Genomic DNA, 103,688 nt, shown 5'->3' with positions numbered 1-103,688 from the left:
ACAACTCCTGGGGATCATCAGTGCCTTGGCTCAGAGAGGTCACACATTTGGATTTATGTCAGACCAGCCATTGTATCAGCCAAAGTTGTCACTTCTGGTGACGTGCGATCAGGTGTGACAGTAAAAAGCGTGTTATTGCTCATGCGCTCCCCTTTATATGTGCATATTCCTAAATCCAAATCACTTGTGATTTGGAGTTTTTTTGAAAAGGGGGTATCTCAACCTGTACAGTTTCTTTGTCATAATATAAATCTTGTCAGGGTAGTAAAGCAAGAACTGTGTAGAACATGAAGCCAAACAGTGGTAAGTTTAAATAACATAGCCAGAAAGGCCAACAGAGTGAAAAAGCCACACCAACAGGGCAAAGCAGTGACAGAAGAATATATAAAATAAAACAACAAAAAAACCTCATCGGCAGCTAATCAGGGAATTCGGACAGGAAAACAGCCTCCCTCCCATAAATCATAATAAAAGGTGAACATCTGGTGGTAGTTTGAACCTTGCGCTCTAAAATAAATAAAACCAACAGTTAAGAAAATACATAAATACATTTCAACAACATAAAAACTACGTGGATTTTTATAGTTTATAGCAAACAACAAATAACGTGGATTTTATAGTTTATAGCAAACAGAAAGCAGTTGACTGCAAGAGCATTATTTAAGGTGAAAGCTGTTCAACTAAGGTTTGAGAAAGGCCTTAGTGGAAACAAAACTTGAATTGAACTTGCCACTTGTGATGTTATCGTTCGTCATCTCATCCATGCTGTTGGTCTGCGGATGGTATTCCGCTGTCACTCTTCTTTCAATTCCTAGGATACAGCACATCCGGTCATTGAGCAAAAAAAATAAAATAATAATAATTACATTTCTATATGCACACACACAATAATAAACTGACAAATTAGCAAATAATTTTGTCAATGGTACATAGAAGGTGCACTTACTTGACTGACGAATTCTCTGCCCTGGTCAGAAAGTATGCGTTTAGGGCAACCATGTCGATAGATCATGGAGCATAAATGATGTCCCACCTAGGCAGCGGATTTGGTCTTCATTGGGAAAGCCTCCAACCACATTGAACAGTAATCTGTGGCCGTCAAAATGTATTGGAAACCATCCACTGTCTTTGGGAAAGGGCCTGTTAGGTGAATTCCAAGGAGCTCCCAGACATCAGGCACCTAATGAGATGAAACCAATGTATTCATTTTAATTCTCTGCCTCATTTCCCACCCTCGGCTTATATTCGAGTCAATACTTTTTCCCAGTTTTTTGTGGTAAAATTAGGTACCTCGGCTTATATTCGGGACGGCTTATACTCGAGTATATACGGTATACATGTTATATATATATATATATATACTGTACTGTAATGTAATACTATTGTACTACTGCTTACCTTAATACACTGTAACTGCTGTGGAACAGTCAAAGGCTTTCCAACCTTCTGGAATTTATCTAATTCCTGGATCTGTAGGAAATAGTTTGTTAACCAATGTACCACTTTCATAAAGATTGCAAACCAGTGTACAGCTTTCATATGCAAAACAGATTGCAAAGCAAAACAATAGTTTGTTGGTGTGTATCCATTTCTCAATATCTATGGTCATTCCATGCCAGAAGAATCTCAGGCTGATTGCCAACCGTGTTCTGTTGATGTCTTAATGACCTCCCATTGGTGATGCATGGAATTCTCTCAAGATCCTCTTTGCCTCTTCCTCGGATTTAACAACTCTTCTTTTTCCAAAGGAGATCTCCCCGTCTGTCATTAAAGAGAAAGTTATACAGTGACACATTAATTACAAAGCTATTTTCCAAAACCTCTGAAATCTACGGAATTTCTTAAACTCAACCTGTAGTGTAGATTTTGCAGTGGTCTGCTTAAACTTGTACCGCTGTGACTTATTGTAGCCTGATGGGTAATTTCCCACAGAAAGGAATTTGAAGATCTTTTCAGATTTCTTCTCCATACCTATAAAAAGAAGAACACCATTATCAGCTAAAATACAACAATCCTTTGCGTCCGTCACTAGCCATCAGTCAACATCAGTAATGCTTAAAAAGTTGTAGATAATAAAACCTATTCTAAATGCGTAATTACTACAGACACACCAATATTGATATGGAGGCTGATACAGAGCATTTCTTTTCATACTTGTACTAATGCTCCCTGATACTATGTGGATTTTTAGTCCACGCAATTGCATTTCACCAGAGGCCAGCTCTAAACTTTGTGAGGCCTCAGGCCAAACTCATAAAAAACTAATTACACTCATAATGAAAAAAACCAACAAATGATAATTAAAATTCAACCGTATCAATTGCATATTTTAAGTTAATAACCGCCACCGATAACCACCAGCAAGTGTCAGAGCCTGCAATGGCATCCCTGATAAATAACCTCCAGCAAGTGTCAAGGCCTCCAATGCAATAACTGCCAGCAAGTGTCAGGGCCTCCAGTGCCAACCCCAAGCAAGAACCTCCAGCAAGTGTCAGGGCCTCCAATGCCACCTCTCAGCAATAACCGCTTGCAAGTGTTAGGGCCTCCAATGCCAACCCTCAGCAAGAGTCAGGGCAATGATGAGTATTAAACAATTTGTAGCATGGCTTCTTACTATGACCTGGGGGAGGGGCGAAAAAAAATTTCTGCCCCGGGCGCCCAGAACTCTGGTTACGCCACTGCTCTGATGCCTTTGGTGACTCCAGCAAGTATGAGGGCCAACAATGCCAGCCCCCAGATATAACCGCCAGCAAGTGTCAGGGCCTCCAGTGCCAACCCCCAGATATAACCAACATCAAGTGTCAGGGCCTCCAATGCCATAATATTAGTATTTTTTCTGCATTACTGTTTAATGTATTGCTGGGATTTATAGCGGATAGTATTATTTCTACACCTATATTTTACGTTCGATTAGGGATTTCTGCATCAGAAACTTGCGATTTCCTGCAGGAGGAATCCCTACCCTGCAAGCAGCTTCAAGTTAATGATCTGAATGCCAGCACAATGCATGCTATCATATGTGATCAGAAGGAATCAATCACTATCCCTGGATGCATGATCGATGCACCCGAAGGGAGTGATTCATTCCTACTGCATGTAAACGTATCACATGAGATTGTATGCGGTGTGCCAGCATTCAAACTCAGTGGCCATCACCAAATGATTAAATTGAACAGGTGACAGCTGATGCGGGAATCCTTAATCACACCTAAACATATATCTTCTGTCTTCAGACATGATAATGATGATGCCACATTCATCACCATGAATTTTCACCATTTTATTTGGTACATTTGTTAAAAGATCATTTTGTCAAGTGAAATCACATATATGATAAACCTTGCCCCATCAAGATATATATTTTTTCAGCAAGGCTTACACCAACACCATTAGCATATAACATCCAGCAGCACCAGGCCTATTACAATATGAGATCCCTCACAAACACCATTGTAATATGCCACACTAGTATAATGTTCAAACAATATATTTCACAACAGCCCCCCCAATATAATATTATGTCCATCAGAAGAACCATTGTAAGACACCCATCTTCCAGAACGTTCCAGTACCTTCCCCATTAAAATACTTCATACTGTAGCAGCAGTTATGCTATTTAATTTGCTGGCTGCCTGGCTGGGATTTAAAGCACCATTGGTCCAAGCCGTCCAATGAAAATGCTGCAGTGGAGGCATCTACGTGGCCTGGTGTGGGGGGGGGGGGCAAACGTTTGCATCCCCCTCCTGCTCTGCCAGGCCACTGCTTGAATTAAGGGTCTGAACACCGAGAGTTCGGCGTGTTTCAGTAAGGCGGCAAAGGCTGCTGTAGTACAGCCTGGAGTTCCAGAATTCACAACAAAATTGATGTGGCCTTACCATTGTGCTGTTTTTGGAGGACTTTTAATTTTGCACAGATATGCTTTGAATAAAAAAGAAATAAAACAGAATTTTTACAGAATTTATGCTGGTGCAGATCACCTGGCTAGAGAAAGGAGCTTTTCAATTCAATTGTGAAGAAAAAATAAAGTCTGGAGGTGAGTTTGGTCATGTCACCAGCTTTGCCAAATAGTTGCTGACATCACACCACAGTATAGTGCATTAAATGAATGCCTAGGTAGGTGTGAAATAGTGATGAGCCTAATCGCTTGGTGATAAACCCAGTTCGCCTGAGACCACCAGTTCCCCCTCTTGGCTCAATTAGTTGCGGCAGGGGCATTCTTTGCCCCCTTTGTGATGTATAGCTGTTGGATGGGGAATGCATCTACTGTCACTGATTGGGCCAGGAGGGGGGTGGCAGTCACAGTTTTGAGCGTGCTTGGGGAACTGGGTTCACACAAAGCCCAGGCTTATCACTAGTGTGAAGTACCCTTGGGGATCATAGCGGACAGCAATATCAGCTTGCCTTTATAAATTGGTCTCTTAATTTACTACAGCATTTCAGTGGTAAGTCGTCAATTCTGTAGCACCCAAAAAGCAATACGAAAACAGGAGCTGTGAGACAGATTAAGCCAGATAAGTCTAATGCTGGGCACACACCTTACAACCATCGCAAGCCTTTTGTCTTGCGATGGTTGTAAGGTAATTAAAAAAACGTACAATCTGCCTATCTTGGACAAGCAGATCGTACTTGCGATGATTGCAAGCCGCACCCCCCTGCGGGGCGGTCTTCCGATGACCGCAATGCCGAACGGGCCCGTCCGGTTTTTATCTTACGAACATGCTATACACCCGCCGAACATCGTACGATGCTCGGCGGGTTTTCGAACATGTTCATAAGTTAAAAGTCGTGCGACCTTACAGTAGTAGAGGTCGCACGGCTTCCACACACCTTACGATAATCGTACGAGCGTGGGATTTCCCGCGATTATCGTAAGGTGTGTGGGCACCCTTATAAGGCACGTTAGATATTGGGCACACAGAATACTGATTTTATGAATGCACCAAATTACACTTCAGGTTAAAGGGTTGAAGATCACGATGCAACTAGCACACCAAATGTTGTGCTAAATCGCACAAAAAGTTGCACCATCTGCACCAAATAAATTATTTTCAAGAAAATGAGTTGGTCAATATTTAATGCAAGAGGTATGCAGTATTGGGTTTCTGCACCTAATAAACCATATACGCTGCCACATTACGGTACAATACTGTAATCAGTGGTGTCCCTTTTTTTTTTGGTGCCCGAGGCGGCAGTGGGGAAGGGGGGCATGTGGTGGTGCACCAGGCTTCCTCCTGACAAACCTGCACCCAATTTGAAATCTTCTGCCCCCATGTGCTCCAAGATGGAGACTCTCATAGTTTAGAGTTAGGACCGCACTATAAGAGGTGCCTTGGCGCGGCAGTGCGGCTTTCACATCCTCTGCAGAAGACGTGTATCCAAACCTCTGTTATTATCCTTAGTGGTGAGACAAGTTGTTTTACATGCTGGTTTGTGAGTGTGCCATGATGCCTTTCTACTGTATGTGGTGGTGCATGCCGCCCTTTGCAGAGCTTTTCGTCCCACCCACTGATATCACTGGTTGGCAGGAGCTCTGCGAGACGATGGCCAGAGCATCCCAGGTTGCTGAGAGCTGGTATCAGGTGCGTCCGCGGGCGAGCAGCACAGGGGGAACCCGCTGGCAGGAAGCAGCCGGAAGGGTCCGAAGGCAAGGTAACCAGGGGGCAATCCAAAGAGGTAGTCGAGGGTAATCTGAGGTCGAGGCAGGCAGCAGAGGGTCAGAAACGATAGGCGGTCCAAGGTCGGTACACGGAAGGTCAGCAGAGGGTTCAGGAAACAGGCAACAAGGCACATACTAGGGGAGCTTCGTATGTCACACCATGAGGTGGAATAACTCAGCAATAAGCCAGAGCTCAGGCCAGGTTTTTATAGCCAGGGGAGTTAGGACCACCCCCCGGTCACCGAGGCAACCAGGAGGCTTCCTTCCTTGGGAACCAATGGCAGGCGAGAGAGATGGAAGGTGTGTACAGGGAACCTCCCCCAGCAAGGCTCACACCTGATGCCTAATGGAGCAGGAGTGCTACACACGTGCCCCCGGGGATGCGCGCGCAGCCTGCGTACCGCGCATGCACACCCGCCTTGCGACTCGAGCATGCGTACCCGCAACCCGGGCACCAGGAGTTCTGCCAAGCTGAGGGGAAACCCGTGCCCTGCGCCGTGCCCGTGGCCCCCGAGCAGGGGCAACACCCCCTGCTTCCTGACAGCTGGGCAGGGAGACCTGTATGGCTCCTACACATTTCCCAGCCTGCCTCTTAACAACCTCTTAATGACACTCTAGCCGGAAAGGGGACGGCAGGCACATTTCTAACATTGTCCAGCAGAGCAGCTAAGCTGCTCTGCCTGCCACTCCCCCACATGACCCAAAGAGATGCCGCCTGAAGCTCAAACTCATTAAATGGCCAGCCCTGACTGAACTGTAATTTTCATTTCCATACCCATACCCATGTCAGCACATCTGTGTTATCACGGGGTTGCCTACACGCCATCTTCAGTCTCAGATGTGCCGACATGGGAATGTTCCAGAAATACAGAAAATTGACGGCAAATATAAAGTTTATGGAGCCCATTGTGTGATACATTTACTACACGGATACAGTTTAATTTATAAATCCCTTCCTCAGCTGTTCTAAGAGTAGCACTGCGACAAAAAGAAATTTGACCCTGACAACTTCTTAATTGCATGTCTGTTTAGAGTGAAAATCTGTCTCCGAACCCTGCAAATCTGTAGCGGTTGGCTGCCCAGGATTCCAAGGGCACAGTAAAATGGCTGCATAGACTTTGCTAAATTAGGGGCAGACTGATTTGCATCTGATTGTGATGCTAATTTGCTTGATAAATGTCAAACAGTTGCCACCCTTTTCTATTATTTGTTGCATCTCATTGCTGCTAATCGTCTTTGCATGTGTCATTCTATAAGAAGTCCCTGAACAAGAAACTAAATCCCAGGATCAGCAGGTATTATATTAATAATTGCATATTTAAAATGATTTGAAATGAATTTAACATGTTAAAGCTTAAGATTTTAGTGACTGGGTTAACATACTGTATACTTTACTTTAAATAGCTCAATAAGAGCAAAAGATGCTCCTTTTTCTGAGCAACACTTGAGTGCAATTATGGCTGCCTTGGGTAATGATGGTCAGAGATGCTTGTGATTGCATAATTGCTAGAAATTCTTCCCGTAAGCAGGTCCCAATCTTGTACTCCTCTTTTCAGGGGATTTGGGACCTGAAGTACTGATTGTACACAAAGGGGCTGATTTATAACCCTAAGTACTACCCTTGTCGCACTCCTTACCGATATGTCCCTTGTAGTGGGGGGTGCTCGCAGTGACCGCGGATGGCGCCCCGAATGTCAGCAAAAATGTAGAAATGTCACCAGCACACCAATCCTTTTAAGATAGCAAAAGCTTAATTTATTGAAGTTTTTTGTCATATGACCAAACAAGCTCTTTCGGGACCGCGCAGGGTCCCTTCATCAGGCTTTAGCATTGACTATGCTAAACTAGCATAGTCAATGCTAAACTAGCATGTCAATGCTAAAGCCTGATGAAGGGACCCTGCGCGGTCCCGAAAGCGCTTGTTTGGTCATATGACAAAAAACTTCAATAAATTAAGCTTTTGCTATCTTAAAAGGATTGGTGTGCTGGTGACATTTCTACATTTTTGCTGATTTATAACCCTTACACTCAGTGAATAGCTAGGTTGATGCCATTCCCACGACACTACCACCATTAGATGGCGCTGAGAAGCATAAGAATTTCCTATGCACCTTAAAGGCATCTAGTGGCAGTAGTGCCCTGCAAACAGTATAGGCTCGGTGGAAGGGTTATAAATCAGCCTCTTAAGAGTGCCCTTAGGATTTTTCTAGGAAACATTACCAGCCTTATGTTCCATTTCCTATTATCATTGGTCACATTTTTCCATCCACATGATAAGCCTATGCTCACCTCTGTCAGTATCACTGCAAGCATCAGGTCTCCACCCACCTCTCTTCTTTGCAGTGCTATGTTGTCCTTCTGTGTCTCTGCTTCTCTCTCCTTTGTCATTATGCTGTTCTGACAGAAGTACAGACACTGATTGCATGCCCAGAAATTGAAGCCTGTAGTTCACCCCCTACATAAAAGGAGAACTATGAGGTGAGTGCTTTTCACTCACCTCATAGTTCTAGCCGACCTGTGACAAAGAGACTGTCACAGGTTGGCTCAGTAGATCGGGAAGTGAGCGAACACATAACGGCGTTCGCTCACTTCTCGATCCTGTCACAGCTCTCTGCCGTGACAGGGGAGTGGCTGGATTCCCCCCTCCGATCCTCCAGCGCTGACTGTCGGAACGGACGGAGGAGGGGGCGGGTACAGTTGGCTCTGCCTCTAGATAGGCAGAGCCAGCTGTCACTCACGCAGCTGGGCGGATCCAGACATAATTGTCGGTATACTGCGGCTGTAGCTTGCGGTATACTGAGCCCAGGGTGACGGGAGGACGCTAGTTTGTGTCCTCCCGTTACCCTAAGGAGAACTCTGGGGAAAAGCCCTAACCCCATAGTTCTCCATTAATGCACAAAAAAGTGCACAGTCAGAGCAGTCTTTTGCACACACATAAAACACCAGTGCACCATACACATAGATAGTGCAGACAGACCAATCACACAAATACATTACAATACCACTTATTACCATTATGGTAGTGTTATTAGAAAAGAGTGGTGGCTGCATGGTGCAGCTTCTATGTCTGCTCTTAACATTACATTGACATTCTTCTTGCATGTAAGGCATTTATTTGAACACATGGGAGTTCTCCTTATATGCCAGCAAGATGGCAACTGAGCTCTAGTAAATTATAGTGGCTTGGTTAGTACACAAGAACAATGTGCTCAGCAATAAGACTAGCACAACCCTGTGACAAAACTGCAGCAATAATCCTTTTCATATATGGGATAAAGCAATAGCAACCAGCCAGTGCTGTTCACAAATGGGCGTTAGCGTTGTGTTGCTGTGTCCATTGCAGTATATTGAAACACCCCTTAAATGCACGGTCAATATATAGCATTTTTTATATAGCATTTTTTGGGCATTTAAGAAGCGTTGCACAGGTGTTTTAGTGGAGGCATAGGAGGTTTTGCGATCCCAAAAACCACTGGGGAATCATAGAGTGAGTGGACAGAGCAGGTGCAGATTAGACATGCAACATTTAGTTCAGACATGACCGTTTCTGGCTGGCACTACATTGAGGCATAGGTCAGGCTTTCACAGGTTGCAAGTACCTGACTAGAAGCTGTCTTTGCTGGCAAAATGCCAGCTTCTAGCCAGGAACTTACAACCTGTGCAAGCCTGACCTATGCCTCCCTGTAGTGCCAGCTCTTATGAGTGTCATCCAAAGCAGTGCCAGCCATACCATTGCAAGTACCAGCCAGAACCGGTCATGTCTGAACTAAATGTTGCATGGCTAATTCAAGCAGTTGAGCAACACCCAGAATTGTATTACACATATCTGCCCAGCTACTGCAACTCCTTCCAAAAAATAGAAGTGTGGCCACTGCTGGTCACTTCCCTTCACAACATCACTTTACCCTTTAACAAACTTCCCTACTTGCAGGGCATTTTCAGACATCCCAACTCTCCCGGACGCTCCGGGAGTCTCCCGCTATTAGATAGCAGCTCCCGGACGCCCGGGAAAGAAACATTTTCTACCGGAAAGGTTTACTCTGCTATATCTAGCAGAGTAAACCTTTCACTGCTATCTGCTTTTTTTTCTGACATCGAAACCGTTGTCAGAGGAAAAAAAAAACAGTATAGGAATGCATAGCTAGATTGCTATTGGCTATTTCACTTTGCAATAGCAGACTAGCTCTTGCAGCCACCCACTGCTGCTGTCAATCAGCAGAGGGGGGACCTAAAGTTCTCCATCAGGTCCTCTTCTAGTGATTGACAGCAGCAGAGGGCGGGTGCAATAGGCAGCCTGCTATTGGAAAGTGAAATAGCCAATAGCAATCTAGCTATGCATTCCAATGCTGGTTTTTTATTTATTTTTTTATTCCAACGACAGCAGCTGTCAGAATACTAAAAAAAAACCCAGCAGATAGCAAATCTATTGCTTTGCGTGCCACCTGCCATCATTTTAGGGGGGTGCCCTCTGCCCCCCTCGCGGAGGGGGGGCAGAGGGCACCTCACTGAAATGAGAAGGGCACCTCCCTGAAATTGCTTTTTTTCAGGTTGGGATCCCTGCATTTTTGATGCCTCCCTAATGCTTTGAAAATGCCTGCCAAATGCCTTAACACTATAAGCGTGTTAATCAGCGTTGTTCTTTCATTACATTCTCAACGCACGTGTGAAAGGACTTTTACAGTGATCGTCCAGGTCATGTGCTGCCCATGTGCTAGTGTCCCCTCTGCTGTAAAAACACAGGTCACTTGCTTGGCCCAGCAGCTATTCTGCAAATACCTAGTATACGTACATTGGGCCAAGCTGGTCTATGCATAAATATTTATACCTCAAGTTCAACTTCAACAACATGGGGGATTTAGTCCTAAATATGGAGGCCATAAACAAAGGTCACATAATGCAAAGGGCTACACTAACATGGCATTAGGTCATACACACGTACTCTTGTCTATGGAGTTATACACATTAGCCTTCAAAAATATTGAGGGACAATATATCACCGTGGCTACTATATTCATTGATGCAGCCATCTTTGGTGAACTATATGCTTACTTGGGCATATTACTGGAGCTTATATATTGCAGTCCAGATGGACAAGATATTTTAATGTACGCAACGTAACTAATAATACTTATAAGTATATAAAATACATTGTTTTCAATTAGCTACAGTATGGCTACCTAGTTTAGACTTCACTGACCGTGCCTCATTTGCAAGTCAGCAATGGCAGCCTACAAATTTCTGCCAATATAAATATTCAGCTGCAGAAATCCAAACTCTTCAGACAAACCACAAAATAATAGTACCAGAATTTTATAAAAAACAGTATTTTCTCTTGAGGCAAAATACAGTCACTTATGTGTTGCACGCTATGCCCATTATGATTCCAATTTAAAAGAAGGCTATGGATTCATAATTTGGTTTCTCTTTGTAAAAGGAATAACCATTATCTAGAATTAGACCCAAACAATGAGCCTCTTTGTGGCACCCTGGAGGAGGCAACCCATAGTGCAACTTTACCTTGCCAGATACAGATGGTGTTTCTGCAACTACAATTAACAATCCATTGAGGGCTTTTTTTATAACCATTGATGAGCCAAACCATCATAAACAACTGCTACAGCAGCTACTGGCTTAATGGTTTTGCAGGGGACATGCTTGTGTTCTGACAAAGATAATGTCAGATTTAACACCTCCAGGTGGCAACACAATGGGGTTGATTTATTTAAGCAGTAGAAGCTGCTCACTTTACAAATCATATAATATTAAAAAGATACACTAGTTTACCTTATTTTCTACCCAATCATGTGCAAAAGAAAATAAAAAAACATGATTTTTGTAGTTAATTCAGATGAAGTGAACACTGCTTCATTTACGAAGCTCATTGACCATTCACTTTGCCAAGTGAACAGTCTCTATTCCTTTAAAGTGACATTAAACCCTCAGATTTTTTTACATAAACCAATACTGTAATGTGTGCCTTACTGTAAGCCATGGTAGTTTCCCTTCTCTTTGCTGCTCTTCCTTTTAAATCCTCATGTCTTCTCCTGCTTGGGGAGAACTTCCCTTTGCAGCTGACTGCCTCAGGTTGCAAACCTATACACAGACACCATGTAGCCATTCCAGAGACAAGGCAGTCTGCTGCAAAACAGAAGTTCTGCCCAGCATGAGAACAGATACATATTTAAAAGGAAGAGCAGCAAAGAGAAGGGAAACAACCAAGGATTACAGTAAGGCACACATTACAGTATTGTTTTATGTTAACAAATCTGAGGGTTTAATGTCACTTGAATAAATTAAGTGCAGTGACGTTTCTGCAAAGTTGGCCATACACTAGTAGACTTCCGAACAAAAGATCTTTCTTTACCACCCGATAATGCCATCAGAGACTTGACGAATATCGAACAAAATGTTGTTTTATTGTAACATTCAATTTTGGAATGACTGGAGTTTCCAGAATGAAAACCACATACATTGTTAGAATTTCATTAAAATTTTCCATCCTGCTCCTTTGACCTTTTTCAAAATGGATGATCGTTTTGACCACATCAACTAATAGAAAGTCTCTTTCAAAAATATACTAGTGTATGGCCACCCTTCGTATAGGCAAATGTTTTTAAAGGGAATCTTACTTTCAAACTTTAAGAGTAAATGTCACGCCCAATAGAAGATGCCACAATATGCCAGCTATTCCCATTTTTAGCCAGCAAAGCCTTTTCTGTGTCCTGATCTCTGCTTCTAGCCATTCCATGGTCCTGTTAGAGTTCCTCTACCGGCAGCTTTAAGCGTGGATTGGCAGGGTTAGCCATAAAATAAGTAGCTTTTCTGGTTAATAAAAATAACAGTAGGCATTTTATGGTGTGATCTTAAAAGAATATGCAAAGCCCAAATTTGTTTTCTCTAGTTTTGTATAGAGTAGAGAATGGTTAACGACCCATTTCAGGTTGTTTCTTTTTTTTTTAAGTCAACATGATTTTATTGGCTTTAGTGTGCAAGGAACAAAATCCTTTGTTAGACTTCACGCTAACGGTATTTCTGAGAATCTTCCTCCTTCTCCAGGAAACACAAAATTGAACAAACTTTAAAAATCCCTCCCACCCCCCTCGTCCCTCAGTCGAGATAAAAGTAGACTACCTCCACTAGTGCAATAGGGAAATTAACCAACATTCAATGAAAACACCATCAGACATAGATCAGGGTGGGAAGTCCTAGGCTTGCCACCCTGGAAGATTCTCAGATATACCGTTACTGGTAAAATCACCAAGAAAAGAAATCTTCCAAACCTTACTGTAGATTTTCCTAGTCACCAACTTCCTACTGGAAAAGGAGAGTATCTACCACTTTGTCTGAACAACCCTTCTTTTGTAACAAGCCCCTTTCAAGAATTTGGGTTTGGCTGTAGAACTGGCCGTGGGAGAGAAGATTCCTCCTGGACAGGAGCTCCCAAGGGGGGTGGGGTGAACGGATCATCTCTGAAGATCCGAGAACCTGGTTCTCTTGGGCCACCGAGGAGCTATCAGTATGAGAAAATATCTTGCCTGATTCAAGTATTGTAAAATCTAAATGATCAAGGACAGAGGAGGAAAAGCATAACCTAGGTTGAAAACCCGATCTTGAGCTAGTGCATCTATGCCCAATAAGCCCCCTTCATTTGCTCTTGAACTTACTTTCTTGTTTTCCTTACTTGCAAACAAATCTATATCCGGTTGACCCCATTTGTCAACTATCAGACTGAAAACCTCTTGATTCAGTTCCCACTCATTGTGATGAATAGGTCTCCGATTTAAAAAGTATGCTTTCACATTGAACTGACCTCTTATGTGCACAGACAAGATAGACTGGATATTCTCCTCTGCCCAAAAAAGAATCTGCTGAGCCACTGCTAATAGGCCTGGAGATCTTGTGCCACCCCAATGATTCAAATAAGCCACTGTGGTGGAGTTGTCTGAAAAAATCTGATCCACCTGACCCGCTAAGATGGAGTGAAAAGCTTTTAATGCCTCCCGCACTGCCAAAATCTCCCTCATATTTGATGATGCCCTGCTCAGTTCTTGCAGCCAAGGCCCTTGAGCATGAGCCCCAAGAGTTCACATTCGTGGTGACACTGACTGGACTGATTTGGTACCACAACCTGCCTTCTTGCAGCCTCTTTGGAACTGTCCACCATTCGAGAGAGCGGCGGACCTCTAACGGGAGCTGAACTCTGAAGTCTATGGTCTCCTTTTTCCTCTACCACTGGGACAACAGGAAAATCTGTAATGGTCTTGCATGTAGTTGAGCCCAATCCAGAGCTGGACAGCTGATGTCATGACTCCCAACAATCTCGTGATTTCCTTTAGAGTCACATAATCTTTGGCTATGGTCTGCTGTGACATATCTAGAATCTTGCAAACTTTTTCCTCTGTGAGAAACCTTCTTTGAGCCACCGAATCTATTCAATAGCCCAAGAAAACTATGGAATGGGTAGGAATGAGGGAGGATTTTTCTATGTTCAGAATCCACCCTAATGTCTTCAATAACTCCCTGGCCTTTTGTAGTTTACTTAACACTTCCATCTCTGAAGATGCATAAATCAGAATATCATCAAGGTAAGGAATCAGGAAGACACACTGAAGAAGCAAAGCAGACACGGCTTACACCAAAACCTTTGTAAAAATTCTCAGAGCGGCAGCGAGGCCAAATGGTAAGAGCCTGGAATTGCCAGCAAGAAAATCCTCTATTTGTTTGTACCGCAATTCGAAGAAACCTCTGATGTTCCCAACAAACTGGAATGTGAAGATATGCATCCTTTAGATCCGGATTGATCATAAGCACTGACTTGATAAGAGTTCTTTGCAGAGTAAATTTTCTCCATTCGAAATTTCTTGAAGATCAAGAATCGATTCAGTCTTAAGATCATTCTGAATTTTCCTCCCTGCTTGGGAACTAGAAACACATGGGAAAAAATCCCTAAAACCATTGATTTTCTGGCACTAAAACCATCACATTCTGGCATACAAGCATCTGAATACAACCCTAGAAGGCCAAAGCCTTTATACAATCCTTTGCTAATCTGGTTAGAAAAAAAAGGTTTGAGGAGAAACAGAAAGAAATTCCAGGTGATAACCTGCTTTTAATAGATCCAAAATATACAGACTGTCCGAAAGCATCTCCCATTGAGGAAGGAAAGGGAAATCCTTCCCCCCACCTTCTTCAAATAGCCATTTGGCATCTTTATTGGAGGGCTCTGTAGTATTAAAGAGTAAACCTCCTCTTACTTTTTCTTTATTAAATGGCCAGCCTTTTCTGGGAGTCTGGGATTTATTAGCCTGATCTTTTGTGCTTGTGGCGGACGGAAAAACCTTGCATTGCAAAACCTCCTTTTTTCAAGAAATGTTTTACCCTTCTCTGATGATCTGGCCAGTACCTCATCCAAACCAGACCCAAACACTAACTTTCCTTCAAAAGGCAATCTACAAAGTCTAGCCTTTGAAGACCCATCTCCCTCCCAGGACTATAACCAAATGGTGCGTCTGGCAGGATTTAGAAGAGTCCCAGACCTAGCACAGGCCCTAATGATTCTGCTGAAGAATCAGCCATGTAGGGACTCCAAAATCTGTTCTGCCAGTGCAACCTTGGAGAGATGTTGGGATACCCTTTCCAACCCTAAATCCGTTTCTAGCTACACAAGTGGCAGCAACAGCTCGTGCCATAGCTGCCGCATTAGCATCCCAAGCTTTACATAAAAGGGCTTCCGCCTTTTTAGTCCATTTGATCCCTTATATTACCAGCATCCTCAAATGAAAGACCAGCCTTCTTTGAAACCTGAGCTAATGGAGCATCTAATTTAGGACACTTGAAATATCCGTCCTCATCCTCTGTGCTAAAAAGGGAAACTTTCTTTTCCAAGATCTAAAAGATAGGAACTTACGCTCTTGCATTCCCCAGAAACTAACTCACTGCTGCCTCTTGCGATAACTAGGGGCTTAAAATCCCCAGAGAATGCATTCCAGTCCATTGCAGAGGCTTATTCTTACAGGATTTTAAGAGCCCATCTTTCAGGGGAGGCAGTGGGGATGCACAGTGAAGTAACCCATGCCACTCAGAAGCATCAGAAGTTGGGGCTGAGATATTTTTTTTTCCGTAACAGCTTTAGTTTAAATCACCTTTGTAGGTGATCTGATGTTGGGGGGGTTGAGGGGCTTTCACAAGAGCAGACCTTCCATTTTCATGCAAGGCCCGGTTTAAGAGAGAGAGAAAAAAAAAAGGGGATAAACTTGGGATCTCACAATGAAAGTAACGGGTATAAATAAAGGATATGCTCGGTGGGTGTGCCAACCATTAATGTGGATTGGAAGGGATGCTTGCATGGACCGGTGGTACAGAACAATTGCAAAGGATTTGTGGCAAATTGTGTTCTCCTCCCCACTTCCTCCAAGTCAGAAAGTTAGATTGTGTAGGGGTGGAGGAGAAGTAGTTAATTAAAGAAAAGGGTTATATGTCCTATAAAACGGACAAAATTTGGAGACTGGAGGCAAAAAAAAAAGTAAGAAGCGATCTCTCCAAAGTCAGGGGATATCCTCTCTTAGACAGCTGTCACCAGCACACATTTAACTATTTTAAGATTTCCACTCCATTCCCGTTTTGGTGAGAAATGAAAAATGTTGGATTTCCAGTCACTAGGACTATGATGAGGGTGATTCTCCTCTGCAGGCTCTAACCCTTCCACACTCTATACAAAAAGTTTAGTTACATACACAAACTCTTAGCAGCCCTTTTGCTTCAAACATTAACATTGGGGACATGTTCTTTATAAATAATGTTACAAAGTTTGCATACAGTAATCCCATTTCTTGACTTAATGAAGAATCATTTATGCTTTTTTCCACTTATGTTAAAAGTAGGATTGTAATGTAAAAAAAAAAAAAAAAAGTGTATGTCCAGCCAAAATGGTGTTTGGTTTTTTTGTTTGGATAGAAAAGTAAATAATTAAAGCCCGTCAGCTCCAGTAGATATATTTTTTTCATAATTACTGTCATGGTGACAACAGTTTCACCAGACACGAAGTTAGGGAAAACGTGCAACAGGAACAAAGATCGAAGTAAACGCTGACAGGGAACCTATTGTAATGTATTTCTGCCTGTCTTGCTGTCAGACATTTTACCTTACCTCCTGTCTGGTAAAATAATTTGCACTGGGACAGTAAGTGAGTGGAAATCTCTCTAACAAAGTCACAAAAAGAAGTAAAACCAATCAGTGTTTCTAATCCATTACCACTGTATACAAAACAAAAAATATATATATTATGGATGGACATACACTTTATGAAGAATGCTACAGGCAGTACACATTTCAGCATCTTGTTTACTTTACAACATATGTATAAATGAACTTGTAAATTCAAAAAGCTCCTGAAATGTATCACTCCTTTCCAAAAGTAACGTTGTGCTGAAGTCATTTGGCATTTAGTGGCAGATTTATACACAGCTTCGATCACCCACCAAAGGGTCTGTAATTTTCACAGAATAATGTCATTTAAGATGGTGCCAGCACTTGGAGTTTGTATACTGGACTGTTTAAGCCACTTTGCAACGCTCTTGGCACCCAAAACCACTGAAAGCCCACCGGACATCCTTATGACTGCAGATTAAAGCTCACGCGGTTGTTGTGGCACATTGGCAAGGCATCTCCTTCAGAATGTATAGCATCTGGTGCTAGTGAAAGTTTCTGTAAGGCTTGGCAGTGGAAAGGCATATCCGTATCGTTACGCTAACATCGAAGAGTAGTTTTCACATTTTCCTGTAGAATGCAGGCAGCAGCAGCACAGTTCCGAGTCAAGCAAGCCCAACTTCACAGTTGTTGCTCTCACTTCTCCCGAAGGACGCAGACTCCAGCATCACACCGCTGGGTGGCCATAGATGTAGCTACATCCCAACTGTCAATAACAGGGTCATAGCATTCAACACTGTTCAGCAGAGAATTACCATCATACCTAAAAAAAAAAACAGAAAAAGGTATAATTATATTATTTATGCTGACCTTATTACTTTATCATGCAAAACAAGCTTGGATTCATGCATGGAGCTCCAATGTCTTGGCCATTCCAGTCAAAGAACTTGGAATCATGCATGCATCTCAGTCAGAGTAGTGGAAAACCCCTATTAAAAGTAGAAATAATGTTACTAAATGATACATTTATGATTTCATAAACACCCCATTTTTCCTTAACTATTCCAGCCCCCAGGCCTTTTCATCCTAAATCTCCTTGAATCCTAGAGTGTTTTTTTTTGTATTTCTGTGAAGTCTTAGGTTTTGCAGCATTTATAATTTTGGTTGTCCACCCTAACGTATCACACATCATAATTTTTCGTGACAAATACGACTTTAATTAAAAAAAAACATTGTTTTTTTAATTTTCTTGGTTAAAAAATAGAAAAAAAAAATATTTAATAAAAACTAAATGCATTTTCCTGGAATATTTCCCATTGCCACACACACAATATATCTATATAATAAACAAAGTCAGCTGATTAAAATTAGATCACATTAACTTGACTTTTAGGTAATGTAGCAGAATGATAAAGCTCATTAACACATGTGTTTTACTTTAGGAGAGCTTTATTTCCCTTTCGATGCTACACTGCAAGGTATGCAGGGGAAGAAAAACAAACAAACAGTTTGTGTGTATTGTTAGCGTAATATTAAGTCAGGTTGCTGAGGGCACAAATTAGCATGATGCCAACTTTTTCACAGGTTTGCGATTGTTAAAAATGTGAATGACAATGCGTTCACCTCACTTACATAATCATTAGCTGCTTCCACAGTGAATGAAAATGTCATCCACATCATCAAATAACATTGTTGCAACCTAGGAATTCTTGATCTAGTCCCTGACTGGATTTGGTCAATGGAGACACACACACACACACACACACACACACACACACACACACACACACACACACACACAAATAGGGCTCCAAGGAAGCATTTCTGCTTAATTCCGTAACATGCAGTAACGTTTTTGAAACCCGTAAATTATTTTAAAAACAGTCCATAATAGAAGTCACCAGCACTCGATGATATGTGCAAGAAGTAAAGCACTTTTTATTAAATTGTCACATGCGTCATACAGCCAACGTTTCGGGGCCACGCAGGGTCCCTTCTTCTGGGTGACATAGAAGTCACCAGCACTCTATGACCTATTATGGACTGTATCTGGCACGGTGCCATCCGTGTTGTCACTTCAAGCACCAACCTTTCATCCAAGGTCTGTACGCTGTATGTAGTGCAGGTGATTTCGTATTATCGATTATTTTAAAAACAAACAATCTATAAAACCTGTTTTATTGATTAAAATAAAAAGAACAACAAGCAACTGAAAGGTCCTAAAAATACACACCCTGCAACGGCATACAATCTCCCACGTAGTACTGTAGCCCCAACATAACAGCGCGGAGTGGTCATGCTAGTCATCGTCGTCCAAGAGTCAGTACGAATATTATAGGCTTCCACAGAAGATAGATGAGATGTGCCATCAAAGCCTCCCACCACATATATGTGATCATTTAGCAGGGCCACACCAGCACCTGTGGTCAAAAGAAACAAATGTAAGCTCCACAGCAAAGAGATATATATATATATATATCCATTTTAAAACCTAAAGGTCTGAATACCTGAGCGCTTGGTTGCCATAGGAGTCACATGGCTCCAGTGACCCGTATGTGGGTCATATCGTTCTACTGAGCTCAAAATGTTTAAGCCATCATAACCACCTAAAAACCGCAAAACAAAAAGGAGGTAACACAGAGGTAAAAAGCAGTGCTTGTTGTAGTGTAGCATGAGATTTCTAGTGTCCCTCACCAAGGCAATAAATTACTCCATTGGCCACAACAAGTCCTGCACCTTCCCGTGCTGTTTGCATGTCACCCAACATACTCCATTGGTCAATATTAGGGTCATAGCGCTCCATACTTGTGTGTCGGCGGCTTCCATCAAATCCACCTGAGACATATATCATGTCTTGGAAAAAGCAAATATGGGCTCATTAATGGAGGTAAAACAATAAATACATTCACTATAGTTAACCAAGAACAAAACATATTGCTTTGCTAAAGAAGCTCCTTAAAGAAAGGATCCATTCAGCTGCCGTCTACGGAATCTTGCCACTGGCAGCTGTCATTCCCTGGCTGAAGCTACTCAAGCGCCATGTGCTTACAACACAAAAAAAAAAAAAAAAAACATTTTTTAAATAAAGTGGGGAGAAAAAAAAAAAAAAGTATTTTCAGTTTTGGCCTGACCATTTATGCTGCATGGAGGTGCGTTGCAGTGCCATTCATTTCAATGGCACCCCAAACGCGCTTCACACCCTCAGTGTGATTGCCTGCACTGGAACACATGGTACTACAATGTCGTGCATTCCAGGGCAGTACGATTGCGAAAAATCGTGCAGCAGTTTTATTCTGAAGTTTGCAACACTGAATTTGGGTATTTTATTTTATATTAAAGGATGGTATTTATTAGACATGTGCACGGCAAAAAAAAAAAATAATTTCTGATGAAACAAATGAAAAACATTTCAGCAAGGAAAACAAAATATTCTGCTGTTTCGGATTCAGAGGCAACAAGCCTCCGAATCCAAAACCGCACACTGAAAATGCAGAACGAGCGGCGGCCATGGTGGCGCGTCGTCATCTTTGAGTGCATCTTGGTATATACCAAGATAGGGGCACCTCTATGTTCGGGCACCACCATCTTGGTGTATACCAAGATATAATCAAAGATGGCGCTACGCCTGCGTGCGTTCTGCAGACGAATTTATGTATGCCCGAAAAAAGTTTTAGCATATTGGGGCATATAATAAAATTTGTTATTTTGGATTCGGACAAACTGCCAAATCAACCAAATTCATTGATTTGTAGGTTCGTCCAAATCTGAATGCACATGTCTAGTATTTAATTTGAATATTAGAGCAAAAAACAAACAAAACAAAAAAAAAATTGGCCACCTAATTGATTATAAAAATAATTAGTTGCAGCCAGGTAATACGCTTCTTTTCAAGGACTTTTTTTAATTCTTGTTTTGGCGACAGGGCTCCATAGCACTTCAACCTCAGTAACATTTATCACTGCAGGTATTCTAAATGATGATAAATAGCTCCCACTTGCAGTGTTGAGGTGTGTCACTATAGGACAGCCAAATTCCCACGCAGGTCTACTGGACTGGCTATACTTTTGAATTTGTCTAAGTATAGGAGAGCAAGAATCTATTGCTGACCTCCTAAAGTGGTTGCTCCTGCCAGCCCTCTTCTTACATTCATTGGAGCCACAGAGTACCAAACACCATCTTCTTCAGAAGTGTAATCCAGACACTCTACAGAACTAAGTCGGGAGCGCCCATCATAACCTCCTATTACATAGACACGGTCCCCAAGAGAAACTGTGGCAACATATCGCCGCTTACGGGTGATACTCTGTATGTAGGAAAATAATAAAGGGTAATTTAAGTTGTTTGCTGTAATATCATAATCACAAAAAGCTGCATATCTAATATGCAAGATAAACTGTATATTCTCCTGTATCATACACACAACAATTATGCAATCAATGCAAACATCAGGAGGGAACGAGAGACCCCAACAAAAAGGCCTCAGCATTACTCAGAAACTCAAGTGCTGAGATCTTGCCTTTGAAGACTCCTAAAGTGAAACTACAAACGTCATATCCCTCACAGTCAAGAAAGGTGCGATCTTAGCCTCTATTTAGATTGCAGTAGCCATGGTGCTGTACATGTGATCAGCTACACCAGCCATATGAGGGATTGAAAGGCTGGTTGAATACTGAAATAAGCACCCTGGCACCCTTGACAGCTGGCATGCCTAAATTGGTGGGTAAAGTTCTCTTTGATGAACCTGTAGTCCAGCTACATTTAGAGGTATTCATATTTTTTTGTATCAAGCACCTTTTCACATAAGCACCCACTGACTTCTGTAGCTGCAGGCACTATGAAACAATTCATAGAAGAAACACTTAGGTTGAAAGTAGTTCTTAGCTCACCCTGTTCCCTCCTCCAGAATGGCTGTTTAGGAGATTAGAAGGCTGCCGAGTACTGCTTGGAGAGAGTAGCAGAGCGAGCTGCTGACAGTATAACCCAACGTGTACATGAGCCCCAAGATGAACTTCTCTTATTTGCTCTTTTGTGGTCTGCTAAATACACCACTAGAAGATTTTGTTGCATTTGTTCAAGTGCAAAAAATACCTGTAGATTTTGTTAGAAATTTAGTGAGCTGATAACTTTCTGTGCTCTCTGCCTCTGCCCAAGGAGGGATTGTGGAGAGGAGAAAGAGAGAAGGAGGTATGCAGTGTTTGTAATCCATCAGAAATGAGGTATGCAGGGCTGACAACATGTGCTTTGGAATTCAGAGCCAAAAGTACACCGTGTGGTCATGTTAAAGAAGTTGTGAGCACACTAGAATTCTGGCATATCAACATTTATTCTTTCTGTACTTGCAGCATGTTTAGAGGAATAAAACATGGGGAAATGTGCATGTATTACAGAGATGTATGGAATCTGGTTTTTCTTGCCTTTGTATACGCAATAAACCTTGTGGATGAATTATTCCACAGTGCCTGTATACGCATTAAACCTTGTGGATGAATTATTCCACAGTGCCTGTATACGCCTTAAACCTTGTGGATGAATTATTCCACAGTGCCTGTAGCTACACAGGTCAGTGAGAGCTTGTTTTAAAGCCAAGCTGTAAATGCTTTAATACCCAGTCTGGCCACATTTCCACATTAAAGGGACACTAAAAACTCAGGAGTTTAAAACTTAACTATTATCTTAACTTAACTAAAACTTAACTTAACTAAAACCTTAACTATTAACAATAATGTATCTTTTTTGTGCATCACTCAGCTATAGATCATCAAATCCTCTCTGAATTGGTGGCTACCTTACAACACTCACAGGGACCATGTAGAACAAAAGTAACCACCCTCCCGAAGGAAGAAAAGCAGTGTCAGCACAAATTCAGAGATGATTTGAGGATCTACAGCTGAGTGATGCACAAATAAGATACATTTATGTTAACAGTTAAGATACTTGCATTTTTAGGTTTTGACTTAGTTTAGTGTCACTTTAAAGTCATAAAGATCAAATGAGTGAGTCAACCTGCCATGCAGATGGACAAAGCAACCAAAAACCTAGCAATTATAGTTCCATCATTTGACAACCTTTTCTCTCAGCTCACTATTTCCTGTATACAGTCATCTCTAATAGCATATGATAACTACAGCAACCCTATTATGTATATAATTTTCAGTATGAACATCAGGAACTGGGCAATAAGTACAGTCCAATTAGGAAAAATAAAATGTCAAGTATAGCTAAACTACACCTGCACATAGCTCTCCATTTATATTAATTGATATTAATGGGGCCTGAATGACTGACACTGCAATGTGGCTCGGTAACAGAAATGGGAAGTGTCAATAACAAACTGTTACAATGCATTTGTCTACAGTCCCATATCTATAGCTCATCATAAAAGCCCTGGACACTACTTGTTTTTAAAACATGCATGCTAGCGATTGTGAAACCATTGAGGCTCACTACAATTAATATTTCAAATCACCAGAGGGAAGGGAAAAAAAACTCACTGGAAGGAAACTCCATTCTTGGGTTTTGGGATCATATTTCTCCACCACATCAATTGGAGATTGCTGGCTACCAAACCCACCAATGACAAGAAGAACCTCATTAGCACCTTAGAAAAATATACACAGTAATAGTTTAGTAAAATGCGCATGGCTCCATGTACTCTGTAAAAGCAAAATGTGAAAATGCAGGACTAGTAAATCTACAAGTTATCCTCATAAAACTCTTTTACCAAGGATACTGGCAGTTGGCAACACTTAGTTCTTAATACAGGCTCCCAGTAAGAAATATAAAAACAAAAAAAGGTTAAAAAAAAAGCCAGCTTGTGCTATAGGTGTTAAAGTAGGAATTTTATTTTACTCTAGAAACAGGAATTGGATGATAGGTTTGCTTGAACAATTGGCGTTGTGAAACACGACCCTAACAAACAAATTCGTTTTTTTTTACATTTTTTTGGTGAACACAATACTTATCTTAACCAACATTTTTTTTTCCCCCCCCCCCCATTTTACTTGTCTGCTGCTAAACCTTTAAAAATTCAGTGGTAATTTTCAGTAATTTCGGCTACCTGTCCCAGGAACCATTGAAGTTTCGAACGACATTCGTCAAGTCTGATGGGTATTATTAAAAGTTTAGATGAGACTTTTCGTATGTACTTTGGTGCGCAAGTCCACCAGTTAAAAGTAGTCTTGGTGAATGAAGCATGCCCTCTTAGTTGCTCCGTTAGCATACATAATTATGAAAAGCTGTCACATAATTTGAACTTACCCAAACGCATGCGAGTTCTAGGACCCTGCATCTGACTCCTTAACTCTGGTCGGAGATGAAATTTCTTGGCTTCATCTACTAAGTCTCTGCACTGCAGACTACATTTGATCAGGGGCTGCAGAAAGACACACATAAATGTATGCAAAAGATAAAATCAGGAAGGCTAAACCAACAATCCACTACTGTAGAAGCTCTTTTATGTACCTCTGTATCTATGACATCTGTGATATAGCGTGGCGTTAGCAGAGGCATGCGCACATACTGAAGAAGCTGTGAAAGTGATTTCTCCCTGTGCTGTTTGTTGTGCTTCACCCAATTTATAACGGCCTCAAAAACTGGCTCTTCTGAATCTACCTGCATGACAAGCAATAACAACAATAGTAATATTGCTTTAGAAGCTTTAAAGAAAGGAAGTGGAAAATCTCTACTTTTGCCCCCTCGCTGCTGATCAACTGTTTACCAGCACTTATAAGCAGTCCTATGGCTACCACAGTGCAAAGTGGCATGGTTTTCTTTAGCCACTCTTGGAAACCCTTTGCTTTACAAAAGGTTAGCGGATTATTGCTTATGCCTGCTTGACACAGGGTGAATTCCCTACCGATGGGTTTCTAAAGAAGGCTGAACATGGCTGCTTAATAGCACTAGTAAGACCGCTGATTAGTTGGGTTTTGTAAGACACAGATCTGTCAACAATAGATCAACAATAGCAGAGGAGGCAAATGTAGATAGACATTCTCCTCTCTAAAAGTGGAAAGATTTTTTAAGTAGAGATCAAATGGTACACAATTTACTGTGTTGTACCTGAATCTCATCACATCGAATCAGTTTCTCCACCTCCTCCTGCTGCAACAGCATAAACTCCTCATGTTGCACTACTTCTGGAAAGTGTTTCTGACTGTAAACTTCAGCCGCCTGCATCAAGTCTAAGCAATTATGAGTCTCTGCAAAGTCACGAATTCCTAAGCAATTGGAAGGGTCAAGCTGAGATTCTAGAAAGTCACAGCATGCCTGTTTCACACCTGGGGAGAAAGTTAAGATAATAGATGCTTACTCAGAACAAAAAAGAACATATAAAAAAGGATAAGCTATATTTATAAGACAACCTAAGGATATGCATATTTTCTCATTGGGAACACAGTGTCCCGTCAGAAGTGTAGGAAAGCAATTGTTGTAAGCTCTGAAAGAGAAACTCGCTCCTGTGAGTATCATTGTGTAACACTGCCTAACACATAGCTGGAAACTCACCTGGAGACTCCTAGAGAGTTCCTTCCAGCTCTGATGCCATAGAATGACAGAAGTAGTAACGGCAATGTCATGGACATGCATTCCAACAATTGCTCGTTTGTAGTCCATGTATCATCTAGAATGCCCTTTTTTTTTTGCCTCCCTATAGTCAAGTTAGCACGGTTTGTTTAAAGGGCCTTATTATAATGTAATCCCCTGCTGGCCTGCCACTATGTAACTATGGCACTGTTCACTCCATACTTGCTGCTATTACACCATTTCCTCCATTTTGACACAACCTGTGCCCCTTTTGGCTCCTTCCTTTACCCAGCCCCCCACTTCTCCCCAATCTCAGTCTCCCCAACTTTGGAAAGTTCCAGGTATGGCCATATACCTCAAACAAAAAGAGCATTTTGGCAAATTTCCCAAACTAAATGCACACTGTTTCATCAATAAGCTAAACAACTTATTTCAAATAGGTTTAAAATCCACACAGATTTTGTAAGAGAAAGGTATTGCTGTTATTACATATATGATGCCCCATCTTTCATCTGAGGAGAAAAGAAAGGATATGATCAGATCAAAATGACATATGAAAACATGAGTCTACAGCTGGCCATACAACCTGCGGGCTAAACAATAAATATCTAACAAGTTCCTCCATCCATGCTAAATAGCAGCATGTGTGCCACTGTCAGAATACCTGAACAGTGACTGCACCGTCTATCCGACAACTTTCTGTCTGGTACCTTCGATTTTGTGAACAAAGGATGTCGGGTGGAAGAAGGCAGCCAACAGGGCCATCCATTGAGCAAACTTTGGCCAGCTTAACAGATGGCCAGGAAGATGAACCAATGGTGAGTGGGATCCACACTGAGTTTAACATCAACCCAGATGTTAAAATGCCAACACCAGCATGAAGAGGCTTAAACTGTGCTTTATATACTCCTGGTGAAGCAGTAACTGACTTGGCTTATCTGTATTTGGAGCACTGCCTCTGTGCATCCACAAGGAATATATGGGAAGTCCTGGCACTTACAATGGCCCCTGAAGCTACACCAGCCAACTTTGCCTGTGAGTTGCTAATAGATTGAGAACTCCCTAAGCAGCCTAACCGCACAGATACTCTTGGATAAGAGCAGTATCAGTATATAATAAATCCAATTAAATGATCAATTATTGGGCTAATCTTAATGACACAGCTCAGAAATGTAAAAAGGACTTGGGGCCATGGACTGAGAACTACCATTTTTCAAATCGCCTGCTGAATGGAGTTGCTATCGCTAAAAGGTTAATTTTCAAGCAACAGACATTTTACCTCGTATTTTTTTTCTCTACCATTTCTTTTCCCCCCTTTATTATTGCCATTACTGAAGCCCCAGTGTATCTGATCCTAAAGGGAAAGTACTAAAAAATTAAGTATTTCTGCATGAATGTGAAATGTCTGAAGTCTTATATAGTTATCACTTATATTAGGGATGCACCGATAGCAGTACAGTACTTGTACTCGAGAAAATGCCCCGATACTAAGTGCCAATGCTGGCTCTTAAAATTTTTAAACATGAGCAGCTGCCTGAGATCCCATGCTTGCTGGGGAGCTCAGGCAGCCTGCTGGGTACCTTGTAACAGCTTTCTTTTACAGCACTGGTCAGGCCATACATTTCCTCCTTCCCGCCGCCCACACCTGCCCAAGCAGCCGTGGGGAGATCTGGAACAGCCCTGTTAAGAATCGCACCCACCCAAGAAGCCCTGGTGACACCTGCACGCAGCCCTGGGAGAGACCCATAAGCAGCCCTGGTGAGAACCTGCACATCCTACTGCGATCCTGCATAGCCCTGGTCAGACCCTTCACTGCATCCTGAGATGCTGCAGAGCCCTGGGGAGCCACACAGAGAATGTAAATTCATATTATTCTGCATTGCTGTATTGCTTGGGTTTGTCGTCCTCTATAGCTGGTGGTATTCTGCACTGCTGTATAATCTGTCGCTGGGATTTATAGTCCCTCTAAAGCTTGCGATTCTGGTAGCTCTGCCACAGACACCATCAGTTGCAGCTGTGACTGGGCCCTGGCTCTCCACCACTGTCCTAAAATCATTAATCTGTATTGTTTTAGAAAAACGGTCACTTGACACACACACAAAAAAACAGTTATCCGTAATTAGTATTGGCGAGTACTTTGGAAAAAGTATCGGTACTCGTACTTGGACTTAAAAAAATTAAAATGGTATCGGTGCATCCATAACTTGAATTCACTTTCTCAGTAAATATAATTTAACTTGTCATATTTGCGCAGAAAGGATTGAGGCATCCTTACCTTTAAGCTGAAGTAAACATGCAGCTGGCAAAAGCTCTTGCACATTCTCCACTGTTACATGAACAGTCTCTGTGTACACAAAATCAAGTAGGATTTCCATGGTGGATGAAGTCAGTCCCTGGATATCAATATATGGTTTTCCTTTCTCAGATAGCTGTAGTTAAGTAGGAAAAAAGAAAGCTTCTTTAAAAACAAAGTATTCTGAAAGAAACATACCAACTATGCGGGTATGTTCACACCTCTATGACTTTTCTGCATTTTAGGCCACTTTCAGATGGGCGGTCTGATTAGATCTGCCTGTCAGTTTTTTTGGGTGGATATGATCGAATGCCCAATGTTAGTCTATGGGCAGTCGGATCTAAACAAATGTGTGTCCATTTACATCTGATTACCCCGACTTCGTCTAGGTCTGGAAATCAAAACTGGACAGAGTTCCATTTTGGACAGATCTAATCGTGACAGATCAGAGGAGTGCTTATGTAAATGGATACATGTCCGCTTACATTCGACTCCCCATAGGCCTAACATAGATGAACTAAATTCAGACTTAAGCTGGAGGGGGAAAAAATTAATGGACAACGGTGAAATCCCTTCCGTACTGCTGCCTCTAGCAGTTGAACAGATAACCTGTTGATCAGAGCGGATAGCGCCCGTGTGAATGGGGGCTTACATGCCTTGATATTCATCCCTATGCGAGGTGCGTTTTGCTAGACTCTGCGACAAAAATGCAGCAAGCATGGACTTTTTTCATATAATCTATCTGCAACAAAACACATATGCAAAGGCATCCTATATTGATAGGTTTAAAAAAATGGACCAAAAATGTAAACCCCCTTTTTAGATTTGTGAACAAGCTTTGTCTTCAAATAACCTCACTGACCTTCAGTCAGCAACTGTTCTAAACAGGTAACTGCCAAAGGAAAATCTGGAACTGATATGCAGTACAGGAACACATAGCAATGCATTTTATCTGCATGGAAAAAAAAGCAAATGTTGAATCTTTGAGGCCAATAATTTGGCCCACATATGAGCTGCTGCAAACTTAAAGCCAAGAAATACCTGCTCAGCTGCCAGTGCAGCTGATAAAGACCATGTTCAGAACGGACATACTTAGTTCAATTCCACACTGATTTTATAGCTGGATGCATTTATTAGGCCCCACAGATCTTCGCTGGTGCCAATAATGAGCACAGAAAAGTAGTCCATCACTCAGAAATGCTATAGCTTTTGAAAAGTGTTTAAACACATATGCATGACTTTTAATCACTGACCAAGTTGAATACAAGAGTAAGGTAAGCTTCATAGCCTGTTGCTGGTGGAGAATCTATTATACCAGTGGTTCTCAACATGTGTAATCTCAGGATCTACATTTATACTTAAGTCGTGGCCCAAGTCGCACTGCAATGGGTGCCACACGTTTCGGTGCGGGTGTACGAACTGTTGGTGGAAAGTGCGTTTGAGGTACCATTCAAATGAATAGCAACACAACACACCGCCCACAACAGAATGCCCGGTAGGTGCGATTGTATGGTACAGTGCGTTAACACTATGCGATTAACGCACTGTATCAGTGTGAATGAGCCCTCAAAAACACCAACATACATACATACACAATCTCACTCACTTTTTTTTTTTTTTAAAGTCCACCCAGTCTCCCTATCTTACAAGAACTAGAGTGGATCTCAGCCTGGGGTCCAGCGTGGACTGCCCTGCTGTGACAGAACTCCATCCATATGTGCATTGCTTGTATAGCTCCCTTACCCGCCCTGCAAAGGTGGCGGGAGCGAGAATGTGATGTCACTCCGGTCCAGGCACCTCTACGGGACACATGAGGGATCTGTAAGCAATGCTCGTATGGCTGGAGCTCCTTCATGTTCATACCCCCAGCCCACTCCACCTCAAGCTGACACTTGACAACAGACAGCATGAATGGCTGCTTGGCGCGAAAACTAACAGTACTGTAATAGTGGGAGGCTGAGGAGCCGCTCACCTAGAAAAGTGGAAGGCATGCAGCAACCAACTAAACAAAGCTTCTCGACCCACTTTTGGGTCACGACCCACCAGTTGAGAACCAAGGTATTATACTATAGTCAGCCTTAAGCTGGCCATACGCCAGTAGAAATTTGCTCGTCTTTGGAACTTAGGTTTGATCATAGTTAATAGGGGTTAAATCGATGATAGTTTTTTTTATGTGGACATCCACCAGTGTATGGTCAGCTTTAGCCTTGGCAGGGACTAAGAAACTCTTTATAGCAGACACAGCAAGACAAAAAAAATAAAAATAAATAATAACTTCACATATGCAACCACTATTCCCTAGGTAAATGATTAGCTCCAACAAATCAATACTATAGTATTATATACTTCAAATTACAATGTTTCTATGCAATATTACCTAGTTCCTTAATCTGTTAATCAAAATGTTTTGGTCTACAAAAAAACACCTCTAGAAACACTTTTCTGCAAATAATTGCACTTTGACAAGATGTCCATTAAAAAGAGACAACTTACCTCACTGGTAAACATAGCACAAAAATAGTCACTGCAAGCAGCAAGAACAATACGATGAGCAGGAAAATCCTTCATATTTACACGAAGGGTCACATCACACAACGTCTGGCTCTTGCGCAAAGAGTTCATAGTGTTTAAGATTGATTTAGCATGGGAGTTTGTCATGATGTCTTTGGGTGCCATGATATCAGCAGGCATTACCACGTCTTAACTGACCTTTTAGCAAGGAAATAATAAAATTAACTTAATTTAATATTGTCCAAAAAATATGTACAGCAAATACAATATACATATCAATGTATTACTAAAACAATTAGGAAGATGTTCACATTGGATATCTTAAAGTGTTCTTCCAAGTATGGTTTCTGCTAAATTCTTTCTACAATGTCCTTTCTACATAGCCCCAATATCATTTAAAAAACAAAACAATAACTCCTGGAACTAAATACTTAAAGGGGACCTAGCTTCAGATATATTAATTTTTTTATTTAAATGTCTGAGTATTACAGTTACAGCATGCATGCATTTGTATACTTTTCACAGAGATCATAGTACTTCCCCTGACAATGCTTCCATCATATTTGCTTTCCAGAAGTAAGGAGCCACCCCTGTTCAGGCATTATACAGTGTGAATATGTACTTTCTGGAATCTGGCACCGTGATTTATAGGAGTGTGGCATTTCAGTCCCGAAAGTAGATGCTGACTCTGGAAAGTGCCTGAACACATATGGCTCAGTCCTTCTAAAATGAAAAGCAGGAAAAAAATAAAAATAAAGCTTTGGCAGGGGGAGTAACACGACATCTGAAAAGGAATATGTGTATTGAAAGCAATACACTTGCACATTACTTGGCATGTGTGTACGTCACATGAAAAAAATAAATAGGACGCTTGGTCCAATTGGACAAAACTCTACGGGGCTCATGTATAATTCTTCCACCCAGTGTAAAGCTGGATGAATGATGTTGGCATGGCAGTGCTGCCACTATATGGAGCCAAGGAGCATATAAAATCTTATGGTCCACGGCTCCATCTAGTGGTGTTAATGCCATGTGAATGCCAGTTGCCCAGCTTTACTCTGGGCAGAAGATTTATACATTACCCCCTATGTGTTTTGTTAAAAATGCACAGTTAAATTTAAAAAAAAAAAATTGTATTCCATAAAGTTTTGGATTGTACAAGGATTCTCCAACTGGAGGAGAAGGAAGGGGAGGGGGACGGGAGCCAAAGCTGGAGGTCGGCCTTAACCCTTTCACTGCCAAACCAATGGGTCAACATTTTTTTCTTACACATATGCAAAAAAGAGTGCATGTCTTAACTACAGCTCTGAAAATATTCTATATGTTCTGAAAACAAATGCGCAGCATGTGCAGTGGTACCCAATATGTGTTGCATGGTTGTTTGTGTATGCAATTGCATTCATACCTGCGCCTGCATGGGGGCAGGAAGCTTTTATTTAATTTATTTTCTTTAATGCTATTGCAAGGAGGTCAACAAGCCCTGTATGTAATAGCAGTGGGCAGAGGCATGAGGGGTCTATTAGACCCCTGATGTCTACTCTGTACTATGTCCAAACAAATCAAGCACAAACAGCGCCCAATTTGGTTCCCCCAGCCACATCTGTTCACTGTTCACTACTGCAGCTGGTGCAGTAGCTGAAGAGCAGTAGCTGAAGAAGTATCACCCTTAGAAAAAAGACCCTGATGTAACAAATTGCCTGCCAGTAAGCATAGTACACACCTGTGCCCATTTCACAGCATGCATAGACATAGGAAGTATTGATAGCACAAGACAAAAAAATATAATCTCCAACCTACCTTGAAACCGCTGGTGCGAAGCTCAACAGAATCTGCGCCAGAACTCATACAGGGAGGTGTCCCTCCCTCACTGGGAAGAAGAAGGAAAGAAACCATTGGCAACGGCAAGGATAGAAGACAGGGGGCGGAGGACTCATAAGGAGAAACAATGGTTTTCTTCCAGCACCCAGGTACAATGTTTCTTAAGAAGAAGAAGGGGCTGTGCCACTGGGGTAGCCCCAGCCACTAACACAAAGGCCTGGAGCAAAAACAACAAAATGGGGAAGTATCTTTTTTATTGTCATTTTAACTGGGATGAGCTATAAAATAAATATGCCTCATTTTCACTACTTTTTTTTTAAGCCAACACCGATTAAAATAGATCAGATTTACATCACACATGCACTTTTTGTCTATAGATATATACATGGAATATAAAATAATTTGCCAAAAGACAATATTGCCATCAAAAAAAAGATTGGGTTATCTTAAGTAATTAAGTTATCACTGAATGAACAAGGGTATTCCCAGGGTGAAAGTATAACAACTGCTCAAATCCAGAAGGGGTAAAAAGCCACAAAAGCTGAAGGTATTAAGCCAATTTCAAGTTCCAAGTCATTTACACAATGCTTCTTCTCTTAGCTCCAAGCAACTGAAAGTAGTAGTGGAGAAGTAAAATAAAGCACGTCTGATTTAAGCACAAAATCAGGTGTATAGTAGTTGAGTGTTGGATAGTGATCAAACACTCCACTACTTTACACCTGATCTTGTGCCGCTATTCTCTTCTCTGATGTCATCAGGAGCCGGCTCTGTATCTTCTGGGTTCTTGCAGCCGGCCCCCTTTTGCCACGCACATGCGTGTCACCAAGGACCTGCTGCAAGAAGTAGGAAGAGATAGCCAGCCCTCTTTTGCCACGCCACATAGGCAGTACAGTACCGCAAGGCCTCCTGGAATGCATAATGTGGGTATTCAACGAGGCTGTAGACAATGACATCAATCATTCTTGCCTGGGTGAGGATCCAGGGAGTGTGGGGAGGGTTCCCCTGAAAAGAAAATGAATTCTGAAGGGGTTAGATGATAAAGAGTGGGTAGGGACAGAACACCGCTGGATTACCGGGCATGCGAGTATGTTCTTATTTTGAGGATAACTAAGCAAAAAAGGCAAGGGGGTGGGGAGTGAAGTTCCCCTTTATACCTGACTTTTATTGGCTGGATGGGGCTGGTAATGAGAAAAAACCTGGCTGGTGCTAAGCTTTAGTATTCATTTTGAATGGAAAACAATGATTCCACGTTGTGGTATTTATATTTGGTAATTAAACATGCTAATATCAAAATAGACACATATAAAATAACTTATGGTTTCAGGAACTGACACAATTGTATGTCAACCAGTAAATATTTCTCCCCAAACCTGCCACTTGCTCCAGCCATTACTAATATAAGCAAAAAGGTTCACGCAAACACAGTAGGATAATCAGCAAGAACATCATGCAATGGAGTTGTGATATTTCTGCATTCTACTGCATCTGCCATATCCCCAACAACTGTACGTACATATGTGCATTCCATTCAGAAAGCCCTCCTCATAACCTGTCTTGTAGGCATGTTCAAGGCGTATGTCCGTGTAAAGCTTCCGATAGTCCAATAGCACACAGCTGTCACCTACAGGATAGAATAACAACATAACCTATATCGCAATTATAGTCGCCGTTTAACTTACTCCCAGTCCTGTTCTGGCTGGCGCTTACTGATGACATAAGCCGGGCTATCCATATAATGCATGTTGTCGCCGCTGCTGAATGTAGAGTGCTTGGAGATGCTCTGTGGTCGGCCATTTTTGTGGAGACAAACTTCAATGCAAATTTGGCGATCAAGAGACCTGGAATCCTAGGAGGGAGACGGTTATAGGGAACGGTTTGTCTCTAGTGTTTAGCACAAGAAAAGGCTTCACGTTCTTCCGTGTAAAACTGCTACAAGTAGCATTAATTCATGTTATTGTAGCAATGAAATTTACTGTGTGGTTTATTGAAGGGATATTAAAACCCCCTTTATTTAATGTATGCACAGAAGTTCCACACTTATCTAAGAAGCTTATTCTCTTTCTTTAAAAATGTTACATTTTATTTATGTTTGGTTGGTCTCAGGGCCTGTTCACACGACGTCCGTATTCTGTGCTGACCTGATCTGCTCCTGCACTAAAGCTGTTCCTGCACTGAATATGCATCCCAATGTATCCCTATGTGTTTTATGGGCTACAGTTCTCATGTGTGCAGTCCGTTCCTGACTGAAAAAATACTGCATGTCACATTTTGTCCGGTCAGGAAACACACGAACGCATTACTGTCGAGATCCACCCAGCTGCGTGATTGACAGCTGGCTCTGCCTATCTAGAGTCCTACAAGTCCCAGTTCCATGCGATTTAAAGCACTTTGGCTGACGCACGACAATGCACGCCAAAAGGAATCCTTCTTTTCTATGGGGTCCAAACACACCTATGCAATGTGCTTCCGTGTGACTTGGAGAATGGTGAAGGTGCTTCGTTTGGTGCGTTTTTATCCACATAAACTTCAATGGGAATGCATAAAAATACAGATAACATGACCTTTGTACGTTTAAGTGCATGACGTTTAAGTGCACGTTTAAGTGCATGTTTTTTGTACGTTTTAAGTGCAAGTGCATGTTTTTGTACGTTTAAGTGCATGACAACAAGCCTCCACTCCCTAGCAACCTATACTGTATTTCCCCTTTAATAGCCAAAACAAAAAATGCATGAAAAATGGCCAACAAAAACGTGCTAAAAAAATGGCTTGGTTTACGCTTGTGCATCTGCATCTTTCATGCTTCTTTCACATTTGTTTGTTTAGGCCAATGACAAGCATTATCTCATATGACCTCATTAGGTATCATCTTCTTTCAACCTCCCTGCTTCCTCTGCCTGTTGTTTGCCTGCGTAGCTGAACTGCAATGTTGTGCCATGGACCGCTATACCAATGCATGCCACCACCATTTTGATTGGAAGAAGGTGGAGAAGAGGAAATGAAAATAATGGGTCCATCCACTTATCGCAAATAGAGAAAAGAGAGGCCCTGTCATTCAGCCGCCTTGTCTCTACATCTTCTCTGCAGCCTGTGTAAAGTTGTTATGGCAAAAAAAAAGCATTAAAATGTTTTAAAATCCAAGTACTCTTTGATACGATTACATTACACTTCATTCACCTACTGTATTTGCGATGCAGGTGTGGGTACAATGCCACACGTGATCCTGCATCGCATGTTGCAATGTTAGGCGTGCTGCGATGCCATTTTCACTTAGCCTCTGTTCACACCTAGGCGTTTTGTTGCTCAAAGGTAAGTGCAACAAAACGCTCAAGACAAAGAATCCCATTAAATCCTATATCGCCTCTTTACACCTGAATGTTTTGTCGCTGGAAAAACTACATTGCTTCCTGGTCCCATAAACTTCTGCGATTTGTGTCACACAACCTTTTCCATTGCAGTCTATGGGACCAAAAAGTGCTGTCATCTGCCAAAAAGTAGCTCATATGCCTTTTCCAGCAACAGGCATTTTCCTATGACAAAACATTCAGGAGTGAACAGTGGCAAATAAATGAATGGGATTCCTTGACTTGGGCTTTTGTCCCGCTTACCTTTGAGCAACAGAATGCCTAGGTGTAAACGGGGACTTAGTGGCCCACCAACGCACCTTGCCATTGCGTGTGTGTTGTATTGCACCACATAGCATGGTAACCTTTCACAATGTGATGCCACTTTAAAATAGGTGCTTGTACTCCCTTGAGTGTGTGTTTAGCAGTAGTAGGTAGCCCATTCAAATGTGTGAACAGAGGCCTACAGAAGAACTCCGCCCCAATAAAATCCTAACCTTTGCAATGGGGCTACCCCTGCACTGCGAGAGCTAAGTACTCGTTTTCTCTAGGGTTCAAAATAACAAAGTTATATTCACCCGAACCGTGATCCTGTCTTTCTCCTAGACCACTCCCACCAGAGACATCAGGGGAGCGATTTCTCGGTATCAAAGCAGTGTTCGCTGGCACAGGAAAAGTCCTACACCACTCCCCCCAGCCTGTCTCTTCCTTCACTCCAGAGATAGAATGTCTCTTGGTATCCTCACGTTCTATACACTGTATTGGATGTGATGACTCACAGAAACCTTGGACCACTGGAGTGAAGGGGGAGCGAGGCTGGAGGGACTGGTCTAAGAGCAAGCTGGGGTCGTGGTTCAGGTGAGTATAACTCTGTTATTTTAGCTCCCTAGACTAAAACGAGCACTTAGGGTAGCCTCACTGCAAGGGTTAACATTTTATTTGCCTGGAGTTCTTTAAAGTTTATGGGGCCCAAACCATGCCAGGTCACACCAAAAGAAGGACAAATGGATGAAAGAAAATCACATAGATGTGAATAGGCACCATAGGAAAATTCCTCAAGTGCGACGCATGATGGACAGAAAATTGCACAGATGTGAACGAGGACTAAAGCTAGCCATACACTGCTCAAAATTCCAGTAGCGTGTCTTTTCAAACCAGTCAGAAAAATCTGAGAAGTGACTTGACAGTGGCTCACCCGCCACCATGAGAATACAATAGACCAGTGGGAGAATCCCATTTCTTGTACAGCGGGAAAAAAAACGAATTGAGGGAAATGTATCAAACCTGGAGCAGGGAGAATCTGGAGCAGTTGCCTATAATAACCAGCTTCTGCTTTTCAATTTCACACCATCTGCGTTGGAGCTGCGCTGGCTGTTGTTTCTAGCGCACCCCAATGCCTATTCACATCACTGCATGAAATGTCACTTGTGACAGTTCAATAAAGTTCTAACAAAAAAAAAGGACACAGTGCAATGCGCTGATATCAGTGCTTCAGGACTGTGCCAGGCCACCGCACATCAAACTCTGCGTGATTAGTGCAGTGTCTGGTGTGAATGAGCCCTAATTGAACAAAATGAAGAGAGAAGCTGATTGGTTACTGTACACAGCTTTAGTAAATTGGCCAGCGTGTGAGGTAACACAAACAGTGTTAGGAGAAATTATTTTAATGTTTCACCCTGCCCGGCATTTTCTCCTGAGGAGCCGGGCCGCTATATTACCACAGATAGGGAAAACGAAACCACGTGACCACAGCGCCTTACGCCTCACAAGTTCACTCAGCAACCTGTCGCTCTCCAGCTGCTGGGGAACTACAAGTTTCATGTTTCTAGCCCGGGACAGCATTGTGTGTGTGACTACATGACCATGAGCCCTGGAGGAGGCCAGTCATATGTGTGACAGGAGCAGTGCCCATGAGAACACTTCACCCATGACCCTAGCCTTGAACGTGCGTGTATCCGCCTCTTGTCCCCGGCGTGATCCCTCCCTCTCTCCCTTCGTGTGAAGCTTGGCGGGCGGTGTTGGCGCGCTAGGCTTTGCGGTGTGTCGGCTAGTCTCCCAGCCTTCGCCTCGTTGTTCCCGGTGTCATGGCGCAGAGCACCGCCGGCCCCCTCCCTACCGTTCAGGCAGGCCTGAGGGAGGCCCTGCTGGAGACGCTGAGCGGTATCCTGTCCTCGGGACATGAGGTGCGGGCGGCAGCGGAGGAGCAGCTGAAAGTGCTGGAAGTGACAGAGGGTGAGTGTGGTACCCAGGGGGCGAGGAATGAATGGGATGGGGGTGCCTTGTGATGGAGGACATGGTTGAACGCAGTCATGATGGGCTCAGATGGTGTCTAAAGGCTGCCCTGTAATGACCAGTGATGGGTGATTGGCACTCAGCTCCAACTTATCATATACAACAGTCCTGGAGGGAAAAGAAACTGTGGCCATCATAGGGCTGGGCTACCCCATGCTCCCCCTTTAATTGTTTAGAAACACTTTGGAAATGTAAATCTAGTATACTAACATAGTTTCAGGTTCTGTAAATGTTATTAAAGCAGATCTTGACCCACTTTCTCTTATTCCACTCCTAACCTCCCTTAGCTCTAAAAATCTTGCATTCTCACCTAGCCAAAAAGTGATGTGTTCCCCATGGCCTCCTGGATACCCACATTGTGCATCCCAGGAAGTCTCGGGTTACTCTTCGTCACATGTGCTGTCTGTTCCTGGGTTCTTGCTGGCAACCCCCTGATGCCATGCTGTGCTGCATCTTACAGGGACCCAGAATACTCTGTCAGAATACGCAATCAGTGACTGCAGCTGAATGACTGCTGCAGTCGCTGTTCAATAATTTTCGATCCGGTTCGAGGGGGGCACACACTGCTAGAGTTTGTGAGCAGTGTATGGCCAGCTTTTTAAGGGTACGTTCACACCAGATGCAGTGCGTTCCGGTCCGATTCTGGCCGGAACGCACGGCATCGCATTGGGCCAGGAGGGGGCGTGGCGGGCCATTGAAGTGAATGGTATCGTAGCCACGCCCTCCGGCCACAATGCGATCGCCCGCACTGGATCGCAAGGCACATTGTGCGTGCGGTGCGATCAAACTGCTGCAAGCGGTTCAGTGCGGGCAATCGCATTGCGGCCGGAGAGCGTGGCTATGGTGCCATTCACTTCAATGGCCCGCCACGCCCCCCTCCTGCCCCACACAAAAGTGACTGGGCCGCGATGCAGTGCGTTCCTGCCAGAATTGGACGGAACACACTGCATCTGCTGTGAACGTACCCATAGGCTGGGTTCACACCTAGGCGTACCGAATATGCGCGATTCGCTGTAAAAAAATGCGCGGCAAACGCGTGTTTTCGAGGGCTATCCGGCTGTATACCAATGGATACGCGCGGCAAATACGCCCCAAAAAAGCTCCTGTACTTCTTTGGGCGTAGGGGCGTTTTGCAGCGCGTTCCTACGCACTGTAAAACGCCCACGTGGGAACCATGCCCATAGGCAATCATTGGTTTTTACATGTTGAGAGTTTTACAGCGCGTAGGAACGCGATGTAAAACGCCCAGGTGTGAACCAGGCCTTAGTGTTTTACCCAGCCAAAAAAGTAAGAGGTCGTTAATACAAAATGGGGGTGGGGGGGGAAGTGAAGTTCCTCTTTAAGGACAATGGTCCTGGTTCTTTAAAGCTGGCAATACATTGCAATCTGATTATTCATAATTTATATTCTATAGCCTCCAGATTTACAAAGGATGGTGCTGTTGGAACAATTAAAGTGACACTAAACTCAGGAGTTAAACCTTCAAAATAAATTCAAGTACTTTTAATTATTAACAAAAATGTACTTTATTGTTGTATCATTTTGCTGTAGATCCTCATCCTTTTTGGTGTTACTACCCTTTGGCTTCAAACCATCATCAATGCTTACACTTGCACAGAGTCGGGAATTTTGTAAGATTAGGGTTAGGCGTACGATTAACCAATTATACCAAGCAGGTGCTAATGATCATCAATTTCATATGTAGGTTAAAATACAGTCATTAACAGAAACAGCTGACTAGGAGGCTTAAAATTGGGTGAGGAACAGCCCAACTCTGCTACTAAGGCGAGGTTGTGGAAGACAGTTTCATGTCACAGGTCATACACCATGGCAAGACTGACCACAGCAACAAGACACAAGGGGGGGGGGGGGGTTTATCAAACTGGAGCAGTTGCCCATGGCAACCAATCAGCATCTTTCTTCAGTTTGCTCAGTTGAGATTTGAAAATGAGTGATAGAAGCTGATTGGTTGCCATGCAAACTGCTCTGGTTTTTGTCTGCTACAGTTTTGATAAATTCACCTCAAGGTAGTTATACTGTATCAGCAAGGTTTCCCCAGGCAAAGATTTCAAAGCAGACTGGAGTTTCACGATGTGCTGTTCAAGGTCTTTTGAAGAAGCACAAAGAAACGGGCAATGTTGAGGACTGTAGACGCAGTGGTCGGCCAAGGAAACGTAATGCAGCAGATGAAAGACACATCATGCTTACTTCCCTTTTGACATCGAAAGATGTCCAGCAGTCCCTTCAACACCGAACTGGTGGAAACCAGCAGGTCCCAGGTACACTCATCTACTGTCTGAGAAGTCTGGCCAGAAGTGGTCTTCATGGAAGAATTGCGGCCATAAAGCCATACCTTCGGCGTAGAAACAAGGCTAAGAGACTCAACTATGCACGGAAACATAGGAACTGGGGTGCAGAAAAATGGCAGCAGGTGCTCTGGACTGATGAGTAATAATTTGAAATATTTGGATGTAGCAGGAGGCAGTTTGTTTACCAAAGGGCTGGAGAGCGGTGCAGTAATAAGTCTGCAGCAACAGTGAAGCATGGTAGAGGTTTCTTGCAAGTCTTAGGCTGCATTTCTGCAATTGAAGTTGACATTTGGTCAGGATCAATGGTGCCCTCAATTCTGAGAAATACAAGCAGATACTTATCCATCATGGCATACCATCAGGAGGGCGTGTGATTGACCCCAAATGTATTCTGCAGCAGGAGAATGATCCTAAACATATAGCCAATGTTATTAAGCACCATTTTCAGCGTAAAGAAGAACAAGGAGTCCTGGAAGTGATGGTTTGGCCCCACAGAGCCCCGATCTCAACATCATTGAGTCTGTCTGGGATGACATGAAGAGACAGAAGGATTTGAGGCAGCTGACATCCTAAAACTGTGTGCAAGTGTACCTAGAAAAATTGATTCTGTTTTGAAGGCAAAGGATGGTCACACCAAATATTGATTTGGATTTCTCTTCTGTTTATTTACTTTTCATTTTGTTAATTGAAAAAAATTAAACTAAACACTTTTATTTCTGAAAACATTCATACTTTACACCTTTTTTTCACATCTGCTAAAACTTTTGCAATGGGCTGAGAAAATCACTCAATTCCACTCATGTAAATTGCATGGATGGAGTAATCTCTAGTTCCAGCTATTGTATTCAGACGGCTGTGACACCTGCTGCTGTCCGAATTTTGACCAGTGACTGCATCCGATTGGATGTTGTCACTGTTTGAGAGAGAATTTTCCATCCAGCTCAGTGGATTTTTTTTTTTCTTTATACAAAGTTTATTGAAAAACAAATAACATACAAAGAAGTCTCGGCTCAGTGGATTTTTATAGTAGAACTGAAGCCAAAACGTATGTTTTAGTTTTGGATAAAGTAAGGGAGGGTCGTAACCCCTGTCAGCATTTTTTTTTGCCATCTGTGTCACATTGGGGAGATTTTGCTTCACTTTCTGTCTGACAGCCACAACATAAAGTGAGGAAATCCCTGGTAGTCGGCAAGGTCACCAGAACTAGTCTCTCCATTGGAAGATTTCCCATCTACTCCTCTTGTGGTGACGACCAAAAATTTGGGGTTTTCTTTCACTTTCAGGAGTAACGGTCACCAGGACAAATGGTGGGGGTGGAACTTCCTAATGGGGGGGGGGACACAGACGGCAATAAAAACACAACAGGTGTTATAATCCTCCTCCACTCTATCCAAAACTAAAAGAAAAACTTAAGGCCGTCACACACTGCAGGCGAAGCAGCGCGGAGCGGTGGTGCGCTGCCTTTGCGAGCAGTGTGTCATGTAATTTTCTTCTGGGTACCTCAGCTTGCGAGAGCTCGCGGAGATGAGCGTGTCGAGATGAACAATTTCAACTTCAGCCAATCGGCTCGCGCGTATAAACCAGCGTGACGGGATGCGACATCTGGCCGGTTATTACAGACGAGCCGATTGGCTGAAGGCGCAGTCAATCATCTGACTGCACTCAGCTCACACACTGCACGCGAAGCTCCGTGCCGGAGAGCTTTGCTTCGCTCTGCACTGCTTCGCGTGCAGTGTGTCACGGCCTTTATGGCTTTAGTTGCAGTTAAAATAAAATTTTGTGGTGCCAACAGGGCCATCCTCCGCTTGAATTGTGGCTAATTAAGCAAGAATTGGCTAAAATGTGAGCCGTGGTTGGTTGGCTAGCTTTATAGTAACACCTTTGCACTATATAGTTGCTCATTCAGATTGTACTATGTGTGGCCAGCCTACATAGTACGGCCTGTGTACTGAACCCAGTAAGGATTGCACTGTATTATGTCCACATGAGGCTTTGACAGTTGCAGATATAAGACAATAAAATATGGTGTTTTTGGCTGTTTGCATTGTCTTTGAAAGCAAATGTAGCCCATACAGGTCTCAGTAGAGCTCCATACCTTCTGCCTAGGTAGTGAAGGTATATCTGTAAAAAAAATAAGTCAAGGCAACTGGACTTGCTGTATTTTTCTTGAAGATGTTTCACTGGTCATCCAAGCAGTTTTCTTAGAGCAGTGAAACGTCTTCAAGAAAAATACAGCAAGCCCAGTTGCCTTGACTTATTAGAAGCCTTGGTAGACATGTATAATTGAATTACATCTGTAGATACATATTGCTAACATAAGAAGGGTGGTTAATGTTTGCTCACTTTTTTCTCTTTTATCAGAGTTTGGGGTACATTTGGCTGAGCTGACAGTTGACCCACAAGGTGCTCTGGCCATTAGACAGGTAAAACAGTAGATAAGTTATCTTCTATCCAGACTTTCTGTGACTTTATTACTCTCTCATTCTCTAGTGAATGCCTAACCAAATGTTTGTCTTTGTTTTGAACAGATTAGGGAAGAGTTTTACTGTTGGATTTTACTGCTATTCATCACTTCCTTTCTTGCTGACAGTGTTTTTTTTTACAAAGTATCTCTTGTGGACCCCAAATAGTAAAAAAAACAGGGGTTCTAATCCTTCCCCCAACTCTTTACAAAACTAAAAAGAAAAGGTTTTGGTTTGACACACACACGGACTGTTAATATTACTTTGCCCATTACAAAATATATTCGTAGAGAGGGAGATTAAATACAGTAAGTAGAAATGTCATGGATGCAAATCATATGTTTTTTTCCCCTCATGTGCAGTGTGATGCCTGGTTCACATTTATACATTTGACTACTTTGTTTTGTTAAGGCAAACCTCTGGGAGGGAGTGGAGCCTTCCATTTTCACTTTTCAGCTATAGGCCTACTAATTCAGAAATAATGCTATCATGTATCATTCGGAAGTGAGGCATATATTATACTTTTTTTGTGGGGAAACACTGCAATCTGGTGGTATTTTTAAATATTTAGTTTGTTTTCTGTATATTTTAAATGCAAAAGATGTAAGCAGATAGAAAAATACACTTTTATAAAACTAAAACGCACTCAAAAGGGGGAATTTATCCAAACTGGAGCAGACAGAATCTGGAGCAGTTGCTGATGGCAACCAATCAGCTGCTTTCTTCTGTTTTTTCAGTTAAGGTTTAAAAATGAAAGATAGAAGCTCGTTGGTTGCCATGGACAACTACTCCAAATTCTGTCTGCTACAGTTTTGATGCATTCGCCTCAGGGCTAGTTCACACCAAGTGCAGAGCAGTTACAGATTGCATCAAAAATGCATCCCATGTATTCCAATGTTATTTTGGGCTCTAGTTCACACCACAGCATTCAGTTCCAGAGCATGTGAAAAAACTGCAGCATGCCTTATTTTTTTTCTGCTTTGGAATGCATGCAAACGCTCTGGACTACACCTGAAAGCCCGGACCGGAACGCGTCAAAATGCACTGCATATGCAGAAACTCATTGAGCTCTGATCCAGATTTGGTGTGAACTTTTTTCTGCTGCATTAATTTGCTGATGGCTGCAAATACATTATATATTTATTCTTTTCATTTTAACAAAACACTTCTGAGGAACAGCTGTTTCTGCATTTAAAGAAGAACTCCGGGGAATATGGTTATTGCTTGTAGTGTTACTATCCCCGCACTGCAAGGATTAGGTGCTCGTTTATGTGTAGGGAGGAAAATGTAAAAAAAATTATATTCAGCCGGCTTGCTCGTAGACCGGTCCCTGTGCCTTTCTCTACCTCTGGAGAAAGGCACAGTCTAAGGTCCCCTGAATCATCACAGTGTATAGACGTGAGGACGCTGAGGAACATGCAATCATTGCAGTGTAGGAGGAGACAGGCTGGAGGGAGCGTTGTCACAGACAGCCGGCTTAGAGAATCAGATGAGTTATTTTCAGCCCTAGACCAAAATGAGCAGTTAACCCTTGCAGTGTAGTGGTAGCCCCACTTCAAGGGTTAATAGTAATTTTTCCTGGAATTCTGTTTTAAAAACAAAAATAGTTGCTGATAAGGCATTGGTGCTCAGTGTACGGTCCACTTTGCTTTAGAACACTTATAAAGCCTGTAGCATAGCAGGAGGCATGCTAAAGCTTTCAGCTGCTTCACAGGAAACAACTCTTGTCAAAGGAGCCGGGCTCAAAATTACTGCATGTCCGTACCTCGGGATGCACATGGACAGGAGGAACAGTCTGTAAGAAACAGAGCGTTGCACCCCCGATCTACTGATCACACTTGCAATGCTTTACTGGCTACTATGCAAAAAAAAAAGTAAATACCCATTTTTTTTTTTATTTATGAAGAAGTATGCATTTATTTTATTTTTTTTCTTTGCAAAAAGAATTATTGTTTGAGTCCGTGTTCACACCTAGGCGTTTTTAGGCTCAAAGCTAAGCACGACTGAACTCTCAAGACAAGAAATCCCATTAATTTTAATGGCCTCTGTTCACATGTGAGCTTTTTGTTGCAAGCTGTAAAATGCTGGAAAAAGTATATGAACTTTTTTTTTTGGGGCAGATTACACCGCGTTTGGGCCCCAAAGACTTCAATGGAAATGCGCGACGCAAGCGTTTTGCACATTTGTGTGCGTTTTTACTTGCGTTTGTCTATTGACCACAATTTCTTTCAGTCTGCCCACTAAAACGCACGTCTTCATGTGTGCGCGTCTAACGCTAATATGTGCGAAAACGCTGATGCTTAGGGGTGACCGGGGCCTAAGTCCTACAGTTTTCATAAGTATACACTATTGGTAAAATGTTTAGCATGGGGAGCGGACCCCTAAAGTATAAGTGACCTTATTATTTAAGACCTGTGTAGTGGGCATGTAAATGCTAACTTAAAAAATTAGATTCAATGAACAATCAATATTTTGTAGACCATAAGCACATTTTTTGGAAACCCCTAAAGCACCCTTAGTTTAGGAGTGTTGTATAGTCTTTTTAGCGGCAGTGTTGGCTGTAAATTTGAAAAAGCTGTTAGCACAGTTTAGCAATCTGCCTGATGCCAGCTTTTCTGGAGGGAACAGTGGTGATCAGGAAAACAGACATTAAGCAGGCATATCTTAAAGGTTGAGGGGTGCTTACAAACGTTGGATTGTTTGACCCATATATAACAAGCCTGACTGGTCAAGGTTGATTTTGTTTTACGCACTGTATAACTAAACCCAAGAACACTCATTGCATATGTTAAAGCTTGCAGGTCCTTGGATATGTGGTGGCTGCATTTGTTTTCCTTGTTAGTCATGAGAAAAAAAATTCTCGGGTATCTGAGTTATTGAATCCTGTTCTGGAAACTGTAAAAAAAAAAAAATATATCCTGACTTTCTCTGCTCCTGTGCTTTCAGCTGGCATCTGTGGTTTTGAAGCAGTATGTTGAAAATCATTGGTGTGCCCAGTCAGAGAAGTTCAGATTGCCCGAGACTACTGAAAGGGTTAGTAACTTTGAATTGTGTACATTGATCTGTGAAGTGCTGAATGTAGATTTCTACATCCAGATATTTATTGTGACTACGTTTATTTAATCCTTTACTTAGGCAAAGGCTGCAATCCGTTTGTTGCTTCCACGAGGTCTGCGGGAGTCAATCAGCAAAGTACGTTCCAGTGTAGCATATGCTGTGTCTGCCATAGCACACTGGGACTGGCCTGAAGCCTGGCCACAACTTTTTAATTTGCTCATGGAAATGCTAGTGAGTGGTGAAGTCAGCGCTGTTCATGGTGCTATGAGAGTGCTGACGGGTATGTACTGTATACGTTATTAATACATTGTCTAGACTGAAATGTTTAAAGCAGATGTAAAATGATAAAGAATACACTTTGATATTGAATTGCATTATATATTTAATGACAAGCCTACAGACTTACCTTTTGCTTTAAGGGTAATCCAGCAGCGACCAACAGTTGCCATGTTAATGGTGCCAAAGCATTAGTTGTGAGGTCAGTGACAGAGGATCTTGGGAACTTGTTTCAGGAGACATCTAGCTAATAGCTCTGCTTTAATAGTCTACTGATAGGAGTCTCCCAAGATCCTTTACATTGATCTCCTTTACATTGATCTGACATTAGAGCCCAAACTACTGCAGGATTACCATTATTACAGCAAAAGGTAAGATTTGTAGTTTTTTTTTTTTTATGAACTTTCTTATGTGGGCTGAACAGTGAACATATCTGCATTGATTAGTATTTCCACTTTATAAAAGGCTATGATTATTGGACCTTTAGGCCTTGTTCACAACATGTGTGGATCATGTCCAGACTAGAACAGTTTGTTCCCGGACCAAAAAAAGCATCCCAATGTATCCCTATGGTATTTCTGGCTCTGTTTACACCATCGCAGTCCGTTCTGGTTCAGACAAAAAAATACTGCTTATCTCATTTTCTTTGGTCTAGAATGCACTGGAAAGTATAGAAACGCATCAAAAATGCATGCAAACGCACTGGACTGCACCTGTAAGCCCGATTTTAAGTTGGGGGGGTGGGGGAAACGCGGTAAAATGTACTGCTCTGCGCTTGCCGATCTGGACCGGGCATGGTGTGAACATAGCCTTAAGGTCCATTCACACATCTCCATTGTTTCCAGCACAGCCCCAATGCAGGAAGGGGCAATTTGCCTAGTCACGGATGGTGCATATTTACACCACTTAATTGCAGTAGGAATGTAGTGGTGTGTGCTGAAAAAAAATGTAAGGCATATCTTACTTTTTCAGCGCAGCAGGACACAACACAGTACCACCCCACTGTCCCCATAGAACTGAATGAAATGTCACTTGTGACATTTCAAGTAAAGTTGTAACAAAAAAAACACAGTGTAGTGTGCTCGGATCAGCGCTTGGGCTCTGCCAGGGCACCGACACCAGACGTTTTGCGGTTAGTGCAGTGTCTGGTTTGAAAGGGGCTTTAAATGTTCTCTAAACACTGCAATCATGCCTGTGTTATAATCGGATAGGAACGTGCTCTGTTTCTAGTCATAGTGAATAGTAAAGGGATGTACAGGGATTCAAACGGTGCCACACCCAACAATATATAGAGACAAAAAAACAGCGGCAGACTTTTTAGGCACCACCATGAATGACCACTTCAATTTATATTAAAAATAATATTTTATTGTAGAGATCTCTCATAAAATATATATACACATAATAGTAATAAAAAACATCAACATGTTTAATTTTGCTCAAAAATATATGAGCCTATGACTCACATGGAACTGCAACCCCTCAATATATCAAGTGGTTGGACCTGATTATCTGTATATAACTCATACAAATATCATTATAAATACATGTTAGTAGTTATTATGCAGGTTTCCGTGGAGGGGTGCATATCTCTATGCGTTTCACTGTCACCACTGCTTCTTCAGGAGCTTACATGGGAATTTAGTCATGGCTCAAAGATAGCTCGTACATCATGGCTCAAATATCTACATGGTTATCTCAACGCACAAGCAGGGGAAACTATGCATCAAATCGACTGGGTGGGCATCTGGGCACACTTTGCTTGACCTCCCCAATCCAGGTTATATGATGTTGTAGACTTGAGACCACTACGAAGACCATAGATTCTAAGATTCGTTGGCCGCTCCACAGCTAGTTACAGCCAGCAATCCCTCTTAGGGAACATTAATATTGATTAAAATAAGGCTGCCAACCCTGATATTCAAAAAACAGTCTGCTTCTTTTGTTGGCTTTGGATATCTGTCTTGTATGTAGTGTGATGTAGTTGTCTCAAGTCTACAACAACTCACAACTTGGATTGGGGAGGTCAAGTCGAGTGTGCCTAGACACCCACCCAGTCGATTTAATGCATCATTTCCCCTGCTTGTGCGTTCAGATAACCATGTTGATCTTTGAACTATGACCAAATGCCCATGTAAGCTCCTGAAGAAGCGGTGGGGGCAGTGAAACGCATAGAGGTAGAGATATGCACCCCTCCACTAAAACCTGCATAATCACTGCTAACATGTATTTATAATTATATTTGTATGATTTATATACGGCTAATCGGGTCCAACTACTTGATACTGTTTTACGTCATTTTCAGGCCTAAAATGTGGAATATAACATGGGTGCAAAAATTGAAAAAAGGGCCTCAGTCATGAAGGGGTTAAACATGTTGATGTTCTTTATTACCATCTGGCGATTTTTATGAGAGATCTCTACAATAAAATATTCTTTTTAATATAAATTAAAGTGGTCATGGTGGTGCCTAAAAAGTCAGCTGTTTCTCTCTTGCATCTCGTTGTAGTGAGTATGTGTTTTTATTTATGAGCATTTTGGTTTTAACTGTTCCTGGAGAAGTCTGTAAAGTCAGAAATGTCATCTTAATATTTTTTTTTTTTTTACATAATTGTTTAATGTTATGAAATCTGATCTTTTTTGTTTGTTTTTTTAAGCGGCCTAGTGCTAGCTAGGAAAGTGGATTTCTCACACATTCTTTTGGACAGCAGTTCATAAAAGGTGGCTCCACTTACCTGGCAGACAAACCTAAAAGGAATTTAAAGTGGACTTTTACCCCCTTTCACTAAAATCACAGCAGCATGCAACTCTGCATGATGATTTAACATCATCTTGCATTCCTTAGTTGAACTTGTTTTTCATTTACTTACAAATAGAGTTCATCTATTTCCTGGTCCAGTTCTGGCACAAATGGTGTAATGTGCCAAAGCGTTGCTTCCTTCGAAGGTTACAACAGCAGTGCATTGCTGAAAAATCTCATGAGATCTCAGGGAAAGTAATTTTCCTCCCCTGAGATGATGTGCATGGTCACATGTCCTAGTCACATCTGCCAGAGTTCCAGGAAGTAAAGCGAGATCTAGTAATCTGCCCTTAGTTAACATGGCCACTGTCGGAAGAATAGGAAGGAAAAGAGAATTAAGTATGCAAAGAATACAAAGACAGCAATTATCTAGAAGTATGTGTTTGTAGATTGTCATCACTAAACATTTCTAAAGGTGTCTGTCATTTTAAAGATATGGGTAAAGTTCCTCTTTAAAAGGTTTACAGTAGCCACTTGCTTTGTCTTGTGTTTAGTGGACTTTTAACAACTTCAGGCTACTTTAATACATGGCCAGGTAGCCATGGCTCCTTAAGAATTACAGCTGGTACCTAACAACATTTGAGGTTTTCTCTAGTTGTTGTCAATGGAGCTGGGTTCTTAACAAATCCTCCTGCTCATGGATTGGACAGGCTGGCTCCTAAATCCCTTATTATATTTTCCACCCCTGGGAAGAGAACAAAAGACAAGGGGCGCCTACCCTAGTGTGGATCAATATTATTGAGAAGCAGCAAAGATAAAATTGTACTCACAAGAGTAGATCACAAAGGAGCTTTCAAAGTCCAAGGATTGGTAACCAGGATATGATGGATGAGAGCTGCACTGACAGGATTAAGTGACAGCTCAAATGCCTACATGACGCGTTTCCGGGGCCACGCCCCCTTCATTGTCCACCCCTGACTTAATGTCTTATTTTGTTCCCATTTATATTGGTTCTGGGGTGCAATCTTCTACCAACTTGTCCTAGCTGTGAAGTGTAGGCCAGTGGTCCTGTGGGTCTGAGTCTGGTAAGCTAGTGAGGAAATGTATTCCTTCTGATCTCACCAGTATCCTGTGTTGGTGTGATTTTCTCATTCCTCATTTGTATAGCATGTTAATTGGGCTTCCTTCCCTGGGTGCTTTTTTTACTTACCAGTCCAGCGTTGTTTGCTCTGTGTGATCTGCTATTGTGTCCAGACCTGCCCCTGTCATTGAGAGTCTTGGTGTTACTAGGATGGCCTCGGTGTGTCCATAGCGATGCCTAGTGTTCTAAATTTGTACTCCATTTTGGGAATTACTGTGAAGAGATTGCTGCAAGTTGCTTTGAACTGGTAATAAACGTTAAAGTGATCTTTTGGCTTTTAAAAATATAAACGTATTCAAATGTCTGTAATAAAATAACAAATATCAGATCGTATTAGAGTGCTTCGGCTTGACACAACTGTTTCTCTTGCTGATGGTGTTTGTTTTGGGGATATGCTGTTTCTGCCTTTTTGAGGTTTTCTCATGAAGCATTAATATATGCTTTTTTAATTCATGTATGTATGGGCAGTAATTTATTTATTTTTTTCATTAGCAGATTAAATCAGGCAGATTTGTAGAAAATGTTAAATATATACAGTATACTAATGTTACTTTGCCTTTAGGCGATCCCTGAAAACTCATCTATTTGAGGAACCCTATCCCAGATCTACCTGAAATTTTACTTTTTCATACAACTTATCCCCACACAGTTACTTCCTTTTTGTGTAACTTCCCTTAGATTATAAGCTCTTACGAGCAGGGCCTTCCTGACCTGTCTTGAACTGTACTGTTGCAATTTATTTTGTAAAGCTCTGTACAAACTGTTTGCACTATATCAATCCTGTATAAGAATAATAATGTTATCAACCTGTTCTTGCAGAGTTCACTAGAGAAGTGACAGATACACAGATGCCCTTGGTTGCTCCAGTCATCCTGCCAGAGATGTACAAGATCTTCACTATGAGTGACGTATGTGTTTATTTTGTTTCTTTTTACACCTCAGAAATCAAGTGCTTGTCATAGAATGTATTTGACTCTGTCATGAAGCAAAACACCCATGGAATTCAGATCTATTGGGCACAGGCGCTTTCTAACCATTCCATAACTGTGCTTATGCAGTAAATAAATTGAGTTGTGGTTTTTGCCATCATAGCCTAATCAAACAGTTGTTTGTTGCATGAGTTCACAAATTCCTTTGTTCAGTGCAAAGAGTAGTTATTGTGCAGGGTCCTCCGCTACCACACTAGCAATAGTAATGATAACAAAAAAAAACTTTCCTGACATACCCATGAAAGATGGCTATTACTAGAAAATTCTAGTTGTCTGGCTGTTATGCTGTCCCGCTGGTTTCATGGTTTCAGAACTTTGTCACCAAGCAAGAACAAGTATGCACATAGGCAAAGTGAGAGTCAGAATTCCTTATGTGCACATTTCTCCTATGTTACTGAAGCCAGAGGGTCAGCATGATTGCCAGGCATTAAACATTTGCAGTATGAGAAGTTGGCAATGGCCATTTTTCCTGAGGGGGCTCTCTTTAAGCCAATGAAGTTGAAAAGGCTGTCTATAGTTTTGGGTGACAACCCCATAGAAGTCTGTAAGCAATAGGTTGTGTGGGTGTAGCCAGCAGGAAGAAAATTTAATCTGCCAGCCACAGCTATCGGATTCAGGTAGGAGAAAATCTGGGATGGGAGAATAGTTGATGCCTTTTGATCAGGATGGCTAGGCAAGCAGTGTACTTAATATGAATGTACATTTATACTTTAAATCACATGTGTCAAACTCAAGGCCGAGGGGCCGAATCCGGCCCACCAGGCCATTTCCTAGACTTCTACTTTCAGATCTAGATATTAAGTTATTACTAAAACCAGTGATAATCGAATGCAGAGGCAATTATGATAAAGATTAGATACATTTATATAGTCTTACAGATACCTTTGAGGCAACCATAATGTTGATGCGGCCCATGATTAAATTGAGTTTGAAATCCCTGCTATAAATTATGTGTAGTTGATGTAATAAGGTTATTTAGAATATGATATTAATGTTCATAACACAGACTATATAGTTTATGAAACGTCTGTTTTCTGTCATGTAAAGTTTGACGTGGTAGGGCTGTAGGAGACTCCTAGATTGGAGAAGGGGAATAAAGGCACTTTTAAACTTTGAAGTAATGCATGCTTGTGATATTAAATGCACTTTACAGTTTGTCTCTCAACCCTAATATTACAGGTTTATAGCATTCGGACTCGAGCCCGGGCTGTTGAGATCTTCACCACATGTGCACATATGATCTGTACTATGGAAGAACTAGAAAAGGTTAGAAATATTTTAAACTGTAAACGCGGACATCATATTTTTAACTTTTTTCTTTGATAATGAAATGTTGCATCTTTCCATTTTTATTAAATTTCCTACCATATTTTCTTCTTGCAGGGGGTAGCACATGCTTTGATCTTTCCTGTAGTGCAGCAATTTACAGAGGCATTTGTGCAGGCTCTGCAATTGCCTGATGGTCCTACCTCTGACAGTGGCTTAAAGATGGAGGTGTTAAAGGTATGATTAGCTGTGATATATTGAGACGTTTCTAAGGTATCTATACAGAAAGAAAAACTAACTTTTGACAGAATTATGTGCAAATTAAAAAAAAAACTTTTAGTCCCCTGGAAGAATTTTCTCTTCTCTTAATTGGAGTCAAAGGGTGTCCACGGGGGCACCTGCTAAACGAATTTTGGACGGTTCATCAATGAACCAGACAAAATTCACACTGAGTATGATCAGTTTAAGAATATTTACTCTGAAGCTGGGCTGTACTTTTCTACTGGATCATCATTACTTGCTTAGTATCTTTGGGATACTAGTGGACCTTGCAGGCCTTTTTTTTTTTTTCTCTTTTTATAATGCTTTTGAATGTCATTGTTGGAACCATAAGATACCCTGGTGTCATCCTGCCTTTTGGCATGTCTGTATTTGAGCCAGGAGAAAGGACATAGCTTTAATACCATGAACAACAGAAGAGTTCCTTGGTATCCCGGCCTCTTAAGTCTTCTTCTTTTTGGTCCTTTAATTTGATTGTCAGCCTCACCAACCCATAGGAAGACTTGGAAGGGGATGGGCCGGAGCAAATTAGAGGGAAATTTGTAATTTGCTTTTAACTTGCAGTCTTTGGAGTTGATTTACTGAAGGCAAATAGGCTGTACACCTTGCAAGGGAATTTTCCCTTAGCTTTTGGATCCAGGAATTCAGCATCGCTCATTCACTAAGCTGAGAAATTCCCTTCCAAGTGAACAGCCTATTGGCCTTTAGTAAATCAACCCCTTTCTCGCTGGATTTTGATTGTTTGGACACATGTGTTTCACTAAAGGTAACTGAAACCTTTCATTATACATGTTACATTATTTGCTGAGTTTAAATTGGCCAGATTTCCGTCAGCCTTTTTAAAAAAGTTTTTTGTTTGTGTTAGGTTCTACATAGCAGTGGTAAAGCCCACAGTTAGATACAATGTCACTTTGCACATTCAGGGCGTAGTGGCAGTGTTTTTGTAAAGGACCAAGGACTGTCGCATGACAGGGGGAGTGACTTTCCTGCTCGCCTTAGTGCTCCACTACTGGATGTGATGGAGGCTGGAAGTGGTGTGGGTCCGCTGGCAGGGTTAATATCGGGGAGGAGGTGCCTTTACAAAAACACTGCCCTTTTTGCCCCCAATGGGCAAGGTGATGGTCTCTCAGTTTAGTTGAGCTTTTCTTTTACATTATTACAATGTCATGTACAGAGACTAAAGAATATGTTTGCCAGCTATTCTTATTACACTAATGTGTCAGATTTGAGTGAACTGGAATTGGTATAACTGTGCTTTTTCCCATCAGGTTGGCATTTGTAAAAATTAGGGATGTAACTATACTAGTATCGGTGCAGATACCGAGTATTTGGGCGATTTACTCGTACTTGCGCAAATGCTCCTGATGCCTATCCTGATACCGGAACGCCTGGTATCAGGAAGCGGGGCACCAAGTGACGAGGGAGCATGGAGCCAGCTTCCCGGCCAATCAGAAAGCTGGACAGTGTGTAATGACTCGCCGTCCAACTTCCTGATTGGTCGGGAAGCTGGCCAGAAAGCCGGCTACATGCTTACTCGTCACCGGGGAACATGAAGTCGGCTTCCCGGGTAATTGGGAAGCCGGTTACAGTCGGCGATTTAAATACAGGGAGATCCGGCGTCTGTACAGGCGCCGGATCGCTTGTATGGTGCAGCGGAGATTAGCAGGCTCCCAGCTGCTGATCTCTCCTCCAATCACTGGACCTGGAAGTGATATGCATAACATCACTTCCAGTGTCACTGTACACATTCTCTGGCTCCTGTAGACATGAGAAGAACTTTTTGAAGCCGATCTCTGCTTCATCAGCTTCTTTGGGGTCTCTAGGTGACGGGTCTGAAAGGCCTCTGATGTCTTCTTAAAGAGGACCTGTCACATATTTGCTATTACATAGGAGGCTTGTTTAATTTTAGTGTATTGTATTCTAAAAATACTTGTTTGATAAACATTTGCACAAATTCCGTGTGACATAAAAAATTGCAACTAGTATATTTTTATTCTACAGGGCCTCTGCTTTCAGAACATATATCATTGTTTGGGGGTCTGAAGTTTTCTAGCCCAAAAAAAAAAATCAGATTTTATCATGTGTGTGCAAATAGTAAGAAATTGCTCTGGACGGCAAGTGGTTAACGTGTATATAAAGGCAAAACATTTTTTTTTTCGTTTGGGATGGTGGGGAATGGTTAGACCCCCCTTTTCAGTTTTTACTACTGTGTGTCCTTACGTGGGAGATTCACCCTCTATTTGTCCTAGTGACCATGGTCACCATGACAAAAAGTGAGAGCAAATCCAAACATTTTGGCATTGTCATCAGAATAATAGCAAGGGGGAATCTTCCAATTGGGATACCTGGTCTGGAGACAGCTGTCTAAGGGGGAAAATCCACTCGCACACTAGGGGTGTTTTTGATCACTGTCTTTTGTGTCTCCAGAAAAACAATAAACTGACAGAGGTTTTAACCTCTGTTCAAACTGAAAAATAAAAATTTTGGTAATACGTACACTTTAGTTTTTGCATCTTCTGAATCAAATTTGTTCTTGCTTTTTATCCCACCAGGTGAAGTTCTGGGATTTGAGAACCTGGTGTTTAGTATCTTTGAGTTTGTGCACACCTTGTTAGAGAACAAGTTTAAAGGGACGGTGAAAAAAGCTCTGCCAGAATTGTTCTACTACATTATCCTCTACATGCAAATCACAGAAGAGCAGGTAGTAGACGAAATACAGTTGCTATGATCTTCAGTGTTTTGAGTTCTATTGCGGAGCTTCAGTGCCTTCTTTGGAAGATGCAGATTTATAATTGTGTAATGGGGAAAAATTCAAAACTAGTACTAAGCAGATTACAAAGCAAGGGTCTTATGCCAAGTTTGTTGCTGAGATCATATCTAAATGACCCCGTATATTGCCTTTCTAGATAAAGGTGTGGACTGCAAATCCCCAGCAGTTTGTTGAAGATGAAGATGATGACACGTTTTCTTACACTGTCCGCATAGCTGCCCAGGATCTTTTGCTGGTGAGTGAAGTACATTGCAAATATTGTATTGAGTACAGATTGCTTCAAAGAATGTTTATTAGAAAAGAGTGTAGCCATAATGTCCAGCAAGAAATAAACTTTACCATATCAACATTATGTTTTTGGGTCTGTCTTGTTTTTTTATATCTACTGCTTATGCAATTATAGCCCTTTGTTATAACTTAACCATTGTGACTGTGCATATCGTAAAAAAAAAAAAAGGTTCTGGTTTTACTTTTGTTTCTAGGCAGTATCCAGTGAGTTTCAGAATGAGAGTGCAGTTGCACTTGCTGCTGCTGCTACACGTCATCTACATGAGGCTGAACAGATAAAGAGCCAAGGAGGAGAGCACTGGTAAATTGGGGTTATATGTAATCTGATCAGTTTTCATGAACAGTTTTAACATTTTCCATAGAAAACTAAAACCTTTACAGTAACAGCAGCACAGGTATCTCCACAGTACACGGGTCATGAAGCAGTAAGTCCACCAGTGCAGTACGTCAGGCACCAGTACAAACAGAACAGAAAAGGAGAATATATACACTTTACATCAGAATGAATAAGATCTGTAAATGTACATACATATGAGGAAAACAGACTGTAAGGTATAATCACATAGGCAGCCTGTTCATTCATAACTGAGGACACAAACTAGCGTCCTCCCGTCACCCTAGGCTCAGTATACCGTGTCAGTCACCGCGCAGCTGCGTGACTGACAGCTGGCTCTGCCTATCTAGAGGCAGAGCCAGCTGTACCCTCCCCCGTCCGTTCCGCCAGTCAGCGCTGGCGGGGAGGGGGGAATCCAGCCCCTTCCCCTGTCACGGCAGAGAGCCGTGACAGGATCGAGAGGTGAGCGAACGCCGGCATTTGTTCGCTGAGCCGACCTGTGACAGTCTCATTGTCACAGGTCGGCTAGAACTATGAGGTGAGTGAAAAGCACTCACCTCATAGTTCTCCTTTATTGACAGAACGTAAAACAAACCTTAACGTCTGAACCCAGTTTTGCAACTTTAACATGTGTTAGATAAACTGTATACACAATTGTGTGAAAGAAAGTGCACTCTCTTTTTGAATTCTATGGTTTTACATATTCGAACATAATAAAAATCATCTGGTCCTTAGCAGGTCTTAACATTAGGTAAATACAACCTCAGATGAACAACAAATTACATACTATGTCATTATTTATTTTACAAACCTAAAAACAAAATGGAGACGTTATGTGTGAAAAACGAAGTACACCCTTACTGCATGAATAGGAATTAAGAGGCTAAGTAGCAGCCAGGTGCTGCTAATCAAATGCACTTGTTTAAGTGTTCATCAGCAAGTGTGACCACCTCTATAGAACCCAAAGTTTTAGCAATTTGCTCGTCCGGAGCATTCAGGGGTGTGAGGAAAGATCAGCAATGATCCTAGGCCCCGTTTACACCAGGGCGTATTGAGAACACGTGTCAAAACACAATATGTGCACAAATGCAGAACACGCCTGCGTTACCATTAACAGAACTGCATTTACATAGATAGCCGCCGGGAGTCTGTTTAAACTTGTAAAGCCGACTGTCGGCTTTACAACAGAAGCGATTCTGGCGACTTACCTGTCGCCAGATCAATTCTGTGTCCCGTAGAAGGGGCCGCCGCACACCGTCGCCGTGCTTCCCGTAGGGGATTGAAAGGGACAAAGACCGCTGCAGCAAGCAGGGAGTAGAACAGATGCGCAGAATGGTGGCTGGGGATTCTGATCTAATCCATTTTATCGATTAGTTGTTTCAGCCCTAGAGTGCTTCCAAGTTATTGCTGCCTGAGGTGGTTCTAAAAGCTATTCAATCATTTTGCACACATTGCTTCTCCATTTTGGCTTTATGTTTAAAAAATAAATAATGACACTGTAGTTTGTCATTTTGTTGTTGTTCATGAGAGATTGTATATACCTAATTTACAACCTGCTAAGGACCAGATGATTATATTGTCTTGATCCGTAAAACCATAGAATTCAAAGGAAGGGGACTTTCTTTTTTACACGACCGTATCTTTGCAACGACTTGTGTAAATTAGGTGAATTGTTCCTTGTTTTATTCAGGACAAATTGGATTTTTTTTTTCTGACCATAATGAGTAAAGGGGGAAAAAAATTCTGTACAAAACTGCTATACATACCAATTAAACTGTCATGTTCCAAACCTGGCTTAGAGTATTGCCTATGACAATGCAGACGATAGTGAATATATCCTATATATTTATAACTTCTTGTGTTCCTATAGGATATTGAACAGCACTGTATAAAAGAATACTTACCAACCAAAATGACATATCAGCTAGTGAGATATGTGCCCACCTACTGTATGGTGGTTGTCATTCATGGAAAAAACAACGAATAATTACAGAATACCTGCTTTATTCTTGTGTGGTGTGAAGTGCTGACCATCAATAGGTTTATGAATAATCTTGGAGTATTGTGAGCTTTTTATCACTTGAATATATGGCTGAAAATGCCGCGTTAGTGTTAAGCCTATCACTGTACAGTTACAGCACAGCAGATGCTTCTGTATTTGAGCAGATGGTGTGTATGTGTGGGTGGGAGGAGGAAGCATGCAATTTCAGTAATGAATGTAAAAAGGAAATTAACTGAATATATGCTTGTATGTTTACTATGCTTGGATTTGGTGTAAACAGAACATGCTATGATTGTGCAGGTGGAAGATTCATGAGGCCTGCATGCTGGCCTTGGGCTCAGTGAAGTCTGTGATTATAGATGGTGTTCAAAGTGGACGAGTTCAGTTTGACATGCCTGGCTTCTTAACTGGTGTCATTCTTGCAGACCTCAATCTTTCAGGTAGGTAACTTGCAGGTGAAGTAATATACTATCAAAGCAAATACTTTACCATTTTTTTTTTTTTTCCATCTCTACATCATGTGCCAACATTGCTTTTAGCAATGTTTCTCATCTGGCCCTCAGGGCTTTCTGACATTGCATGCTTACAAAGAGTTCTGTACTTTGTATAGCAGTAGAAATCGGAGACTAAATAGATTAATACTAAAAACATCAATGTACAGGTAGCCCTCAATTTACGCCAGGGTTAGGTTCCTGAGGGAATGGTTGCAAATAGAAACCGATGTAAATTGAAACCCAGTGTATAATGTAAGTCAATGGGAAGTGATGGAGTTGGGTTCCCGGCCTCTCTCAAAAATGGCATAAGTGACATAATACATTATATTTTAAAGCTTTGAAATGAATGTTATGAATGCTGAAGAGTATTATACACAGTATAAAATAACCAGACAATGCAGTATGCATCCTCAAATGAAGTTTTAATGATCAAAAAAAGGAGAGAGCGTGAGGAGACAGCCACTGAAGAACCTCCATATGTTCAAGTGTACCCCTGTGCCACCAGCATGCACCTATGTGCCTCTCTAGCACCAAGGGTACCCGTGTGCCCCAAGCATGTCTGTGGATAGTATCTCCAAGTGTGACCTCATCTCTATGTGCCTCCATATCTCCAAGTGTGCCTCCCAGTCTGTAAGTGTCCACAGTTATATTACTGAGAAGAGACCCTTTACAAGCCATTTGAGACTCTGTTCTGTAGCCACGTGGAGTTGTAGAGAGGTCCCCTGCATATCCTTCTGCTGAGGTCTTTGGAGGTAGGATATGCTAGACAGCGATGACTCTGCAGTGATTTCAATGGCGGTCACATGACCACCCCTATAAGGGCGATATTTTGAAACAGCGCAAATGGAACTGGCGCACACCAAGGGCTACCTTTTATATGTTTATAACATATCTGTAGTGGTACTGTTTGGAACTATCCAACTGCCAATTAGTTATGTTAGGCCCCGTTCACATTGAGCGATTTATCGCGCGATTTTTGTAGCGATATCGCTCATATTTCCGCACTATATATCGCTCTATGTATCTTCACCAATACAATTCAATGTAGCTGTTCACATCTCGTCGCTCAATGTCGCTCAATATCGCTCAATATCGCTTGTAGCTCGTCGCTTGTCGCTTCTACATGACCCTTTTTTAGAGCGATTTTGAGCGATATTGCTCCTGATTGCATACAGCCCAATAGGAAGATGTCGCTCAACGTCGCGCGATTTGCATGTCGCTCAGTGTGAATGGGGTCTTAGGCCTGGTTCACACCTAGGTATTTTTCAGCAGTTGGAAAAGCGCTTTTAAACGCCCAACACAAGAAATCCCATGATCTTCAATGGCCCCTGTTCACACCTGAACAGGAAAACGCCAAATGCCTGAAAAGGTACATGAGCTTCTTTGGGTGGGTAACAGCCAGTTTTTGCCCCATAGACTTGCATGGAAATGCCCAAAGAAGCATGTTGCACATTTTTGTACGTGTGTTCGTCCATTGCCCGCACTGTTTCTTAAGCTGCCAGTCAAAATGCGTGTCTTCATGTACGTGCGTACAAACGCATGTCAAATTGTGCATAAACGTGCAAATAACTGCACGCTGAACATGCGCAAAAACTATGCCGCCTAGGTATGAACCCAACCTCAGAGAATGCTAAGTAATGTGCAATGGTTGAGGAATGTTAAACACATGACATAACGTGTAAGTTACTAGTTTAAAATTTTTCTGCTTCCCTTTCAGTTTCTCCTTTTCTCCTGGGGCGCTCTCTTTGGGCTGCCAGTAGATTTACAGCTGCAATGTCACCAGAATTGATACAGCAGTTTCTTCAGGCCACAGTCAGTGGGCTGCATGATAACCAGCCACCCTCAGTAAGAATTTCTGCCGTCCGAGCTATCTGGGGGTAAGAGAATGTTTTCTCTTCTTTCAATTCAGAGATTGTGCCTTTTTTCTTTTGCTTAGTTGTCCATTGTTGATTTGTAGATACTGTGATCAGCTGAAGATCTCTGAAAGCACTCATGTGCTGCAACCATTCTTGCCCAGTGTGGTTGATGGACTTATCCACCTGGCAGCCCAGTTCACATCGGAAGTTCTGAATCTCGTAATGGAAACACTCTGCATTGTCTGCAGTGTGGATCCAGTGTTTACAGCCAATGCTGAATCCAAAATCTGTCCTTTCACAATAGCAATTTTCCTCAAGTATAGCAATGGTAAGTCATGTTGTGAATGAGTGAGTTGAAAGCACGCATGAGTGAGTTATCATTATTTTTTTATATATCTTAACTTGCTTAGTTTTGGATTTCAGATCCTGTTGTTGCTTCTTTGGCTCAAGACATTTTTAAAGAGCTGGCTCAAATAGAAGGATGTCAGAGCGCCATGCAAATGAGGCTTATTCCCACTTTGGTTAGCATAATGCAGGCCCCTTCTGAGAAGATCCCAAGTGGTCTCTGTGCGGTAAGCTCTTTCAAGAATTAAAATGAATGCCTATTGTCAGGGTAATGTAAAATACATTTGCATGTTTAGCCCCTTAGTGACACAGTTCCTGGGGCCTGGAGCAATTTTGACTTTTTTGCTTTCAGTTTATCCATAATCTAGGGCTGCAGCAAAATCTTATTTTTAATCTTAATATTTTCAAAAGCGAGTAGTTAGCCGATTATTAAGCTCGATTAATCGGATAAAAAAGAAAGGCTCCAGTGATGGACTACTAGTTTGTATTGAGATTGTAGTCCATCACGGGAGCAAGCTTGGAGCGGTGGAAGTAAAAAGAAGTGTGGTGTGCAATATTGTACATTATGCAGTGGCGCAATGCAGAATACCAGCAGCTATAAAGGAATACAACAAATCGCAGCAATAGTACATTATACTATAATGTACTATTGCTGGGATTTCTAGTCCTCTGTAGCTGCTTAGAATTCTCCATTGCGCTGTATATAATGTATTGCTGGGATCTGATGTATTCCTCTATAGCTGGTGTTATTGGAGAGGATGGGTATGCTGGTGGAATGGAGTGCAGGAATAGAGAAGACGGGTATGATGGTGGAATGGGGTGCAGAGGACGGGTATGATGGTGGAATGGAGTGCATGGAAGGAGAGGATGCGTATGATGGTGGTATGGAGTGCAGGGATGTAGAGGATGGGTATGATGGTATAATGGATGGCAGACATGGGGTATGATGGTGGAATGGAGTGCAGGGATGGAGAGGACAGGTATGATGTTGGGATGGAGAGGATGGGTATGATGGTAGAATGGAGTGCAGAGGACGGGTATGATGGTGGAACGGGGTGCAGAGGACGGGTATGATGGTGGAACGGGGTGCAGAGGACGGGTATGATGGTGGAATGGGGTGCAGAGGACCGGTATGATGGTGGAATGGGGTGCAGTGGACGGGTATGATGGTGGAATGGGGTGCAGGGATGGAAAGGACGGGTATGATGGTGGATTGGGGTGCACGGTGTTGGGTTCCAGGCTCCGGGGTGCTCGGGGCACTTACTGTCTGAACATTCCCTCCATGTCTTTGATCTGCTTTCTGCTGAACTCCTTGAACTTTGAAGACCCTCATACTGGGCAGCTCCCTCTTACCGTCCTCCGGGTCCCCCATCCGCAGCCTCCGGTTCTGCCTGGATGCCCCAGCCATCGTCTCCCGTCCCCCGGCTGACACCTGTCACGCTCACATCCCCGACACCCATCATGTGATCGCACCGGCCCGGCTAGATGCAAGGAGCGCCGGGATTGGAGGAAAGCCGGGGGCTGGATTGCGGCGTGGCGTTTGCGTCGCGCGGCTCGTGTGTGGAGCCACGAACAGGCAATTTAACTGATTGTCAACGTTTTCCATCGTCGATTTTAATCTGCTAAATCGAATAGTTCTTGCAGCTCTACCATAATCTATTTCTTCCTCATTCATTGCACCTACACAAATACTGTTTTTTAAAGGACAAAATGTGCTTTATTGTGACATATGCTTATATGAATTCTTTTTTTTAATAAAAAATGCAAATATAAATGGAAAAACATGTTTTTCACAACAAAAAGTAATTCCTAATAAGTTATTTTATCAGTCCAGATTTATAGGGTATATCATGTCTGGGATTTCAGTTTATTTTGGGGGTTATAGGTTACAATTTTAGAATGTGGCATGTTTTGTCTCCTAACTTTAATAGCCTCCTCGGCACTATATTTCCTAAAAACTTTGTATTCTGAGGAGTCAAGGTATTCTCCTCAGAGATACTTTATCACTTTGTAGCACACTGATCCGGCTTGTAGCTCCACAACACAGTGAGCTATAAGCCAGTTCAGTGGCTGTGATCACTGTGATTGGCTATCACTGTGCTGGAACCCCCTAATGTTTGCTGTTGAGGGTCTGCCTTGGACACCAAGGGACCCAGCAACAGTATTGACAACATTTTTCTTTGGAAATTTATGTTATACCTCCTTACAGCTCAGTGTGTTTAATATGAATATTAATGTGTTAGATTTGGGCCCTTCTTTATGAAATCCTGTTTTCAGGAACCTGATTGTAAATATAATAATGTTGTACATTTTAATGTAATGAATATTAAGTATAGGGATGTTCAGATACCAAGTACCGTACTCGATAAAGTACATGTAGAGATACTTTTCTAGCTCCAAAACTAGACTAGAGAAAAACTCAAAAGTTAGGAGGCAGCTGTCATTAGTAAGGAGCATACAGAGCTCCTGGGATTTGTGCATCACTGTTTTTAATGTATGATTTATTTTTTATATATTTTTTTTTTAAATAAATATAAGGGATACACCGATACCATTGTTTCAAGTACAAGTACTCACAGATTCAATTACTGATACATTTTTGTTTATTGGCATGTGACCATTTTTCTAAAACAATGCAGACAAATGATTTCAGGACAGTTGTGGAGCACCAGAGCCAGGTCCCAGCTGCAACCCTGGTAGTTCTCATGAAAATGCCAAGTATCGGCACTGATATCTTAACATCCCTATGTATAGACCAATGAATTTGTTCCAAACACATGGTATTCTTTTTGTTGTAAAAGGACTAAAGCCATGTAGGTGATATTTGTAATACAGGAAACTGTAGCTGAGAATAGCCACTGCTCACATGTTTGAAGTACAAGTAACTGTGTGTGACCTTCTACAAAGCCATTAAAAACAATCTTGCAACACAAAAGGTAATTAATTTGGTGCTGATTGCAGTTACTAGCAACACATACATTGGGGTGTACATAAACATACAATTTTATATTTGAAAGCAGTGACAGAAGTTGGATTTTTACAAAGATGTGTACTGTGTTACCACCTTTTTTTCTTTTTCTGCAGACTTCAATTGATATTTTGACCACAGTTGTGAGGAACACCAAGCCACCTCTGTCAGAGCTTCTTACCTGCCAGGCTTTTCCTGCTATTGCTCAGTGTACCCTACGCACAGACGACAATACCACCATGCAGGTACCCGTTGTAGTGTTGGTTTAGAGATAAAACATGGTATCTAGGGGCAGGGGTGGTCGATTATTACATAACCAGCATTGGCTGTGGAGTTAAAGCTTAGATCTTGTTGCATATTTTGTTTTCAGAATGGTGGTGAATGTCTACGAGCCTATGTTTCTGTTGCGTTGGAGCAGATTGCACAGTGGCACGATGAACAGGGCCATTCTGGTCTTTGGTATGTTATGCAAGTTGTCAGCCAGCTACTGGATCCTCGCACATCTGAATTCACTGCAGCATTTGTGGGGCGACTTGTCTCTACTCTAATTTCTAAGGCTGGGCGTGAACTGGGGGAAAATCTGGACCAAATTCTGCGAGCTATCCTTAGCAAGATGCAGCAAGCTGAGACGCTTAGTGTCATGCAGGTATTACCACACATCTTTGTCAGGTCTATATAGCCATTGTATGCACTTCTGGGAATTGCCAACTTTTTTTTTTTTTTTCCTCGTAGTCTTTGATTATGGTGTTTGCACATCTTGCAAACTCTCAACTGGAGCCTTTGCTTGAGTTCCTTTGCAGTTTGCCTGGCCCAACAGGTAAACCGGCCCTAGAGTTTGTAATGGCAGAATGGATGAGTCGACAACATTTATTTTATGGCCAATATGAAGGTAAAGTCAGGTGAGAGAAATTTGTTTTAGAGAATCTGAATTGTGTTTTTGTTCATCTATAACCTCGATTATGTTTTTAATGGTAGAATAGTGAACAACCTTGAAGACCCAACACATACGTTAATCGTGATCTTTAGCTGCTATTTATTTACAGCTCTTGCTTCATCTGGTCTTCCAGCTACTGTAGTGGGGAGGTGGTTATCAATTAGCAGGTTGACCTTCAATTGCTGTCTGTGAATTACAGTTTGCGTTATCTCTCTGTATTGTACATTTTTTGCCCTCCTAGTTCAGTGGCTTTGTGCAAGATACTCCAGTATGGCATTACAATGGATGACAAGAGACTACAAGATATTAAAGTAAAAGGAGATGAAATATTTGATATGGAAGAAGGGATCCGTACTAGATCGAAAACATCCAGAAGTAGGTTATTTTACCCATCTGTGTGGTTTATTTCTGAAGGTCTCTGGCTATTTTTGTTATATGCCTGTTATATTCTCTTTTCAATATATTTTTCCATAGATCCTCAACGTTTTACAACCATACCCCTACTGGTGAAGATCTATAAACTGATAATTAATGAGCTGTCGAATGTAATTGAGGCTAATGCTACAAGGCAGACTGAAGAGGAGTGGGCCCACGGTAATGGAGGTAAGATTTCTGCTATGGGGCAATTTGTGACTTGCCTACATTATGTGCCACAGGGGTTCCCTCTAACCTCTGTGTAATTACATTTGAGGGAGGAGTGTAAACGTGCATGTGCACTGGTATCTCCCAGCCTCTCCTTGATATATCTGCTATTTGATAGCCACCCTTAAAGAGACAATGTAAACAACTTACATATTTGCTGGTTAAAACACAGAAACATTTAGTATTTTAAATGTTTAATTGCAGTGTTTTTCCTTTTGACTTGCAATGTGCCCTCTGAACTTGCTAGAAAATGACTATTTCAAGGGACTTGGCTTCCTACCATAGTGCCTCCCCCGGCTGCTTTTATGTTGCAGCTTATAGAGGAGTGAAGTGTAATACTATGAATCGCTTGAGTAACAGCTCTGAGTCTGATGTATCTGCTGCTGACATCACAATCCAAAAATGAGGCACTGACCAGCAGTCTTAATGTCTACACAAGGGAGGCGTTAGTGTACATAACATGCTTAGCCAATTGAGGAGTTTAGATGGAAAAGATGCATCCTAAAAAACTTCAGTAAAGTTTCTAGGACATACCTCTTACATCCAGCTCCTGCACTGCTGCCTCAGCTATTATCAGCATTTACTGGCTGTCAAAATGACAGCCAGGAATTGTTTTGTATCACACAGCAGGAGTGGCTATCAAATGCCACTTCTGTTTAAATGACCAGATTGGCAAGTGTCCTTGAATAAATAAAGTGTAGCAGTCTATTTTTACGCTGCATTTACTATTTGTTTTTTTAATATTGTCATATGGATTACGCAGAAAATATTTTTAAAAAATTGTCTAAGAACTTGTTCCTTCAGCTATGTTCTTCAGATTTCCACCAGGTTTAGCAAAGAGTTGGAAAGAAAAGAGTCTGCAACTCAGTTTGCTATTTATTTTTCTGTAAACGTTGGGGCCGAAACAACTAATCGATAGTTGATAATAATTGATACTGAAAATCGTTGTCAACGATTAAGAGGGTTGCACAGCAGAGTCCCTCCATTCGGGTCTACGGAGAAAAGTATGCACAGAATTGACTAAGGACAGTCCGCATTGCCCACAGATCTGATGTCTGTTATTGGGGATACATCCTACTACGGTAGGGCAGTTTGGATTCAATTAGTTAAAGGTGTTGTTATGCTTTTAAAACTGACACTAAAGTGCCAGAAAATAAGGGCTACCAGTTTTACATCAGCTTTTAATAGCTTGATACAAAATTAACAAGATATGGTATGCAATACCAGAGCATCAGCTATAACAAAAACAAAGCAATAATGATTTTGACTGTACTAAACTTATAAAAATGCGAGTGCTTGGGTTCACAATGAAAACATTTCTCCCATCATTAAGCAAGTATCATTTGAGATGACAGTTGTAAGATTATTTCATGCTGGTTCATTTCAGATGATGCAAATGATATGTGGGAAGATGAAGATGATGAAGATGAAGGTTTGGCTGGGCAACTCTTATCGGATATTATTTCCAGCAATAAATATGGTAACGCCATTCATTCTGCACAGTACTTGTTCCAGTGTTTAACCTGATACAGCCACACAATGTATTTATAGTCAATCAAGCAAAATAAGTTGCCTTTGGTTGCTGTACAGGAATAGTTTTTGAATCAGCTTTTCTTGTGGTGGTGCTGAACAATAGGACATTTTTTTTTTTTACTTGATTTCTTTGTCCTCTGAGTTGAGGGATGCTGAAGACTGACCCATACACTCTGGATCATTGCCCGAGCAAGCAAAAAATGGTTGGTTTTGAAGACTGTCATATCATTTTTGTAGATATCTTAATAGTAAATTATAGTATGTAAAAATTATGTATGGATAGAAACCTGTTAAGTGCTGTTTCACCACTAAAAGTTGTCATGCCTCCAACAATAAGTACCCCCTAATTGTGTGCTGATGTTGAATGCTAATTAAAATCTTTAGTAGTGAATGTGCTGTATATTACTAGAGCATTTCTTCTTACTTTGAAATCACAGAAAATGCATTTGGGAAAAATTCCTGCTCCTTCTGTACAATTCCTGACCACTTGGGTAAATGTTTTTTTAATTGTTTGGCAGATGATGATTATTATGAAGATGATGAGGAAGATGACCCTGATGTTCTCAAAGACCCTTTGTACCAAATAGATTTGCAGGTAAAACCTTGCAGATGGATTTCTAGAAAGTAACCTGGGAAAATGTCTGCTTATGTTATGTGTATGAAGTGTAAGCTGTTTTGTTTGTCTACTGGGGGACACAGGAATTTAGTCATTCTTGGACATTTCTGTTTTACTGCTGTTTTCAGCAGTTTGGCACACTGGCAAACAAATGTTAAGACAGCCCCATATAACCCTGTTTTCAACCATCATGCTAGTGTCCTATGAGGTTGGATGCTTTATTTTATATCTATTTTTACCATCTATTACCATTTTTATTTATTTTATCAATATTCTTGGTACTTGGATGTTTTTCTCTTTATTTGAGTTGTTTAATGTATTGTTGGAGCTACTCTCTATACAAAAGCTACCTGGATCGGCTAATCCTTAGCATTAGCTTTAGAGGCTGTACCTGGACTCAAGTTTGAGGGACTAGCCTGAAATGTGACCTTTGGCACTGGTCTCTGCTTGTGGCACTTTCCATACCCTTAGGTACTGTGTTGGTTAACTCCAGAGCCTTCTCTAGGTTCAGAGACGTCTGGTGTGACCCAGTTTCTGATTGCTCACTATTTGAGTAAGTCCATGAACTGGGTGAAGACTGGAATGTGGCCTATAGGCTCTGGTCTCTGCTTGTTGCATATTCCAGATATTGATGTAGTGTGTTAGCTGCAGAGTGGTCTCCACAGCCTCTGGGTGGGGTTATACAGGGGTTGGCTTAACATGTTTTTTTTGTTTGCCAGTGTCCAACCCTCCTGAAGGCAGCAGTATAACCCAAGTGTCTAAGAATTGTTATATCCTGTGTCCCTCATTGAAAAAGATTTTACTGTAACAAAATCGTATTTTCTCTGACGTTCATTGAAGGACACAGCGAAGAGATTGAAGATCTGTAACCAGAGGGTTATTGCACCACTGGCAGGTGCCCTTCAATGAACACAGAGAAAATGATTTTACAGCGAGTACAAAAATCCTATTTTCACAATCCTCATCACCTACTTTGGTTACACTGGGCACGTTTTGTTTAATGCGTCAAATACAGTAATGAACAATATGCCCCATTTTGGTGTAGTTATGCAGGTAACCCTAGCACATAAGGTTGGAAATAGTTGCAGAAGCAGCCCATGGAAAGTTGCCAGCTAGGTTGGAATGTTTTTGCTGAAGTGCTACTGTTCTTTGCTGAAATATCAATAGTAACCCAGTACAGCAGTTGTAGAGGTAAATGGGAGCTTGCCCAGTGTTCTGGTGAAAAGGAACTTTGGGGTAATTTTAAAATTGAAATCATGTATTGTCATTGTAAAGTCTACCGTAAAGCAGATGTCTAACTCAAAAATCTATTTCTACCAATGCATCCCTCTATGTACGATGATTAATAATAACATAGACATGTCAGGTGTAAAATGCTGGGATTTTGTAATACTTTCACTTGCAGAGCATTCACTTCCTGCTTTGAAAGGGCAAAATTACTTCAGTTTACCAAAGCAAAGCACACTGGGATTACCTTTTATCAGCAGAGCATTGCTGGGAAATCTCATCTGTAATCTCACAAGATCTCAGGGAAAGGCATTTTCCTCCCTGAGATGATGTGCAAGGTCACATGTCTAGTCATGTGCCAGAAATCCAGGAAGTAAAAGGAGAACTAGTAATCTGCCCTTAGTAAACATGGCCACTGTCAGAAGACTGGGCAAGAAAAGCGAAATAAGATATGCAAAGAATACAAAGCCTGCAATTATCTAGAAGTATGTGTTTGTAGGTTGTCATTACTAAACATTTCTAAAGATGTGTTTGTTGTTATTTTAAAGATATGGGTAAAGGTATACTTTTTATATAATGTTTTATGAGGGATATTAACCCCTTCATGACTGACGACATACAGTGTACGTCGCCAGCATCGGGGCTGTTTAAACAGACTCCCGGTGACTTTTGCGATCTGCACTTCAATAGCTTATTTCTAGTTTAAAGGTGACACTGGGGGTCTTTTGGACCCCCAGCATCACCTTAAAGAGTACCTGTCACCACCATCTGCTATCACATGGGGGGGCTTGTAAGCATGTGTAGCAGTCAAAGTAAAGTTTAAAAAAACAAAACAGTTTTTAAAATATAAATCTAATAATAATAATAAAACATTTTTAAAAGTCCCCCGCGAGCACGCGCGTCGCCACGTAAACACGCCTACGTATGAAAACGACGAACGCGCTACACATGTTGGGTATCACCGCGCACGCCGGAGTGAGAGCAATAATCCTAGGGCCAGTATTTTGGGGTATTTCTAAATTGATGACCTGTGGGGGCTTTTAAAGTGTCTTTTATTGACTTTTTGGGGTACTGCAGTTTTTCGCCGTTTCACGGTCGCACGCAATCTGTAAACTGTGCATGTTGGGGATCGTTTTACTCGTTGTAACCTCATCTTTTATATTTCATTTAAAAAATGGGTAATTTGTTGTGTTTTGGGGCATTTAATTAAATTTGTCACTAAATTTTGGGGTTTAATAAGGAGTTGCGCTAATATTGCGCAACATAAAAATTTTCAACTACCACCATTTTATTCTATAGGGTCTTGGCATTCAGAAAATATATAATGTTGGGGGGTTTTACGTCATTTTCAGGCCTAAAATGTGGAATATAACATGGGTGCAAAAATTGAAAAAAGGGCCTCAGTCATGAAGGGGTTAAAGTAAAAAGCTCTTCTGGTACACAGCTGACTCACTGAATTTTTCTTCATTTTACAGACGTACCTGACAGAATTTCTGCAGCAGTTTGCCCAGCAGCCATGTTTTTCTGCATTCTCTGAACATCTGAATGCCAATGAACGTCGAATTCTTCAGTCAATCGGCATATGAGAAGTCTGGACAAAAGTCTATTGAAAGAATTTGCTCTGTGAAGTTGCAGCCCAGCACCAGGATTACGCTATGACTTGAAAGCACTTGCTGGTTGTATTTTTTGACAGACTGACCTCCAGTGATGTTTGAAAAGGTCTGTTTTCCATTGACATTACTTGGGGCACAATTTCACTCCATTGCCATTCATCAGTAATTGATCATGTTGGGACATAGCGAGTGGTACCAAGTATGACAGTGGGTTCGCTGTCGTATGAAAAGCTGTTACGCAATCTGCCGTGCAAACTAGACTGATTTTACTCTTAACACAGAAATGTGTCAGTCATCAGCATTTAGCTGTTTTGGTCGTAGTATGTTAGTATTCTAATTCATGTGGGTGATATCCCACTTTCCTTCCCCTCCCATATTCAGACCTTAAAAACACGGTGCCTTGTATGGTGATGCAGAGAGTAGTTATGCACAATTGTTCAGGGCCAAGTCAACCTCTGCATTATACTGCTGTATCCTGGCCTTTTCCATCAGGAAGCAAGACCGGGAAAGCACAAATAGCAGAATTATCCAAGTTTAGCTGTAGTATTCTAGCGCTGCTAAGTAACATTAAATGATGCCTCAAAGGGCATATAGATAAGAAATCTGGGCGTAAATGAGAGCTGTGTAATCCTCATCTTAAAGCCTGCTGAGGGATGTGCATTTGTGCTAGTAGGATGTGTTTTGTAGGTACAAATCTCTTCACCACTGCATACAATATTCTGAACTGTATTTGAGAGAACTTTTAGTCAAAGTTAATGTAAAGACTATGCTTAGACTTTGAATTTATTTTCAGCCTAAACCACCAGTGCTGAGAAAACACATTCCTGAAGGATTATCTGGTCAGACCTGTTGTGCAAAGCTTTCAGAACTATCAGGTTCAGAGAAATGTACAATCCAAATGAATGAAGCAACCATTCATGAAGTCTACTAATCATGTGAGATACCCAAGCCTCAACTCTAACTCAACGTTTCACTTATAACATAGACAGTTTTGAAGACATCTAGTGCGGTGTTTTTTTTTTTTTCCTTTTCTTTTGCAAAAAGACTCTAATAGAAATCACTTAATTAAAATAAAATATTTGAATTTATAATGCATTAAGTTCTAAACATGGTATTATGTTGTCTTAGCAATCAGCTTTGATTTGTAGGCATAAAGATAATTTCAAGCATTCAGTAACAGTCACGACTAAAGCTGGCCATACACCTTATAATTATCTGCAGATGTTCTATGGTCAGATGGAAAAGGTGCAACAGATTCCTCCATCTACACTTAATTGTGTGGATGGAGGAATCTCCACCTGGGCCAATCTGTTGCACTTTTTCCATCTGACCACAGAAAATCTGCAGATAAATTGTAAGGTGTATGGGCACCTTTAGTCAGTTTTACCCAAATTCCTCCTGCTGTTGAATTGAAAATCATATCCATGCTGAGCTCCAGAATTGATAAGTGTAGTCATGGCACCAACAGGAACCTCTATATACTTTACAAGCAGTGACTACGTCCAATCAGATCATTTCAGGCATGCTGTAGTGATCACTACATGATGTATTAAAGTGAACCTATTACTGCAATAAAAAGAATAACTGCCCTGTTAGTGCATTTACATATTTCTTTTTACCCAGCACATTCAATATAGATAATACTTGGCTACAGTCCTAATTTAACATTCTCACAGTGCAGCTTGCCTAGGTCTGCACAAAATCTTCAGAGTTGCAGTCTTCAGTGGAAAGCCCATCTGTGTGCCTGCAGGATAATACAGACCTTTGCAGCTCATCACTGTGTACAGCTCTGAAGATTTCTGAACATTTGGGCAAAACATGTGTGATGCCAAGGTGATTAAATGACTTCTATATAAGCTAATTTTAAGATTACTTCATGTCTGGTAAAACGTTTTTTGTTAGAAGGAAAGAAAATGAAATCCAAAAGGGCTTTATCAAGTCCTTTATCAAGAAGTGGGCTGTTACCAGTGTGGAGTCATCTTTCCTTACCCTATCTCAAATTTAGTTTTTGCATTGACATGAACTTATCTGTAACCGCCTTCAGTCCCGTCTCTACACTCAAATCCTGGGCTGTTCTGAACTGGCAAAGCTCCAGCACATCCTAGTCGTGTTAAAGCTTGTCTTATTAGTTGACCAACAGCAGCTGCAAGTAGATGATGGCATAAGATGTCAGAAGTTGCCTGTCTGCAAAAAGTATCACCTCAAAGGCACAAAAAGCCTGGAGTCTTCCTTCGCTCAGTCAGCTGTAACCTCCACCTCCAGCCATATCCGGGGAAGAGTTCTCTACAGCTATGCTGGATTTTATGGTCCAAACTGCAGCTATAATTGCCAACTTGGAACGCAGAGACTAAGCATGCTTCTACTCTTCCCCTCCAAACTCATTGTATGACATACTGTACCTGCAGCTATTGTCGCCTCTGAGCCTTCTGCTGTGGAGACTGTGTCTAACGAAGAGTCTAACAAATCCTTGGTGAATGATTTTGTTCCTGAGCAGCTGCAAGTAGCTACCTTATACCATATTAGCTCTTATTGACTTGGTGTGTGCCACCTTAGAAATAGAAGAACACCCAATAGCCTTTACTAGTCTAGAAACACTTAGAAGGCCCCAAGACTATTAACACACTTTTCCAGTACATTTCTTACTTATAGGTGTTGAGACTGGATGACAACTGACAATGTATTAACCCTTCCCAAACATTTTACAGACTATTACCCATTTGAGGAGTCCTTTATCAAGAAGTGGGCTGTTACCAGTGTGGAGTCATTGATATCCTGTCTTAATAAAAAAAAACTGGCCATACTTGTTCAAGCACCACCATTTAAGGATCCTATTGACAAACCTTTGGAAACGCTTTCCAAATCTTTGTTTTGTTAGCAGGCCCTGTTTTGCAACCTGCCATAGCTATGATTTCAATCTGTCAAACCTTAGGGGATTTGAATAAACTTATGTGAAAGGATCTGCTATTAATGCTAAAACTTTATTTGTAGTGTGGTTACAGCGTATGCTTTCAGCCCTACACTAATAGACGTAGACAGGTTAGTCGATATTGTGCATCTTATTTCCGGAAAAAAATTCCTTGTTGCACATGTATTTTGATAGTGAATGTTTCTTTGACACCGTTATAAAGGATGTCACTGGGGGAAAAGTACTAATTTGCCCCAGCAGAAGATGCATCGGCTTTAGACTTTTCCACCCTCTGAGGCCAAGAACAGGTCCTTTTCGTTACTCCTGCCAAGGGCCCAGTAAATTTGCAATCCTTGGGTCTCTATCACCCAAACCTTCAGTTAAATCCTCTTTGACATTAAGGGATAATCCCACTTTCCAAAGTGGGGGGGGGGACATCTGTTGGCCTTTGCAGAACCCTTGTCGGCAAGCATTTTGGATGCCTGGGTAAGAAACGTGGTGTTCAGGAGCTTCAAGCTAGGGTTCTGCTCTTTAGGCCCTCCCTGCTTCATGTCCAAAGCAGGGAAGTCTACTAGTCTCCTCACAGACTATCATACCTCCAATCTGATCTTGCAGATCGTTTGAACCAAAGAATGATCACCGTTGTTCCAGTGGGGGAAATTTCAGGTTTTTTTTATCCTAACATTTCTACTATTCCAATATGGGATAGACGGCCCATTTTGGACTGGAAGACTCTAAATGTCTTCATTAGAGTCTAACATTTGAATCCACTGGTCTATGATAGCACTGAATCCACCAAGTCTATTATTGTCTCCCTCCAACAAGGAGAATGTCTAGCCTCTGTGAATATTAAGGATGCATGCTTGCATGTCCCCATCTTTCCAGTCTACCAACACTACCTCCATTTTGCTGTGGGCACTCAACCCTATCAGTTTGTAACCCTACTGGTTTGGTCCATCTCCTGAAAACACAGTGTTCACCAAGGTATTAGAACCCATGCTAGCATTACTTCACTGTAGTGTAGTGTAACCATTGTGGAATAACTGGACAATCTCCCTTTGAGGGAATGATTGTGTTTTTTGAGCTATTTATTTTTAGATCCCCAGAGTTCATCTTTGAATGTGCGTTAAATGCACTGCAGCAGGCCAGGCTGCTGTAAATGGTCTCAAACGTTTATACCAATTCAGCTTTCATTTGAATGGGTTACCTAACTCGCCACCATGGACCAAAATTCACTGGTGCAGCATTTTTGACGGTACACTAGAAGGTATGTTACATGCGTTGGGGTGAAATTTAGGATGAATGGTACTGCACCAAACTGGTGTGCATGGGCCCTAATTGTTTAATCACAGTGATTTGTAACATGCCTCATCAGGCAATAAAAATAGAGCAACAAGAATGCTGCCAAAGGAATTTGAGGTGAATGTTAAAATGTATTCAAGTACTTTAACTATAAAAAAAAATAATTTATTTGTGCATCATTAAACTGTAGATCCTCAAATCATCTCTGAATTAGTGCTGACATTGTAGTCCATCACTGAGCCACCCTCCAGAAGGAAGGACAATCTCATGTTTAGTTTACTAATTTGTATTGAGATTATGATCCATCACGGGAGCGAGCTTGGAGCGGGGGTTACTTTACAACGCGCACAAGAACCATGGAGAACAAAAGTAGCCATCCCCAGAAGGAAGGACAGTGTCAGCATAAATTCAGAGATCATTTGAGGATCTACAGACAGTCACTAGTTCCAGGCACTGTCACATAAGCAAAGCAGTGACATCAAGCTTAGCATCCAACACCAACTGAGACTAGGAAGTTTAGTGCCTTTAGTGACAAAGGCAGGACTGGCAAGGTTAGTATAAGTAGGGAGGGGGCTTTTAGGCAGAAATTGTCACTTGCTCAACCAGCTATACGCCTCTTACTAGAACTCCCTCGCTGCTCCTGCTTCTATCACCACTATCTGTGTAGGCACATACTGTCAGTACTACCCTTCTGATCCAACCCCAGCTGACACCTTGGATTTAAGTTCTGGCTTCAGTGGAGGCAGGAGCTGCTGGATTTCAATTTATTTTTTGGTAAGTTGTGTATAAAAGATGAGGGAGGGTGGCCTTTACAAAGACACCGTCACTTTTCCCTGCATGGACTAGGTGACGGTGTCTCTTAAAAAGGTAAATGGCTTAATGCAGAAACCCACCTTCCCAATAGGCCTAAATTCTATAGTATGTAGTGTAACCCATAAGGATGACAGTCTACCTCTGCTAGGGGTTTTGTTTGCAAAATACCTATGTTCCTGGATGCAATTGTTCTATTAGACACCTCTGTTTTTTCGGCTGATGAAGGCTTTTTCTTGCGCTCTAAACTATGCGCATGTCTGCTTGTAAAGCTTTTCCAACATCCATAGCATGTGACTGTTGTGAGTCACTGTCCTGGTAAATGGGCACAACCTAATCGTGATTAGGACACAACCTTTGGAACAAAGCTGCGCATGGGGGACATCACTACTGTCCTGGTAGAATGTTAAAAAGGGTCAGACTTGACAGAGCTTAGAAAACCTTCCCCGAGTGTAAAAAGCCTGGACGGGTGCGTCCTCAATACGAGTGCAATAAAGGAAGCATCAGACTTTGAGATCCTCCGCAAGGGAAATTGCATGCTTTGCCACATTGTGAAACTTTCCCTGGTCTGTATGCCCTGCATTCCTTGACCTGGTCCTAAGGAAGATGTCTTCGCTGGAACTTCCTCTGCTTCATCAGCTGCCTGTCTTGCATAATTATAAAGTTTTGCCATTAACTTGCTAATTGCTGTCACAAGTAACATGCTCTAGCTTGGCAGCTAGATAGGGCTGTGTCTATACAATGAACCAAGACGCCCTTAAAATTGTCTGCGTCTTGCCAGCCTCATGAGTGCTACCCTGGCTGAAGTACTGGGAGCTGCAATTCCTTACACCTATTTTTCTCCACTTGTTTTATCAGGGTCACTACTTGATTATTTTAGCTGTCTGATAATAGTAATCTTTACATGTCTTTCCTGCCATAGCCTTGTTAGGGGAAAGCCCAACAGCATTCTCTGGAAGGTTGTTCATGCTATTGTGATATGTACGAGCTAGAAGAATGGCACCTGGAAGGGGTTCAAAATCATCTCCAACCATATCATGACCATCTTGACCTTAAGGAGGATCTAGGACTAGACCCTCCATGATCTCCAATGACAACTTTCTCTGCTATTTAGACCTAGCAGGGCTGAGCAAGCACAGCCCATAAGCCTCCACAATATGCACTTTGGAACCAAAGATGTTACTATTCGTGTACAAATGGATTATTTGCAGCAAGTGTGAATAAAGCTAACCTGAAGTAAAAATACCTGCTATGCAAGCACCTACTGCATATATTCCTATTCATACTCCTGCACCTCTGAATTCCAGGCTGGTGTGGCATGTAAATATCCACTCATCTTTGCGTTGGAAGCCTGACCTGCCCACTAAAAGCATAACTAAACCCCAAAACAGAAATGTAACATTTTACAGCTTACCAGTCTTTAGGCCTGGTTCACACCTGGGCGTTTTACAGCGCTGGTCGACGTGCTGTAAAACGCCCAGCAAGCGAAATCCCATTATTTCCTATGGGCGTATTTCAGCGCATAGGAACACGCTGAAAAACGACCTACACCCAAAGAAGTGCAGGAGCTTCTTTGGGGCGTATTTTCCGTGCTATCCCTTACGCATTCCCAGGGTGTACAAGGCTCATCCTGCTTATGAAGACTGTAAGACAGGAAGTGGGAATAGAGGATGTAATTGGCAGGGTCAACAGGTTGAAAGAAGGAAAAACAAGGGGAAGAAATAAAAAAATAGAGAAGCTAGAACAAGTGAGTGATGAAACATATCTGATACATGAAAAGCAGACCTATCAAAAATGGAAGATCCTTCATACTTACAGCTCCCCACCCCACCAAATACAAATGACAAAAATTGTTTTACCAAAAAAAAACCAAACCTCAGGCCCAGCTTCCAGGAGGCACAGAGGCTTTGCACTGAAGCCTTAATTAAGATTTACAGGGTTCTTCTCAAAAGGGTGAAGAGCTTGGAGAAGGCAGGAGAAGGGAACAATCTGGGACAACTTACCTGAACTGGAAAGTGAGCTGAATTGGAGAATGTTTCCAAATCAGCTATGTTGTCCTAGAGTGTTCACTTCTCCAAACCCTTCGCCCTTTTGGGAATAACCCTGTTAGATACACTTTAACATATAACAATAGTACTCTGTATTTGGCCACAAAAAAGACCTCATACATTCTTATTCAGCGCCTTCTGTTTCTCTATTTGAAGCACAGGCATACCATTTGGTTGGTAAGTCTTACTGTCCAGTTTGCTTTTACAACTTCTGTCCTCATCCATGACAGAGCTGCTTTTATCATTTCAAGTGCTGGTGCATTCCTAGGCAGCAAAAGAGCAGCTCTAATGCCAAAATATACCCTTTACTAGACAATGAAGTCAACAAGTAGATGTTCTCCTCAGTAGCATCAATATTGCAGTTATTATTGGTGGCTACTTTAATTTGTGTACCTAGGGTGTATGTAAGTTCACCACCATTAGCTATTTAAGACATTTCCCGTGTAGGTGATAGATGTCAGAATAGGAAATGAGGGGGACAGGAAACCAAATCTAACCTAGCAGATATTCTAACTCTTCCCTGCTGTAATTATGCTCAAATTAAAATGAAAACAAGTTGTTAATTCTAGCCCCTTTTCAGCTTATATTCAGCCCCCCCCCCAACCCCATCCTACCTCCCAAGCCCCCCTGAATGTTGTAGTGGCGTGAGCACTGTTTTCTGCAGCATTTCCCTATAGGCTCACAGGAAGTGAGTAAAAGTGACATAAGTCAAAAACCCTTTTCCCTCCCCCCAATGTTAATTAAAGCACTTACCGTATTTTGCGGTCCATAAGACGCACCGGACCATAGGACGCAGGGAGGTCCGGCGCGCCTTATGGAGCACTCGAGACTGTAGCTTCTGTGACAGCTTCTATGACGGAAGCTGTGACAGAAGCTGCAGTTAGTGACCGCTGAGACAGGTGGCGCTGTGATTACAGCGCCACGGTCTCAGTGATCACACAGAGCAGACGAAGAAAGTCCGTTCTTCGTCTGCTCTATGGTTATCTTGATCGTCGCCGCTGCTCGGTTTTAATACGAGTGATCTCATTAGATCACTCGTATTAAACGAGCAGTGGCTCCTACTACTCGCCCAGCGCCCGAAACTGCATGTCTCGGGCGTCGGGATTCGCTCCATAAGACGCAGGCACATTTTCCCCCTCCTTTTGGGGGGAAAAAGTGCGTCTTATGGAGCGAAAAATACGGTACCTTAAATTATGTTTCTTAATCCGATCTTCTTTCTTGTCCTTTTCATCTGTCCCTCCAGCGCTGCGGCGGCTCTCTGATCCAGCGCTGGCAACTCTGGGCTTGCTAACACTTCCTGTCCCACGGTATCTGCATGTGGGTGCACGCGTCAATAGACTTACCTTGCGTCTCTCCTCGTCTCCCGGCCGAAAATGTGATCTGCACATGCGCCCGCCCCAAGATGCTTTGCGGCCGCCCGAGATTTTTCACATTTTCGGACGGGAGCGCGTGGGGAAAACACGTGTAAGTATCAACCCTTTTCAAAGCGTTTTTTTTTGCATATATCTACTGCTTGCTAGCAGTAGATATATGCAAAAACACCCGAGGCTTTAATTATCCTTTAAGTAACTAACCCTATGTTTCATTCAACCTGGAAGAAAAATGGCACTGGACCTTGGAGCAGAGAGTCTCAGAACCACAGTGAGGGACAAGCACCACAGAGTATTGCAAAAAATGTTTTTTTTATTTTTGGAAGAGCTAAGCAAAAAGAAAAAGCTAGAATTGGGCTTTAAACCTTATGTCAAGTGAAGATAAAAAAAATACATGCGCATTTCCCCTTGTTTTATCCCTTTAGGTGCACTTAAAGACAAAGTCTCCCTGACCTACCAGATACCACCCTGCTTCTGCAGATATATATTTACCTCAACCTGACCCCTGTGGTTTCTGGGGGTTGTTTACCTCCCATGCTGCAAGTACTTACTCTAGTGGCCAATCCTGCACAGTAGAGCCCCATAGATGTCTATGGGGCTCTTCTACCTTCCATCTCCTGGTCAGGAGATGTCACCAAACACAAGAGGCTGCAGGCGTGAGATCTTGGAATTCATACTTATATGAAAGGGGCAGATGGGATCTCTTAAGTCCGGGGATGGGACAAAAAAAAAATAAGTGCACTTTGCTGGAAGCACACTTTTTCTTTAGCCACTTGCTGTCCAGAGCAATTTCTTGATATTTGTACACACATGATAAAATCTGAATTTTTGGCTAGAAAACAACTTCAAACCCCCCAAACAATTATATATTTTCTGTAAGCAGAAGCCCTGTAGAATAAAAAAAAGTTTTTATGTCGCACGGTATTTGTGCAAATGTTTATCAAACCAGTATTTTTAGAATACAATACACTAAAATTAAATTTAGTGCCAGAAACATAATATAATACCCATTTTTTTGGTAAAATATAAAAGATGGGGTCATGTCGGGTAAATAGATACCAAACATGTCAAGCCTTAAAATTGCATTTGCCCCTGAAGCCGCAAAAAACTTCAATATCCAAAATTTCCCATAAGGGACACTTTGAAAGCTTTTTACCGCTCATCGGTTTAGTGCTAACAGTGGATAATGGCTCTAGAATTATTGCTCTCACTCTGGCGTTCGTGGCGATGTAATATGTGTAGTGTAATTTTAGTTTTTGCACGTAGGCACACTGTCGCGTGTTTGCGTATGTATGTGCGTGAGGGGAACGGTTATATGTTTATTTGTTTTTTACTTTTTTTTACCCCTATGCAATAGCAGATAGGGTGTGACAGGTACCTAATATAACCCAGGGACCCCAAGGAAGCTTAGGAAGCAGAGATCTTCCCCAGCTTTTTCTCCTTGCTCCAAGAGCTGGAGAATGTACACAGTGACACCAGAAGTGATGTAATACACATTACTTCCGGGGCCAGTGATCGGAGGAGAGATCAGCGACTTGAAGCCTGCTGATCTCTATCCAATCGTTGCGGGTAAACCCACTGTGCCGGCCCCGGGCACTGCAGTGGGGACAGCGGAGCACGGGGAAGTTGGCGGAGAGATGGGGGCAGCACGATCCGCTGATCGGTACAAACGATCCGGCGGCTGTAAGTATATAAAAATAACTATTTATCTTCCAGAATTGTGCTCAACTCCTTCGTCTTGTAGGTGGCTGGCAACACATCATTTTTGTGAACTGAGTGGTATCAGCCATCCCAGTTGCCTTTTACAACACACAGATGTTTACAACATAAAGGCTAATCATTCTGTAGTCCAAGATAAGGAGGGTTCTTGGCGATAACACAGTAGGTGTGTAGAGGACAGCTCTGAGTTACTGACAAGATCAACAATTAAATGTTTTCAATGGTTTATTTAACAGACCAAAAGGGAGAAAATAAGATACATTCATTTTTATGACTTGCATATGCTTTAACTTTGTGGGATCACAGTTTTTCTTGAGGCTTATTTTTTGTTAACTTTTTGGACCTAATCTCCTGGAGTTCATGAGTGGTTGAACATGATGGACCTCTTTTACTAGCCTAGGTAATGTGTTACCAGAGGGGGGATTTTAGGAAATACTTCCTGTACCGCTAGCCACCCTATTGAGGCAGCGCAAGCTTAGAGAGCTGAAGAAGTGGCTGTGAAACTGGTGTGGAAAGGAGGGGTTTGGGTTTTCAGAGAACTGGGCTGACTTCTCTGTCGCCTACTGGCTTTACAGCAGGGATGGACTGCACCTAAATGGTGTGGGTGCAGCCCTGCTGGGGAAAAAGATGGTAAAAGGGACAGAGGAACTTTTAAACTAGATTCCTGGGGGAGAGGTCAAAGAAAAATAAGCCAGGCAACAGGCTAAGGTTAGACTTGATAAACAATACAGTTGAGGGGGGGATTAGAAGATATGGTGGTGAACTCATCGGAGAGCAAGTAATCTGTAGTACTAAAATTAAATGCACAAGATTAGGGCGCACACAGCAGTAGCCAGAAAGTGGGCAACAATTAAAATGTAAGCACAAGTAAAATCTTGAAACGCATGTTCACCATTGCCTGGCGAAATAATTGGAGGAATTAGAACTCATACTACAAAGATTTATAAAAGATTGATATACTACCCCAACAACAGACCCAACAAGCACTCTCAAAACGAAAGAAAGAAAGGCCTCGACCCCCTTCAATAAATTTATATAGGAAAGGCAGAAAAAATTGGGTTTCAAGCGATGAATTAATGATGAATTGAGTTAAAATATAATTTTATTACACAAAGTAGGATCAACAACATGATCCATATGTAAGAAGGAACAACACAGTTACAAAAAAGCACAAATCCACTGATTACCACATGTACACATAGGACTAACACACATAACGATGACAATTGCCTAATCTCCTTCTTGGAGAGAGGCAGCAGCAGACGCCCGGGGAGGTGTTTATCTTCATTGCCACTATGAGAGGCCGTATGATGGATATGCACACACCTTGCGAATGCTGAGTGGCATCTGATGAAGTACCTGTGACTTGCGTTGGTTCCCTAGATGTCCATTCCTCTATGGTCCTGGGGTTAGAGAGGTGTACCCACCTGAGTCTGGTGGACTTTTCCATCTGGCTGAGTCTGCATAGCCCTTGTTCTCAATCGATGCCTATCTTCTGGGTGGGCGACAGTTGCTTCTATGCATTTTATTTACATGTGAATTGTTTTGTTGATTCTAGTTGCCAAAAGATCCCCCGACGAAGCTTGGAAGATCGAAACGCGTTGGAATAACTACCCACTACTCTTTGCCCTGGACATATGTGCTTTCATCTATCTCTGAATACCTATGTTTAGCAAGTATATGCTATCTTGGACATGTGTTTATTGTGCATAGTTTCATTTTCAATAAGGGCTTGAGGTGGATTCTTATTAGGCAATTGTCTATCACATCGTTATGTGTTAATCCTATGTGTTAAGAATACATGTGGTAATCAGTGGATTTGTGCTTTTTTGTAACTGTGTTGTTCCTTCTTGCATATGGTTAATGTTGTTGATCCTACTTTGTGTAATAAAATTATATTTTAACTCCATTAATTAATCATTATTTTTGCTTCGCTTGAAACCCCATTGTTTTTGTCTTTCCTATATATGCTCATACTCCAAAAAGAGGAATATGACATAGTGGGAATATCAGAAACCTGGCTAGATGGCTCGCATGACTGGGCAGCACATATCAGGGGATATTCATTATTCAGAAGTAATGGGGAAGGAAGAAGAGGGGAAGCGGCGTGTCTGTATGTCAGGAATGATCTGGCAGTGAATGTACGGGATGATATAGCACAGGAGAGAGGGTATAAGGCTGAATAGCTATGGAAATGAATGGGAAAAAAGAGAAATTACTGGTGGGGGTACGCTACAGGCCTCCGAACATAGGGGAAGAGGAGGAGACTCAACCATTGTCACGGATAGAAGTAGCGGGAAGGCAACGCAATGTTATAATTATGGGGGGCTTTCATTATCTGGATATAGATTGGGCAACAGAAACATCTATTTCAAGAAGGGCCCGCCATTTCTTAAACACTCTCTGAGATAATTTTATGGGACAATTAGTGGAGACACCCACTAGGAAAATTGCTCTGCTGGATTTATTAATTACTAACAGCTCAGAGCTAATTGCAGATGTGGAAATCGAGGAGAACCTTGGGAGCAGTGACCATAGAATAATAACGTTAACTGTATATTCCAGGAAACGTAGACATGTCGGCATGACACGAACACTCAATTTTAGGAAGGCTAACTTCAATAAACTGAGAAACCAACTAGGAGACATACATAGCAGGGATGTCCAGATGCCCCTTTTTCAGGACCAAGTACTTCCCCTCATGTACTTGCCGATACCAATTACCGATACTTTTTTTTAAAGGGACAGGTGACTTTAAATGATCCATAGTACAACTACATGTTATGTACTATGGATCATGATTTAACCTATTCATGTTAGCAGGGGAGAATGGTAAATCTATTGCTGCAGTGTAGTGGAGGTGTGTGCTGTATATATGTACTACATATACAGTACACACGTCCAGTACACTATAGCAATAGATTTACAGCCAGCCCCGTCGCAGCTTCCCTCACTCACAGTTTCACTCCGATCCCTGTTGCCTCACGCGGTGCCTCTCGTAGTCGGCGCTGGGCAGGATCGCTGCATCGGGTCTCGGTGCTCAGCTTGTGGGAGGCGCTCGCAATGCTGCCCTGCTAACATGAATAGGTTAAATCATGATCCATAGTACATATACAGCACACATGTCCCGTACACTGCAGTTACAATTATCCCCTGCTAACATGAATTAGGTTAAATGATCCGTAGTACATAACATGTAGTTGTACTATGGATCCTTTAACCTATTCATGTTAGCAGTGCAGAATTGTAAATCTATTACTGCAGTGTACGGGACATGTGTACAGATAGAATGCACTGCATCAATAGATATACAATTCTGCACTGCTAACATGAATGGGTTAAATGATCCGTAGTACAACTACATGTTATGTACTATGGATCATTTAACCCATTCATATTAGCAGGGGATAATTGTAAATCTATTGTTGCAGGGCATTCTATATGTAGTATATAGTACATGTACATATAGAGTGCACTGCAACAATAGATTTACAATTATCCTCTGCTAACATGAATGGGTTAAATGATCCCTACTACAAGGCTACATACAGATCATTTAATCCATTCATGTTAGCAGAGTATAATTGTAAATCTATTGTCTCCAGTGTATAAGCAGTGTGTACTCTATAGGTATTACCAGGGCAGCCATCAGAAATTTTGGGGCCCCTTACACGGCTTTAGGCCGCCCCCCCCCTTCCCCCACGGCTTGCAGGGACGAGTGGGAGGAGCTCCAGGTGGGGTCCTAATTTAATTAATTGGCCCAGAGGTGGCGGCCAGCAAAATTAGGACCCCACCTGGAACTCCTCCCGCCGGACCAGCTCTGAGGAGCATCACGTCACTGCTGCTCTGGTGGGCGGCGCTCTGAGTGGGACCCTCTGGGCTGTCGCCGGGCACCTACATTAGGACCCCACCTGGAGCTCCGCCAACAGCAGTGACGCGACGCTCCTCCGCTCAGCCTGCCCAGAGGACACCCCACCACGGAAGGTAACGTAAAAAAAAACACAATGCAAGCTTTGGCGCTATGCATCGGGGTATTTTGACAAGTACTTGTCAAAATGCCTTGTATCGGGCCCGATTCCGATGCTAGCATCGGTATCGGGACATCCCTAATACATAGGGATGCAATCTTCCTGAATACGAACACTGAAGAAAAATGGGATAGTTTCAAGGAAATCTTAAATAAAAGAATTGGCCAGTGCATGCTGTTTACCAATAAATTCAAGAATGGGAAAGTTAGACCAGGGTGGTTAACTAGCAAGGTAAAACAACACATAAGGGAAAGGGATAAGGCCTTCAAAAACTATAAGTCAGAGGGGTCAGTATCGACGTTCAAAAACTACAAGGATTGCAGCAAAAAATGTAAAAGAGCAATCGGGACAGCAAAAATACAATACGAAGAGCAGATAGCAGCTGAAAGAAAACAGAAACCCAAGAAATTCTTTAAATATATAAATAGCAAAAGGGTAAAGACAGAACATGTAGGCCCAATAACAGACAAAGAGGAGAGGTTAACTACCAGCAACAAGAAAAAAGCGAATGCATTAAACACATTCTTTTCTTCTGTTTTTAAAGATGAGACGGACATGGGCAATGACCAGGGCAACAGCTGCAGGAACAATAATAAAAGTTTTAACGTATCTCAGTGGCTGTTGGAGAGCAGAGTAGTACACATGCTAGAAAGATTAAATGTAAACAAATCCCCAGGATCGGATGGGTTACATCCGAGGGTACTAAAGGAACTTAGCCAGGTCATAGGCAGACCAATGTACATAATCTTTATAGACTCTCTAATGACTCGTATGGTACGGATGATTGGCGGAGAGCATATGTGGTACCAATATACAAAAAGGAGTACACCGGGTAACTATAGGCCAGTCAGCTTAACGTCAATAGTGCACAAAGTAATCAAAGGAATGATAAGGGACTACATACAGGAATTTGCGAATAAAACTAGTATAAGTAGAAACTAACATGGCTTCATGAAGGACTGTTCTTGTCAGACCAATCTATTAACATTTTATGGAGGTCAGTACTAATTTAGACAGAGGAGCACCAGTAGACGTGGTGTATCAGGACTTTGCTAAAGCATTTGATACAGTACCCCACAAACATTTAATTCATAAACTTGGGTCTATCAGTTTAGAGGCAACTGTTTGCACATGGGTGGAAAACTGGCTGCAAGAACGGACCCAGAAGGTAGTAATAAATGGGTCATTCTCTAATTGGGCAAAAGTTGGGAGTCGGGTGCCCCAGGGGGTCAGTCCTGCTACCAATCCTGTTTATCCTATACATCAACAGCATAGAACTAGGGATAATAGTAAGCTTTCCCTTTTTGCCGATGATACAAAACTGTGTAGGACAGTAAATTCTAAACAGGAGAAATGTGCACTTCAACAAGACCTAGGTAAAATTGAAGCATAAGCTACACATTGGCATATTTGATTTAACGTTGAAAAATGTAAGGTTGTGCACATGGGTGCAAAGAACGAGTGCACAATCTACTATCTGGGAGGATCTGCATTAGGGAAGACAGACATGGAAAGGACTCAGTGGGTACTCATAGATCACAAATTTAGCAATACCATGCCGCAGTCAACAAAGCAAACATGATACTATCCTGCATTAAAAGATGGATTGTAGCAAGGGATAAGAGAATGCTTTTCTTTTACTGGTTCGGCCTCATTTTGAGTATGCGGTGCAATTTTTGGTCGCCAACTCTCAGGAAAGATGTCCTCGAGCTTGAGAGAGTTGAAAGAAGGACTACAAAATTATTAAAGAGATAGAAGGCCTGAGCTATGAAGATCACCTCCAACAATTAAACCTAGTCTTATTCGATTAAGAGAGGCCCTTATTGCAGTCTTCAAAATCCTCAATGGGGAACACAATATTCAGAACAAGTTGTTTTCACCGAGAACAGTATTGAGAACATGTGGACACAACAAGAGGTTAGAAGAGAGGGGGTTCAATCGTAGAACACGCAAGGTTTTTTTTTTTTTACTGTCCTAGTAAAAATATGGAATTCCCTTCCACAGGCAGGCAGTGGTGTCCGCTGCACATAAGTTCAAGAAACTTCTAGATGAGTTTCTTCAGTCACTAAATATACAAGGATATGGGAACTGTTAAATACACATAAAGACAGACAGACGGACGTTGAACTGGATGGACCTTGGCCTCACCTACTATGTTACTATTAAAATGAGGCAGCACAACTAGTTGGATATAACACCAAGAATATATGGATCAGCTGGCTCTGTTGTTTTCTACTGAGAGCACGCTGACTGTATGCTCCCAGCACAGTGACCAAGCTGCCACTTCATTTATAATGGGGAGCTAGTTGGACAGGCTTCTTCTCATGTGACAACCAACACATATTCAGGAAGCCCACCTCTGGCTGCTGGTGTTAAGAACCCTTTAAAGGGCTTGCTGGGAGTCGGTAAAAAGGGGTTAAGATGCAACTCCAGCCGAAAATGTTTTGGATGCAGCCGGAAAGGTTAAAAACCTTTGGCAGATGTTTACAAGTGTCTAGGCCCCCTCATTCCCTGTCCCAGTGACCAAACAGGAAGTGATATAAATCTCTTGGACACAGACAGCAATAAAAACACACTGAAGGTCATACACTTGTGGCTTTTTCTAGTCTAACACTCAACTCAAATCATCAGTCGCACATTGGCCTCTATCACAATACAACACCCCGACAGGGGTTTACCCTATCCATGTTGTTAAGCTGTCACCAATTGGTTGCAGGAACAAGTACAGGTAAGGACATGGATTAATATATTCATAAGATTGATCGGAACGTGACAAAGCCCAATCGCTCCAATGAGGACTCTTTCAACAAAAACAGGATGTCCCACATACAAGGGAATTCAGAGTTGATACAGTATATATACATGACTATCCTCACAAGAACAGTGACTGCATCCAATTAGCATATATTCAGTCCAATAAGAGTGCCAAACAAGACAGATTGAGAGTCCAAAAATATATAATAGTGGAATGGGTTAATAAATGACAGTCTGTCGTTCTTTGCTGTCATTTATGATCCCATTCCATTATTATACATTTTTGGCACTCTTATTATACTGTACATATGCTAATTGGCTGCAGTCACTGTTGGTGGGAAAATATTTAGACTTTTGTCAAACGGAGAGGTGCTGACAGGGCCACATACCGCTTGAATTTCAACCAAAGTCGAATTCAAACAATATATGGCCAGCCTAATGGGATCACACAGCGGGGGACTTTTTTTTTTTTATATGTGGTTTTATCTTTTAAACTTTTGTTTTCACACAACTATATTTCTATCACACATGGGCCTAACAAGCCCCTGTGTGATAGCACATATACAGTGATAGGTCCCCTTTACAGAGACATCAGAGGTATATTAGACCACTAATGTTACATAGGAACCCCAAAGAAACTTCATCAGCTTCTTCTCCAGCTGCTGCAACTAGAGAAATGACAGTCTGAAACCAGAATTGATGTAATACACATCACTCCCGCATTCACTGATCAGAGAGGAGATCTGCTGCTGGAAGTGTACTGAGCTCCCTCCGATCTCAGTGCAGAGAACCACCATGCTAGCAACGGGGGTGGAGGGGGGGCACACACTTCACGCACCCTACCAGTGATTGGGCTGCTCTATAGCCACCCAAATGCTTGTATATAACAGCCGTCACTGGCTGTAAGGCCCCGTTTGCACCAGGGCAGTTCGTCACACGTTTTTTCCCAAGTTGAAACACATGCAATTACAATCAAATGTATTCCTATAGGGGCAGTTCACGTAAACATGCTGAATCGCACGTCAAAATATGCCTGTTGTTTGAAATCGTCCCCGGGGCTTCTTTTGTGGCACTTATCAGCTCATTTTGCTCTATAGACGCGAGTTTTTGCAGCTGAGACTGCTTTTCATTGGACAACTGAAAGAGCCTTAAAAAGCTATTACATATGAACAGAAAACGCGCTGAAACGTGCTAAAAAAACAGCGAGTAAAGTGCTCGCCCTGGCGCGAATGGGGTTTTAATAATATTCACGTTTTTCCGCTACCGCTCATGTGCGGGAGCAGGAAAGGACGTTTAGAGTCCCGCTGTCTGGCCAGTAGTTACATTTACATTAACCACAACTGCCCCCTTTATAGAATTAAAGATGATCAACCAAAATTATAATGGCCACAATGGGTGGGAGGGTGCAGAACTTACAGCAAGCAAATTTTACTAACGGATGACTTGGCAGCCTGAACCCCCCTTTTTTCTATGCTCCTGGGATGGGGGTCAGCTGACCGCTCCCCACTAGCCACAAGTGTAACAGAAAAAGTGGGGCAAGAAACTGCCAGCTCCCATGAGGGGGCCTTAAGACCCCTTTCCCATTCACTCTTCCCACAGCACTAAAGTGAGGTGTTTCTACTTCTAATGCATCCCTATGGCCAAGTCAGCCATTAGCTGTGGTTATGGAGACAGGAAATAAAGCCACAGACAGCAATTAAACTGAATTGGGTCCTCACCCTTCTGCACTATGTCCCAAACCAAAATAGGATTTCCTACACCCTTTCAGTATGTCATAAGAATGTGAATGTTTTTTCTATAAGCAGTGTGTATAGAGTCAGGCCTACAGGAAGGGAACACGAGCCCACCACACAAACAGTGCGGTCCTGGACAATAGGAAGGGAGATGGCTGGAGCCGTTAGAAATAAATAGACTATCAGTTCCTATTTTTGTACCACCCCTATGACGCCGTGTAATATAATACCCAGCCCCGAACATGCTTCACTCTTACACGGTGTATAGCGAATTGGCCCAGTCTGTTATGAGAAGAGCCGTGATGCCGCTGGCTGCCTGGTAAAGCAGTCTCCTGAGCAAAGCATGGTCTCGGAGGAATTGTGTGCACTGTCACAGTGAGGGAGGCTGGAGGAGGAGAAGGCCGGGTGAAGCTGCGCCTCTTTCTTCATACATATTTCCACGCAGACTCGGGGCCGCCGGAGACTGTGAGCCTCAGACAATTGCCTCCTCCCAGCGCCTGCATCAGTGCTGCCGAAGATGGCACCGCAACTTCTGGGAGCCGCCTGGATCCTGCTCCATGTCATGGCACCTCTGGGTAAGTCAGTGTACATGTGCTGAACCTGACTTGTTAACATAGTCATCTTCACAATTTAGAGTTGTTCTAGTGACCTGTGTTATACTTGCTAGCTCTACATCTGTAGTACAATCAGGGCAGTGTACACAAGGATGTGTTTATTTGGGGTGTAGTGGGTAGACATCTCATGACAGGAGCTTCGCCTAGAGGTACATAAACCCATCAAGACTCTGCTGAGCATCATGTTTGTGTTTGTTCCTATGGAGAGGGAGAGGAGATGGGAGATGGTGGGAAGTGTGTATGTTGAGATGAGACAGGTTTATGTGGCCTCCCAATTGGTACCCTTGACAGTTGCTAAGGTGTGGTTTGGTATAGAAACCATAGACCTGATCCAGTGTTGCTGAGGAATGGTTAATTACAGGAGCCATAGACCTGACCTGGTGTTGCTAAGGAATGGTCCATTACAGGAACCATAGACCTGACCCGGTGTTGCGGAGGAATGGTCCATTACAGGAACCATAGACCTGACCCGGTGTTGCGGAGGAATGGTCCATTACAGGAACCATAGACCTGACCCGGTGTTGCAGAGGAATGGTCCATTACAGGAACCATAGACCTGACCCGGTGTTGCTGAGGAATGGTCCATTACAGGAATCATAGACCTGACCTGGTGTTGCTGAGGAATGGTCCATTACAGAAACCATAGACCTGGCCTGATGGTGCTGAGGAATGGTTCATTACAGGAACCATAGACCTGACCTGGTGTTGCTGAGGAATGGTTCATTACAGGAACCATAGACCTGACCCGGTGATGCTGAGGAATGGTTAATTACAGGAACCATAGACCTGACCTGGTGTTGCTGAGGAGTGGTTCATTACAGGAACCATAGACCTGACCTGGTGTTGCTGAGGAATGGTTCATTACAGGAACCATAGACCTGACCCGGTGATGCTGAGGAATGGTGAATTACAGGAACCATAGACCTGACCTGGTTTTGCTGAGTAATGGTCAATTACAGGAACCATAGACCTGACCTGGTGTTGCTGAGGAATGGTTAATTACAGAAACCATAGTCGCGACCCAAAAATAATTGAATTTCTGAAACATTAGAATTTATTCCACAAGACAACTTGTGCAGCATTCCTCCACACACAACCTGATGCCCCAATACCCCTGACCCCCGCACAAAGCCTGATGCCCCAGGACCCCTGCACACAGCTGGTGCCCCAATACCCCAGAGCCCCCTCAAACAGCCTTACGCCCCAATACTCCAGAATCCCTGCCCACAGCCTGATGCCCCAGAAGCTCGGCACACAGCATGATGCCCCAGTACCCCAGCTTACACCCTGGCGTTCCAGTACCCCTGAACACAGCCTGATGCCCCAATACCCCAGAACACCTTCACACAATCTGACACCCAAGTACTGCAGAATCCCTTACCCGCACACAGTCTGACACTCTGAAGGCCGTGACACACTGCACGCGAAGCCGTGCAGAGCGAAGCAAAGCTATCCGGCACGGAGCTTTGCGTGCAGTGTGTGAGCTGAGTGCAGTCAGATGATTGACAGCACCTTCAGCCAATCGGCTCGTCCGTAACAACCTGCCAGCTGTCGCAATGCGACGTGCTGGTTTATACGCGCGAGCCGATTGGCTGAAGTTGAAATTGTTCATCTCGGCACGCTCAGCTCCGCGAGCTCTCGCAAGCTGAGCTGCCGAGCAGAAAATGACATGACACACTGCTCGCAAAGGCAGCGCGCCCCCGCTCCGCGCTGCTTCGCGTGCAGTGTGTCACGGCCTTAATACCTCAGAGACACAGCAAAGAAGGGCATATATTTCCGCATTCAACAACACCTCCAACCTCAGCCCCCGACACAAGGACCACCCCCGTGACACCCCCATAGTGATAATGACACCTCCAAATAGTGACAATGACACCCCCTCCACCGTACTAACAATTCCCCCTTGGACTTACCCTCCACAACTAGCCCCAGGGAAAGAAGGCAGTCAATCGTCTAGAGCTCAATGCTGCAGTCAGAAGCCTCCCACAAAGGGGCCAGGGGGAAGCAGGGCATACAGACTTGACCACCGCCAGCATCAGAGGCTGAATGAGAAGAGAGTCAGGGAGGAGCTAACCATTCCACGGGGAGGGGGGTGGCTGTACTACGAGACTGGGACGACCGGAAAAATGACACAATACTAGAGACTCGACACCTCTGCGTCGGCCCAGGGTCCCCTCACCTGGAACATCAGAAATGTCACCAGCATACCAATGGATGATGTCCAAAAATAAAGCGTTGTTTATTCACGCACATTGTCACATCAAAAATGCAACATTTCGGGGGTCACGCAGGGTCCCCTTCATCATGTTAAGTCTGATGAAGGGGACCCCACGTGGCCCCGAAATGTTGCATTTATGATGTGACAATATGCATGAATAAACAACGCTTTTATTTTAGACATCATCCATTGGTGTGCTAGTGACATTCACTGTGATGATCATCGCCACCCGCAGTCACTTCAGCGCCCACATGTCAGCACAAGGGGCATTCAGTAAGGAGTGCGGAAGTTATTTACAGTTATGCCCTCACCTAGAACATCACCCCCCTCCGCCGGGAGAGAAATGGAACCGTCTGGACAGGTGGCAACCCTCCACGCCGCGACCCACTGAACACAGGGCCGCGACCCACTAGTTGAGAACCAGGGCATTACAGCAACCATAGATCTGACCTGGAGTTGCTGAGGAATGATCTATTACAGGAATTATAGACCTGACCTGGTGTTGCTGAGGAATGGTCCATTACAGGAATCATAGACCTGACCTGGTGTTGCTGTGGGATGGTCTGGTACAGGAACCATAGACCTGACCCGGTGTTGCTGAGGAATGGTCTATTACAGGAATCATAGACCTGACCTGGTGTTGCTGAGGAATGGTGAATTACAGGAATCATAGACCTGACCTGGTGTTGCTGTGGGATGGTCTGGTACAGGAATCATAGACCTGACCTGGTGTTGCTGTGGGATGGTCTGGTACAGGAACCATAGACCTGACCTGGTGTGGCTGAGGTATGGTCCATAACAGCAGCCATAGACCTGACCTTGTGTGGCTGAGGTATGGTCCATTACAGGAGCCATAGATGTGGCTGAGGTATGGTCCATTACAGGAACCATAGACCTGACCTGGTGTTGCTGAGGGATGGTCATTACAGTAACTATAGACCTGGCCTGGTGTTGCTAAGGGATGGTCTGGAACAGGAACCATACACCTGACCTGGTGGTGCTGAGGGGTGGTCCATTACAGAAACCATAGACCTGACCTGGTGTCTCTGAAGTATGGTTCATTAGAGCAGTTGTTCTCATCCTGTGTAACCTCAGGACCCACATTTGTCCTTGGTCATGACCCAGGTCGCACTGCACTGGAATGCACGGCATTGTGCTACCGCGCGTTCCGGTGGGGGCCTTTTAAACTGTGGGTGGGAGGTGCGTTTGGGGTGCTATTCAAATGAATGGCAATGCAACACACCTCCAACATCAGAATGGGACTGTGCGATTAAAGCTAGTGTTTACTAGTGTAAACGGGCCTCATAAACACTGACAGACACACACAACCACATAAATTCTCACACACTCCAAAAAAAAAAATTAAGATCCTCCTAGTCTCCCTATCTTACAAGAGCTGGAGTGAATCCTCAGCCTGGGGTCCAGTCTGGGTTCTGTGCTGTGACAGCTTCATCCATATGCACATTGCTGGTACAGCTCCCTTGCGTGCCCTGTAGAGGTGCCGGGAGCCAGAATGTGATGTCACTCTGGAGAGGTTCAAAATCCCGGAGGTGACCAGGTCACTGTAGGCGAGAGCAAACAATAATGAAAAGAGTACATAGTGTGCAGAGGCGACACCCCACCCCTTGATGTAGCACTCAATTCCCCAATGTTTTATCCCTTTCCATGGAGGGGATCATTATGGCGCCCAGCAGGTCTATTAAATGTAGCAGTTCCTAGTGCTTGGCCTAAATGGCCTATAGATTTAAGAGTTGCCAGAGAGTGGGTCACACCAGAGGCTGTCAACTAACACAGTGAACAGAGGTCTGGAAAGCACCACAAGCAGAGCCCAGGCCCAGAGGTCATATTCCAGGCAGGCCCCGCAATTATCCAGTCCAGCAGGGTCTGGGTCCAGCCTCCAAAGCTTTTGCTGGGGATACGCCAAGCTGGATAGCTGCATAAAGGAGTGAGCTCAAACAGCTTGTAGATAAAGTTACATAGGCAGGTTGAAAAAGACACAAGTCCATCGAGTTCAACCTGTATAAAAGAAAATAGAAAAACCTGAGACACTATGCCCTCAGTTATCCACTGTTGATCCAGAGGAAGGCAAAAAAAACCTATAAAGCATGGTTCAATTTGCTCCAACGGGGAAAAAAAAACTCCATCCTGATCCCATAAGGCAATCGGATATTCCCTGGATCAGCAATCGCTAGCGTTATTTTACTTGTAAAATGTTAATATCTGGTTATTTTTCCTTCAGGAATGCATCCAGATTTTTTTTAAACAATTAATTTTAGCTAGCTAGAACTACCGTATATACTCGAGTATAAGCCGTCCCGAATATAAGCCGAGGTACCTAATTTTACCACAAAAAACTGGGAAAAAGTATTGATCCGAATATAAGCCGAGGGTGGGAAATAAGGCAGCTAATGGTAGATAGATACCAATAAAATTACATTAATATTTATTTAAAAGAAAAATAACCTAGCTCTGTAAGTGGAAAAGGGGGTACAGGGCTACATATCATGTACTACGGATCATTTAACCCATTCATATTAGCAGAGGATAATTGTAAATCTATTGTTCAGTGCACTCTATATGTAGTATATAGTACATGTACATATAGAGTGCCTGCAACAATACATTTACAATGATCCTCTGCTAACATGAATGGGTTAAATGATCCATAGTACAGGGCTACATACAGATCATTTAATACATTCATGTTAGTATAATTGTAAATGTATTGTCTGCACTGTATTAGCAGTATATACTCCATATAGAGTATATACTGCTAATACAGTGCAGACAATACATAATTGGTTACCGTAATAAATCCCCCCAAATCTCCCCTCACTTACTGTGATTCACTGTGCCGGAGCAGGGACGAGTCAGCGGCGCGCTGGTCCAGTGGGAGGAGCTCCAGGTGGGGTCCTAATTTAGCTGACTTAGAGGTGCCTGCCCGATAATTACAACCCCACCTGGAGCTCCTCTCGTCTGACCAGCGCGCCGCTGACACATCCCTGCTCCCCTGCTGTACTGGCGCTGCGGGATTTTTTTTCTTTTCTTCTTACTTACCTCGCCGAGCGTCGCGTCACTGCTGCTCCGGTGGGCGGCGCTCCGAGCGGGGTCATCTGGCAGTCTCCGGCCACCTAAATTAGGACCCGGAGACTGCCAGATGACCCCGCTCGGAGCGCCGCCCACCGGAGCAGCAGTGACGCGACGCTCGGCGAGGTAAGTAAGAAGACGCGCTGGCGCTGACTCGAGTATAAGCCGAGGGGGGCACTTTTCAGCCAAAAAAATGGGCTGAAAATCTCGGCTTATACTCGAGTATATACGGTAGTTCCTGAGGAAGCCTATTCCACATTTTCACAGCTCTAACTGTAAATAAGCCTTTCCATCTACAAAGCCTAAAACCACTTTTCCTCCAGATGCAGAATTTGCCCCCTTGTCCTTTTTAGTGACATTAAAGTGAATACATTCTTGATTGAAGACAAAAAGAATCTTGAGAAAATAAAAATAGCTAGTAAAACAGTTAAACTTTTCTCATTATAGAAACAATATCCATCCTAGGTCACTAGCAGAAACTGACGCATGGTGGGAGTGGGAGACTGGTTACTGTTTTTTGTTTGCCAGTGTTCAAAGCCTCCTGTAGGCAGCAGTATAACCCAACTGCAGATTCCTATTTCCCTCAATGAATGAGAGAGAAAGTCCACCTGTCAGCATTATTTTCTTTGAAATAACTTTACTTCCACTTTAAGACAGAACAGGGACCTTGGCAAGCTATCAGCTCATCCATCCCTTCAATTGACATTGGTAAGGATTGCAAAAAGGTTGCTTTCTGCAAAATAACAGCTATCCAGGTGTGCAATATCACTGTGCATTACACGCCTACGCAGTACAAATTCCTAAGGGACCTTTTTTTAAGAGTATTGTGCGCACAAATATATAGGGCTGCAACCAACAAATTGAATAATCAATAATAATCGATTATGAGTATAGTTATCAACTATTGTCATTATCGATTAGTTGGCTGGATCCCTACCTCTCTCCTCAATGCTGGGAGGAGGGCACAGCAAGCAGTGGGCAGATGCAATAGCCAGCCTGCTGTTTTCTATTGCACCAGCCCACTACCTGCTGTATTCACATTCAGCTGCCGTCTGTGGAATCTTGCCACTGGCAGCTTTCATTCCCAGGCTTTAGCTATTCAAGCTCCAAGCTCACTCCCTCTACAATCTCAAGTTTAGTTTACTCATACGCATTGAGATTTTAGTCCATAACGTGAACAAGCTTGAAACGGTGGCTACTTTACAACACACACAGTGACAATGGGGAACGCAAGTATCCACCCTCCAGAAGGAAGGACAGTGTCAGCACCAGTTCAGAGATGATTTGAGGATCTACAGCCAAGTGATACACAAATAAGATACATTTTTGTTAATAGTTAAGGTACTTGAATGTATTTTTAAGGTTTAACTCCTGAGTTTAGTGTCACTGTAATTATAAAAAAAAGTCTGAATTGACGAGAGGGCGTGGGAAAAGGGTTTGCTCTGAGATGGGCATTTTTCATTTCATTTTGGTCTCAGATTTGTATTGCCCTCTGTGCCAGCAGCAGACAGTGATGCAAATCTCCCGTTTGAGACACAGACACATACGGGAGGGTGGGAGTGGGACGGTGGCGTTGGGGGTTGCGGGAGGTGTTATAGCTCATGACAATGTTTTTATTGTTGTGGGTGCTGTCCCGTGCAGGAGGCACACACACTGGGTGATACACAAATAAGATACATTTGTGTTACTAGTTAAGGTACTTGAATGCTTTTCTAAGATTTAAATAGTGTCACTTTAAAGGCTCATTCGCACCACAGTTTGTGTGAGTGCAAACCAGCCATGCATTAAACACCACAAATGCAGCACAATACAACATGCCTCAACTCAGAAAAACATGTGGTTGCAGCACTTGCTTTGAGCTGCTTTCAAGAGCCCAGTCAAACTAACTGGCCTCCAGCTTTTTTCAGCACATGAACATTTAGTGTATACTGCATTTTTTTATCACATGGTATGCATTGTGGTACGCTACTTTACATAGCAGTGCAAGTGCATTAAAGATTATCTATACCATTACTGCAATATGCATGTGTGAATGGGCCCTGAACATTTTCCAAAATTCCCAAGGTTAACATTTGTCAATAGTATATTTACCATCATTACATTATAAATGCACTGAATGTTGCTGGTGAATGATGAATCACACAAAGCTAATGTGCCTGGATTTACCAGGCTTTTATAAATATGCTCCTAAGGTCTCGTTCACACCTAGGCGTATTGCATATGCGCGTCTGTCGCACGTTTTTTAACCGCGATTCGCGGTAAATAAGTTGCGCGACCGTTGCGCGTTTCCAAAGGCTACTTGGCTGTATCCCAACGGAAACGCGCAACAAAACGGCCCAAAGTAGTAAATGTACCTTTTCAGGCGTGGGCCGTTTTGTAGCGCGTTAGGGACGGGCGGAAATACGCCAAGGTGGGAACAAGACCATTGAATACAATGGGATTTATATTTTTTAGCGTTTTGTAGAGCGTTCGTCGAGCGTAGAACGCGCTACAAAACTTTCAGGTGTGAACGAGGGCTAAGTGTTTTGTGGTAAGTATTTAACCACTTCCTGGCCACAGCAATTTCTTACTATTTGCACACACATGATAAAATCAGAATTTTTGACTAGAAAACAGCTTCAGACCCCCAAACAATGATATAGGTTCTGAAAGCAGAGGCCCTGTCGAATAAAAAAAAATGCTAGTTGCAATTTTTTATGTTGCATGGTATTTGCGCAAATGTTATCAAACCAGTATTTTCAGGATAAGTTACACTCAAATGAAATTCAGTGCACAGAAACAGAATATAATGCCCAATTTTTTGGTAAAATATAAAAGACGGGGTCACGCCGGGTAAATAGATACCAAACATGTCAAGTTTTAAAATTGCGTGCATCCATGAAACCACAAAAAAACTACAATACCCAAAATTTCACATAGGTGACACTTTAAAAGCTTTTACCGCTCATCAGTTTAGGGTCACCAGTGATTGACGGCCCTAGAATTACTGCTCCCACTCTAACATTCGCGACGATATGTAACATGTGTGACGCAACTTTCATTTTTGCACTTAGGCGCACCCAACGCGTGTTTGTGTTATATGTGCATGCACGTGGGGGGCAAGGGACTTTAAACATTTATATATATATACACACACACACACATATATATATATATATATATAATGTTACTTTATTTTAAAAAATGTTTACACTCAACTTTATTGCTATCACAAAGGGGGCTCTTTATGGAGACATCAGGGGTATTTCAGACCCCCAATGTCACCTAGGGATCCCAAAGAAGCTGATGAAACATAGATCTGCTTCCCCAGCTTCTCCTCCTGGCTCAAAGAGCCGAAAAATGTACACAGTGACACCGGAAGTGATGTAGTACACATCACTTCCAGTCCAGTGATCGGAGGGGAGATCAGCAACTGGAAGCCAGTGAATCTCTCTCTGATCAGTCAGGGGAGACCCGCCATGCTAGTCCCGGGCCTGCACGGGGGACAGCGGAGCCCAGGGAAGCTGGCGGAAGGGGTGGGGAGAGCACACTGTGCAAGTTATCAGATTACTTGCATTTAAACAGCAATTGCCTGCTGTTTAAAATGATACCGCAGCAGCTGTATTCTTGGTATAACCACTTTTTTACAGTGGGCGGTCCTTATCCGGTTCATAAGACTGGAAAGACAGCTAAAAAGACAGTTGGTCGAAATATGGTGATACCAAGCAGAATGCCAGTTAGTGCCGGACACCTTTGCTACAAATTTTTTAATGAAAGTGTTTACATACATAAAAATTGTATAGGTGGGTTTTTTTGCGGTTTTTCTTTTATTGAATTGCTGTTTAACCACTGCAAAGCCCACGTTTCTCATTTCTTGTTAATTTATTTCATAAAGGATTATGTAATCTCCACTCTAAAAGGCTCTTTTTCTGTTTTTACCAGTGAACGCCTCATAGAACATTACAGAAGTGTTTTAAATAGCCCATGTGATAATTCTACTAGTTTTATATAGAAAAATTTAAGAGGTGGGGGAGCTGGGCCAGTACAGACAGTAATTAGATACTCCCAGATGAGTTTTATCTGGAAAATTAAATAAAATTTAAAAAAACACCCAAAATGTTTTCAAAGTCCCCACATACTTGCACAAAAAGCAAACGTATGTGTCGGACGTGCCTGTGTACAAGAGCAACAATTTTGCCATACAGATATCACCCCAGATGCCGGTGTGAGAGTAATAGTTGTTAGGGCCATCATTCAGTGTTACCTGCAATGAATGAGCTGTGAAGGCTGTTAAATCGTCACTTACAGTATGGATGATTTTGGGTACTGTGGTTTTTCACCATTTCACGGGTACGTACAATTTTAAGGCATGGCATATTTGTTAACTATTTACTTAACACAACCTCATTTTTTATATCTGACCAAAAATGGGTATTTTTATGTGCACCAAAATTGATTAGAGTTTATTTCTTATTGAAAATACCGTCTTTATAAACATTTGCAGTAATATCCTATGACCCCAAAAAAAACAAATGCAACTGGACCCATTTTATTCTACAAGCTCTTTGCTTTGTTTCAGGGATTTTAGCTAATTGCCAGGCATAAAATGTGCATTTTAAAATGTGTGCTAAAAAAAGAGTGAAAGTAATCTTTTCCACTTCAAATGACATTTGTGGTGTTCTATTTTCACGTGAAGAGTTCCATGAACATAACTCACAGCTTCTAAATATATAACCTGTTGCTTTTCACTTATTTATTGTCACTTAACAGTGACATTTTCCCTCCCTGAATAATGAGATAACCAGACAAATGGAAACTGTTCCAACCACAGACTGCGTTAAAAAGTCAAGTGTGCATTAAGCTTATTGTGATTCTTACATACAAACGGCTGCCGCATGTTTACTAAAATACAATAAAAAAGCTATAAAAGTGTGGCCATTCATAAAATGTGCACAGGGTGTATACAATGTAAGGCTTTAGAAACATGGTATCCATAATCTATGGTGCCAAATGGATTTTATCAGCATGGAAGATGTTTGCTCATGCACAGATAATAGGATAGCATGGCCATCTGGAATGCAATTGACTGTTTACGCTCCAGCAATATGGTCATATTAGCACACGGTTTATCTGTGTAAGCATGGTAGCTATAGTGTTACATTGTCTTTCTCCTTATTTTTGAAGCCCCACTTCCATAACCTCATATACCTGTATATAACATGATACTGTCTTCCTCTAGCCCTTTGCAGGATGTTATTGTATTGTATAACCTGTTTGCAAGCAGTCCCAGGCTGAGGGGTTGGCAGAAGAGGGGGCAACCTTGGGCACTTTAGCAGCATGGGGACACAGAAACCTATGCAGAATTTGCAATGTATACTCCTGAAGTAGTTCTAAGCTCATACGGGGGGTGGGAGGAATGCCTTTTGGTCTTTTTGGTGCTGAAGAACCTTGTCCTGGCACTGTTTATAAAGTCTAAATGCTTAAATGTTTAAGCTTTTAATCATGACCCATGCATGCAAGAGATTGATACTGCAGGTTATCAGAGGGCTATCCTCATCTACTGTATGTTGCTCAGCACAAAATGGGCCACCATAAATAGCTTGATTCCAGATTGCTATTTTGCCTATATACAACAGGGCAATCTGCAACATGTGGATATCATTGCATTAAGCAATGCTTAGAGCAGGGGTAAACCATTTCACTATGTAGGCACTATGCTCCTTTAACAACACTAGCCACAATACTAACAAATTGCATTTTAAAGTATATGCATGCTCTGAACATGCTCTGCAACCCTGTGTATGTCTGCTGCAATACTGTGCACACACGTGTGTTTGACCTGACACTGTGTACACATGCAGTTCTGTCCATTTACTGCCTGCACATGTATGTCTGCCCTAACACTGCGCATGTGTGCGTGTCTTCCCTGACACTCCATGTCTATCCTAACTGTGTGTTTGTCTGTTATGACAGTGTCTGTCTATCTTTCCTGAGACCACGTGTGCTCTCCATTTGCTATATGTTGGGTTTCTGTGTACTCCATTGAGAGCACAGAATAAGAGCCATAGGGGAGGGAATCTGCCACATGGAAGGGAAATAACAGCTGCAAAGGAGTTAGGTAGGTAGGGTGATGAGTACAGAACTGTCAAGGAAAGTAGAGAGAGAAGTGTTGCATGAGCTCTGATTGTGTGAGTGTGAAAGTGAAACTGAGGCTAGGTTCACACCTCAGTGACACCTGGGACGCGTGATTGTGTGCTAGTGCACACAGCGGTTGCCGCGCGGCCCCATTGGGTGACATCTGCATGGCAATCACTAAAAACAGCACCTTTTTTGTACCTTTTTTGTGTGACACGATGCGCGGCTTTTTGATCCGCCCCGGTGCGACTGGGATACCATTAGAAAATAATGGCACCCACAGCGCAATCGTCTGCGGTGGGCGACTCCGTGACCACGCGGCAATCCGCACAGTTTTTGTGCACGATTTCTGCGCGGTCAAGAGTAGCCCAGGTGTGAACCTGGCCTTAATATGTGCAGGAAGCCTTCAGTACAGCTGACAAGAAGCAGGATGTGCCTTTCTGCTAAAGAGAGCTGGAAAGGAGAAGAGAGCAGAGTAGACAGGAAGTTGCAGTGTGCTTACTGAGGCAGTAAACTGTAGTATATGTGTATGGGCGCAAGAACCCTTCAGTACTTCTGGCTGGAAGCAGGAAATGCTCTTCTCTCTTTATATTATAATAAATAAATGGTAACCTACTCAAAGCATTGCATCCTGCCTGTAAATAATTTATCTTAAAATCACAGAATCTATACACTTGGGCCAGTATAAGTATACATATTTTATACCTGGTAGGTCCATGGGGATTCTCTAAAACACTGTAGTAACTAGAGCTACAGTGTTTTACAGCAATCTTCCAAGTCCTGGTTTAGCGATGTTCTGAGTGACTTTCCTTTTGTTGCAAACACAGAGGGTCCATCATTTGGCACAGCAGCCATTCAGCGAGGCGCAGAAGCAGTTAAGCTACAGTGACGGAACATTTAAATGATTTATCTATCCTTGTAGTTCAGTTACTTGATTAAAAATGGTCTTGGTGGGTTCCTTGGAGGTAGGGACCCTACACGCTTACACTACTGCAAACAAAGGGGTCAAATTATCGCTACCAAATGTCTTGAGAAGCCAAGCTACTATAATTTTAATAGTCAGATCCCTCTGCCTTTTTAGGGATACCAGTGCTACGAACAGTGTTACAGTCAAGTCCATTTTTCAAGTCCTCCATTTTAGTCATATAAGCTGTGGTGTGATTTGTACATCCCAAAGATGTTGCCATATTAAGATTGTCAGGGAGACTACTTCAATCCCACTAAAAATGGATAAATACCATGTAGCTTGATTGCCAAGTAAAAATGTAGGCTCTTAAGAGGGGCCTGTCAGGATAAAAAATGGAAACTGGTTGTTGCTGGCTTGTTTTGGAGGTACAGGCTCCATGGCTGCCATTCTTATACTTGATTCACTGCCTAGTGAGTCACTAACCTGGAACAAGCTTGTGCATTGCAAGTGTATGGACACTTGATAAACACATACTTGTTTCAGGTCAGTGACTCACAAGATGGTGAATCAACCATTGAATCCCATACCTCAAACAAGCCAGCAATGGCAGCTCCTGTATTTGTATGCTTACAGCTTCCTTTACACATGAAAAATATATGTGATGCTAGATCAGCTTTAGTAATTGCAAATTGATTTGTCTGTCATTGTGTTAATGTGCAAGCGATCTCTAATCATTCACTCTGTAGACACAGTAACTGCTTGGCTTTCACATCAGTAAATAAACTCATCTCCACATTCTTCAAACTGGTAAAAAAAACAAAACTTAATGATGGGGTTTGTGCATTCTTGCTGTTGCTTGAGTCTGCAGAAAAATGTTATGTCTAGACTTCGAGGATCTGGTGATTTAGAAAACACAGAGGAGCTCCTTTTCTACAGACAGAAGATTCCTATTATAATCAGGCACTTGCTCTCCTACATAGTTTCTACAACTAGATGGTGCTGCAGACTGAGGAAGTGAACTTGTAAACATGGCTTGTATCCGTTCTTCCTGTCAGCCTGTTTTCCTTTGGAAAAATGTGTGCAACTTTCCCGGGAAGCTTTTATCTGTAAAGGTGGTCATACATTGTTAGATTTTGGTTCAGAAATCGAACACGAAGGATCTTTCAAACAAGGATCGAGGGGCTGATGGTACAGCACCGATTTTCATTTTTGCTAATGTAAATGAAATTTTTCGTACAGTCAGGTTGAACATTGTTTCTCTGACCAAACAAAATTCGATGAATGAGTGGGGTTTTCGTTCATCCAAAATCTCCCCAAGAACACAGCACATACACAAAAGGAAAGCTGCCTAGGTCACACGAATACTGTCTCAGGATAGGTGAAACGAATATTTCCATCATTCATCAAAAATTGGTTTGGAAACAGAATATTCCCTTTCCCTTTCCCTTTGATATTTCCCTTTTAAAATAGAAAAAGAGATTGAAGACACAGAGTCCTCAATCTCTTTTTCTGCAACACCTGTTCTGCATGAACATGAATCCTCTATACTGAGTGTTCCTGTTCATTCATAACTTGCGGAGATAGTATGTTTACCATGTCCACAATCAATTATATACAAGCAGTCAGCGATCAGCTAATTGCTGACTGCTTGTACCACTCTCTATCCTGACTCGCTGTCACAGGAGGAGGAGAGCTCGGTCTCATTTGACAGCTGACTCCTCCCCTGCAGCGCTGGCTACTCCTCCTGTGACAGCGCACAGTTGTCTCCACCCCACACCACTCTCCATCCTGATTTGTCACAGGAGGCTGAGGTGGGAGCTCGGCTTCCTGTGATCACAACGATGACAGCGCTCTCCTCCCCACCCCGCTAAGCCTCCTGACAGTTTCTCTCCTCCCCGCTGGACGCTGCGCCGTGTCAGAGGAGAGTGCACCACAATTTCAGCCGAAAGATGGTACTTTCGGCATTTTGCCTAAAGTGCCATTTTCTGCCAATCTGTTTCGGCGGCCGAAATGTTGGTGCATCTCTACCTTTATGTATAACCAACTTTGCAGTATTAATGGTCCCTAGAATTCTGGAGCTAACCACAGCTCTTCAGGATACAATTAGTTTACAAGCCATGGATCCTTTTCCAAAGTTATGTTGGAGGAGTAATGAGCCAAAGCTAGACCCACACATACTACAAAGAGCATAGAATAAATAATGCAAAAGCAGAAACAAATTAATGTAATATATATTTATTGGGTGGCAACAATGGAGCAGTCATGTTGGTAAGTATATGTGTAAGTACAGTGAGTTTGTGTGTATGTACAGTATATGTACACTATAACTTATATGTACTATAACTATATATGTATAAAAATA

The 103,688-nt window shown here is 42.3% G+C and overlaps 3 protein-coding genes across 4 annotated transcripts in view; 2 read left to right on the top strand and 1 right to left on the bottom strand.

Annotated features, from left to right (window-relative positions):
- Positions 1 to 3,207: 3,207 nt before the first annotated feature.
- KLHL12 (kelch like family member 12) lies at positions 3,208 to 33,664 on the bottom strand. 2 transcript variants are annotated; one of them, XR_001941253.1, is made up of 14 exons: positions 33,623 to 33,664; positions 30,108 to 30,323; positions 27,597 to 27,750; positions 24,860 to 25,077; positions 24,263 to 24,412; positions 24,059 to 24,173; positions 23,293 to 23,399; positions 20,909 to 21,104; positions 19,496 to 19,654; positions 19,309 to 19,407; positions 19,035 to 19,221; positions 17,075 to 17,624; positions 12,961 to 12,963; positions 3,208 to 3,223 (listed from the first exon to the last, which is right to left on the bottom strand). XR_001941253.1 is itself a non-coding variant. In XM_018556894.1 (12 exons), the coding sequence occupies exons 2-12, from the start codon at positions 30,303 to 30,305 to the stop codon at positions 17,498 to 17,500; spliced, it is 1,710 nt and encodes a 569-aa protein (XP_018412396.1). In that variant the 5' UTR covers positions 30,306 to 30,323; positions 33,623 to 33,664; the 3' UTR covers positions 17,042 to 17,497. The 2 variants fall into 2 exon arrangements, 1 of the variants encoding a protein (XP_018412396.1); XM_018556894.1 differs by lacking the exons at positions 3,208 to 3,223; positions 12,961 to 12,963 and having other exon boundaries at positions 17,042 to 17,624.
- A 3,317-nt stretch (positions 33,665 to 36,981) lies between these two features.
- On the top strand, positions 36,982 to 70,749 carry IPO9 (importin 9). The gene is made up of 23 exons (XM_018556888.1): positions 36,982 to 37,516; positions 42,247 to 42,308; positions 45,294 to 45,380; positions 45,483 to 45,684; positions 50,381 to 50,469; positions 51,730 to 51,816; positions 51,934 to 52,053; positions 54,323 to 54,368; positions 54,648 to 54,796; positions 55,002 to 55,100; positions 55,348 to 55,454; positions 57,790 to 57,929; positions 59,701 to 59,860; positions 59,941 to 60,167; positions 60,263 to 60,411; positions 63,269 to 63,397; positions 63,523 to 63,798; positions 63,885 to 64,051; positions 64,328 to 64,461; positions 64,561 to 64,680; positions 66,116 to 66,208; positions 66,780 to 66,856; positions 69,580 to 70,749. Exons 1-23 carry the CDS (start codon positions 37,369 to 37,371, stop codon positions 69,688 to 69,690), a joined length of 2,979 nt encoding a protein of 992 aa, XP_018412390.1. The 5' UTR covers positions 36,982 to 37,368; the 3' UTR covers positions 69,691 to 70,749.
- An 18,019-nt stretch (positions 70,750 to 88,768) lies between these two features.
- The window catches only part of SHISA4 (shisa family member 4), a 26,505-nt gene continuing 11,585 nt past the window's right edge, over positions 88,769 to 103,688 (top strand). The window contains exon 1 of the mRNA XM_018556887.1: positions 88,769 to 88,961. Coding sequence (XP_018412389.1) covers positions 88,904 to 88,961 — 58 coding nt within the window. The 5' untranslated portion in view covers positions 88,769 to 88,903. The remainder of the gene's footprint in view (positions 88,962 to 103,688) is intronic.

The sequence above is a fragment of the Nanorana parkeri genome, unplaced genomic scaffold, assembly GCF_000935625.1.
Source record: "Nanorana parkeri isolate BGI_ZX_2015 unplaced genomic scaffold, ASM93562v1 scaffold257, whole genome shotgun sequence".
NCBI classification, from domain to species: Eukaryota; Metazoa; Chordata; class Amphibia; order Anura; family Dicroglossidae; genus Nanorana; species Nanorana parkeri.
This window is presented reverse-complemented; position numbering and strand designations above follow the sequence as displayed.

Excerpts from the sequence above, each read along its gene's own strand:
- KLHL12 (XM_018556894.1), bottom strand. The coding sequence starts at position 30,305 with ATGCCTGCTGATATCATGGCACCCAAAGACATCATGACAAACTCCCAT. Across the intron at positions 21,105-23,292 it reads AAGAATGGAGTTTCCTTCCA|AGTATCACCCGTAAGCGGCG; the intron begins GTGAGTTTTTTT and ends TCCTACATACAG. Across the intron at positions 19,408-19,495 it reads TGGAGTAATTTATTGCCTTG|GTGGTTATGATGGCTTAAAC; the intron begins GTGAGGGACACT and ends TGCGGTTTTTAG.
- IPO9 (XM_018556888.1), top strand. The coding sequence starts at position 37,369 with ATGGCGCAGAGCACCGCCGGCCCCCTCCCTACCGTTCAGGCAGGCCTG. Across the intron at positions 51,817-51,933 it reads CTATGGAAGAACTAGAAAAG|GGGGTAGCACATGCTTTGAT; the intron begins GTTAGAAATATT and ends TTCTTCTTGCAG. Across the intron at positions 63,799-63,884 it reads AGACGCTTAGTGTCATGCAG|TCTTTGATTATGGTGTTTGC; the intron begins GTATTACCACAC and ends TTTTCCTCGTAG.